The sequence below is a fragment of the Nilaparvata lugens genome, chromosome 13 (assembly GCF_014356525.2).
Source record: "Nilaparvata lugens isolate BPH chromosome 13, ASM1435652v1, whole genome shotgun sequence".
NCBI lineage: Eukaryota > Metazoa > Arthropoda > Insecta > Hemiptera > Delphacidae > Nilaparvata > Nilaparvata lugens.
Window position 1 is genome coordinate 26392820 of NC_052516.1, and position 127376 is coordinate 26520195.

General features: G+C 34.1%; 2 protein-coding genes and 1 long non-coding RNA gene across 4 annotated transcripts; 2 read left to right on the forward strand and 1 right to left on the reverse strand.

Annotated features, from left to right (window-relative positions):
• Positions 1-2817: 2817 nt before the first annotated feature.
• LOC111059081 (pair-rule protein odd-paired-like) lies at positions 2818-102853 on the reverse strand. Its single transcript, XM_039440184.1, is given in 4 exon segments — positions 2818-6723; positions 13705-13874; positions 101117-101245; positions 101248-102853. Coding segments are annotated over 4 exon segments (1239 nt in total). The 5' UTR covers positions 101864-102853; the 3' UTR covers positions 2818-6399.
• LOC111058226 lies at positions 75275-78185 on the forward strand. Of its 2 annotated transcripts, XR_005572802.1 has the most exons (5): positions 75275-75826; positions 76189-76254; positions 76574-76666; positions 77076-77785; positions 78146-78185. XR_005572802.1 is itself a non-coding variant. In XM_039440186.1 (4 exons), the coding sequence occupies exons 1-4, from the start codon at positions 75696-75698 to the stop codon at positions 77440-77442; spliced, it is 657 nt and encodes a 218-aa protein (XP_039296120.1). In that variant the 5' UTR covers positions 75275-75695; the 3' UTR covers positions 77443-78169. The 2 variants fall into 2 exon arrangements, 1 of the variants encoding a protein (XP_039296120.1); XM_039440186.1 differs by having other exon boundaries at positions 77076-78169.
• Positions 102854-116133: 13280 nt separating the features above from the next.
• Positions 116134-118717, forward strand: LOC120354064. Its single transcript, XR_005572803.1, has 3 exons — positions 116134-116377; positions 117765-117825; positions 118665-118717. It is a non-coding gene; the product is annotated as an uncharacterized LOC120354064 (long non-coding RNA).
• Positions 118718-127376: the final 8659 nt, after the last annotated feature.

The window sequence follows — 127376 nt, forward strand, 5'->3', positions numbered from 1 at the left end:
TTTACAAAAAATCTACAAGAGTAACTTTTTCCAGTAAATCTAATAACGAATCCATTGACACCCCATTTGTCAAGATTGAACAAAAAATAAGGATCTCATGGGAAAACTAGATCCAGCTGTTTTTTATTTCTTGAATAACTAAGAAACCGTTAATTTTACAAAAAATCTACAAGAGTAATTTTTTCCAGTAAATCTAATAACAAATCCATTGACACCCCATTTGTCAAGATTGAACAGAAAATAAGGGTCTCATGGGAAAACTAGATCCAGTTTTTTTATTTCTTGAATAACTAAGAAACCGTTAATTTTACAAAAAATCTACAAGAGTAACTTTTTCCAGTAAATCTAATAACGAATCCATTGACACCCCATTTGTTAAGATTGAACAAAAAATAAGGAACTCATGGGAAAACTAGATCCAGCTGTTTTTTATTTCTCGAATAACTAAGAAACCGTTAATTTTACAAAAAATCCACAAGAGTAACTTTTTCCAGTAAATCTAATAACAAATCCATTGACACCCCATTTGTCAAGATTGAACAAAAAATAAGGATCTCATGGAAAAACTAGATCCAATTTCTCGAATAACTAAGAAACCGTTAATTTTACAAAAAAATTACAAGAATAACTTTTCCCAGTAAATCTAATAACGAATCCATTGACACCTCATTTGTCAAGATTGAACAAAAAATAAGGATAATTTCACTCTTTGCTGTAGGCTAGACATTTTTGTGTTGAGACAGAAACTGTTGTGGAGGCCAAACAACTTTCTGTCTCAACACAAAAATGTCTAGCCTACAGCAAAGAGTGAAATTATCCTTATTTTTTGTTCAATCTTGACAAATGAGGTGTCAATGGATTCGTTATTAGATTTACTGGGAAAAGTTATTCTTGTATTTTTTTTGTAAAATTAACGGTTTCTTAGTTATTCGAGAAATTGGATCTAGTTTTTCCATGAGATCCTTATTTTTTGTTCAATCTTGACAAATGGGGTGTCAATGGATTTGTTATTAGATTTACTGGAAAAAGTTACTCTTGTGGATTTTTTGTAAAATTAACGGTTTCTTAGTTATTCGAGAAATAAAAAACAGCTGGATCTAGTTTTCCCATGAGTTCCTTATTTTTTGTTCAATCTTGACAAATGGGGTGTCAATGGATTTGTTATTAGATTTACTGGAAAAAATTACTCTTGTAGATTTTTTGTAAAATTAACGGTTTCTTAGTTATTCAAGAAATAAAAAACAGCTGGATCTAGTTTTCCCATTAGAACCTTATTTTTTGTTCAATCTTGACAAATGGGGTGTCAATGGATTCGTTATTAGATTTACTGGAAAAAGTTACTCCTGTAGATTTTTTGTAAAATTAACGGTTTCTTAGTTATTCAAGAAATAAAAAAAACTGGATCTAGTTTTCCCATGAGATCCTTATTTTCTGTTCAATCTTGACAAATGGGGTGTCAATGGATTTGTTATTAGATTTACTGGAAAAAGTTACTCTTGTAGATTTTTTGTAAAATTAACGGTTTCTTAGTTATTCGAGAAATAAAAAAAACTGGATCTAGTTTTCCCATGAGATCCTTATTTTCTGTTCAATCTTGACAAATGGGGTGTCAATGGATTTGTTATTAGATTTACTGGAAAAAGTTACTCTTGTAGATTTTTTGTAAAATTAACGGTTTCTTAGTTATTCAAGAAATAAAAAAAACTGGATCTAGTTTTCCCATGAGATCCTTATTTTCTGTTCAATCTTGACAAATGGGGTGTCAATGGATTTGTTATTAGATTTACTGGAAAAAGTTACTCTTGTAGATTTTTTGTAAAATTAACGGTTTCTTAGTTATTCAAGAAATAAAAAACAGCTGGATCTAGTTTTCCCATTAGATCCTTATTTTTCGTTCAATCTTGACAAATGGGGTGTCAATGGATTCGTTATTAGATTTACTGGAAAAAGTTACTCTTGTAGATTCTTTGTAAAATTAACGGTTTCTTAGTTATTCAAGAAATAAAAAAAAGCTGGATCTAGTTTTTTTTTCCAAAAAAGTGGGAAATCTTCATTTGAGGTTTATTGTGAGATTAGGGGTATGGCTAGGTTAGGTTAGATCAGATTACATTGGATTGGGCAAGGTTAGAACCAAGAATCAGATTTGGGGCAGATTTGGGGGCAGCTTTGAGCCAGGTTTGAGCCAGGTTTGAGCCAGCTTTGGGGCAGTATTCTCACTTTACCCCTACTGATAATATACATTAATTCTTTGTGATTCGTGTGATCAATATTGCATAAAATTGATAGAAGAGACTCAGTGTCGGTCGCACAAAAACCGGTTAGATTTTAATCGTGATTAATTCCACGAGAACCGATCAGAGAAGCAGTCTTTTCAATAAAGTCTTTCCAATAAAGCCTTCTCTGATTGGTTCTCGTGAAATTAATCACGGTTAAACATTAACCGGCTTTTGTGGAACCAGGCCTAAAATATTCTTTTGCCTAAATTGTAGAAGTAGTCAAACACCATGTTCCTTATGGTCTGATAAGTAGAAGATCCTATTTTTATAAATCATGTGACTCATAACAATGCTAAAGGACGATGTTTTACAACTTATTTTAGAAATGTAACAGAAAAATTAGAAGAAAATGAGTTAGGTGTAATGAACTGAATCGAAGTACTTTTGGAGGTAGCAAAAATCTCACTTGCTATAAAATTTTACTTGCTATACAACTTATATCACAAGTAACAATGTGACAAGAAAGAAATAGAAGAGTTAGTAAAACGAGAGAGGTGTAATGAGTAGGATCAAGGTTTGATTGAAAAAGAAAACACAGCGCTTCTTAGTATTCATATTTATTTCAATGTGTAAGTGTTTCGACGAAAGCTGTTCAATTCAAGTTAGAAGAGCACAGTGTGATTGACAATATATTGAAGGCAAGGTAGACATTTTCATTTAGATTTCAGTTACACAATTTTAAGTTTATGAAAGGCACTCGACAGGGAGCAGATAAAACAATAAATAATTATTCAAGTAAATAAAATAAACAAGTTGATATAGATAAAAGAAGAGGGGGCTTACAAGGAAACTGAACCTCCAATTTTTCCAAACTTTGATTTTTTATTAGTTTTTAATTAATTCTATAAACTATGAATGTTAAATAATCAACTATCAAACAAATGAAGAATATTCAATTTCTTGCAGTATGAAATTATTTTGTGAAAAATCACTATAATGAAATTATGATTGATGTTAGAAATTGATTTCCTGAATTTACTTTCATGAGCTTAGTGGATTTTCCTTGTATGCCCACGCAATGATCAATGCTGGAGAACAGATAATGTGATCACTAGAATGAGAACGGATAAGTGATAAACAAACTAAGGAAATAATCAAAAAAGTTCAATAATATAAATCTTGATGACGTTTCATATGAGAAGTGTGAGAATTTTGATGATAAAAATTCAGCTACAACTCATTCAAAAGCAATATTTTTCATTCAATTAATAGTTTTATATGAATCCTCTAAAACCTTATTAATTGATAACTTGATACTATTTTGATGTCACAGATTGAAAAAAGTTTATAGTGAGGTTCACGTTATAATGGCAGTGGAGAAAGATAGGAGAAAACGATGCCGATCTATAAACGGTAGCTGATACAGGTTTATTGATGTAATATTAATGGTTCATTCTCATTTAAAATAATCAATTATATTTTATTAAGTTTAAAATTATATTTACCAGTACTTTCATAATGAATTCCAATAATAAAGATGAAATATTTTGTTGATTAATTATTAATTCTACATTTTTCAAAGACAATCTGGCAACAGAGAAAAGCGAGGAAGAGATAGTGCTATCCGCTTTGTTGAATGATAGGCAAGGATAGCAATACATTGCTAATCAAACAATGCAATTACAACGTGGACCTCACTATAAGGGAAAAATAGAGGAGTACACACTTCCAGAAGATAAAATAGAAGGGAGGAAAATCAAAAACGTAGTTCAAATAAATATGAGTTTCCACAATAAGCACATATTCAAAACTTATAGATAGTATTTCTATTAACCTTGTGAAGATAATAGTAATCCGCTGAAATTATGTTTGACTAATTCTGTGGATGAAACTTTTCGAAGAGCTCAAAGCTGGATTTCTTTAGAAAATCTATACGGGAAAATAATATTTATGAATTACTGATCAATACTCAATCTGATACACTAGGAACAAAAATAATGAGAATTTTCCATGAAATTTGAAATATAAAGCTATTTTAGTCCGATACTCGAAGTGATATAAACAAGAAACTTAATCAGAAAGTCTATCGATGAGACTTTGATAAACAAGAATTATTCAAGTCTTAAAATCATAAACGGTATCACGCATTTCACGAGTAGGCTACTTACATTACTAAATATTCAGAATGTACTTTGCTTTATAACATTGCTCCATCGCTTTACAGAAGGCTTCAAAAATAATATAGTCAACAGTCTCTCTAATATTACAACGCGGCTTACTTCCTAAAAATGACTGTACAGTGTAAATTTACAATGTAGGTACGGCTTACAATAGACTTACATCACAAATACATTATTACACTATGATTAGAGACAGAAGGCAATTTTATATACACTTGAAAACAAGTTACAAGTCTTTGTTTCAAATTAAAGATAAAATCAAGTTTAACACCACTTTGATTGTTCTATAAAAGTCATGGGGAAAAAAAAATCTTGTGCAGTATTTATTACCACCAACCATACCCCCACTTCACTTCAAAATTTTTCACTAATTTAAACTGGAGCATGCGAATGTGAGTATGAGATTGGAAGGATGTTTCGTAGGAGTTTTTCGGATTACTACAAGATTTCATATTGAGTTCTAAGGTTCTAGTACCAAAAACTTTGTCGTGAATTGAAATCATAAATCATACAACTGTTCTCCTGAAGTAACTAGACAACTCTATGGTAACGGTACAACTATGTTACTAGTCAATGATTTGTCAAGGGTTTAATTCCTAGAGAAGTAAAAATATCTTTGAAAAGTGCTGGAATGATCTTCAAGGTTTCGACTGGATTTCAAGGTAATCTTCCCTGGTAATATCAGGATTTTAGCATGAATAGTTGACTAATTCTCCCATCACAATATTTATTAATTAATTTATCAATTTTTTTTTTATTCATTTCTTCATCATGCATCACAATAAACAATTGTGCAAATTGATTGTCGGTCGACATTAATTATTGTTCTGTTGAGGGTATTTTTTTTGCTGTTTGTATGCTTGTGTTTGAATTTTTATTTCTCTGAATGTAAATACTTTTTATTTACCAAGTTTAATCTATGACGAATGCATAGGCATTTGTATCAATGTTTTCTGCAATAACGGAATCTTGAATCTTGAATTTTTTCCTGCAATAAAGAGATCATGAATCTTGAATCTTGTTACAACAACCAGAATGTCCTCGGATTGGTTAATTCTCAATAGCTGATTCTCAGCCAATCGAAGGTCATTATGGTTATCTGGGTGCAATCGCCCATCAGAAAATGATTGCTCTCACACTTACCGATTCCGGGACAGCACAGAAACGACAAAACAGGGCAGGATGCCTTCTAATTGGCTGATCCTCTATATGTCAGTCTACTAATTGACCAATAGGAGAGCTACCTGTCCTGCCGTGTCGTGCCGTTCTGTAATCGGTAAGTAGAGTGAGAACAACCAATCGACAATAACCGTAGTCTGACAATTGGTAAGAGAGATGACAATGAGCAAATTAGCTCGACACAAGCAATTAGCAAATTAGATTGATTCATAGGCAATTCCAGAAGTCAGCAGACATTATTCTGCGAGGAACGAGGAACGGCTGTTCAATGCAGCTAGAGAAATATCTTCTTTTTTCTAACCCAATCACAGCTTTTTGTTATAAAGGGTTTGGATGACCTTGAAATCGATGATCCTCATATTTATTTGATTATTCGGAATCACACAACTCACAGAAAAGTACCACCGGCTTATGAGCCCAAAACGTTTCCAATTCTAATTTATACAACAGTCCAAATGTAGCTAGGTTATGTGTCATTTAACATTCTTCAATTTAACACTCAATTTACAATTCAAAACACACAAAAATCATTTTTATATTGAAAAAAAAACTTTTTAATTGAATCAAAATTTAAAAAAATGATATGACCTTGAAATCGAGCCCCTTACTCTTTATAAGACTTTCACCTCATAGATTTTGACCTTGAAATCACTTAGATGACCTTGAAACCTATCTCTACGCATGTAACCCATGAAATAATGATGTATATTCATTATCTAGAAGAGTTGGAACCCTTCCTCCTTGAAGCCTTCCAACCCCATACCCTCCAGTCATAGGTTGTTGAGGTGTCTCCAGTTGACCATAGGTGAAGCGGGGGTACTGTCTCAGTAGGCGGTGGCCGCACCATGGTGCAGGTGGTGATGATGGTTGAAATGGTGGTGGTGATGGTGGTTGATGGGTGAGTGCTCGTTGGAAGGTGGCGTGGGCATACCCACATACCACTCGTGGTTGGGTATGGGCGGTATGTTGACCGGTGGCGGCACTGCGGTGGGTGGTATGGTGGTGCCCATGTGGTGCGGATGGTGGAGGGGGGAGGTGCCCGTGCTGCCTGGTGTGGTGTTCTCCGCCACGCTGATTGAACCCGTTGAAGAGCTGTTGCTATCGTCACTGTCGTAGCCCGCTGCTGAGTTCTTGTCAGTTCCATGCACCTGAAGCAACAAAAAAGTTGAGGTTTAGAATGTGCAAAACTGAGGTTAGGTTGAGAAAAATGCGAAAAACAATTAGGAATTGAGGTTAGGATGAGAAAAAAGCTAAAATCAACAAGGAATTAAGGCTAGGATGGGAGATAAACGCAAAAATCACCAAGGAATTTAGGTTTGGTTGAGAAAAATGTGAAAAAACAACAAGAGATTGAGGTTAGGTTGGAAGAAATGCGAAAAACAACAATGGATCGAGGCTAGGTTGAGAAAAAGGCGAAAAACAACAACGGATTGAAGCTGGGTTTTCAAAAATGTGGATCCATGGTCAAGAAAACGATTGAGGTTAGGATGACAAAAATTCAAATTGGATAAACACTCAAAATTACATCTTAAATGCACACTGTCGTAGCCCACTGGCGAGTTCTTATCCGTTCTGTGCACCTGAAGCAATAACGGATTTAGGTTAGATTCCTAAAAATTCAAACAAGTTTAATGCCTATAGTGAGGTACACGTTATAATGACAGTATCTGATTAACATTGGTGCTGCTATCCTTGTCTATCATTTGACAAAGCAGATAGCGCAATCCTTTTCTACCTCTGCAACTTAGCCAGATTGTTTTTCAACACTGTATTAATATTATTAATTTGTAAAATATTCAATCCCAATTATGAAAATCTATTGCATCATTAAATAATATAACTGGTTATTTTAAACAAGAATGAACAGTTAACATCACATCATATATACCGGTATTAGCTATCCTCAATAGAAGGCAGAGGCTGGGCAGAGAATCGCCAAATGTCTGCTTTAGTGAGGTTCACGCTATAATGGTAGTGGAGAAAGATAGGAGAAAAACGTTACCGAACCTCTATCTTGTCAATGCCTTCTATAGACGGTAGCAGATTCAGGTTTATTGATGTAGTACTAACTGTTCATCTGGTTTAAAATAATCAATTATATTTTATTATACAATAAATTAAATATTTTAATAATTTCATTGAATTTACATAATTGAGATGAAATATATTCTATTATTTTATGAATTGATTATGAATTCTACATTGTTAAAAGACGATCTGGCATCAGAGCAAAGCGAGAAAGAGATAGCGCTATCCGCTTTGTTGAATGAAAGACAAGGATAGCAATACCATCACCATAGCCACCTCTAATACAAGGCCAAGGCCAGGGCCAGGGCCTTATATTGGACGTGGCTATGCCATTGCTAATCAAACACTGTCATTATAACGTGGACCTCACTACAGCCGAATGGCATAGTAGCCATACACACTCTCGCGTACATCGTCATTTGTACGCACTTGTCAAGAGTGTGGCGCCGGCAAAAGATGAGTTTACATGATTGCATTCACACAACTGGAATTCTGTGACAAATGATATTCTCTCTGGATACCTCTCCCTGACTCTTTGGTAGAATCTGTGCACATTAATTCATGTGCGCATTTGTCACGACACAGTTGGGATTCTTCAGGTCTATGAGGTTGTCAGGAAGACTGTTCAACAAAAGATCGAAAATACATTTTGGAAAGCCAAGCCATTCAAAACCATGAGGGAATTCCATTCTTTCAAGACTGTCCAGTAATGTAATCAAAGAATGACAACTCTTGAATGCCGACTGCCATTAAAATGACAAAAATTAGTTCCGCCTTGTCCAGTAGTGTAAAGTGTATCACCATTCATTCACAAACATTTATTTCATTCATTGGTGACAACAATGCTCTGTGGTGCTTGTGTTCACGGAACACAAAAACTACAAACTGTTGTTCAAACAACAGAAGAGTGACAGTTTGATTGTTCTAGAGAAAGAGCAGAAGAAATAGAAGTAGGGTGGAAAAGACAGTAGAGTGAGAGCTTTGAGACAATGGTTTGTATGTTTGGGGAGACCGTGAGAAAATACTATCTACAGAAATATTTGTAGAAAATACTATAGAGAAGATGTGTCAGAGAAGTGAAAAGAAACAGAAGGAGAAGGAGAATAAATAATGAGAAAACTTAATGAAGAAGAGAAGAGAAAAAGAAGAAAGAAAGAAGGGAGAAGTTGGAACAGAAAAATCAGAGAAAATGTCATATTTTCAGTCAATGATGATATCAATTCAATATAATAGTTTTCTTGAGTATATCCGAACGCATGCAATCATATTTTGTTTGAGAGATAATTGGGAACCAGAGAAAAATGAGGAAACGGGAGTGGAGGAAGAAAGAAGGAGAACATGAAGAGTATAGGATAGCATAAGAGTAAAGTCATAGGATTTGAGTATGGTTAAACATAAAGGATTGATTGATCGAGTGCTGTATTTATGTAGATTAAAACATAGTATACTGGCTTATACACTTATTTACAATAGCTTACAATATAGCAAAGTTTTTGATGAATTCACATAATATAAACTTATATAATAATAATCATTGAACTGTGGATGATATGAAAAATGAAATAACAATAGCCATTTGGAATAACTATAATAATTGAATAACACTCTACTTATATGGGCTACTTTTGTACAAATTAATAGTTTAAATTTTGAAATTTTTAATAATGAAGGGTACTACACGTTTTTATCAACTTCTATAATCATTGACAGACACAAATCATTATTACAATGATTAAGATATTGTCTCGCAGAGCTTTGGCGGAGCTTTGAAGATATCGAGGTCCATTCTTTGGAAAATATATTCAGAAGAAATATCCATCCCAGTAACTCCCTACCAATAGATGGAGAAAAACGACAAATTGTATTATATTCATGCAGTTCTCGATGGATTGACATAATATAAACTGAAATAATAATTATTGAACTGTACATGATTTATGGAAAAATGATTAATTTGAAGTTACTATAGAAATATTGTTTTGTATCTATATAAATTGGCGTAAATTGATTGTAGCGTTAGGTTGTGTAAACAGTTTGATAATGAAGTTAACTGTTTTATGATAAAACTGGAGGATAGACCAGAGAACTGACTTAGAGTGAGAGGAATTTAGTAGAACAGTAAAAGGAAGAAGAGAAGTATGTAATAATGAAAAAGAAAGAACAGTATTGAAAATTAAACTCAATTCACAATTAAGATAATGAAAATAACTGTTTTATAACAAAATCGAAGTTTAGACCAGAGAAATAATTTAGAGTGAGAGAAAGTTAGATAAACAGTAATAGGAAGAAGAGAAGTATGTAATAATAAAGAGAACAGTATTGAAAATTAAACTCAATTCACAATGAAGATAACTGTTTTTTAATAAAACCGAAGTATAGACCAGAGAAATAAGTTAGAGTTAGAGAAAGTTAGTAAAACAGTAAAAGGAAGAAGAGAAGTATGTAATAATGAAAAAGAGAGAACAGTATTGAAAATATTACTCAATTCACAAAAATTTAAAAGTCAATTATCGCATCTACAACAGTATCAAGATTTATTTATTTATTCGTGGATACAATCACAAATCATATGAATATGATTGAGAAGAGAAGGAACAACAGGCTTGACCTAATACTATTCCATTCCCAAATTTTGATAATGATTACATGTCAAAAAAAGTAGTAACATGTCAAAAAAATTATCAATTTTGAGGGATAATTTGATAGATTGATTTAATTTTGGAGAATAGAATAATTGTGAAAAGACGGACCAAGAACAATATGAGATAGAAGGAAAAAAGAGAAGAGAATACAATGAAAGTGCACTTTAAAAGGAACAGAAACAAAGAGACCAAAACAAAAAATATATATCTTTGGGAACGCCAGTCACCATGAATGACGTGAACCCTGATTGATGGATGGTTATCCAGGTAGATTCCAGAAGAGGAAAAAGAAGGAGAAGAAGAAACAAAAAATAGAAGAAAAACTGAAAGAAGAGAATAAGATTACAGTTGTAGTCCTGTTGTTGTCCAGTCAATCTTCCACTATACTATCATTATCCAGTGCATCTAGAAGAGGACACAAACCAATGAAGTCTGTTATGTTGTGTAGTCTTTTTATTATCTGTGAGAGAGTTTTTTGTTGGAGTTTTTTCGACTTAGTAAAGTGATCCATGGTTTTTTCATGTGGTGGCCACAAGTAGCACAATCCATGTTTCAATGTAATGTAGATAGATGCATCTTTGACAAGGCAAGACATGCGATGGAGACCAAGAAGTAGTTACTGGAGCTGGAGAAGGAGAAAGAGAAAAAGGAGAAGAAGGGAAAGGAGAGAGAGGAAAGAAGGAAAGGAGCAGAATATGGAGAGAATAGAAGGTGGTGGAGAAGGAGGTGTATAAGGACGTGGAGGAGAAGAAGAAGGCGGAGCAGAGAGAGAGAAGGAGGATAGGGAGAACGATAATAGGGAGAAGGAGTAAAAGGATGAGAAACGGGAGAAAAAGGAGAAGGAGAAAGCTCCATCAAAGGAGAATAATCTAGAAAAAATTATGATTTTGGAGAATCTTTGATAAGACATGATATGTAAAGATCAAGGATTAGGAACCAGAGCAAAAGAAGAAGTAGAAGTGAGAAAAGGAGAAGACTTGGGGGAAAATGAAAGGAGGAAAAGTGGAAGAAGGAGGAGGAGGAGGAAAAGGAGAAGAAGGAGGAGAGGGAAGATAAGGAAGAGAATGAGGATGAGGAGGAAAAGGATGAGAAGATGGAGGAAGAGGAGAAGGTTTAAGCTCCAGCAAATGAGAATGATTGATGTCAATGACGATGCTGGAGAAATATTAAAACAGAATGTAGATGAAACATTAAGAGAAATGGAAAATGATGTTGAAATGAAAGGGAAAAGACAGAAAACGGATAACCGACAAAAAGAGGAGTAAAGAATAATCTTGGAGACAGTTCCTATTGAACAATCTAGAAGAAACCAATAATACTGTTATAATTGAGAAGATGAACAAAAATGAATATTTCAAAAGCTATTTGTTTGGAAATACAAAAAGAGTCGAGAGTATCAGCAGGATGAGAAGGTGGGAAAATGACCAGGGAAGAAGAAGATGAGGAAAAAAACAAAAGATGAAGAAATATGACGAAAATCAGGATAAGAAGAGAAAGAATCTAAATAGAAGGATTATGTTATAATGTTGGTATATGAAGGTTAAGGATAAGAACGAATAACTATCAAAGGATCAGAAGAAAATCAAGAATAGTTAGAAAGGAGGCAGGAAATGGAGAAAAGGAAGAACATGAAGCTCAATATACAGAAGAATTGACAAGAGATACGAGGAAGAAGAGGAATCTGAAGGAAAGAAAAAAGAGAGACACGAAGAAGAAGACGAATCAGGAGGAAAGAAAAAGAGAGAGACACGAAGAAGAAGACGAATCAGGAGGAAAGAAAAAAAAAAGACACGAAGAAGAAGACGATTCAGGAGGAAAGAAAAAAGAGAGACACGAAGAAGAAGACGAATCAAAACAGAAGGAAGGAATGACGAGAGAAACGAAGAGGACGTATCAGAAGAAGCTAAAAAAGGTTGAGATACATGTTCTCTAATAATGTGGACATGATCAGAAAAAGAAGATCTTGAAGACGAAGATGAAAAAGAAGATGTAGTGGAGAATGAATGATGTATCACTTGTCGTGTTTGACTTGGCCTAAGTGGTTTAAGAGAATGATCGCCAGACAAATAGATGTTGGGTGATGGACAGCAAATAGAATCAGTGACTGGCACTATTAATAGACCACCTTTTTATACATCGTAGGTTTGGCTTGGATGGATTATCATTATTGGGGATAGAATATCGTTTATAGATTGACAATGAGATTTATGCTCTGGACGATTTGAAGAATGTAGAGTTGGAGAGTGATAGTATGGTCTTTGGGAAAATCTACTTTGAAAATTTCTCAATTTAAAAAATTGAGAGTGATATTACGGTCTTGACGGAAATCTATACTTGAAACTGTGTGTTGCTGTTTTTTAAAGAATGTTGAAATTGTAAAGTGAATCTAGTATCTATTTGATTCAAAATTCGCTCGTTTATCTCAGTATTGAAGAGTGTAAATTGCATTTTGAAAAGTGAAAGTGACATAACCAACATTTTGATTTGGACAGTATGGTTCCTATAGATTGGGAATGGAACAGTTTTTTGCATGAGCCTGTTATGACTTTCCTCATGTTAAGTATTTGTACAAAATGTGAATAAATAAATAAATAAATACTTAGTGAATCTGAAGGATGAACTCTGAAGTTCTCGGTAAAAGTCTTAAAAGCAAAATTAAAGCTGCAGTTTGAACATTCAAATAAAACTTAGGCTTCAAGAATAATTGTCTTTAAACAGTAATGGCATGTTTTGTGAATAATTGATGCTGTTTCAAGGTGATAACTGTATGCTAAAGGTAAGTCAGTAAATGTGAATAAGATGAGGTGAGAAAGTAAGGTAAGCTATCTCTTTTCTGTATAGGGCTACTTGTAATATGAATAGAAATAAAAATCTCAGTACCCTATTTGAATTATTTAATCACAACATGTGATATCACTTGAAAATGGCATCAAGGTTGAAAAATTTTGTGGTTAAATAATTCAAAAAGGGTACTAAGATTTTTATTTTTCTTTCTATTTAAGGTAAGTTAGTAATTGAATCATGTAAGTAAAATAAGAGTAAGTGAAGTAATCGATCCTGAATAAACAAAGCATCTAATTTCTGTAGTAGAAGTGGAAGTTTGTTAATAGGCCCTTCACTAGATTGGATTCTAAAAATCTAGATTATTGGATATTCGATTATTCTAAGTAAATTTATCAAATCTATACATCTAGATTACTCATTAATTCATACAATCATCCATTCATGTAACGCCTAAATCCTAACTCTCATGCTTTTGGTTGCATGATACATAACTGTACATTACTTCCAAAATCATGTATCATCTTAAATTTAATATGGCGGGCTTGAATTTTTATGCAAAAGTAGTTTTTTAATTCAAATAGGATCACTAATGAATCCTATTGTCTGAAGAATATCAAGATGTTTCCATAATTTTCATCAATCCTGTATGATAATATTTATGAAAGTGGAGTTTACCTTCATATGTTTCCTGAGTGAGCTGGGGTGTGTGTATGACTTGTCACAGCCTGAGACTCGGCAATTGTAGGGCTTGTCGGACGTGTGGACGTGAGAGTGCTTTTTTCGATCCGAGCTGTTGGCAAACCTGCGATCACACCCGTCGAACTCACATTTGAACGGCTTTTCACCTACAAAAACACACAAAAATGTTAAAAAACCTATTAGAAAAACATGGAATTGATTTGGAAATAGGTATGAGCTGATGGATAGCATTAAAAAGAGGTTTACTATTCTTGAAAATAGAGAAAATTGATTTGATTTGAAAATAGGTAGAAACTGATGGACAGGACTCAGAGATCCCTCCATAGGATGATATTGTTTTTCTTTCACATCTTATTTCTTGTGTGTTGTTAATGAATTGAGATTGAAATTTCAATTCAATTGAATTTATTCACCACAAAACAATAATATTATAATAACAGTAGCAATGAAAATAATACATGAAAAATGAGACAATATTTAATTATCATTTAACGAAAATCCTAAATAAATGCTGTAAATCACCCCGAAGACTTCTGCTACTGCAGACATTGACAACAGGGTTAACAGCTAGGAGGAAATTCGACTGACTGCATTCCTGACTGGCAATTGGGAGGTACCGGGTTCGATTCCCGGGCTGGCAAATAATTTTTGAATAGTAGTTCTCATCGAATTTCCATCTAGCTGTTAACCCTGTTGTCAATGTCTGCAGTAGCAGAAGTCTTCAGGGTGATTTACAGCATTTATTTAGGATTTTCGTTAAATAATGATTATTTAATAATTAGCATTTGGATAAATGCATTCTCTATTTAATTTCATCTGAGACAATATTGCTAAAATGATGTGTGCTGGAAGAAAGAGGGGGAAAATACCTTGCCAACTATGGTTTCCCATGTAATAGGCAGGTAAGGTATAGCTGAAAGGGAAGGGTGTGTGATGGTGAAGTGGAAGAAGGTAGATAGATAGGCAGGGCTGAGGGAAGATATGATAGGATGTGAGATAACAATTTACTCATAATTTTACAATCATCAATATAATATTTATTCCATAATCTATTATTTGAAGTGTTTGTAATACTCAAATGAGAAAGCTTTCTGTGTATGTGTAATGCTTTGAGAAATAATAGATCAATTATGATTGTATCCGGTATGCTTCTCTCTCACCTTATGAATTTTCAACTATGTGAAAAATAAAATATTTTCAACTTAATGAAATAAAAACACACATATATCATCAAATTCTACAGTTTTATTCCATTATGGAACGGTTCTACAACATCGACAGTGACTCAGTCGAATTTTCAACTTAATAACAGTAACCTCAAATAACTCCTGGTTAGGTCTGGCATCTCTCCACCCTCACTATGATACATAACCTATATTGTATGCAGATAACTAGATAACTGTTGGGAGACTAGAAAGTCCACATTCAACTTCTGGCTGGGCCTGTCATCTTCTCTCTACCCTCACTATTACACTATTACTTTCCTTGCCCTATTACCATAGGTAAGGAAAGTATTGCTTTCTGAAAAAAATTAAGGTACCCCAATTTCTAAACTTCTATACGTTTCAAGGTCCCCTGAGTCCAAAAAAGGGTTTTTGGGTATTGGTCTGTATGTGTGTGTGTGTGTGTGTGTATGAGTGTATGTGCGTCTGTGTACACGATATCTCATCTCCGAATAAACGGAATGACTTGAAATTTGGAACTTAAGGTCCTTACACTTTAAGGATCCGACACGAACAATTTCGATCAAATGCGATTCAAGATGGCGGCTAAAATGGCGAAAATGTTGTCAAAAACAGGGTTTTTCGCGATTTTCTCGAAAACGGCTCCAACGATTTTGATTAAAGTTATACCTAGAATAGTCATCAATAAGCTCTATCAAATGCCACAAGTCCCATATCTGTAAAAATTTCAAGAGCTTCGCCCCATCTATGCAAAGTTTGATTTTAGATTCTCAATTATCAGGCTTCAGATACAATTTGAACTAAAAATTTCGAGTGAAAAAGATTGAGCATGAGAATCTCTACAATTAATGTTCAGTAACATTTCCACCTAAAATTAAAAGAAAGCTCGAAATTCGAGAAAATGTGGTTATCCAATTATTGCAAGCTGTTGGTAACTGTTGATTCTATTAAATGATTCACTATGAAGAGATAGCAGACCTCGTGTGTCTCCAGCGTTATTGCCCAGTCACCAACTGGCTAAAATTTTTGAATAGTAGACTTGAGATGCGCGGGAACACTAGCGTCAGGTGATCAATTTCCATAAGGGCAAGGAAAGTTGTGTGAGTGCACCACACCAGATTTTATATATTCGTAATACATTACGTATTTTGTATGCATTACTCATTGTAGAATACATCCAACTACAACCAAAAAAGTAACACCAGTTTACCAACCATACCAGACAACCATCCTCCTAGAATAACTTCAACAGACTCACCGAACTGTTCAAATTACCCATTGTATAGAATATAGAAGACTTCGGACCCAATAAAAGGTCCATGAGAGAATAATGCTCAAAGGTCGAGGGTGGATGTGAGGGAGTGAGTGAGTTGCTAAACACTGAAGGACTTTATACAATAATCCACACATCTATATATTCTGCAACCATATACTACATAAGAGTATATATACATACAGATAAGAGGAAGATAAGTATATAATAGAGACCAAGCGTTCATAATACTCTCAACGGCTGGTCTTTTAGTAAGCCCTGAATTTTTTGAGGACTTCTCACTTCTGGAGTTCTATTTGCACGGAATCTAGGGGGTGGTGTGGCTAAGGGGGGGTTTGGTAGTGGGTGGGGAGGTAAGGGGTGATGGTCTCCTCCCCTCCAAACCACACTTATGGGTGACTGAATACTCCACTCCACACAAGGGATGATTTAGGCTATGGATGGGGTCTATGTCAATATTTTCATAACACACTCAGCTGGAAGGGTAAATAGATGTGAAATGGTTGGAGATTGTCTGATTACACGGATTGTTTATTTGTGTCAATATTTATTTATCTGTTTATTTGTGTCAATATTTTCACACCACACATCGCTGGATGGGTAAATAGATGTGAAATGGTTGGAGATTGGCTGATTATATGGATTGTTTATCTGTGTCAATATTTATTTATCTGTTCATTTGTGTCAATATTTTCATACCACACTTCGCTGGATGGGTGAATAGATGTGAAATGGTTGGAGATTGGCTGATTACACGGATTGTTCATTTGTGTATCCTAGCTTTGTTGAAATGTTTGACAATGTTAAGACAAGTATTTGAGATTACTGGTTATATTGTTGACAACCTATTCTATGCTGAGTAGCTTGGTTTAGATTACGTGCCTTCACATTGTCGATATAGGTCAAGTGTATAGCTTCAGTGTAAGAGAGGACTGCGCTCTAGCTTTGCCCTCCTAGTTCGAAAATAAAGGCTAATAATATAGAATAAATTCTATTCTATAGGATGTGATGAAATAGAGCTGAAAGTGTCACAATATTAATGCGATTAGTTTAACACAGATGAGTTGTGGTTGAAGAGTTGAAAATCACAATAATCTGTTTTCAAGCTGTTATATTATTTTAACAACTTCACTCTAGATAATATAGTGGATAGTTTTAGGATATTTTTTAGTTATAGGATAGTTTTCAGCTGGGAAATTCTAGTTTTTATTACAGTGAATTTTCAGGACTTTCAACACATTCAATCATATCTTTGTATACCAACTCTTTCTTCTTCCATTCCACATAATGTTTCTTATCCACTTTCATATTCCTCTTCTTCTTCTTCTTTTTCTGCTTCTTGTTCTTTTTCTTATTATTTTCCCTCTTCTTCAACACATTTTACTTCACCAAAGGTTTTCCAATTTTACTTGTTTCATCCTTCCACTTCCATACAGTGATTATGTAACACTATCCTCTTATTATTTTATGTAAATAAACTGTCTGTATTATGTAATTGTCCCATATATTACCAATTATTTTCCCTATAAAGTTTACTTGGCTTTTCTTGAGATGTTTGCAGCATTGGAAACCCTTTTATTCTCAACAATACTAATGTCCCTATATTTCAGTATTTTTACCATCTAGTTGTCTTAATTATATATTACTCTCATTCGATACAAATTTATGTCTGTCTCGTAGTTTATTCTATTCGTTTTATTTATCTTCTTCTTCTTCTTTTACTTCTTCTTCTCCTCCTTCTTTTTTTCTTCTTCTTCATCTTCTTTTTCTATTCTATTTCCTCTCTTTCTCCATTCCACTTTCCTTTTTCTCCACCTCTTCGTACAAAGGACCAGCATCTACAGCAGCCAAGAACAGATGTTCATCACTCGTAAACACTCTCAGCTCTCTCTCTCACTCTCCTTCGTTATTACCCTACTTTCTCTCTCACTCTTTCCCTGTCCATCCAATCTCTATTGTTATCATTTCAGACACACTTCACCAGTAAAGAGAGAGGCGGTGAGCAGAGAAAGCTTGCCGGATTATAATAAACTTTTGAATGACCATTCGTGCATTATGCTATTATTACAATACTGTTGAGTGTTTTTTTATTAGCCTTATTACAAGAGCATCACTATTGTTGTATGGAGAATGCATTTTTCCGTCCCAAAGAGCCTGCGGCTTCATTATTCATGTTTATGAACATCGTATAGGAGCGGTATTCTCAGTTATGTATTTCTATTCAACTGTATGTGCTCTCCAAATATTTTATCTACGATATTCAACGTATTGTCACATATCTTTCAATTTACTCTTAACCATGTGGTCCTTGAAGTGTTACTAGGAATCACACTTGCATTAATTAATATCAATTCAAATAACTCTATACTTATTGGATTAAAAACAGTGAAACTGCACGGAGAATTGTATAACTATAACCCGAGAAAACGTATACGTTTGTTCTATTTTATAAAATCACTTCACTTATAAGGGCTACTTTATTCAAATAAATGAAAAAAATATAAAACTTGTAGTACCCTTTTATTAAAACATTTTTAAAACTTTAAAGCATTTCAACGACTAGTTTCGATCTACTTTGGCCATTTTACAGTCAATTTTAACTTGAAATGGTCAAAGTAGGTCGAAACTAGTCGTTAAAATATGTTGAAGTTTTAATAAAGTTTTTTATTGTTTTTATTGATGTGTTCTATTTTCTCTGCTATAACTTATGTAAAGAATCAGATTCGAGCTACATACTGCCATAGAGATATAATAGGGTAAGGTTATTGATATTGGTTTTCTATGATACTACTGTATTCTATATCATCATTATCAAATAAAATATATCATAGGTACAGTTGAAAAATATTTGAATGTAATTTAATTAGTGTTGTTTTAGTTGATACATGATTGAGTGGAGTGAGGAAAGGATAAGTTGGAGATAAAGTGAGTTTTAAATTCAATGACGGAAACAAAGATGTAAACTATACACAATATCATTTTGAACAAACAAAAATGAAAAAAAGGAACAAATTTCCAATCAAAATAGCATATACTTAACTGAATATAACTCAACTACCCAACTATCAAACTAACTACTATCCCATTTGTTTCTAATAAAGAAGTGTTTATCACTTTTCAAAGTTTTATTAAAAATGACCCGGCTGCCTGCCTAAAAAGCAGTCGTTAGGTCATGACAGAGGCCCTGAAATTGATCAGTTGCGACCTGAAAACTCTGACACCAGACCTGAGCCAGCCAGGTCACTCGATATTATTATTATTATTCAAAATGAAGATCTACTACATCATCTTCACTGCAACGCAGAGTTAAATCATCACTTGACGGGATACGGTACGAATCTTACGACAATATTATAATTCATACAAGTTCCCAACATTCCAAAATTCCTGCACCACTGTCGCACTCCATTAAATCTTCCAGCGGACAGTCAAAGCATTCCAAAAATGCGGCTTTTGATAAATTACTCCACCCACCTCTTGATTAATGACCATTCTACCTGTTCTTGCTGCTGAAATGCACCTAACTTTGGGACAAAAAAATTATGAGACAAAAAACTTGTAAAGTCATCGTGAAACAATTCCGGGACACCATCAACTTTTTTACGGGTCATCTTTAATATTTGCAATTCACCCCAACCTAATCTAGGTAACCTACAAAGAAATCTGTGATCGTTAGGTGAGATAACAGAACAGTTCATCATTAAGTGCCATATAGGTATCAAACTTGAAACCTCCTTGAAAAAACCCTTCCAATCCCCAAAAACAAGGTAGGAGCTGAAGATCTCATAGAACGATAAAACTCACTCAATTCCCTCCACAAGATAAATGATGGAATAGTGACTAACCACCCTTGAAAACACATGTCCCCGAGTAGATTAACATGATAAACAAAGGTTTCTTTGAGTTCTAAGCAGATTTTAACTGGAATTAGTGGAGTCTACCTGTGCTGCTTTGTCGGTAGATTGTTAAAAGGAGAGGTTTTTGAGTTTTTATGGTGTTGTCGAACTAGGTTCTAAACAGCCGGGAATAGGTGGGTTGTCACCTTCAACTCCAAGGACTTGATTTTTAGAAAAGAATTTGGGAGAAGTATGTTTGTGAAGTTGTTGTGCAAAATCATGACAATAAATACTTCTTATTGTTACTGATACTCAAGAAAATCTTATTGATACAGAAACTCCACTAGTATAAAGCTCTAAAAATCCAGTATATTACTCTTGATAAATTACTAGAAAATTATGCAGAGTGAGTCATATGTTTGGGAACCCTTCAATAAGTTGGAAACTGAGTGTATATTATATTGTAACTTTCAGGATAAGTTATTGGTCGAATAAACTACCTTTTGACGTACAACTGAATTTTAACCCCTCATAAGGGGGTGACTTAGGGTTTGTAGCTCGAATATTTTGAATGTAAAAACCCATTGTGTGGTTCATCATTTTAAAGACCTTTTTGGAACAAGAAAGATGGCATCGTTAAAAATGTTCTATGATACTTGTATTCAAAATGTGGATGATTGTAGTTCTAGCTTTCAAAGAAATGAGGGGCTTTAACTCAAATATTTTGAATGTAAACACCCATTGTGTGATACATCATTTTAAAGGCCTTTTCAATACGAGAAAGACGACATCAATAGAAATATTCTATGATACTTTATCCAAAATGGCGGCTGATTATACTTCATCATTTATTTCTTCAAAAACTAAAACTTCAATCAGCCGCCATTTTGGATGAACGTATCATAGAACATTTCCATTGATGTCATCTTATTGAGGTACCAATAACTTATCATGAAAGTTACAGTATTGCAATCTATAACAGTCTCCAATTTATTGAAGGGTTCCCATATATATGACTCACTCTGTATGTAACACGTGCCAATACTAAAGTTTTCTGTTGTTGGCAAAGCCATAAAAGTTACATTTAAAATTGTATTAATTTAAATTGTATTGCATTATCGTTTCAAAATCCTAATTCTATTTTAAACTTTCATATACTGTACGGTATGTGATGAACTTACATACAGTTTTCATTATTACTTTTCGAGTTCTTCATCATCTTCCAATGTAAAGGCATATGCTGTTCTGTTTTGTTTTTTGGCAATAAATGAATTTGGAAGTTAATATTTCAGTCTTGACAGAAGTTGTATCGCCTAGTTCATATGGGAATAAAAATAAGTACATGCTGATTGATTGATTGATTGAGTACTTTATTTATGTAGATTACAATATATACTGGCATATACACTTATATACAATAGCTTACAATACAGCAAAATTATAGATGAATTTACATAATATAGACTAAAAAAATAATTATTGGACTGTATATGATATGAAAAAGCAATTTGTAATATAATAACTGTAGATGATAATTATATTGTTATGCATCTACATAAATTGGCGGAGCTTTGGACATATCAATGTCCATTCTTTGGAAAGAATATTAAAAATATCCTCCCCACTAACTCTCTACCAAATCTCTACCTAGAGAGAGATCTGGAGAAGAGATTAAACTTCAGGGAACTATGAAATACACCCAGACAAGTTTGGATTATCGTTTAATAAATATGATACACCAAGAAATTTATACTCTCAAATCAGATTGCATTGATGAATAATTCCAATAAATCAGTCACGAATTGGGTCTGAAGTAGCCACAAACTCAGAAACCCATCAACTGAATAGCCAATCAAGCTTCATTACAAATCCTTCGGGTATCCATCCAATTTTTTTTTCAACTGGATAACTGGCTTAGAGGAGGCGAGAAAAGGAATATTAAGCTGTTAAGGCACCTGTTTAGGCTTCCCTTTCTGACACGTTTCGTCAAGCACATAATATTCTCTCATCCGGGAGAAGGAGGAGGAGGAGGATATGAAGAAAAAGAGGATGGAAAGAGGATGAAAAAAAACACAAAAAACATTAAACTTCTTGTTACTGAACTTTCCACACGCCTAATTCTGTTAAGTTTTACGCACATTTGGAGGAAAAAAGCAGAAGATGTTTACAGGATAAGACATCTCTTGGGCTGCTTCTTCTTTTCCTTCTCCTTCTCGTCCTGATACTTATCCTCTTTCTCCTCCTCAGACTCCTCCTACCTCTCCATCACCTACATCATCACTACCTCCACAATCTTCTTCTATCACTATTACTACTCCTTCTTCTTCTACTATTTCGCCTGCTTCTCTTTCTCTAATTCTTCTTCCTTTCCTCCTCCTTCTCCTCCTTCCTTTTCTACTACTTCGCCTGCTTCTTCTTTCTCCACTTCTTATTTTCCTCCTCCTCCTCCTCCTTCTTCTTCTACTTCTTCTTCTTCATCATCTTCTTTTGATTTTTCTCCTTCTCCTACTGCTCCTCCTCCTCCTTCTCCTCCTCCTCATCATTCTCTTCTCCCTTTTCTTCTCCTTCTGTTTGTTTGTTTTGTTGTTGCTGCTCTTCTTCTTCTTCTTCTTCTTCTTCTTCCCCGTATTCTTGCTCCAACTCTTCATCTTCTTTTGCTTTTGTTCCTGCATCTTCTTCTCCTTCTCATATTCCTCCTCCTCCTCCCCATCATCCTCTTCTCCCTTTTCTCCACCATTTTTCTCCTTTTTTCTCTTCTTCTTCTTCTTCTTTTCTTCTTCTTCTTCTTCTTCTTCTTCTTCTTCTTCTTCTTCTTTTTCTTCCCCGTATTCTTGCTCCAACTCTTCATTTTCTTTTGCTTTTGTTCCTGCTTCTTCTCCTCCTTCTCATATTCCTCCTCCTCCTCCTCCTCCTCATCATCCTCTTCTCCACCTTTTATTCTCATCTTCTTCTTCTCCGTATTCTTGCTCCACCTCTTCATCTTCTTTTGTTTTTGCTCCTGCTTCTTCTTCTCCTTCTCATATTCCTCCTCCTCCTCCTCATCCTCCTCCTTCTCCTCCTCCTCATAATCATTCTCTTCACACTTTTCTCCAACTTTTTTCCCATCTTCTTTTTCTTCTTCTTCTTTTTCTTCTCCCTCACAGTATTCTTGCTCCACATCTTCTTACTAATCTTCTTTTGGTCTCGCTCCTGCTTCTTCTCCATCTTCTTTTCCATCTTTTGCACCAGCTCCTTCTCCATCATTTTTTTATTCCTCCTCCTTTTTTATCTTTCCATTCTTCTTTTCAACTTTGATTTCCTCTCCTTCTTCTATTTCCTCTCTTTGTCTCTCAAACATAATCTTTTCTCTCTCTCCATTCTTTCCCCGGCTACAAGAACCACACCCCACAATGGAGATAGGCACCCGAAAAATTCCAGATTAGATCTGCCGTTTTAATTCTATCTTTTCGCTGATTTTTTAGTGAGTTTCATCTTTTTCTCCTACATTCTTTTGTGACCCTCTTTTCTAGACAGCCACGAATTCCTTAATCTGTTTTTAGAGTTTTACTTCCAGGATGAAGCGATAGTTATCAGGGTGCTTAGATACAACGATTAGGGGATTATCCGTAGTAAATCATGTTATTGGAAGCGAAAAGTGAGATCATTATAAGTGGATGATGCTTTTGATAGCTTCATCTCACTCTAGAGTGAGTTTCATGATACATTATAGTGTTGAGTCAATTTTAGCAATATCGGCACAAAATTACCAAATCTGAACTGATTTCAATATTAAATATGTGATTTAAGTTTTATCATACAGTTTTAATTAATTTAGGATAGAATGAAACTAATCGTTAGTCCTATTACTAATAACAGTTATATTTAATTGAAAAAAAAAAATATATTTTTTTAAGACCTCCAAATGTGATTGATGGGATAAGATAGCTCTTCACCCAAAACACATTAATTACTTATTGAAGAAAAGTTGGTTTCGTTGAAACATCAACCCTATTTACATTTTATCATCATATCATGAAGTTTATATAAAATATCACAATTTATTTGAAGTTACAGAACCAACGTCTCGGTCATCTTGGATTTTGAAACTGCCAAATCTGGTTATAGTTATTTATAATCAAGGTAACCTTCTCTTGATGAGCTCATTGGAATGGTGACCACTCAAGACTGTACTAGCTAGCTGGTCAGCTAGTACTAATCACTATCTCATAAAATATTAGTACAGGGATGATGATAAAAATTACTATTATAGAGCAAGAGTAGTCTACTAACCATAATCACTACCACAGTTAATCATAATCACTAAAATTTGAGCTTCAAAATTTGTGATCAATTTCACTCAATCAGTTCCAAAATCATTATTTAGAATCAGCCAGTAAATTGATTTATCTATGTTTCTTATTCCTTCCCACACGAGCTTACGGTTCATTAGGAGATTATCTGAATGAAGAATTATCAAGGTACATCAAATACAGATAAATTAGATATTCAGTCACATCTTTAGATTGTAGTATCCGAGAAAAATCCAGTATCACTGTTACTCCAAAATGAATTTATGCGATATAGTTCGTTGATAACATTCATTTATCTGAATGTCTTGATTGAATTATTTAATATTATTGAAAAATTTCAATTTATTATTAATTATATTGTATATCATGAAAAATATACAAGATCAGGTAATATACAATCATACAATCAGGTAAAAACAGCAGGAATTGGCCCAAAACTGCTTCAAACACTAACTAAAAATATAATTCTTCCCCCAATTTCAAAAACAGCAGGAATTTGCCCAAAACTACTTCAAACACTAACTTAAAATATAATTCTTCCCCTAATTTCAAAAACAGCAGGAATTTGCCCAAAACTGCTTCAAACACTAACTTAAAATATAATTCTTCCCCTAATTTCAAAAACAGCAGGAATTTGCCCAAAACTGCTTTAAACACTAACTTAAAATATAATTCTTCCCCTAATTTCAAAAACAGCAGGAATTTGCCCAAAAGTGCTTCAAACACTAACTTAAAATATAATTCTTCCCCCAATTTCTCAATAAACATTGTATCCATAATTCTCTCAATTTCAATATGAATCAACATAGTCCACATCATGACTACAACCAAAACAATATTTTCTCCACCTACAGGAAATACCAACAAAAAACAAGCAAGGTTTAATACAGTTTGGGACAGACTCACAGACAGGGAAAACAGGTAACCTATCAAAAATCGTATTATAGTTTTTGGAAGGGATCTTCGTGACGCTGACGCAGCAACCTGTCTTGTGTTGTAAACGGGTGACTGCGTTTTCCCAAAAGAATATTTCACGCTTTTATAAGTTCCAGAAAGGATAAAGAACATCTCCTCTTTGGGTCAACTCGTGTTTTCTACTTGTTCTCTCGCCTGTCAGGAATCAGGAGTGGATAGGTGGTTTGTGAGAATCTAGTAAATTAGAAAAAGTGTTACTGGGATTGTGACAGAGAGAGGCTGATGGCAAAAGAATGAAGAAGAAGAGCAGAGAGGGAAAGTAAGAGAGAATATTAATGCAGAGAGTAGAAGAAATAATGAGTAAAGAAAGATTGTGATGAAGAGAGGAGGTGAGAGAAGCGAAGAGAGAGGGAAAGTGGGAGAGGAATAAAGAATGAAGTAAGTGGAAGAAAGAATTGTGAGATTATGCCAAAAAAGAAACAAAATTTAGTTTTTTCGATAGAAAGACATTCAGTTAGTGCTTGAATTTAGAGAGTAAGAATAGAGAATGATTTTTGACAGTTCTTTTTCAAACAAATCCAGTGATCACAGTGTTGAAATCCGATTTATTAATTTTTCTGCTTCAAAATATTATTATTTGAAATTCTTTCCTGTTAAAATATGATTTTTGGCTACAAAGTTATAAAGTCCAAGGGGACTCTACTATATTGGAATGTCCCAAATGATTCAAGGACACTCACATACTAGACAATATTTGCACAGTTTCACAGTCCACATTTTCACAATTCCCAACTGTTTTAGATGCCTGGAAGAATGGATAACTAACTTTCCATGAAGTTGAATAAATGCAGAATAAATTTTGGTCTAAATACTGCAGTTCATCATGTGAAGAAGCCTTAGAATATCTTCACGACGCAAGAAATTCGAAAAGATAACTACTTGGATTGATATTTGAATTTATTCACCAAAAAAATACATGGATTCATAGGAGATGTTAAACCACTTTTCCTCATACTATTTGCTTATTGGAGATACTAATCATACGGTTTACAGTAGCTGTTTCTAGAAGCTTTAAATCTAAAAAATTCCAATAATGCTAGTGGTGTACTGGTATTAGGTAATATCACGAGCTGGACCTACCTAATGAACAAGTAATGCTGTTTTGTGGTATGAACAAGCGAAATACGTATTCCAGACGCTACTACGAAACGTAGAACTTAAAAAGTAAGAGTGGTTTTTGAATCTTCAAGCATCCTCCCCATTCTATTTTGAAAGTTATTTTCTAAGAAAAGACCATTTTCGCAAATGCTCACCACTACCTTTTGCCCTATCTTCTATTCTATACATTATTCGAAGGGCCAGTCAATTCTATTCACTGCATTCTTCAGTGGTGTAGTGTCCCTTCGTCTTTTTGAGAGATGACACCAAAAGTCTGCCTCCCCAACAATAGTTATGTGAAGAGGAATAGAATACGAAAATGATGAAGAAGATGAAGAAGAAGAAGAATAAGAAGAAGAAGAAGGAGAAGAAGATGGAGGAGGTGAAGAAGTTGAAGAAAAAGAATTAAAGCAAGTAGACAAAGAAGATGAAAAATAACAGAAAAAATAAGAAGAGGAAGAAGAAAATCGATAGAATGGAATGAGAAATAGGGAAACCAAGAAGACTAGACTAGAATGGGTGAGTTGAACATCATTCTTAAAAATGACGAAAATATGTATGACACCATGTTTAGCCAATATAATTTCAGTAATGACCCCTATTTTCAATTTATCAATTTAATCCATTGACTCTATCTCACATTTTTTGATGAAAATTCTACCAGTTGTTGAACCCAAATTGATATAATTATAAAAGTGAATAGATGGAAGTGAATTAGAATCTTGCATTGGTATGTTCATCTTGGCAATGAAGGGCTGTGAAAGGAACTTTGGAGTTCGTTTCAAAAATTTATTAAATAAAACATTTTTTCACTGGTTAATTCCATTTAAAATTGAACATAGCTCCCACTCAAGAATTGTTCATATCTGTCAATGAAATACACCAATAATTGAGAAGTACAGTAGATTAAACAAAACTACCAACAAGCAGTTTGAATTTATCACTGTAAATTATTGCTAGTTGATGACACATTATTTGAAATCTTCTTCCTGTAGCTTTATGTGAACTACTATGTACTACGGAAAGTATATGATAACTTTAAAACTTATTTTTTTGTTGGAATTATAATTATAATTTGTGCAATTTTGCATAAATAAATTGTAAGAATCTAAACTAACTTCCCCCAACCTTAAAATGAGTAAATACAGAAATCTTTCATCACAAAATGCCATGGAAGACTTGAGAGAGAAAAATAGAGATAGAGCAGACATAGAATAAAAGAGAGAGAGAGAGAGAGAGTGAGTGAGAAAGATCCCCAACAAAACGACAATCCAAAACTAACGATGCCCATCCCTTCCTCATACACTCACACAAAAATACAAAACGATTATGGATTAAAAAGTTAGGAAAAGTCATATTTTCAAAGGGACAGAGCCCTTTTGTGACAGCCTATCTGATGGCGAGATAAAAATCTTCGAATCTCTTTCGAAAGGACCAAAGGGCCTAGTTTACCGCCCTTAGCTAGAAATCAAAACGGCAATAATATACACATAACACTATCATTTGGGAAGTGGAATACTATATAATATATAGATGTGATATATTCAGAAGGGATCTTGAATAGATATAGCTGATGAGATATAACGGTTGTATGCCTATCAGAAGCGACATGAGTTTGTATGTAAAGCAAGCTAATATTCTTGGATGAGTGTCGCTTCTTAAAGTGGTTCCACTACAGTATAGTTAACAATGATGATATTTCTCAGGTTGGTAAATGATTATTGACAATTGCAATGTCAAAATCATAGATAAAAAGTAGGAATTATACATCTCTGTGGATTATATAATATAAATAAATAGAATGAGAAATAGATATCTTGATAGAATCAAATATGAATATGAGTAAAGAATAAAAATTTCGCTCCAGAAATCACTATTGTAATTAATTCAAGTTACAATATTAGAGGGTGGATAATATATCATCCATTAATATTGATATTGAATTGAAGTGTAAATAAGGTACATAATGATTCCTATTTCATCCGTCAATTAAAGCAGCTCTTTAAAGGATAAATTTATTTATTCATATGGTTTTTATCAGCAGAGAGATCCATTTTGGATACTTTGCCTCGCCGTATTTCCCAATGTCATTTCCTATCAACACTCAAGTTTATAAGTTATAATATATTGGGTTATTCATGTTTTCTCACTAAAAATTTGTACTTCCACTTTCTAAGTTTCTATTTTATAAAGTTCAAGATTAAGAACACTAATTTCTAAACAAAATTCACATTTAAAAAGCAAACAAATATGAAATTTTGATGATGATATTAAAGCTTAAAACTTCACATTTCAAATTTTTCGATGGCAACCAAAACGATGAATGAATATGGGAGATGACACCTAATTCTATTAACTTACATTCTTGACTGAAAATGGCAATTTTTTAATGAGCAAAATCTATCATATATTCTCATAGAACCACAAAATATTGAAGTGAATATTGTAGGCCCATCTGAAAATATGAGGTAGGATACATAATATATAGACAGCATATTCATGACAGTTGTAGGTAAAAATTTGGACGAATATAGATATAACATTCTCAATTTTTTATATATCTCCAGAAAGCTGGGGTAGATGATATAACCAAATACATACATGGGAGATGAAACCTTCCCAAAAATGCGTTTATATATCAGATAACTAAAAAAGTGGATGTTATATCTAAATATATGGAGGTTGATACCTTTTCCAAAATGCATTTTTGGCTGTAGATAGCAATCTGACCGAACCGTTTGTATGTTGAAAACTATTCTTTAGTGGGTGAGCCCCAAAAGACCGTCTAGGGTCCGTGACAATGAAGTCGAAAATTGCACGGGCTAGGCGTGCCAGTTTGGGTGAAAAATGACACATTCTTTGGTTGGGGTTTGAGAGGGATCTAAGTGGATATTTATACCAGAGTCCTATTTCATAGAAATAGGAATAGAAACTTCTTCAGTGCATCAACCGACATCAGCTATCTTGGATCAGCTAATCATAACTGTTCAGCATTTATGGAAGACGCTTCTCAGCAAAGAAGAAAGGATAAAAAAGAAAACTTCCAATATTCCATGCTTGGTGAAATTAAATAAAACCAAGTGAAACAGTGAAAAAGACCTGCTAATATAATGTTGTGTCATGGAGTGAAGATACTTTTAAAATACTTCTATTATTATTTGTCACTGGTTGTGTTTCTACTGAAGTTTCATTAATATACTACAAGAATTGATTTTGATTGGTCATACAATACAAGACTTGATTTTGATTGGTCACAGACTACTACAAGAATTGATTTTGATTGGTCATACAATACAAGACTTGATTTTGATTGGTCACAGACTACAAGACTTGATTTTAATTATTCATAGTTACTACAACATTCATAGTACTATGAGACTTGATTTTGATTGGTCATAGACTACAAGACTTGATTTTAATTGTTCATAGTTACTACAACATTCATAGTACTATGAGACTTGATTTTGATTGGTCATAGACTACAAGACTTGATTTTAATTGTTCATAGTTACTATGAGACATTCATCGTACTATGTAACATTCATAGTACTATGAGACTTGATTTTGATTGGTCATAGACTACAAGACTTGATTTTAATTGTTCATAGTTACTACAACATTCATAGTACTATAAGACTTGATTTTGATTGGTCATAGACTACAAGACTTGATTTTAATTGTTCATATACTACAAGACTCTACTTAATTCTCATTGGTCATAGACTATAAGACTCGATTTTGTTTGGTCATCGGTCATGACATAATCAATATTATTTGTCAAAAGTCCATAATTTCAATATCAATATCATAATTTCAGTTGACAGTCAACATGATGCTTTGATAACACGACATTTTTTGTTGAGTTGTATGAATATAACCATATTCATAGGACAATTAAAATTTTCATTATTAATCTATTGAAGAGTGAGAGTAATAATAATCTTTCAAAACCATGTTGAAAAACTTGAAAAGTTTGAAAGTTGATTGCACGAGAAATCTAATTGTATTCAATGCAATTGGGTAGGTATTTATTGTAAATTACAACTTCTATTATTCTTTCACGATTAAGTTATTGTTTATGATCAAATTTAAAATGAATATCCAAATATTATACATTACTGTGAACTATCATGTTGTATTCTACATCGAATTATATTATATTATGTATTCGAAGTGGATGATCGAAATTCTAGCATCTATGAAAAGCTTGATGTCAGAGTGATAGTTTTGATGCAATCAAAGGAAACGAAGTGTCGTTTCAGAACTCTAGAGAAGGTACCAAATAGATCTACAAATCAATAGAAGATTCATGTATCACATAGAAATTTTGAAAAATAAGTTTAACCATCCTAGTAATGATGTTTCGAATCTAAAATTGACGGTGGGTACAGGAAAAATAGGACTGTAGTTAACGTTTGTGTAAGTTCAGAAATTTGACTTTATATATGCCCACATATATATGAATGTTTTCCCATTGAATTCTATGATATTCTCTTATTAAAAACAGTGACACCGGGAGGAAATATAACTGTAATTATCTGTTAAACGCTTAAGGAACCTTGAAATCTGTATCCAACAGCCTGCAGCCCTACCACCATCAAACAATGATAATCCTTTTCAATATCCACTCTTTACTTGATAGGGATGCAGTACTTTACTCTCCCACCTCTCTTTCATCAAACCCTCTCTCGCTTTTCATGACTCTCTCTTTCTCCCACCCCCACTCTTCTCCTACAACAACCAAAACGTATTCGAAACTTGTCAGAAGCACCTGGGCGCATCCCTCTTTGATAACCCTTAATAATAACTCCCCTCTCACTCTCTCCTCTGCTATCTGTTCAGGGATGAACCAACCCCATCCTTCCTCTCCATTCAGAGGGGGTGATGAAAGCAGTGAGTACCATCCCCACACCCCCCCAGCCACAAATTGCGGTGTTGCCAATTCTCAATTCTCTCGCAGACTCTTTTCACAACTGGATTGAGTGACAACTGCACTCTCTGTTCTGTAATGGAGTCTCCAAACTCCAAACAGGAAATAGTATACAGATCGCGTCAGAAAGGGTAGTTGATACTGGATGAAGACGAAGGAGATGAGAAGAAAAATTAAAATAAAAAGAAGTAGAAGAAAAAGAAGGTGAAGAAGAAGAGGAGGAGGAGGAGCGAAGAAGAAGGAGCGTAGAATATCATTTGATGGAATCGAAAATGATGAAATTATTTGTTCAAACGTGAACTAATTCATTAAAATTACGAATTGCAAACAGATAGAATAATTAATACATTCATAATATGAAAAAGAGACGATAACTCAAAACCTCTACTGTCCTCGGCTCTGTTATTGGATGGTTCAAATATAGAGGTTTTGCATCACTTTTAATGAGCAACTATCTGCATTTATAAGTATTGGAAGTATTTGATTCACGTTCTAAAAAGAAAGTATCTTGCAAATATTGCAAGGAGCATGTGGATAGAGTAGCAAATGGAGATACAATAGTGAATCTGTACCAAAGTATGATGATCTCTGGTTCAAGCGAAGTGTACAAATGATCAACTAATGGCCTCTCAATGGTTGATCTTTGATTCAAAAGTGAACCACATGTAATCAAAGATCAACTTGAAACTAATAGCAGTAGAAATTATCACTAAACGAAAATCCAAATTAAATGTTGTAAATTACCCCGAAGACTTCTGCTACTGCAAATATTGACAACAGGGTAAACAGCTAGATGGAAATTCGATGAGCGGGAATTTATTAGCATTTGAATAATTGCAATATCTCAATGATAATTTTCATCTGTATAATGGCAGTAAATGACACACATTTACATGGAATTTCATGCAAATAATAGTGTGAACGATAATGTAAATGATCATGTGCAAGATAGATAATCTAGAGAAAATCTTGGTGTAAGTAACAAGACCTGTAATTCATTGACAATGAGATGTTTGAAAGCTCCAAAATACAAGTGAAATAAGGCTGTGCAAAGGCTAAAAATAAACTATCTACAGGTGATATTTTTCATAGTTTTTCCATTCGTATATCATCAAGCTCTCGAAATGATAGAGTTTTCTCAGGAAAAGATTTTTTTTCGATCATTACTTTTTGAGATATGAGCGCCAAAAGTTTAAATTTTTGGGACAGAACAATTAAAATTCAGTACGATATAAATCCATGAGATTTAAAGAATGGATTCTTCATGGTGTTGTTGATCTAGGAAAACGAAAATATCCTGAAAATATAAATTTTTGATAAAGTAATTCAATTCACCAAAAATAACATTTTTGAGCTATTTTTGGTCATTTTTAGTAAATAATTGAATAACTTTCTCAAAGATTGATATTAAAAAAAAAATTGTTTTATTAAATCAACAATACCATGAAGAATTTATCCTCTGAATGTCATGGATGTCATGAATGTCATCTCTTACTGAATTTGAATTGTTCTGTCCCAAAAATTTGAACTTTATGCACTCATATCTCAAAAAGTAATGATCGAAAAAAAAATGTTTTTCTGAGAAAACTTTTTCATTTCAATAGCTTGATGATATAAGAATCGGAAAACTTTGTAAAATGTCAAATACCACCAGTAGAAAGTTTATTTTTAGCTTTTGCACAGCCAGTGTTTCAATTGAGATGTATTTTCGAAGACATTGCATGTAGAAGAAAAACCACTAAGTAAAAGTTTACTGATATATTCAGGGAGCTATGAATTCTAATTATAGTTAGAGCGCCCTATGGAGCTCAATCCATCTTCCACAGTGTTGAGCTAACTTATTCATTGGATTGCGCATTGAAGTATTCAATAGAAAATAGTTCGGAAAAATAAAAATAAAGAATAGTACGGAAATTTACTTGAAAATTCTTTCAAATTCTTGAAAAGGGCTTCGCAATTCAGCACTAAATCACTACAAGGTAGAAGTTTCTTCAACTTCCATCCATCATAAACCACCATAATATAACTAGTAGTTCTGTGAACAGTAGACCTCACGCAGTATTCTCATTGAAACTATAGACCTTATGGAAATACAGCAATAGACTGGCTTCTCCACACATCTGTGTAATCACTTGTCAGCGTTTTGACGTAAATGCGCAACAAATAAACATTTAAACATCAAGAGAAATGCCAAACCGTCGACTTGAATCTTAGACCTCACTTCGCTCGGTCAATAATTACACCACTTATTATTTCTGAGCTCATAACTCCAACAAATTTCTCACTCATTGCATCCACTCGAATTGGACAACAATTGGTGAGAAATCCTCTTGTAATTTGGAACAATTTTAAATAGAAATCGAAGTAGAGATAGCATTATCGGATAAAGAGGAAAATAATACGAATAGGAGACCAACAAACTTCAAAGGGAATGATGAAAAATTAACAAGAATATAGCTGATGTAGAGAGCTGAAACAACGGTGTGGTTGGTGAAGATTATATTTATTTATGGAAAACCACAAGAACAATAAGAGCCACAGAAAACGAGTTAAGAAAAACTACATCAGATTATGATGATGTTGATGATGATGATGTTTATGATGATAATGATGATTAGTAGAGTGAAACACGAGCCCACCAGTATAGGGGCGACCAAATATGATGGGCATGATGCTTTATGGGCATCACCATAAATGCTGCAGCCTCAGTCCTCAGCTTTTTAATTTATTATCACCCTGCCAACGGTTTATGATCATATGGGTGACTCTTCTTCTCACTCCTTTGCCTACCTATTTCATCTCTTTCTCTCACTCCAGTATACCTGGAATCATCCTGAAACAAGAATAAAAACAATGGCGATGTCACCTTCTAAGTGAATCCAAATTGTACCACAGAGCACATTCCAAGGAGATGTTATTCATCCTCTTTTCTTTTTTCTTCTTTTTTCCTCCTCTTTCTTATGGATTTCTACTTTATCCTCCACGTTTCTTCTTGAAAATTCCTAATTTCACGAAGGTAGACCACCTTCCTAAGTAATCATCACCTCCTTTTCATGCAATTGCTTCTGCTCTCTAATTTCTTTCTTTTCCTTATTTTCTGTCCCTATTACTCTTCCTCCGATCACTTCATCTCTTCACTTCACATCCCTTCTCTTCATCAACTCCTTCTCCCACATTTTTCAATTCTTCTTCTGTTTTTCTTATCAATATCTTTCTCCAACATCAATCAGTTCTTTCTAAAATTTAATTGTATTCTTTGTCATTCTTTTCCTCGTATTCTATGTCTATTTCGTCTACTTTTCCTTTTATTTCCTCTATTTCGGGATAATTTCCACATATAATTTGTTTATTAGTTCTTGAGTCCCACTTACTTTTGTCCCTAACTCTATATTCTAGCTTTTTCTTCCTCCATTTTCCATTTTCTGCTAAATACTCTTTAATTTGGTCTCTTCCTCTTCTTCTACTCACTATTTCCTCATTCTTATTTGTCTCTTCATCGTTTTTCGTTCTTCTTTTTCTTCTCCTTCTCCTCTCCACCATCTCTTTCATTTTCTCATCGTCTTCATCTCTTTTTCCTCCTTCGGCTCATCCTCCTCCTCCTCCTTAACCTCCTCCTCACCCACTAGCCCAAAGCTACTAGCACACACATGAACATAAATCAGAAATAACTTTACTGCCTTTCTTATTAATTTTTATATGTCTCTCAAAACTTGATGCCCAAAAAAATCTATAAAAATACTGGATCTCCAGTGTTCTTCTTGTCATCTTGTTTTTTTTCTTTTTATCTGCTTTATTTCATTCGTAAACGAGGTTTGTTTGGTGGCTTATGTTTTGTCTCTTTCTTTTTTCAAATCTTGCTCATCCATTTTTCTCGTTTTATTCATTTTTTTATCAGGGTGCACACATCCAGATTATGAGGGGAAATTTACGCGCAATCAAAACTTGACAATCAGAAGTGACAGCTGATTTGAATTTCACAGAAGTGGGATGGCGTAGAAGGGGTGTTATGAATAACATATTTGGGATCCCACTAATCAAATTCAGACTGTAGATCTCCTCTTATGAGGTGGATAATCGAAGAATGTGATAATGAAAATGTGAGCGTTTGTTGATCCCGGATCTTGGAGTTACAATTTTGTGAAGATGATAATCTTTCACATAATCGATTTAATTATGAATCGATAAGTAATGAACTAGTAGCTCTGTGAACAGTAGACCTCGCCAGTTATAAACAACAGTCTCCTCTAATACTGTCCATCAGAGTAAATTCTGTCCTGTCTTGTTGTGTCGGCGAGAAAGCGGTGTATAAACAACAAATGGCTGTTTAGGTTGTTGTATCGACAAAGCTAATAATTTGATGTAATCAGCTATATGCTGCTGCCATCAAAAGCTTACCGAGTTGAAAGCAGAGAAAAGTCGGGAGAAAATACTGTACTACTTCAAGTTATCAACATGTCTCACTGCATGTCCACACACAGCTGTTTTTTCACGAGTTACATTGAGATACTGAATGGCATGCGTCATTGCATGCAATTTATAATCCACTCGACAGCTGATTTATGATGAATAATATTCTTAGTCTGATTTTCACTCTAATATTGGCGTATGAAGGAGGCTCATTTCCTTCTATACTAGTTCTGTGAACAGTAGACCTCACGCTCAGTAAGTTACATTGACCTGTTGTTATGTTATCTAAAAAATTAATAAATAATTCATCAATTTAAAATGTCTAGAAAAAATCCTAAATAAACATAGAGCTTTCTGTCCTATCGTCCCGTGACGTGTCATCCCGGAATGTGAGTGTGAGCGCTGTTATCAGGTCTGGCTGCAACTGTCTACAACTTTGATAGAAAGATATATTTTCAATATGTTCGATGTTTTTGAACGGGTAGTATTATAGTCAACTGTCTACTAACGTTGATAGAAAGATACATTGTCAAGATGCTCGATGTTTTTGAACGGGTAGTATTATAGTCCACTAAACAGCCGTAAATGCGCAACATATAAACATTAAGAGAAATGCCAAACCGTCGACTTGAATCTTAGACCTCACTTCGCTCGGTCAATTATCCTGGAAAACCAGAAAATTGAACACAAATTATAGTTATTATTTAACAAAAATCCTAAATAAATGCTGCAAATCACCCAGAAGACCTCTGCAACTGTAGACATTGACAACAGGGCTAACAGCTGAATGGAAATTCGATGAGAACTACTATCCAAAGATTAGTTGCCAGCCCGGGAATCGAACCCGGCACCTCCCAATTGCTAGTCAGAAATGCTTACCCTTACACCAAACTGACAATCTCTGGATAGCAGCCCTCATTTTATACGAAGCCATAGCGGCCAACCAGTTACAGATGCAGCATTTATTTAGGATTTTCGTTAAATAATAATTATATATTAATTAGCATTTGAATAAATGCATTCTCTATTTAATTTCATCTGAACACAAATTAGAATAGAGTGAAATAGAGTAGATAGCTTCAGCTATCTTGATTTATTCCGAATGTCTCATTTCGTCAAGGAAAAACGTTTCTTATTATAGAAATGAGAAAATGAAGATTCATTTTGCTGCAACTATTCACTGCGAATACGCCCCCTTTTGGAAAGCCAATTTTCTGACTCCAGCTGTTTAAGGATAGAACTTCCCTTGATCACGAGCTCGGAAACCGGCCCCTAGAGTTTTTGTGAACCAGTTCATAAAGTGATTAATAGAAATAAATTGATACGATATTGAGATAAAGTTTATCTCAATAATTACACATAGTCAAACCTCAGCATTTAGACATAAATCTTGTGATCTTATTCTTGTAATCTGATCGTCACTCACTCCGAAAAATCCACAATGTGAAAAGATTTTCTTTTTTTGTCTGAGGATGAGGTAGACCTGATATGAGGAAAAAAGGGAAAAATCACAGATAACAAGAAAGGGAATGGAGAACAGGGAAAAAGAACAGGGATTAGGTACAGCCGCAGAGGGATTATGAAAGAATTAAGAGATCATTACAAGGGATGTATAAACGTTGGTCGTGGGTCACCCTTCAAACTCCTCCTCCTCCTACTCACCATTCTTTCTTCCTTCTCCTCCTCCTCATCGTCATCCTCTTCATCATCATCTTGATCCTCCTTCTCCTCCTCCTCATCATACTCCTCCTCCTCCACCCCATCATCATCATCATCATCCTCTTCCTCCTCCTTCTCCTTCCATTGCTCCACCACCCCTCCTCCTTCTTCTCCTCTTCGTACTCCACCTACTCCTTCTCCTCTTCCTCCTCTCTATTAAGCAGTAGAAAGGACAGTGGTGACAATCATCACATGAAATATGGTTAATGAACGCTAAGCGGGGTAAGGGGATCAGATACAGATGCGCCAAATCAGAAAAATAAATAAAATTGGGGTGATTTTTGTCTCTGTCTCTGTCTGTCCTGAATCACACTCTCTCCCTTACTCTCACACACCCTCTCCATATATCTTTCTCACACACAGACTATTCTCTCTCCTCCTCTCCTTTTTCTTGTCACTCTGTATCCCACTCCCTTACCAACACACACTCTCGCAATATCTCTTTCTCACACACACACAGACTGTTCTATCTCCTTCTCTCCTTTTTCTTGTAGCCTGTATTTCACTCACTCCCTTACTCTCACACACTCTCTTTGAATATCTCTTCCTCACACACACAGACTATTCTATCACCTCCTCTCACTCACCTTGTTACCCTCCTCTTTGCTTGTTAAATGATCCGTGATTGAAAGAGTGTGATGTTTGCATAGGACAGCATTGGCATGAAATTGATTCTGCACTTAGAATGGAATAGATGATGACAATATTATGACTGCTGCTGGTGGTAGGGTGCTCTTATTGTGTAAATATTCGGATTTATAGCGTTACAATATCTTTGTGACCACTAGTAACAATGGATAAGCTTGATGATTGTATGAAGATTGAAATGGATGGAAGTTAATTGACAGAGCGAAGTGAGGTCTAAGATTCAAGTCGACGGTATTGCATTTCTCTTTATGTATTCATGTTTTTATATATGTCCATATATGTTCATATTTATGTTCGGCATTTACGGCGAAATGCGGCAATAGATTTTCATGAAATTCGACAGGACAATTTGATGTCCTTCTTGAATTGCGAATCGACGTATTTATAAGGGGTTTTCGAATTTTGAGGATATTATGAAAGTAAAAGGAGCCTCTTTCATACGCCAATATTACCGTGAAAATCAGGCTCTAGAATTATACTTTCATTATTATATCATATAATTCCTTATTTAATTTTTTGTAAGCTCTTAAAGACTTGTATTGAATTGTATTAACAACTCTCACCTGCGCGCAGGATTTTCCTTGCAGGTGTTTGGTTCCTTATATTTTTGCTGATTAGCTGATTTTTTTTTTCATTATTATTCATGTTTTGAATTTGAAAAATTCATCATAAATCAGCTGACGAGTGGATTATTAATTTCATGCAATGACGCATGCAATTATTGTTAACTCAAAGTAACATAGTATTTGTCTCCCAAGCTTTTGATGATAGTAGTTCTTTACAATAGATGGTTAGCATTGTCGATACACCACCTCAAGCAGTCATTAGCAGTTTTCACACCGATATCTCGCCGACACAACAGGACAGGTCAGAATTTACTCTGATGGACAGTATGGGAAGAGAAGGCTGTGGTTTATTACTACGCGAGGTCTACTGTTCATAGAACTACTAGCAGATATGCCTACATGAAGCATTTGCACTGGTGGCGGACGAGTCGGCCAGTTCCAGCCCTCATTATCAGCTGTTTGGGTTAACGTTCCAGAATCAGCTGATAATCAGCCAATCGGAGAGCTTCGTACCTGCTTACTTGTCAGCTGATTTGGTCGGCGTTCGGGAATCAGCTGAAAATCATCCAATCAGAGAGCTTCCTACCTGCTAATTTGTCAGCTGATTTGGTCGACGCTCGGGAATCAGCTGAAAATCATTCAATCAGAGAGCTTCCTACCTGCTAATTTGTCAGCTGATTGGGTTGACGCTCGGGAATCAGCTGATAATCAGCCAATCGAAGAGCTTCCTACCTGCTAACTTGTCAGCTGATTTGATCGACGTTCGGGAATCAGGTGATAATCAGCCAATCGAAGAGCTTCCTATCTGCTAACTTGTCAGCTGATTTGATCGACGTTCGGGAATCAGGTGATAATCAGCCAATCGAAGAGCTTCCTATCTGCTAACTTGTCAGCTGATTTGATCGACGTTCGGGAATCAGCTGATAATCAGCCAATCGGAGAGCTTCCTACATGCTAACTTATCAGCTGTTTTGGTTGACGGTCGGAAGTCAGCTTATAATCAGCCAATCGGATTGCATCCTGCCCTGCCGATTTGTCCGCCGCTAAGTTAGTGTGAAAACGCTCCATGTGGCTTGGCCCTAAACCTTGAATGTGTCTCTTCTTTACTCGCAAAGAAGAATCTGATGCAGTAAAATAATTTGTAATAATCTCATAATCTGAGTAACTTTTGCAGCATTAGGATTTGGAACACTTTTCCCTCTCCCAGTTCCAAAAATGCCCAAAGTGATACAAAATTGATAGCTTTGCTATCACCTTTCAATAGGCCAACCATTAGTATCTGACTAGTCCGAACTATTTGAAAGCCGACTTCTGTGGAGAAACCCCTAAACAATGTGACTTTGGGCTTGACTTTATGAAGATATACAGAGTGGCCGGACAACAATCAGGCTGCAAAGAATGGATAATACAGAGTTGCCCCAAAATGGAGCGAAGTTTTCAAAACCGTTCAACAGTTGGTGTCCCCAAAAACCCATAAATCTACTGACAATGCGTCAGCGTTTCAAACTTTCTTGGAAAATGCAAAGAATAGATTAGAGGAGAACTATCTGGGTGTTCGTCCTTTCTTAGCACACTCTCATTGACGTTTATATTTCGAGTATCAATCACTTGGCTCTCTCCCTCACTCACACACTCTCTCTCTCTGACACTCGTTCTTTCTCTTTTTCTCTGCCACTATCTATCTCTTTGTCACTATTACCTTCATCTCATTGACACACGCCCTCTATCTTTTTCTCTGCCATTCTATCTCTCTGTCACTATTATCTCCATTTCATTGAGACTCACTCTCTCTCTCTTTCTCTCTCATCCTCTCTCTATTCTCTCCAACTGATTCTCCTCTCTTTTTCCCTCTCTGCAAGCTCTAGAAGGCCGGAAGGAATAAAATCCGCAGTTGATATTTGGGGTGATTTCATTGAATTCAAAGTTAAGAGGATTCTAGAAAGTGTTGGGAGGCGCGAAGGAGAAAAGAGAAAGACGAGAGGAGAAGAAGGTGACGTGTTTATAAAGAAGATAGATGAGTAGATAGAAGTGGGAGGTGAAAGACTGTCATTAGTTGAGCCCAGAACGAATCGAGAGCTCCAAAACATAAATAAGGTATTGTATAGGATAAATAATTGCTACTAAACGAACAGAACCTTGATGGGGTTTTTGTAAATTACCCTAATAATAGAAGTAATATAGGTTCATGTGAGAATAAAATAGTGTGAGTGACAATTTTTCTGAAAGTTGTGTGATTTTTACTTTCCTTGCCCTATTACCATAGGTAAGGAAAGTATTGCTTTCCGAAAAAAATTAAGTTACCCCAATTTCTAAATGTCTATACGTTTCGAGGTCCCCTGAGTCCAAAAAAGTGGTTTTTGGGTATTACCTATTACTGGGTAGAACTTAAGGTCCTTCCCCTATAAGGATCCGACACGAATAATTTCGATCAAATGCAATTCAAGATGGTGGCTAAAATGGCGAAAATGTTGTCAAAAACAGGATTTTTCGCGATTTTCTCGAAAACGGCTACAACGATTTTGATCAAATTCATACCTAAATTAGTCATTGATAAGCTCTATCAACTGCCATAAGTCCCATATCAGTAAAAATTTCAGGAGATCCGCCCCATCTATGCAAAGTTTTATTTTATATTCCCAATTATCAGGCTTCAGATACAATAATTTAAACAAAAAAGTTTAAGTGGAAAAGATTGAACATGAAAATCTCTACAATTAATGATCAGTAACATTTCCACCTAAAATTGAAAATAAGCTCGAAATTCGAGAAAATGTGATTATTTAAATTGCAAACTGTTGACAACTGTTGATTCTATTGAATCATTCACTATGAAGAGATAGCAGACCTCGTGTGTTTCCAGCGTTATTGTCCTGGCTCAGACTTTGAATAGTAATAGACTTGAGTCTTGAGACGCGCGGGAACACTATCGTCAGGTGATAAATTTTTATAACGGCAAGGAAAGTTGTGTGAGTGCGCCACACCAGATTTTTTACTTGTGTCATTTCAGTTTTGAAGAATTTTATCCTATTCTTTGGACTAGTGTATGAATCGAAATTCGGGGGAGGAACAGTTTTGGGCTGTGCCTGTTGGTCCTTCCCCAATCATTTTGATGTATTGTGTTTTGTGTATCTTTGAATAAATGAATCTTTTTTCGATTTCATGGTGAAGCATGTTACATGAATATTTGCTTTTAATGTCTGTCAAATATTCGTTTTATAAGCCAATATTACATGAATAATTGTTTTTAATATCGAACAGTTATTCTTTTCCAATTTTTGTTGGTTTACAAGATAAGACTGGTTACCTGCTTGGTAGACTGGTAGTTAGCTTCATATCTGAAAGTTCAGATTTGATTAGCGAAATACTCCCGATACTGACGTTTGTAGGGTGTCTGCTTGAGCTGAGCTCCACTAACTAATAGGATGCAGAAACTATGTAGAAACGATGCAGAAGTTATGTAGCATAACTTTTTCTATGCAGATATAAAAGAGCTTCAGATCATTCCTCAATCGTAGAAATCTACTGAATCTAATATCACCTTTCAAGATACATGAACTGTATTTTGTTTGATCTGTTTGAACAGCAACCCTCTCATAACTCACGCACAAGTCTAGGGCCCAAGTGGGCATATTTCACAGCGAGTAAATATATATTATTCTTCAATTTGGATTCAAACATTCCAATTTCTAAAATTCTTGTATCAGTCGAAATATCGATCTTGGAACTACTATAATAATGTTTTTGAATCCCCCCCCCCAAAAAAAAAGATAAATGAAAGACCTATATTTCGATCAATAAAGACCTACTTTACCTATCTCAATAATCTAAACAAATAATTGAATAATCTACACAGGTACTGATTGATAATCCAGACTGAATAAATAATCAAGATTACGTATAAATGACTATAATAATGTATGATTCAGACTAAATAAAACAGTAATGCCACAATCTGTACCATATCAAATTTAATTTGTCCTTATGAGTCACTGTTGTTCTTTGTTTTTATTATCAATGTTATTTGAGGGAGAAATCAATTAATTTATTATTATTGTCCTTATCATTCTTAAACTCAGTGATTTAATTTGTCTTTGATAGCAAACTGACAATCCAAAACTGGATTGAATTCATATTCCGGAATTCCACAACCACTCCGATTCCAAGAAATAAAGACAAACAACAATGGAAGGACGAACTCAGAAGGAGAAACTATAAAATACGCAATAAAAAATCCCATGACAGCCGAGTCCCAAATAAATCTCTTTTAACGGTGCTTCTTATTCCTCTTCTCCTTCTTCTTTTTCTTTCTGGTCTTTTTGTTCTTCTCCTCTTTCCTCTTATTATTTTTCTTCTTCTTCTCCTCCTCATTCTTCTTCTTCTTCTTCTCCTTCTTCTTCTTTTTCTTCCTTTATTTATCCTCTCAGAGGAGTTCCAGCCAGCAGAGGATTACAGAGAAATTGTTTTATGAATTTGCTTTTGTTGTTTCAATTCCACAAACCTCTAGAAATAGCGAAAGTCGAGAGAAAGATGGAACTGAATACAGGTATTATTCTGTGTTTATATCACTTCCTTGCAAATATACTCCTGATATTACATTAATAAACTTGTATCAGCTACCGTCAAGAAGGCATTGACAAGACAGTGAGGATCGGCAACGTTGATCTCCTATCTTTCTCGACTGCCATTATAACATGGAACTCAATATAGTAATAATTCATTACAATACAATTTCTTTATTGAACTTGTGATTATTTTATTAGATTATTTTACATGTATATTACTAGTTATTTTGTGTTCTCTCACATTATTGTACTCCAGTTGGAAATTGGTCTAATCGTTGGAAATGAAATGAATAAATATATAAATTGAGGAATTTCCAATAAAAATGTGCAATACAGATTCTTCAATACAATACCGTACAATACAGTTCGAGTTGGGAAAATTTCATGTTCCATTTTAACTCGTTCAAACTATAATGTTACTCATAAACTCATGCATGCGCTCTCTAGAGACTAATAGAGGATATTTAAATTACACTTATACTATAGTGAGGTCCACGTTATAATGGCAGTGTTTGATTGGCAATGGTATTGCTATCCTTATCTATCATTCAACAATAGCACTATCTCTTTCTCGCTTTGCTCTGTTGCCAGATCGTCTTTTAACAATGCAGAATTAATAATAAATTAACAAAATATTTCATTCTAATTATGAAAATTCATTATGAAAAATATAAATTTTGCTTAATGAAATATAATTGATCATTTCAAACGAGAATGAACAGTTAATATTACATGAATAAAGCTGTTTCAGCTACCATCCAAGGCATTGATAAGACAGAGGATCGGAATGTTTTTCTCCTTTCTTCCTCCACTGCCAACGTGGACCTCACTATAGTTTACTTAGCCTATGTAGAGTGGAGATGAACTACTGGTACATAGAGTGTAGTGGAGAAAAACAGAGGAGAGAATAAAATAGAGGATTTTGAAATTTTGTGTGTGGATAGAGAGGGTGAGATAGCCAGTGGGTGTGAGAGAAGAAGAAAGAATGCAATTACCAATGATAGAGAGTGAGAGTGATAGAGAGACCAATATGGGAGTAAGATAATAGGAAACAGGGAAAATCCCGTTTAGTGCTATCCCCTTCTTGGAATTCATTCGTTTGGTGGCTTCTCTCATTCTTTCTCTTTCAGTCGTCCTCTCTTTTACACTCACTCACTTACTCCCTTTCTCACTCACTCAGTCACTCTTTCTCTCTCGTATTCCCTCTCTTTCATATAAAACCTGTACGCCTGTCCGTTCACATTATAGTGGACAGTTCTACCCTTCTCAAAATTATTCACAAGCTCAACCCTCTCTTAACTCAAAAATTCAACCAGCAGCTAACAGAATTCCCCCGAAAACCGAGATGAATTTGACAGTGGCATAGTCATCATCATCATCATCATCATAACCAGATCAACCTTTATTTTTTTAAATGAATATTAATTCCAGGAGTAAATTCAATCAGATGCATGCACTTCTAGTATTTTTGGTCGAAGCTGTATTCTCTTGATTATTCTCAAAGCTTCAAACTATCTATGATTCAAATTAGTTCTAATATAGCAGTCCATTTTTTGGACTCAAAATAGTGTGTGAATTAAGTTATCATTTACTTAACCTCTAGACCGTGTATTCCAAATTAAGGTTTAAAGCAGTTTTGGGCGAATGCCTGTTGTTTTTACCTGCATTGTATCTATTGTCTATGGATAACATTGGTAAAATGCATTCTCATGAATAAAATAAATTGTTCCATTCATTTTCTTTTGAAAGATTCATTGATACCAATCCCAAAGTGGATTATTGAACAAAGTCTTGATTACTTGAACTTATCATAGACAACTGCTCTTTGTCTATGTAAACTACAATATCAAATCATTCCGGATCCATTGCTTTTCACAATTTGAGTGGAGTTGTTCTGTACTATGATGAATATCCCAAAGTCTCAGGTTGGATGGATAGTATAATAATCTTTCTCAGAGTGTTCTAAACTGTCACTTGTACTGTATTCGACTTAGAATGATTGAAAACAATTTGACTTACCCAACTCAGATTGAATTTGATAAAAACCTCTTGAATTTTCACCAACCTGAAAAAGAGATAAAACACTTGTTTAGAGAAATGTAGCAAGAATAATTGGATCAACTATTGTTATATTATATGAATTGTGGTCTGATAATACAAAGAGATAAATTCACAAAATAGTGAAATTGATTGATTAAGTTATCGAAATCTATGAATCTGCAATATTTTATTCACGTATTCAATATATTCCTCATATTCATGTAAATACATGATACATGAGACATGCATTAAATTATTCATGGAAACTCGAACGTATTTGGAAGTTGGAAAGTTCACAATATCCGATATTGTCATCAAAGAATAAGAAAAAAATTATATAAGAAGGGAGAACTTATGGCCTTCACATTATATGATACGAATGAATTCACAAACAGTATAACTTTCTGAATTTTCACCTACAAAATTGGTGACAAGCCTTGCTTGGTATACAAGCCTAGCTCATGAAATACGGGAATTGAATGCCATGATATTTAGATTCAGAAGAACTCAGATGCATGTTCTACATTGAAGATTTGAGGCATTACATTTCGAAATGAGCTCTGTTGTTAGGAATGGGAATATCTTGAATAGAGAGAGAATATGTAGCTCACAATAGATGCAATAATAGAAATATCTCAGTATCAGAAAAACTGGAATTCGTGTAGCACAAAATTTTTTTTTTTTTTATTTTATTTATTCACAATGACACTAATGTAATAACATTAGACGATAAAATAATAAGATAGACCTTGTGGTATTTTTCTTCCAAATTTAAAGGTAACAAAGTCCAAGATAAGGTTGGAATTTCACCTGTACAATTTTTATAAAATTTTAGTCCAAAATAAACATGAAAACTATAAATTTTGAATTTAGATGGCTTGGATTGATAAGTTTATTGGAAATATTCCACTCAATTACCACTTATAACGAATAATATTAAGTTATTTAAGAAAATTTGGAACCATTCAAGAAACACAAACTTGTAAATAATCGTAACGTTCTTGGACAAGTTTGAAAATTATCATTAAAATATCAACAAGTTATCCAGTGTTATACAGAGTGTTTATTCCGATCTGCCATTGAACAACAAGACTAATTTTCTTCCAAACTGATCTTTCTATAACCTTTCAAAACCTTTTGAATTGAACAAGACAGATAATAGGCTTCGAGATGAAGAAGAATAGATTGTTGGGGAGAACAACAAGAAAAAGATAGGAGAGAAACAGAAGAAGGAGAAGAAGAAGAAGAAGGAGAAGAAGAAGAAGAGAAGAAGAAGAAGAAGAAGAAGAAGAAGAAGAAGTAGAAGACGGAGGAGGAAAGAGATGTTGTAGGAAAAGAAGATCTTTTAATTGTCAATCCTTACTGGGTCTATTGAGATTGGAAATCTCAAAAACAAAAGGCATGCTTTGAAGCTACAGAATACAATAATATCTTGAACACAACACAACAGCCTCCCCAATGTAATAACAATACAAAAACAGACAGCCTATTGTTCAGGTGATCGAGCAGTGTTCTTCTATTCCATTATTCTCTTTTGTTTTTCCTTCTTCTTATTTAATTCCTTCTCGACCTTCTTCCTCTTGTACTTTACTATCTTCCCTTGCACTCTACCTATTCCTGTTACTAATCATAATTTACCATGAAGAACCGTATCAGGGATCAGGGAAGTATAGGAGTTAATAGTTGATTAAATTTATTGTTCAATGACCTAATTATTCGATATTCAAGTGGACTGAACCTTATAATATAAGTTATTCATTGTCTGGGGTACAGTTAGGTCAGTATCACAGCGTTGATGGACTATCATCAAATGCCCTCAGTACTCATGTATGATGTCGCTATGTCAAATGAAGATAGATTTCATCCAAACTCATAGTTCAAGATTCACTACATCAAGGAAGCAAAGAAAATGAATTTAAACTGATGAAGAAGTTTGAAAAGAAGTAAAATGTGAGCTAAAAGAAAAACTGGAAGAATAATATTGAGCCGAGTACGCGGATACGCACAAACGAAAACCCACCTTAAGGCTGTAGAAAGGCTAAAAATAAACTTTCTACTGGTGATATTTTTCAATTTTTTTCGATTTGTATATCATCAAGATATCAAAATGGAAAAGTTTCTCAGGAAAACTCAAATGAAAGTTTTTTTTGGTAAATTGTATAACTTTCTCAAAAATTGATATTTTAAAAAGAAAATTGTTTTGTTAAATCAAGAATACCATGAAGAATGTATCCTCTGAATCTCATGGATTTATCTCTTACCGAATTTGAAATGTCCTATCCCAAAAATTTAAACTTCAGGTGCTCATATCTCAAAAAGTAATGATAAAAAAAATGTCTTTCTGGAAAAACGTGGAAACACATAGGAAAACTTTGAAAAATATCATCAGTAGAGAGTTCAATTATAGCCTTTGCACAGCCTTGAGGCCTGCATGTGAAAAATCGATTCATTATTTATTTATTTATTCACTTAATCATTCATTCATCATTTACAATCAACCCAAGATTGATGATTAACAGTTCAACTAAGATGTCCAATTTAGAACAGATTGGGAGACCTGAACTTGAGAAAATACAAGCGAAGAAAATCGGAATACCAGTTTCTTCATTGGACCAAAGAAAATCAAATCTAAATATCTTTAAGTCTAGCAGGTAACCCGTGCTCTGCAAGGGTCTTATTGAAAACTTGACAAATAGTGAAAACATGAAATCTTATATAATTTGAAATGGGCCTATAACCATCCTCGGTAAATTAAGAATCTTTATGCAAAAATTCAAGTAAATCAGTCCATTAGTTCAGACTTGATGATGCATCATTCGTGAATTCCCATCCCGTACATGTATAAGCCAACTTCTTTCTTTAGTAATATTTTGGATTGAGAGAGCCGAACTCTAGAAACTTCAAGACAGACCATCCAAAATACCCGTCAAGTATGTTAGTGCACATTTGGATGGATTTTGAGTGCACTTCTGAGCCAAATGCGAGGTGAATAGTTGGTTTTGCACTGAATGAAAAGAGCAGACAGCAAACAGCAGCTGTTGGCGGTTTCAGCTAAAAGACACAAATCCTTTATGAATGGGCGATCGAGCCGGGCTTTCAACACTTGCTTACTACAGGAAGGATTAGAGAAAGAGAGAGAATTTATAGAGAATGTGGAGAGAGGAAGATATGGTACAGACTCAGAGAAAGAGAGAGAAAATGGTGGAGGAAAGAAGTGGATGAGAGAGATTTTGTTACTGAATAAACTGAATTTTGAATAAATTTCAGTTGATATTCAATATAAGATACATATTTTCTTTTTATTCTTGATGGAAACAATACCTAACAGGAACTCAAGGGAAGAAATTAATAGATGATTTGGAGAGAGAAAGATATAATACACACTGAGAGGAAGAGAGAGGAAAAGATTGAGGAACTTCTTTCTTCAGAGAGGATGAAAGCGATTTTTTTAGAGAATAATATCATTTTAATATTAATTTTTTGTATCTTTACTAGGAACAATACAATGCAATCAGAAGACTTCCTTACTACCATAAATATGTATGTTACATAAAATTAATTGTGTTCTCTTATCTGTTGTGTTTGGTTGATGAATGATACTATTAATTAATGAGATCACACTTTGATGTGTCATTTTCTGCAGAAGCGTTGCTCCTTTTACGAAGTTTCATAAGACGAATACGTAAAGTAATACCTTACAGGTAGTTTTGAGCTTCTAAGGCCCAAATGCACCACTCTTGTGCACTATCACGGAGATTAGTCAACACTGTTCTTTTAAACCCGGAAAGTCATTACGGATACTCATGCCTTGAATCTACCACTAAAGAACGTTACATTTTTGTATCTTAAGAAAAATCACAAGAATGATATAGATTGGATGGGAACCAACTTTGAAATAACTTGAATAGTGAAGAATTAAGTCATCTAATTAATCCATTACAATATTGGATTGGAAGTATTGTCCATGAAAAATTTCTAAATATAGGACCAGACAAATAAAAGAATCAAGTATCAATCATAAATGTCATTGCTTCAATTCGTATCTCCAATATATCAATTCATATCTCCAATATTCATATTTCTATATGAGGGTTAAATGTAGGAGAGGGCAGGCTGCGCCCTAACTTCGCCCTCCTAGGTTTTAAATAAAGGCAGCTAATCAATCAATCAATTAACATACCGCTCAAGATCTTCAGAATGTTGATTCAAATTCCAAATTCAAATTTATTTTGTCAAATTGAAAACAATACAATGAAAACTATGAATCATAAAAATAATAGACAAGCAAGAAATACATATGAGATTCCACTAACACATAAACTCTTAAATTAAAAATGACTTGTTTTCTATCTGACAAAGCTAGCAAAACCTGGTTTTCTCATGATTTATGAGAAAAGACTCAAGATGGGAACCTAAATTGTAATGGGCTTAAACAGTACTATTAGAGTACGAACTTTTAACAGATACCACGAGATAGCTGGCTGATAGCTAAGGGCCATATTATGCTAGCACTACATTTAATGCTAAACCACGTTCACTTGTAGATATGGTTGCATTCATCATAATCTGTTTCATACGGGGTTCAAACTAACAGCTGACATTTCTCCGTTTGAACTAAATATCTGCATACAGGCCTTAGATATGGAACTATAACGTTTGCACAGTCAAAGCTTGAACTATATTCAATCAGCTGGTGGCTTGAACTAAAAATGGACAACATCATAATGAACAAGACTTGATATGGATTCAATCCAGTTCATAATGCAATTTAGTTTAAACTGATACTGTGCAAACGGCCCTTAGTCAAAAATCATGAATACCCCTACAAAAGTGGTTTGTGGTATGACGAAATCCACAAAACACTACGACAAAATAATTCCAAGACCTTTACATTCTAGAATGAGAGAATAAAAATGTACAGACGTTAACAAGAAAAATATGAATAAAAGATTCAAAAGTGTAAGATGAAAAATGGAGAGAATTTTGAGAAAAAAAGGAACGAAAACTTGTATCTCGACGTACAGGTTGATTTGGGATGGTGGGAGGAGGAGAGGTGGTGGTGAAGAGGAGGAGTGGAAGAGGATAGGGAGGAGGAGGATAAATGATAATGTGATTAAAAAAAGAGAAATACTTTAATATTCATAACGTTGGCTGGAGTCTTCCATAATATCAGCTGGACATTAGTCTACTGGAACACGTATGGAAATTGTGTAGTCTTATATTCTTATCAAGAACAAAAAAAGGTGAATATGATTTTTGACGGTTTTTGAAAACGTTTAATCGTTGGAAGAGGGGAAAGGTTAGGATGAGAAGGGGGAGAAGTTGGAGGAGAAAAGAGAATGGGATGAGAAAGCAGAGAAGACAGAAGATGATGCTAAGGAGGAGAAACAGTAAAGATAAGAAGGGAAAGAGGAGAAGGAGTCGGAGAAGGAATTGATATTGGTCTAGAAGGAGAAGAAGATGATGATGATGAGAAACAAGTGCAGAAAAACAGAAGATGATGTTAAGAAGAAGGATCAGTAAATACATGAAGGAAGAGGAGATGAGGGAGAAGGAGTGGGATGAGAAAGAGATATTATTTCTGAAGGAGGAAAAGAGGATGAAAATGAGGAAAAATAAGAGAAGAAAGAAGAAATGTTGAGAGGAAGAAGAGAAGATGGATAAGAACGATGAGGATCAGGGGCGAAACAGTAGGTGTGGGAAGATAAGAGAAAGGAGGAAATACGATAAAAAAAGACGAAAAGGAAAACTGAGAAGAGAAATGAAGGGAAAATGGTAGAAATAGAAGAAAATCGAATCGGAATTGAGAGATAAAAGAAAGAGAAGGAAGAAGAACATGCAAGAAGATAAGTACTGGATGAAGAAAGAAGAGGTAACACCACATTGAACATTGTTATCGGTATTAGAAAGAGAATAGGGTAGATGTAGGAGAGTAGGAAAATTAGGTAAGTGAAGAGAAGAGAAATTGAAAGGAATAACAAGGAAACAGGAAGAAATTTTGAATAAGAGAACAAAGAGATAATTGAAGAGAAATAAGAGATAAAAGAGTAGAAAACAGATACATTTTAGAAGAAAGGCTGCAGAAGGAGGAGACAAAGAAGAAGAGGAATGAGAGTAAAGAAGTGAGAAACAGAATGAAGAATGGAAAATAAAGTGGTGACTGAGGAAATATAGGAGAAACGAAATGATAGAGAAGATCATAGAATAAGACGAGCAAGGGAAGACGAAGGAGAAGCTTAAAGACGAGAAGGACTAGAGGAAGAAGAACAAGAAGGAGAGGGAGGAGGAGAAGGAAGAGAAAGAAGAGGAGAGGTGTCCTATGACTGTGTTCAGGCGCCAAGCTCAATGTTCGTATAATTTATTGCATTAAAAAGACGAAAAAATGTATATTAGATGTTTATGTTGGTAGAATGGCTATAAAATACCTGGGAATGCGTATTCGACATCAAGAAAATAAGAAAATGACGAGGAAGAAGAAACAGAAAGAAGGGGAGGGGCGAGAAGGGAAGAAGGAAAATGAGGAGAGAATAAATTTGTGCTTTAGTAACTCGTGTGTGTATATAGTGGACAAAAAAGGACACTCAAATGAGACTTATGGAAACGAGGGTTGCTCCAAGTTCATGCTTGGAAAAATGGGAATGGAGAGAGAAAGACAGAGAAAAGAATTTGAAGAAGGATCACAATAAAAAAGTGATAGCAGGATAAATTGAGTGGAATGTGAACGAAATTAAAGGGGAGGATGTAGACTTGTCATTAGTAGGTAAAGCAGTTAATTTTAGATGCCAGATGATTTTATTAAACTTTAACAACATTTGCGAATTCCACTACTCACATTCAGAACGTTTTGCTTGTGATATTCAGCCTGAAGTAATGTTTTAGGAAATAGTATAGTATTTCATTTGGGATATCGCGTTGTTACTATGGAAGTTTGTTATTAATTCTACCATTCATGTTCATCATGATTATTGTAGTTTTCTCCTCATCAATCATAGTAAGAATGTAGATAAGGTAGCTTCTTTTGAACAGCTCTACTATCGGTCAGGTGTCCCTGTTAGAAGCTCTAAAATCAGTTGGAATTGAATAAGAATCTAGTCTCATCCTCCTCATTATCTACTAGAAATGTCTAGGCACATTTGTTCATTACACATTATCCAATATTCATCATAATAACTATTTGTAGTTTTTTCTCTCAATCATAACAAGAATATAGAAGATTGCTTGTTTTGAACATCTTATTATATGACAATTGCCTTTGTAAGGAGCTAACTAATAAAATCAGTTAAAATTGGATAGAAATCTAGTCATATACTCCTCATTACAAATGTGAAAGCCTAGGCCCATGTTGGCATAATACATGGCTGAAACAATAAAAATTGTACAATCAATCGTAATTGGTCAAAATTTACCAAAATTGATATACATTTATCCTGGGGTTTCATAGCTTAATTCAGGGTGAAGAAACAATAATAGTCTGATTATTATTCCAGAAAACTTTGTTCATTATCAAAAAATCAAAGATTATTCTTTGATATTTCAGATATGTTGATCAATTATGAATTTATATGGAGAAAGAATGACTTAAATCTCTCAGAGACTGTGGAAATGATTATATCACAAAAAATAGAAGTCCAAGAGACAACACATTATATCTGTAAATATCTGTAAAATCACTGCACTCACTTGAACTAATGAATGGATAAAGTAGATTGAATAAAGTAGATGAATAAAGTAGATTGAATAAAGTATATGAATAAAGTAGATTAAATATGATGGAAGGCTTTCATTGAATACATTGAATGCAGTAGTAGAGCAAAAAACTTGATCGAGAGCTAATCTGAATGGAGAGTGGTTACAATTTATATAATTTTGTTACTATATTGAGGTCCACTTTATAATGGCAGTGTTTGATTAGCAATGGTATTGCTATCCTTGTCTATCATTCAACGAAGCAGATAGCGCTATCTCTTTCTCACTTTGCTCTGTTGCTAAATTGTCTTTTAACAATGTAGAATTTTAAATTAATTCAAAAAATATTCCATCTTAATTATGAAAATTCATAATGAAATCATTGAAAATAGCTATTTATCGCTCGCGCAAAACAGTTATCACGCGACGCGAAGTGGAGCGTGATAATTTTGCAGGAGCGATAAAGAAGCATTACATACAAAATTTTTCTACAACTGCCCAAACCTGTTAAATTACTTATATCGGCGGAGTTACAATTACCGACTTTTTAGGTTAAGATCTGACTTTTTGGCGAGCTGCTTACAATCAGCTGATTAGGGAGCGTAAAGAAACTCTTCTGCGCATGTGCGAATGATTTGGGAGCGTAAAGTAAATCTACTGCGCATGCGCGGATGGTTAACGAGCGAAAAAGTAGATTCTCCTCAGAAATAGGCTGTTTTACGAGGATAATTGAGTGTGTAAATTCTTTCTTTATGCGCAGTTGTAGAAAAATATAATCTCTCGCTCACTAAAATATGATTGATTATTTTAAACGGGAATGAACAGTTAATATTACATCAATAAACCTGTATCAGATACCGTCTTTAGAAGGCATTGACAAGATTGAAGATCGGCAACGTTGTTCTCCCATCTTTCTCCTTTGTCATTATAATGTGGACCTCACTAAAGGCAGATTTGTACTCTTTGAAGAGTTATGATAAAACTGTGAACTTGATGCACTGTGTAAACGCGGTGTTTTTTTCACTCAAGCTTGGCATATCATAGATTGAACGAAAATTTTGATAAGCATTCCTTGGGAACAACGCAGAAACTTTATAAGAAATCCAGAAATCAATACTAAGGTATGAGAAATCTATCCTGAATAATCATTGAACTCAGGATTTTCCTAAGATCCCACATTTTCGACCCTCAAGATCCACCCCCAATCACTGATCCCTGCCCCTAAAAGCATTGACAACCAGTGGTTCACCGCAAGGATGTGTGTTAGGTCCATTCATCTATTTCCTCTTGAGATCTGCACACTAAAAACCTTTCCATTGTACAACAAGCTCGTACCCAGGAAACAAGAGTAACTCAATACGTTCCAGAAGCAGATCTAATACCTCTTTTGATCACTAAACCACTAGAAGCCCAATGTTACAAAAGTTTTCAAACTTGTAGACTTCTGAAAAGCCTTCGATGCGGCTAGTTTTCGGGTATGTTTACAATACGCCTACTTCTGAATCTTGGAGAAAAAATGTATCAATTCCGCTCGGTCGCGTTTTGAGTAGACACAAAGAATCTCAACAGAGTTCTGTTGTGGCAAGTATGGTTTCATCTTCAGTTGGCAGTATGTACAGTGGTTGTCCAACAGCAATAAGAATGTTTGTTGTTGGAAGTTGTTGTAGATTCAAGGAGCGAAAACGTGTGAGGGACAGCTGACAAAGTAAACAAGATGTAGGAGCCGTAGTCGAGTGGATCATTGTAGCTCTATAACATGCATTTCTACAATAGGTTGTAAGGTTGAATTATATCTAGTGATAAAAAGGTATTTCAAGTGTATCCTGTGATAAAAAAGTGTATTTTTGTATATTTCAAATACTATGAAAATGACATCTTGAACGGAGATTAAGGATGAAGGAGAAAACTAAACGATCAGTTGTTCGTTTAAACCAGTAGTGGAACAAATTATGATGAATGGTACTATGAATATATTCTTGTGAACCTAGCATTAAACGTGAATGGTTCATTTGATCTTCAAACGCATACTGCTAGGATAAGAATTTCAGGACTTGTCTATTGTTTCTTCTCTTTCATTTGATAAGTGCAGTAATCAATGAATTTATACAGTTTTGGATCATCACCTTGATCGCGAAAAATAGGAATCACATTATCAAAGCGCTTGATAGTCTAAACTATATTCTAGGTAGCACTGGTCGATCTGTGACTCTCATTGAGGATAATACCGTATTAAAAGATGATCACGTGACTCAGTCAGTGGATGTCACGTGACCACAGCTCCTCGAACAAACAGAAGTGTGATTGGACAGCTCTCACCAATATAACAACTACAAGCTTAACACGAAATGCAATCCAAACCCTCAATCCTAATTGAATAAAGTCGATAAGTGGATAAGGGTGTGGAGAGAGAAGTGGAAAAATAAGAAGTAGGTGAAGAGGAGGAGCAGAAAAAAGGAGAAGGAGAAGGAAAAGAAGGAAGAGGAGAGAGGTGAGGGAAAGGTGGAGAAGAAAGGGAGGAGGAGAAGCAGGAGGAGGGGGAGGAGTAGGTGAAGAAGAATGGGGAGAGGGAGAAGGAGAAAGGGGAGTGAGAGGAGTAGAGAGATGAGGAAGAGGTGAAGAAGAGAAAAAATAAAAAGAATGAGCTAGTGTGAAGAGGAATATAACGATAATATGAGAAAGGGTTTAAGAAGGAAGTAGGAGAAGAAGTGGAAGAAGAAGAGGATAAAGTGGAAAAGATGAAGAAGGAGAAAAAAACAAGAATGAGGACAAGGAGAAGAACATAACAAGAGCAATGACAAAGAAAGTACAAGAGAAACAAGAAGGAAAATGGTAGAAGGGAAAGAAAAAGGAGAAGGCGAAGTAGAAGAAGAAGAAGAAGAAGAAGAAGAAGAAGAAGACGAAGAAAACTGGAGAGGAAGGAGAAGAAATAGAAGAAGAAGAAGAAGAGAAAAGAAGAAGAAGAAGAAGAGAAGAAGAAGAAAAGAAGAAGAAGAAGAAGAAGAAGAAGAAGAAGAAGAAGAAGAAGAAGAAGAGAAGAGAAGAAGAAGAGAAGAAGAAGAAGAAGGAAGAAGAAGAAGTTGAAGAAGAAGAAGAAGAGAAGAGAAGAAGAAGAAGAAGAAGAAGAAGAAGAAGAAGAAGAAGAAGAAGAAGAAAAAGAAGAAGAAGAAGCAGAAGCAGACGAAGAAAACTGGAGAGGAAGGAGAAGAAATAGAAGAAGAAGAAGAAGAAGATGAAAGAGAAAAACAAGAGAAAGAAGAAAAACAAGAATAAGAGGAAGATGGGTACATGAAGAAGAACAAGAGGAAGAAGAACAACAACAAAAATAACAACCACTACTACAACAACAGCAAAAAAAGAAAAAGAAGAAGAAGATGAAAGAGAATAGGATGGAAGAGAAATAAAAGAAATGAAAGAAAAGAGGAAGATGGGTACATGAAGAAGAACAAGAGGAAGAAGAACAACAACAAAAATAACAACCACTACTACAACAACAGCAAAAAAAGAAAAAGAAGAAGAGATGAAGAACTAGAAAATTGAAAAGAAAATAAGAATTGAGTGGAAAGGGGAAGACAACGATAATATGAAAAGGGTTTGATGGTTTTGTGTTGTACATCCCCATTAGATGGAATCGAATCCCAATAATTCAATTGTGCTTTAACCACCACCTCTCAATGGGACGAGTGTTTGTCCCAAGTGAGTTTGAATCGTTCATGAAGGGAGCTGGGAAAATTCAGTCAAGGGGACAGCGAGATGTATTTCACGATTTATAGCAGTGATTTGATAATGGTTGTTTGAACAATAATACTTTTTCTCTCTCATAGTATCATTTTGTTTGATTTATACAGATGTATGGTTGATTAGGGTTACAACACTTCATACATATATATTTTTTTTAATATGGATTTAAATTTGAACTTTTTACTTTCTTGTTGGGTTTAATCTAATGTATGGGTAGTTTAATTCTCAGGGCCACCATCTCAGTTGAATACCTATCTTCGATTACTTGTAGATAATATTTATTTATTTATTTATTTTTTATTTATTTATTTATTTATTATTTATTATTTATTTATTTATTCATTTATTTATTTATTCATTTATTTATTTATTTATTATTTATTATTTATTATTTATTTATTTTTTATTTATTTATTTATTTATTTTTTATTTATTTATTTATTTATTATTATTTATTTATTTATTTATTTATTTATTTATTATTCATTTATTCATTTATTTATTAGGTGAGCACAAACAATACAATGGTCGGAAAAGAAAAAAACAGGCTTAAAACTTCTTCAATTTCCCAATTTAGTTTCAAATTGTCTACATATTATACATAGTTTATGACCATTTCAATTTCTACACCAAATCACAATCTGAAAATATAAATTAGAATAGACGAAAATCTGGTGTGGCACACTCACACAACTTTCCTTGCCGTTATGAAAATTTATCACCTGACGCTAGTGTTCCCTCAAGTCTACTATTCAAAGATCCAAGCCAGCTGGTGACAGGACAATAACGCTGGAGACACACGAAGTCTGCTATCCCTTCATAGTGAATGATTCAATAGGATCAACAGTTGCCAACAGTTTGCAATTGAAATAATAACATTTTCTCTAATTTCGAGCTTATTTTAAATTTTAGGCGAAAATTTTACTGGACATTAATTGTAGAGATTTTCATGCTTAATCTTTTCCACTTGGAATTTTTTGTTTGAATTGTATCTGAATCCTGATAATTGGGAATCTTAAATCAAACTTTGCATAGATGGGGCGGAGCTCCTGGAATTTTCACAGATATGGGACTTGAGGCAGTTGATAGTGCTTATCAATGACTATTTTGGGTATTGATTTGATCAAAATCGTTCGAACCGTTTTCGAGAAAATCGCGAAAAACCCTGTTTTTGACAAAATTTTCGCCATTTTATCCGCCATCTTGAATTTAATTAGATCGAAATTGTTCGTATCGGATCCTTATATTGTAAGGACCTTAAGTTCCAAATTTCAAGTCGTTCCGTTAATTGGGAGATGAGATATAGTGTACACAGACGCACATACACTCTTAAGGTGCGTACAGATATACGCGCCGTGAACATTAGCAATTCACTTTTAATCAGCTGATGCCAAGCTTTTTATATCTATATCTTATACCGTTTCTGTAAAAATACAAATATAGTCAGATGATTAAAAGTGAATTGCTCATGTTCTCGGCGCGTATATCTGTACGCACCTACACACTCACACACACACACACACACACACACACACACACACACACACACACACACACACCACACACACAACACACACACACATACAGACCAATACCCAAAAACCACTTTTTTGGACTCAGGGAAACAAGGAAAGCAAGAAATTCCAAATTTGGAGATTGATATTAAAACTTTCATATCATGGTCACATTAACTAGTTAGTCACATCTAGTTCATTTTGAGTTTAAAACAACAGCAGATCAACCTCTGTTCAAACTAAGATACTGCATATCAACAATCAAGTTGATTAAGTACTAGATGAATTAATGAATAGGTGCATCTTTCTCTCTATCTTTCCTCAGGTGCATTCATCACTCAAAACAGTGAAATCATGTTTGCATTGAATGACGTTGAAGCCTGCTCTCTCTCCCGAAGTAATAAAAATGATTCTTAGTTCAATCATTGCACACATTATAAGAACCAGAGAAAACGTATACGATTGTTGTATTCTATGATAAAAACTGAGGGCTCCTTAGTAGCTCAAATATAATCCTAGTTTAAACCATACCCTAAGAAAATTGAAATACATAACAATGAATGTGGCCATAATTATCTTGATTGAACGTTCGATTAATTTAAGTTCAACTTGGTTTGAACTGAATCACATTATGATGAATGTGACCACAGCTTGATTCAACCCTGGATTAATTGAACTTCGGTTTAAACTTTAAATGATAAAGACTAAGAAATTGTTAAAAAAACACAGATTTGAAAAAGTTAGATTTGAAATCTGTGGTTTTTTGACAATCTTAGTCTTTTTCATTCAATATGAATAATTACCACAATATCAACTTCTCAACTACACAAAAAGTGAAAAAAGCTTGGTTTAAACTGCTTTCAATCATACTGAATTGTATTAGAGAGCAATTAAATCTTCTCTTAACTTATTTCAGCAGCATTTTCGATGAAGAATCCAGGCACAAAATCCGCTCCCTGAGTTTATCGGTCGAGACATCTTTGCAGGTAGGTGAATACTTGAGGCATGTTATAGCATACCTCCACTACATCAGTCGGGTATATCATATCCAAATAACTTAATATTATCAGTTCCTCTCGTCTCAGCTCTGGATGAAATTTCAGAACAAAATCTCGATAAGCCATGCGTGGCACGAGTATAAGGTGTCATTGTTATCATTTTATAAATCCGTGCGCTTCTAGGTTCAGTTTTCATGTGTTTATTCCTTATTTTCTACCCTTACTTCTAAGCTTTGATTGTTTCATATATTTTATAATGATTTGCCTTTCCAAAATTCTCTACCTCTACGGTATTTGTTTGATATACTGTTAGTGATTTGCTTTCTCTTCTCAACTACTGTTTCTCCATCATCTTTTAACTTCTAGATAATCCTTTACATCATAATTTTTCAAATCTGGGATTTCCTCTGCATAAAATTTCACTTTTCTGGTATTGCTGTAATCTAATTATATCTTATTCATTGATATTAATTTTATCTTATTAATCGTTTTAGTAATTAGTACATCCTCATCATCTTTCTATTACTTATTCTTCAGTCTCTTCCATCTTCAGCTCATTTCCCCTTCATTGTTATTTCCCTCATCGTTCAAATTTTTCATCATAATTCATATCCTCCTTGGCAATTATTGTATACGATTGATATCTTGAGCATGCTACAATACAATCAAAAACTTTTCGATTGTAGCAAGTCTACGTTGTCATAGAAAATGTATTTTCTATGTAACTGGTTTTGGTTTATCTTATCTGATTGTATCTTGTATCTTATCATATTTGTATCATCCTCGTCTTCTTCCTATTAATTTCTCAATTTATCTCAATCTATACTCAGCTCATCTCCATTTCTCTCAAATTAGATCAATTCAGAAGTACTAATATTATAATACTTCGAGTTTTCTCCCAACGATCAGTTATTGTGAGTCCTTAATACAATATCCTTTCTATGCATAAGCAACTGAAGGAACATGTTGAAAAGAGATCTCACTGGATATCTTGGTTAATTTATGGCGACTCTATTGGCTTTCCCCATATTGAATTAAGCATAGCACGAGTCTGTTTATGGGATGCTTGCCCTCAAGGAATTCGAAGAGCGCCTAGGCTACTAAACGGTGAGACACTAATCTGTCTAGGATGGCGCCATTCATTTCAAAATCCAAACATTTCTTTTTTCTGTCTCCTCCCTATCCTCCTCCTCCACCAGCTTCTCCTCCTCTCCTCCTCCTCCTCCTCCTCCTCCTCCTCCTCCTCCTCCCACTCCTCCTCCTCCTCATCCTGTTTCTGTCTACCCCCTTCTACTTTTCTCTCATCACCTATCTTTTATCTTCCTCCAACATCAAGTAGTCCAATCTATCCCTTCTACAAAAACTCAAAGTTTGTTTGCGTTTTTTAGAAAATTCCGAAGCAAGGATCACAAATTAGAAGCACGTGAGTTGGGTGCTGAGAAGGCAAAGGATGGAGAGAGAAAGAGGATGAGGATGGAGAAGAAGGAGTGGAAGGGTGCTAGGAAGGACGAAGATGGAGGGAGAACTCTTATGAAAATGGGTGGAGAGATGGAGAGTAAGAGTTTAATAACAGGGATGAAGTAGAAAAACTGAGTGACAAGGAATTGGTGTTGAAGATTAAAGAAAGAGAGAACAAGGATGAAAAGGGAAATCAAGGAAAATGGATGAGATAAGAGAGAGACAGTTACTAAGAGAGAGATTGATTGATTGAGTACTTTATTTATGTAGATTAAAATATATACTGGCTTATACACTTATATACAATAGCTATATCACAAAATATAAATTAAGAAAATAATTATTGAGCTGTATATGATATGAAAAAAAAACAATTTGTAATAACTATAGATAACATTGTTATGCATCTACATAAATTGGCGGAGCTTTGGACATATCAATGTCCATTCTTTGGAAAGAATATTCGAAGTATTCTTCCCACTAACTCTCTACCAAACTCTCTACCAGAGAGAGAGAGAGAGGGAGTGAGAGAGTGAGAAGGAGTGAAGTTGAGGTGAGTGTAAGAAAGAGAAGGAAGAAGAGGAGTCGTCTGGCACCTTAAATATTTATCCTTTTTCTCTTGTAAAGATGGTCGTCTGTCTAGATTTAGTCGGATAATCTTTGGTTCTGCTTTGTTTTGGTTTCTTCACCTCTTACTCCTCCTCAGCCCCTCCTCCTCATCCTCCTCCTCCGCTACTTCTTCTTCCAAAATCTTTCTATTTTTTCTCTTGTTTTTCTTAGTATGCCACGTGTCTTATGTCGCTGTCACGTGTCTCTAAATGCACCAGTGGAGATACAGATAACAACAAGAAATTGGGCATTATATCTTGTTATTTCTATGTTGCTTTGGGTAGATTAATTCAGTAGATTGGGAAATATCGTGATGGATGAGAATTTCTGCTATAAGTCTTGAAGTAATGGTTCTATCACTAATCAATATTGGATCAATTATTGTTATCAGCCAGTTTCAAAAGTTGAATGTCAATTCAAAATGGAATCATTACAAAATGATGTACACTATGATACAAATACAATAATTTTGACACAGTTTAGTTTCATATACCTTGCTGTAATCAGGCCATTATTACCGCATTATTAGTGTATTGTAATTGCAAATATCAAAACTTGTTAGGACCAAAATCAAAAGTCTGAAGTAGTTGGAATGCAAGACAGTATCACGTCAAAAAAAAATTAAATTTTAAGTTCACCAGAATAAAAGAGAAAGATAATAATCTATGACTCGAATATTCCGATAGATCAAGTGAAATTCCCATCGCAAGCACCTATCAATAATAACTTAGCTTCAGTGTGTAAAATGAGTGCCGGAAATTAGTTCTCATCTTATTGATTTTTATCATTGAATGAATCAATATATATTATTTGATCTCTTGAATATTGAATGAATCAATATATATTATTTGATTGTTGAAAAATCGTGCTGTTCCGTCAAATAATTTCGCAAATTATCCATTATTCTTGATATGTTTCATATGATATCATTCTAGTTTTGTCTTAAATATTATTCATTATTAACATCTAGATGTTAAATCACATCCAAACATTCCATAATTCAATTTCTCCCACGCATTTCTTCACGTTTTCGATTCAATACTCCATTAATAAATTACAGACTCTCTGATATAAGTCACCACTCTTCCAATTGCCGAAACTATCCAATAATAACAAGCCAATTGGAATTGTTCATTAATCATTGTGAGATATATTCCACTATTGTCAAAATCAAGAAATCTTCCCAACTTTATTCACCATTCCACCACATCATAGCACCACAATATGACTCACTACCATACACAGTAAGTAGTAAAAACAAAATGTTTTGTTGAACAAGGAGAGTGAGTGTGAGAGAAGACGAGAAAAATAATGTTTTGTTAAACAAGGAGAGTGGTTAGGAGACGAGAGGAAGTATGTTTTGTTGAATAAGGAAGGAATGACAATAAAATATATAATATATATGATAAAATATATAGGGATTATATTATGTATTTGCCGATGATCAACTGATTATTTAGTTGACTGAAAAATATTATACGTCTAAATTCTACACAATAATTATCAATCTCTCAAATATTTTATACAAAAATTATACATCCACCATCCCGATAAAACCCTCCATCAACCACCCCACAGTTCCATTCCATCTCTCTCTCAAGTAACATCTTCACAGCTCTTTCTGAAACAGACGCCAACTGCTCCCGTTTGAACGCGATTGGTGCAAGCCAGACCCTCCAAGCCACTTGAACGAGTATTTATATGCGGGCCAGGCCTCAAGGGTCAGAGGGGCGGGGGCTCCGCCCCTCTGGGTGCTAATAGACCTACTTAGGGTGCTGGTGTAACCAACATCTGTCCAAGTTTTCAGTTACGGTTTACTTCTTCACTAAAACGCCCCCTGGGTCAATTAAGGGCGGAATATACTCAAAAATATACGTGTATATTCTGTCCTATATTGAAAAATATACCTACATACTGCCCCACACTTTATTCTGCTCTATATAAGAAATAAATGTATATAATTTCTAACACACCATTTTCCTCTATAAAAGAAATATATGAATATACTGCCTCATCATCCTGCTCTATATTTATAGGAAATATACGTATATACTACATCACACATCATCTTGCCCTATATATTACAAGCCTCATCATCCTGCTCTATGTCGGAAATGTATGTATATATTTCCTCACCCATCATCTTCCCCTATAAAAGAAATATATGTATATGCTGCCTCACACATGATCCTGTTCTATATAAGGAGTATATGTATATAGTAACCATGATCACATTCATCCATGTCAAATTAGTCAGGCTACAAGTTATGAGCTGTTATATTTTACGCTGTGGGGAATTAGTCTGATAGGGTTGGGGTTGGTTTATTGTGGGTGTGATGGGTTTAGTGAGGTGTGAACTAAAAATGGCGAGAGTAAGAGAGAAAGAGAGATATCTGAAGAGGATAAGAGAGAGAGAGAGTCAGAGAGAGTAACACCAGAGACAAAAAATCTAATAAACTTAAACAGCATATTTACTGTATGGTAGCACTGAGTCGATAACAATAATATTATTATTATTATTGTTATTAGCGTATAGCATATATAGGCGCACACAAATATTTTTAGATACCTAGTCAAAGAAAATCTGGTCATGAGACCAGACAATAATATTATAAATGGTGCACTGTATTCACAGATGTTCTTGAACTCTCCCATTATAAAATGTAAGAATATAAATATGTTGCATTTCCTACTTTAATGCCAAATATTTCACATTTTATAAAAACATTATAGTTCGTGGTGATTTGGTATTTCTTGCTCAGATTCAGAAGAAATATATTTGTGATCCATGTTGTGGTTTTGGGTGGTAATATCTTCGATTTATGAGAAGAAGAGAATCAGAAAGGTTCGGGTCTACCGTTCCAGCTTCCTATGAACAATTGATAATTATTATTAATTTGGGGCTTGATGGTGAGTAGAGTAAATGAAGGAGAAGATAAGTAATTAAAAAAAGGTAGAGGTGAGTAATTTAAGTAGAGCAAGCCATGATCACATTCGGTCGATCGATACATCAACCAAATTTGAAAAAAACAACTTCTCATTTATTTTAATATGTTGTAACCTTAACCTCCTCAAAATGTAACTCCCAAGAACAAGTTGAGGACTGAAGAGTGACTACTGTAGGGATTACTTTTTCACAGAACGTGGAGGAATGCAAGGACAGGAGTTATTTCTCATATCTGATTGACTTACTGCCTCTTGGATCGGTATCAAATTACAGATTATTTCCCATTGATAAAAGCAATCCAAGCGCATGCGCAGCGCAGGCATTTACATGCTTCGATGATCAGATATCCATTCCATCCACTCAAGTAGCTGCTCACCTCTCAAGATGTGCGTGAAGATTTCGCTTGTTTTCCCTTTCTTCTTCTCCTTCTTCTTCTTCTCCTTCTTCTTCTTCTTCTTCTTCTTCTTCTTCTCCCATTCCTCTATACCTCCTTCTTCTACTTCTTCTTCTCCTTCTTCTCCTTCTTCTCCTCCTCATTCCTCTCCACCTCCTTTTCCTTCTTTTCCTCCTCATTCTCCTTCTACTTTTTCTTCTTATTTTTCTTGTTCTTCTATTCTCTCCTTTTCTTCTTCATCTTGTTCTTCTTCTACCATTACTACTTCTTATTCATGATATTTTTGTTTTATTTTTCTCCTTCTTTGTCAACTCCTTCATCGCTACCTGCACTTTTCCCTCCAGCCTCTCCTTCTGATTTTGTCATTTCTTTTCTCCATCACTCTTTGGAAACAAGAGCATACTATATCTTCCTACACTTATGGGATAATATTCAGCTTGCAGAGCGTTGAGAGCGTTGAGAAGAAATTGGCTGTTCCTCAAATCACATCAATTTGATTTTCTAATTTTCTTTGTCTTCTAACAACTAAATGATTTTTATACTTGATGAAAAAACTGTAACACATTTTCACATAATATTATATTGGTTGAATAAACAGATTTCTGAAGGAATCACTTCATTTGTAAGCAACATAAGAACAAATAACAGAAATAACATCTAAGAAACTACCGTTAAATATTTCAGTCAATTGGTTGGCAAATCTTAGTTTTTCGAAGCAGCTCAATCTCATTCAATTCAACAATTTACGTAACTTATGTATCCTTCGGATAAAGCAATAAAATATCAGAACAGGCGTTAGCAACTCAACTCTTCCATTAGCTGGTCAATAAATTAGCACAAAGTACGGTTGGGTTGATCAATAATAATTATGCTCACAACAAGCTTCACTAATAGTGTTCAATTAAGGATAAATAATATTTGTAATGGACATGAATAATGAGCTCAATCAAAACACTTCGCATTTGTCTAAAAAAAAAAAAATGTATCCCTCTATATCTTATAACCTGATTATATCATCTTAGCAACTTATAACAACCGAGTTACACCACCATTCTAAAACCTAACCTCCCCAATGAAACTAATAATAATAATGATAATATATTCGACCAATCAACATACATTGTACAAAATATTTCAGAAAAAAACACTCTTAACTGGTGTAGCAAACACCTTCGCATGCACAATACCTTGTATATTATAAAGGAAACCCCCAAGGTAATCCTGTGTGGGGCCCTTCTTCATACTTTTATTCACAATAGAAAAAAAAATGAAGATAAGTAAAAATAAAATGAAAATATAGTCATACTTGGATATTAATTTATAATCTTGGTATCAAAAGTTACACTTTGCAAAAGATTTACGTATAGAGAAAATTAAATGTAGCCTATATCTTGTAACATGATTATCTATCATCTTAGCAACCTATAACAACCAAATTAGACCACCAATCTAACCGATTTTCAAACTCCACCTAAAACCCAACTTCCCCAATGAAACTATAATCTTAGTATCAAATATTCAACCATCCTGTTTTCAGACTCGCGGTTCCAATAATGTTTTCCCAACTCTATTCATTCAATACCGCTTCCCTGTCTTCCTAAAACTCAATGTTCGTTATAGAATGTATAATGTGTAACCTTATCTAAATTTGGGAAAGGAATAGCACAAGTTTACCTTATTTTTCCTCTCTCTTTCATTTTGATCATGTACTTATTGTATGAATCAATAAAGAATACCTATACTGTAGAGTATTTCAACTCAATGAAGTGTTGTTATATAAATATCAAGTATCTTGATAAATTGCTTTGTTTTTTTGTACCTATACTATACAGTTTTTTAGTGTATTATAGTATCATCACAGGTAGGACTGGTTGTCTGTAGTATTATATTGGTACTACCAAGTAGTGTAGACCTATCGCTTTTTTGTATTCCGTGTATCATCCTCCAAGAAACAATGAATGGGATAGGATATACAGATCTACTATTGAACATCCTTGATATCCTAGGGAATTTATATGTGGTGCACCTCAAGGATCACATATTATATATCTATATTCATACCATACTGTAGTAAACCATGAATGGGAGAGAAACATATCTATTATCCTGTTGAAGATATTTGATATATATGTTGTGCAACTAATGGTTCACTGTAGTCTAGATATCCGAGGGAATTTATATGTGGTGCACCTTAAGGTTCACATATATTATATATCTATATTCATACCATACTGTACATAGTAAACAACCATGAATGGGAGAGAATACCATTATCCTGTAGAAGATGTTTGATACCCTAGAAAATAATATATATATGTTGTGCAACTTATGGTTCACCATATCCTATATAATATCAGGTTACTTGAAGTGTTCTGTAGTACAATAGAAAAGGAGAATCACATACAAACATTTAGAGAAACGTCTCACGCATGCGCAAGGGTAGTCAGTGCCGGAAACCTGATCTAAGATATAAGCCTCCCCTCGATGATAGACGCGTTAAACGGTTTGGATTGTGTGGTAGACAAGGAGCACAATATTGTGCTCTGATTTTGCAACCGATGAGGCTATAATCTGACAAGATCTGAATGTTTCTGAGGTCGGAGTTGGAGGTTGGTGGAGATGTCAAACTGTTTCCTGGGAGAGGAAGAATCGTTAGCACAATCATTCTATCATAGAAAACGCATACAGGAATATGGTGTATGATACTATCAAATTCTCGTAAAATACTTGAAAATCTAAAAGTTTTGAGGAGAGTGTGTTCAATCAATTATTATGTTTAATAATTCTTATCAAGTTATTATAATTCTTAGGGCCGGTTTCCGAGCTCGGGATCTTTAACATTCAGATCTATCTGAACTTAGAGTCCAGGACTTAAATAAGCGCTCGGGTCTAAATCGAATTTCTAAGTCACGATTTTATCTTTTTAACTCCGGGTTCTATTAAGTTCTCGATTTATTTGAGTCCAGAACTTTAACGCAGTAACATGAGGGAAATACACAATATTTTGCTGTTGTATTGTTGACATTATAGCCAAACGGAAACAGCTGATTGCAGCGGGACAATTCAAATGAGCATGCTCTCCAAACTATTTTGTAAAAATACGTTTCGATTTCTTTGTAGGCCTATTCAAAGCAAAACCTTTGAAAGGTGAATGAATAAACATTTCATTTTACGTTATGTTATTATTGATCATTGATCCTAACCAGTGATTTTGGAATAAAAATTTGATTAGGCTATTGAGTTTGAAAACGTATTTGTTTTGAAAAAAACTGGAATAATAATTTATTATTGTTATATTATTATCATTATTATTATTAATATGTTGAATATGACATTGATTGATAACATTCAGATTGGGATATAAATTCCAAGGCAATCCTTATATAATTTTTCTTGAACACTTTCAGGTTATGTCACAGTCGTAAAATAAGGTTAGTTTTTTATGCATATTTCTGATACAATTTTAATTCAGAATGAACTTGAAAATTATGAATTTAGATGGATGAATCCAAATAATTTCGTTATTCCATGACATCTATCTGGCTTTTCATCTACTCCAAAACAATAACTGAATTGTGCTTGCTCAGTAAAGTCTAGAACTTAAATTTAAACCCTACTCCAGTCGAGGGTTCAAAATCACGCTGTTTTGAGTCCTGGACTTAACGATTTTTGATAAATCATTGACTCGGGAAGAGGCGAGAATCTAATTCAAGTCCTGGACTTATCAGCCCTTCACTCAGAAAGCGAAATTATGAACTCCAGGGTCTGACATGATCTCTAAGCTCCAGAGTCTATTCAAGTCCTCGACTACGTTAATGCTCTAACTCGGAAAGCCAATATTCTGACTCCAGAGTTTAAATCCAGTTAAAGTCTAGAACTTAGCTAAATCCCGAGCTCGGAAAACCGGCCCTTATAGTTCTTATCAATTACTATGGAAGAGTGACTTACCATAGATTCACCATGCTAATCCAGAGAATTACCATGAAAGGAGATACTTGTCCAGTCATTATTGACTGACTCATTATTCAAATCATTATTGGGTGATTGGGATTTTCGTTCGATAGTATAACTGTACTTGTTCTTGACGAATCCAAAAAATGTAGGGGCTTGTTGAATGTTCTGTTAGAAGTAAATCTAATTCCTTCTATTCGGAGAGACATTATTAGAAAAGATTTAGAGCTTGTTGAAGCGTGTCATAACAATTTGACAGAACAAAAAAGTATCAATCAACATTATCAACTATTTCAGCTATTATTTCAGCTAATTATTCCTTCTTAGAAAAGGACTGCAACTGATTCCAGATAGAAATTGATCAAAGCAAACCAAAAATAGAGTTTTCTCAACATTTAGACTTCGACTAGAATCAGTAAAAACATGCTTTTCTAATCAGAAAAATATAACCTATTCTCTGGCACATGTTATTCTTTATCTGAATTTGGGTGAAGGATAGTTTTACATCATTATGATTCATCATAATTTGAAACCATTCAAAGCAAAACTGTAGTATTTTTCACAACAGTATTCTATAGAATTTATAGCCATAAAACAATAATCTCCATCATTCATCACTCATCAAATTTAAACTTCATCATATTATTCTCAAATTATATCCATTCCTATGTGACAAAAATTGAATTCATTCCATTTGATCCGTATACAATATAATGTTAGTTATAGGGGAACAGAAGTTGGCTGAAGAATCAACTCACGCGATCTTTGGTGGCAAAGTTTTCCCCAAAATAAGCTGATATCTTCTCCATGGAAACGCTAGTGTTTTTGCTCATGTCAGAAAATTTAAACAAATTCATTCAAAATAAGATTATTTTCAAAATAAAAAAAATTAGGTGCTCTGTCTCTATCATCTGATCTCTACACAATTACTTTCTACAAAGAAGCGCTAGGTACTGTTCGAGCTTCTGTTCCACTCTATACATTGCTCAGTAGACTTCATACATACCAGTATACATTATTAATCCTTTATTACTCATCACCCAACTGTAAATAGTATTCAACCGTACAAAACAAAACATCACTCGAGACAAACCAGTAAAAACATAACCTCAAAGGCAGTCGTTAAAATCAAAACCTCTCCAAACAGTCCCACATTCATCTTATTCTCAATATTGTATTCTATGTGGCGAAAAATATTATATCCATAATTATTATCTAATATTCATGTATAATAATCATCATTGTTATTCAATCATACAAAAGAACAAAACATCACTGGAGACATAATCAGTAAAAACATAACCTCAAAGACAGACGTCAAACCCTCTCCAAACATTCCCACAATGCTAAATTCCATTGCTAGCCTTGAAAAGGGATACGGAGAATCGTGAGCTAGCAGCCACATTATGACAGAACATTATTACTGTTATTGAGAATGGAAGATGTTCAACGAACGTGTAATCAAGGTGGCAGTGGCAAAAAAGGCGGGAAAGGGAGGACCGGTAGCCGACCAATCAGAAGCGAGGAAATCGGTGAGGCTGCTCTCTGATTGGCGGAGACATTGCAGTGCTGACAACCGCATGAAACTAATTGATGATAGACGCTCGCCACAGTAATAAGCAGCTTCGTTCCAAGAAACAAAGTTGATATCATAGTCTATACATATATATCGTAGCAAGCAGCAGCAGCTGTGAACTATACCTCTGAAATTATACATATATATAGATAGAAGAACAATCTTCATAGAAAGAGCTAATAATATGAATACATAGTGTAGTATATTCAACTTTGAAAAAGAAGAAGAAGAAGAAGAAGAAGAAGAAGAAGAAGAAGAAGAAGAAGAAGAAGAAGAAGAAGAAGAAGAAGAAGAAGGAGATGATGAAGAAGATGTGTGGAAAACAGTGTATCTCTATATCGTGATCAGCAGAATTGTGAACTGTATATATAATGTTCAACATCTATACTTATAGATGTGAGCGTATCCATAGATATGTTTCATATGGGTGTCCTATATTCATGAAACATCCACATTCACATAGAAGACACAGTATACATGAAAAAATATATCGAAATAAACAAGTATGGGTACTATATAATATACAAAACAGATACATAGAATGCAATGTATATATTGATGATTCAAGCCTCTGTGTGTATTATATCTATGAAAATATACATATATTGAACCAGTTTATCTGTGATTATTGTAACAAATATACACACACTACAGTGCTACAGTTATGTATCCATAAAAATACAGATATACAAGGCAGTTTATAAGTAAATAGTCTAAGCAATATACACACTGCACTACTATAGCTATGTATCCATAAAACTATAGATATACAAGCAGTGTATTAGTAAATATTTTAACCAACACACACACACTCTACTAGAAAACAAATTGTTTTTGGTTGTGTTGGTTGTTTGTTTTTTCTATCTTCGAAGTTGGAGAGAAGTGGAAGCGAGTAAAATAAGAGAACATCAGATATATTATAAAATGCTTCTGCTTTGACTTAAATGTAAGTACACCAGTCTAGCAAGCCGGCTGTATTATTGGCCTGTCATACTCAAGCTATATTGCTGGAGCCAATCTTAATTGGAGTATAAATCAAGGTTGTTGTCTTCTATTTCTTCTTATTTGTCTTCTTCTTATTTGTCTTCTTCTTCCCCCTCTCACTCACTCTCTCTCTCATTCTTACTATCAAATTATCACTCTCTCTCTCTATCTCTTTGATTTCTATTCCATCTCCTCATCTGTTATCCTCCTCTGAATTTCCTCTAATCGCCAGTTTATTCTTTTCTCTCTTCTGTTCCTCAAGCATCTTCTTATTTGTCTTCTCCTTTTACCCTCTCACATTATCACTCTATTTCTTTTCCATCTCCCCATCTTTTATCCTCCTTTGAAATTTCTCTAATCGCCATTTTATCCTATACTCTCTTCATCTCCTCAAGATTTTCTGAATCGACTTCAAATGTTGTAGCTCTTCAAAGCCTCTTCACCAGAAAATATTTTATTACCATTCTCTTCGTCCATATTCTTCATCCTTGTCAGATTTTTAAAAAATAATCCCTTCTTGAGTATGTTCATACTCTTCTCTCTCCTATTTTATTCTACTTTTTGGAAAAAATTTCCTTTTCATTTCACTTAAATTCTTCTGTCACCTGCTTTTCTTATTTTCACTCTGCTTTTCGGTACATATTTTCATCAGAGCTAGCTTACATCTATCTATTCTAGCCTACCTATTTCCATATTTTCCTATATTTGGTTTTTCTTCGTCATATTAATTGTTGTCATCTTTTTCTGATTCGCTTTCCACTATCGCTTTTCTTCAGATACCAAACTATTCCATATTATCTCTCTTCTCTTACTCTTATAAATTTGAGTTTTTCGTCCATTTCTAGTCCCCTTAATGCTGTACTCCAATCAAGTTCAAGTTCAAGTTCATTTATTGACACACTTTACAATTTACAATAATAAATAATACACAAAACATTACAAAACAATAATATAAAGTGGTTGAAAATCTTTTCTAATATATTTCGGATATCTTCTTGGATTCTCAATTCTCCCATTGCGTTATCAAATTTTTATTTTACATTCTTTCACGCATTATACTTCTTCATTCTAATCTTCTTTTCACCCTCCTCAATCCAAACACATATTCACCTTAATTTTAATCATATCCACCAAATCAATGAATATCAGATTAAGTTTGTAGAGTGAAAATTGATGTGGAACTTTCCCATAATTGAAGAGACTTAAGATTTTACTTAACTTTTTTGTTTTAAAAAAGGGGATTTTTTGACAATATCACAAGTCTTCAATTTATGGGATATTCATTAACATTACTCATTTTCTACATTCTGCTGAATTGTTCCTTTCCATTTCATATTTCCCCCTCCACCGTCCCACCACTTTTCTACTCACTTCTCTTTCGCTCTTTTCTACTTCCTTCTCTCTTCCTCTTATTCCTCTACCACACCTCTTTCACCCTCCAATATCCCACCTCTTCCACACTTACTTTTCTCTTCCTCTTTCTACTTCCTTCTTTCTTTCTCTCACTCATTTATCACACCTCTTCCACACTTACTTTTCTCTCCCTCTTTCCTACTTCCTTCTTTTTCCTTTCATTCCTCCATCACACCTCATTCTCTCTTTTTGACTACTGTTTACTCACCAATCCTCACCTACAACATCTATACTTATAGATGTAATCGTATCCATAGACATGTTCCATCTGTGTGTCCTATATCTATGAAACATCAACACCCTCTCTTTTTAATGTTATAAAGTGCAAATAAAAAGACACCTATCCATCTATCCATCTCTTTCTCGTTTCTCACATTGCAAGTCCATTCAACCTTCCACATCAAACTGTGTGAAGCAATCAGCATTGCAAGTTGTCAGTAGTTTAACCAACACGATTGGTGCATGATTCTGCATTTATTATGTACTAACAAATACATTCTAGACTGGCTGGTGAAAATTTATCACCTTGTTCTCCAATATTTCAAACTCCACTTGCGATATTTCAACTGGTTACACTCTAATTGATATTCACCTATCATTCATACTGCAGTCTAATTTCAGTTTTCTCACTTGATATTATTTGTAGAGACCTTGATATTATTCTTAGAATACCATCAGTTATAATAATTTATAGTACTCACTGAACAATATATTATATGTTATGTGTTTTTCCAATTAGAAGATTACCTAACATCTTAGCTACTAAGCACAGATAATTCATCTACATTCCATGATTTTTTCCACAGTAAATTTGGTGATTTTGATAGAAACTTACATAATATTGTCCCCTAATTGGTTCACCAAATCGTCTGTAACGGGAAACGTTTTGTAGAATAGTTTTTAAAATCTTTCATACACACGGCCCTGAGAATCTTCCATTTCAAAGATTTCATTAGTAGTGTTACCAAAATATGTATTTTTCTAGAAGTTGGAAATAGAATTTGTTATCTTTCATTTAGGACCGGTTGCAGATAAGCCTGTTAGATTGGAACAGTGAATTATAGCTACGAGAACCTATTATTCTTCTGTTTGGTTCTCGTGGCATTTAATCGTGATTAAAATGTAACAGGTTTTTGCTTAACCGGGAATTAATGCATCACCCACTAGAATTACAATATCAACATGAACATTAATATGAAACGATTAATAACTCAATAGCAGTTCAAACTAAGTTTAAGCCTATTAAGAATTAAATTTACCTATGATCACATTTATTGTAACGCGTTTCAATCGGGGTTAAATTTTATGATGGTTTCAACAACTATAGGATTATAAGGACTACTTTTAAGCATACATGCCTCAATCAACTTATTGTGGTCAAACACGTCACCCAAATCAGAAAGGAAGTAAATACTTATTTATCTGGAAGTATTACTTATTTTATCTGTGCCCGAATACAGTGAGAATCTTATTTATTAATTATCTACTTGTCAAATGTCGAAACTCCAGCAGATGTATTTGAATCTCTAGCAGAATCAAACTAAATTCATCTTTTCGAAAATTGTATAATAATTATGCCAAATATCCAATGGAAGCTATGTAAATAGATTGAGGGACTTCTGCTGCTACAATATTGACCGAAGAACTGAATAGCAAAAGGAAATTTTGAATAAAATCTTCTATCTTATTCCAAATCTTGTGGTGTAAGTACTAGACTTGACTGAAAGACTTGTGGTCCAAATCTTTCTGTAAGTTGTGTAATTCTGGATGATTAAATAAATAAATAGATCTATCTAAATTTAAAATCCAATCATTTGTTATCTACTTGAGTCCACAACCGTCTTCTCCAGCAGTGGAAATCTAAATATCAGAGAGCCCAACATAATGCATCGGTCAAAACAGATCCTCAAATTGGAAACATAACTCAGGAAAACAAAAATCAACTCCTTCAGAAAAAATCACACCCGCTGTTTCGAGCAACTCAACATCCGGTCACCATTACTATTGGGAAGCATTGGTGCGCCACATGGATACAAATTAATGGAGGTACTCAAATCCGATTATCTGCATCTCCTTTCTACGATTCCGGTCTGCCAAGCTACTTATCTAGTTTTCAATTTCATCCCTTAGCATCTGTCGTTGCTAAACACCCCTTCTACAACGGAAAGAGTGGAGGGTGTCTTCACGCCAAGTGATACTCTGACGCTATTGGTTGAACTGTTTGGTATTCCCTTCTCACTTAGTTCAACTGGATCATCATTTTATTACTATCTCTCTTCTTCTACTAGTTACTTTCCTTTTAACTCAATATTACTCTGGGCTTCTTTCTCTCTCGGGATATTTTGAATATTCTTTCCGAAGAATGGACATTAAGATTCTACTGCACACCCACCTAACAAGCTGAAAAGTAAGCATATTGCTTACACTCATACCTCAAGAATGGATTGAACTATTTCCTTGAAAGTTCGTAGGACTCAACTATATGCTTTTACAGAGAGCATACACTTTTCATAATTTCATTATTTCTTCAAGTTTTTCTTATTTTAGCTATTTAAACATGAATTTGCTATTTTGGAAAAGAAGCATCGAGAAACGAATTTGAAAATACAGTGACCTTTAGAATAACAACACAAATCTAAATCCGTTTGAATTTTGTTCAAATTCCTAATAGTTTTGCAATAAACTGAGTCGTTAAATTGCAAATTTGAACCAAAAATGAACCGTTACATTGCCAACCTAGTTCGAGGTTATTCTCCAGAGAGCTCTACTGTTGAAACGTAACCCCCACCACCTACTACTTACATACTAAGACTGCCCAGCAGTGTATCAATGAATGAATTGAATGAATGACCACAAGAAAGAGTGGGAATGGGAGGGGAATAGATGAGAAGTCTGTTACACTCTCTCTCTGTCTCTCAATTCCAGCTAGCTTTTGCCATATCCATGCCATGTGTGACTTATTAGTTCGTTGAAACGTGACAGTGACAGTTCATCCAGTCATTTGTGATAAGTTACTATGGGTTTTCATTTATAGAAACGTTTTGCCTTGTTTATTCTAGACAATCCTTGTTAGTGAATAATACTTTTTCTATTCTATTCCTATTGACTTCGAATTACGTGAAATGTTATAAAAATGTTGAAGTGCATGCGACCAAATTATTTATCATAAAAAATGGACGAAACGCCAAAGCCTCATCAAAGTCGCCGACGCTTTAGACACAAAAGTGGACGCAGATTGAAACTTAGCGCGAAACCGCTTAAACGAAGAGGAACAGCGTTAATTCAATACTGGGCTTCCAAAAGGTAAGCTAATATTTGATACACATCCATAATTTCCTTCATCAAGAACCATAACAATCAATATATCTCCATTTGTAATTTGAATAATAAAGCTTCAATTCTCAATCGAATATACAATTATACATGTCAACGTTTTTAGAAATATTGAACAGTTTCACGATTCTATGCTATGAAAGCTCAGGGAACTTGGAAAACACCCATTCAAAAAATGTCAATTGTCAATTACGAATAGTGTAATCGGCAGACCTATCTTACACTAATTTTAATGCATTTTCCATAATATATTTTCACTATTTTTTGAATGGGAATTTCGTCATTGCCACCTATGAATAGTCCTATTGATCTTGTTTTTTTTGTAATTCCAGGGGCAGAGGCAGAAGTGAAGCTCAGACCGAAGAGTATAATGACTCCGAAAATTCTACGATAAATACGTAAGTTACCAAATTATTTTTCTGATGTAGATATTCTGTTCACGTATTTGTTATCAATGTCCAACTATCATAGATTGAAGAAAGCTCGGGTGTATTCAGGATTTACAAATAATATTAAATGTTTTAAAAATAGATTCTTTTTTGCAAATCATAACTGTTATGTTCAATGGACTTTGGTGGTACAGTTTTCTTAGATCCACTACTATTGAATAATTATATGTTTTCATTTCCATTCCGGAACACAGTACTTTCAAGTATGGAATACTGTAATAAGCATTTATGACCGTGAATAACAGTGTCTTTATCTTCTTATTTCCAGGGCCTCTGACGCAGATTTCGTCGCTGAAGAAAGCAATGTCTGTAACACTTGTCCAGAAAACAAAGACGTTTACGACACTCATACAGAAATAATGTAAGTAGAAATCACTGTATTTTTTATTTGAGATTTGTTAGAAAAATATAATTTCTATTTTCCAGTAAAACTGTAAAAGTTTCAGGGATTTCTTTCTAAATATTTTTTGAAATGAAAAATAAGAAGATTTCCTTTAATAAAAAAAATCAAGTTCGCAAAAACACGCATAAGAGAAAGTGATAGGTCATCAGAAATAAATCATTGGATAGGTCATCATTGGAAAATAAATCCTCACAATGATAAATTGAAAGAAAGCAGCTACTTCCAATCTGGTGTGCCATAAACGTTATTTTTTATTGAATGAAGGGTGAATTCTTGCAATAGATATTCCATTCTAGAGCTTGTTAGACGACCTATATGTTTTATTCACCAATAATTTATTGACAATTTGTTTTTTCTTGTTTTTCAGTGCAGAAGAAAGAAAAAGAACAGAAAGCAGCATCACCAAATTAGAAGGTAGACGAATAGTGGACATCAATTCGTTTATTGTGCAAATTCAACAAATCGATGACCACTTACCATTTCATTGCGGTTTTAAAGATATGGTAGTAGTGAAAGAACGAAGAATAGGATTAAATTCGTGTATAACATTGAAGTGTAAAATGTGCAATGAAAAGAAATCACTGTGGACAAATTTTTCAAACGAAAACACCATGGATGTGAATACATCAGCAGTTTCCGGTACAATCAGCACAGGAGGAGGACATGCACAGCTGGAAGAGGTTATGTCAAAGGTCGCCAAAGGGGACAGAAGTTGTTACTGTATACAAAGATGAGCAGTTCTGGAGTTCGAAGATTCTTGAACAAGTGAAAAAATTTTATATGGACTGTGTATTGCCGGAGCTTGTTGATCCTCGACACACGCGTTCAATGCCAATTCGAAATCCAGATTGGATTATTGAGGCGCAAGAAGCACGTAAGAAGAAATAATGATGACACAAACATAACTGGAAAATAAAAACAAATATTGTCACATACCACTTATTTATTATTAAAACTTACATTAAAGTATTATTAAAGTAATACTTTATTAAAGTAAACTTACATTAAAGTAATGTACCTAGGTTTCATAATGGCCTAGGCTTACATTACTTTAATGTAAGTTTTAATAATAAATAAGTGGTATGTGACAATATTTGTTTTTATTTTCCATTATGGAGAAATACCACAACATCTCCTCAAACACAATCAATTATACAAACATAACTATTCTTCCTTTTCTCCTTTTATAGTAGTAGTTATGGTTTGTGTTCAATTCTATATTTGTGTCTTCAATTTTGCAAAATTTCAATATTTTCATTTTTAACAAAGTCATTTTTCATTGTTCATTGCACCGGTAAGGGCATTTGTGCAGAGAGAAAAAGAGAAAGAAACGAGTGAGAGCGAGGAGGAGAATGAGAAGATTTAGAACGGAAAGAGTGAGGAGAAGTGGATGGAAAAGAGGGAGAAGAAGAATAAGGGGAAAAGAAGGAGGAGAAGGTGAAGGAGGAATGAGAAAAAGATTAAAAAGAAGGAGGAGAAGGTGAAGAAGGAGGAATAGGAGAAGAAAGAGGAGAAGGTGAAGAGGAGAACAAGAAGAAGTAAGGCTTATTATTTCTCAAAATTCACGTAATATTGTTTGAAGACCATCAACATATTTTATCGTCTTATCTGTCTCAACTTCCGCTGAAATATATATTTAAAATACATAGAAATATATTTTCAATTACTTCTTTTATATTATTTTTTATTATTAATAATACTTTTTTAGATTAATTTTTCCATTTTAAAACAAGTAATGAGTTTGTACTTCTCGCACACATTTTGTGTTTGAGAAAACTCACAAAGAAAAGTTTTCTTCTGATATTGATAAATTGAAGTTGTAGGGTATAATAGTAGCTTCAGTTTCTAGTGTAATAGTAGTTCTAGTAACAGTATAGTGTATATTTATGTGATATTGAATTCCTGGGCTGACTACCTTTAGGATATAATTCAATTATCTTCTGACTTATTGTAGTTTATCAATGTATATATAGAAATATATTTTCAATTACTTCTTTTATATTATTTTTTATTATTAATAATACTTTTTTAGATTAATTTTTCCATTTTAAAACAAGTAATGAGTTTGTACTTCTCGCACACATTTTGTGTTTGAGAACACTCACGGAGAAAAGTTTTCTTCTGATATTGATAAATTTGAAGTTGTAGGGTATAATAGTAGCTTCAGTTTCTAGTGTAATAGTAGTTCTAGTAACAGTATAGTGTATTCATTTTATTTGTATATTTATTTATTATTGATTTATTGTTAATGCAAGTTTGATTTATTGTAAACTGTAGCTTATGTATATTGCTATAATGCTAAAAATTCGATTTAGATTTGACTTGAATTGTACAATTGATTGTAGATTACAAAACTAATAATTTTTTCAATGTATTATTTTACGGAAATAAATTTTATTTGAATTTGAATTTGTTTTTTTTTCAATTCAGAACCTGACAAGAACTTAGCTTATTTTTAAATTTACAAATGCCTGTTATGAAAGATTTTTCGTTACTCGCTCATTTACAAGGCCAAGAGTCATCAATATAAATAATTATTTTTGTATAACAGATTTATACATACTATATAACAGTTATAGGCCTACTGATATAATAGAGAATCTAGCAATGATTTTGTTCAAATTGGTGTGAAATAGGTTGGAATGTTGCATTTCAAGATACGAGCAACACTCATGAGAATAGCTTTGTCCCTTTTCTAGCATTCAATAACGTAGTAGCCAAATATACTTTGTCGTGTCTTGGTTGGAACGTGACTCATTGTTCCAGAACCAGAAATCATGAATGGAGACAGAGGTTTTTGTCATTTCTTTCTCCCTCCTTTTTGTTGCTCACTTGTAGCAATGGTCAATTGGTGGGGGAGACACTTCTAGACTTCCAATATGTCTTTACTCCTCCAAACGAACTCTCTCCAGCGCTGAATCTGTCATAGTGGGAAGTGGCGGAACTAAAATACGAAATTTCAGAGGTCTACAGTAGAATCTAGCTCCACTAATTATTTATGTAGATGCATAACAATATTAACTTCCATAGTTATTCCAAATTGCTCTCAATTTTTTCCATATCATATATAGTTCAATAATTATCTTTCAGTTCATATCATGTGAATTCATTTAGAACTTGGCTGTATTGTAAGCTATTTATTGCATATAAGTGTATAAGCCAGTATAATATTGTTATTGGCTACGCGTACATAAAGTACTTAATCATCAATCTCGTATTCTATGTATATTTGTGTGTGAGCACAGATGAAATAGAATATCCTAAAATTGTGAAAAATATAGATTTTTTTTGTGATTCACCCAGTTTTCAATCTCCTTGAACTGTTAATTGGTGATAATCTAATCTGCAATGAATGTTTTGATGAATCATGGGCGCGTTTCAATGCACTAGATTCCATCTTCATTGTTTACCTCTGATATTGGCTACTTTCCCCTCAATTAAATAAAAACGACTCGATAATGATAAACTACTGGTTGATAAGATCAACTCGAGATACTAGATTCTTTTGTTACACCGTGATCAAACTCAAATTTATTCTCGCAGATCACTGGAGATTTATTATGATGTATCAACCGAAACTGGTATTTCAAATAATTGATTAATAAAACAAAATTTTTGAGAATATCAAGTCGTTTTTATTTAATTCTTCAGTTGCGAATGTGAAAATTTTATGCCATAGAGCGTTATAAGCATTATAGTGTACTGTGTAGAAAAAAAGAATGTATAGGATGGGATACTACTCATCTTATTTCTATACTTCTTTGTACGTACACATCGAATCCTTTTTGTAAGTTATTATTTTTCTCCACTTTGTCGAAAAAAGACAAAGTAAGAGGTAGGAAGATGTTGAATTGCGAGGAATTATTATTATAAAAATTTGTAGGTGGTATGCAAGTGTAGAAAGAACTGAGTATAATGAAATAATTGAGGATATGAGACAAGATAGCAGGTAGACGAACGTGAATATGGAGGAAAAAACAGCGGAAAATTTGTAGGGAATAGAAAATTGTTAGTGGGTTAAATGTATAGAAAAAACTGTGGAAAATAAGGAGGACGAAGCTGGTAGAAAAAGAGAGCATGTAATCAGCCAATCCTGGGATGGGTTGAAGAATTGTAACCGATAAACAACTGAACAGGGGAGATAACCGCGCAGGACTTGGGGTGAAAAACCACCCCCACCCACAACTAAAACAAAATGAAACCACCATTGAGAGCGAATCGAATGTCATTTCTCACTTGAGAAACAGTCTACTCTCTTGCTCATAAATAAAAATAATGCCAACAAATTATTGTCACTCTTGAAGACAGAAAATTAATCGTCGCCAATCGTCCCCTATACCCCCCTTCCATATCTCTCTCACTCTTTCTCCCACACTCTCTCCCCCTTTCTCTCTCTATTTTTCTCTCTCATCCATCAATTCTTCTTTGTACCGGAAATTGAATTAAGGCGCCACGCCATCTGTCCACAATTCTTTTATTGTTTTCTATTATTTCATTCTTCTGTTTCCACTTCCCCTTTTCATTTGTAGAAAACCACATCTATTTCGAGACTGATAGTGTCGATTTGTTATTATGAGTGAACCTATTGAAACTGATATACTGTTCCAAGTTTTATTGTGGAAACTATCAAGATGATTTGGATGATTCATATTTGGAATTTTGAATTGATAAAAATGTTGTTTTTTCCAATTATAAATATAGAGGTTCCTCTTAATTTGTGAACTTGTGCCATTTCTGAGGTTCTCTAAAAAACATTCTGTGTTAAATTATAGTATTTATATATCTTCCCAATATTCTAGTGGAAATTATAACAATCTTTCATTGAAATCAGGAGATTTCCACAAACAAATTTAAGGTTTGTGATTTATTCCATTGATTATTTCATCACTCACTCTCGCTCTTCTCATTCAATATCATCATCATCAGTATTCTGCCCTAGGGCAGGTCCATACATAATTCCTCTTTCTCCTTTCCTCTCTGTCCTGTGCTATTCTCTTCAGCATGAAGTATTTTCCCTTAACATCACTCAATATACTTCTTCTTCAATTTCATTCACAGCTTTCTCAAATTGACATTCTTGTTCTGGGATTAGAATGATAACTCACATTCGGGAGTGCAATCCACTGTTCTGAATTTGAAAGTACTACTTGATCAATGCATTTGATATCAATTATTTTAATGGATTGTGCATCATTGATCAATGGATGAATATAAATTATTGATTGTAATTAAATGCAATTGTATGCATGTCGAAGCAATTTGAATATAATGCTGTCTATGGTTAACTACTTATCAAAAGAGGTTAGATGTGAGTGAAGCTGGACTAGATTAAAGCAGAAAGGCGAAAACAATCTCTAAGAAGTAGCGAGTATATGTTGAGATTAAACTGAGATCTTCTCTCTGAAAAATTGGAATCAATCAGCATAGAGTAGTTGGAAAAAAGGTAAAAACAATCTCTAAAGAGTAGCGAGTAAGTGTTACCTTTCGTAACATTATACTTGACTAGCCGTCAGGCTCGCTTCGCTCGCCATATCCGTCTAGCCGGGCTCCGCCCCCTGGACCCCCGACTGGATCGTCCAAGAATGAGGTCAGCAGGCTCGCTTCGCTCGCCTGCATTTTTAATTTGAACATTTTTATCATATGTTAGGACATATGATAGGACGATCCAGTTGGGGGTCCAGACTAAACGGATATGGCGAGCGAAGCGAGCCTGGCCGCTTGTAATATAATATTCCCAGTATTGAAGTAGCAGTGCCCAATCAATTTTTCCGCGATAAATGCATTTAAATCTTCAACTTGGTGCCAACCTAACAAAGTCAACTCAACTTAATGCCAACCTGACAAAATTATTAATTTAGTTGCCAGTTAAAAACTGTTAAAGAGGTACTCTATCTAGATTATAGTTCTATAGTAACATATGATATGGAAATTTCAATTATAATCAAGAGATTGGGAGAAGAAGAATATACATGCTAAAAGACGAAATTTGAACCCTTAAAAACCACCCTCAGAGTTAAAATATTACCAAAAGATTTCTTAGTGCGCCTCTAAAGGGCCAACTGAACATACCTACCAAATTTGAACGTTTTTGGTCCGGTAGATTTTTAGTTCTGCGAGTTAGTGAGTGAGTGAGTGAGTGAGTCAGTCAGTCAGTCAGTCAGTCAGTCAGTCAGTGAGTGCCATTTCGCTTTTATATATATATAGATTATACTTCGGAGATTAAAATGGAATTTTCTCTCTGATAAATTGGAATCAATCAGTATAGAGTAGTTGGAAAATTGGAAAAAACAATCTCTAGAGAGTTGCGAGTAAGAGTGTTAAGATTATACTTCGAGGATTAAAATCAATTGTTCTCTTTGATAAATTGAATTCAATCAGCATAGAACTTGAGACAGGATGCAGGATATCAGAAGTAGGATAGCTCGGAAATTTGATTTCCTTGGAAGGAGAATTAAGAAGTAAGTTGTAAGGAGAGGGGAATTACTTCTAAATGTAGAAGTTCTGATGAGGTACAATACGTCATATAATATTCAACAAAGTTAATTTTTTACAAGATAAGCATACTACGGAGAAATAACACGTCCCAAGATTATTTTTCAGTGATAATCATCAGAACTGTCAGAATAATGAATGATGGTCTTCTTCATAAGTTTAGATGATTGATCACCTTCCGTAACTGGGAATCTATTAAACTTACTGCATAAATTAGTCTACCGTTGAATCTAATTCCTAACAAGGAGAATGCAGTTTAGTTCAAGAGATGATATTATTACATAGGCTACTTGCTATACGTGTTGCAGAGTTCAGCTTGTTAGGAATTAAATGAGTATAAACGATAAATATTATGAATTCAATTGCATTTCAAATCGGGAAGAAAATCAGTGGCAGAACAAGAAGAATCTAAAACAGAATAAGAAATTGGTGGAGAAGGAGAAGAGGAGGAGGAGGAGAATGAGAATAAGAAGAAGAAGCAGAAGAAGGAGGTGATTGAGCATGGAAAAATGCTGAGTAGAAGTGACAAGAAAGAACAAAAAAAAAAATGAATGGAGAAAATAAAGAAGCATTTTTGGTAAGAAAAAAGACGGTTAGAGGAGCGGAGAAATAAGTAGTATTGGAAAGATGAGAAGAACAAGAAGATATGATGAAAAAGGAGTATGAGTGGTATGAGGAGGTATAGAAGGAGAAGGAAATTGAATAAAAAGAAACAAGAAAAGAGAAGAGAGGAGGAAGGATGAGGATAAGTGATTAGGAGGAAAGGAGATGCAGTGTGATGGATAGGAAGAGAAATAAGGAAGAGACAGAAATGAAGAGACAGAGATAAAGAGACAAAAAATAAACATATATTGGGAGAAGGAGAAGAGAGACACAGAAGTGATGGAAAAATAATTTGCTTTCTCCGAGTTATTTCTATTATGATTTGTGATTGTATTGGTACATAAAAAAATAAATAAAGAAACCTAACAGCATTAGGGGGAAATAGCTAAATTAATAATGTGATGAAAGAAGAAATAGTAGAGAAAGGTACAAGAATGAATCAGAAAAATGGAATTATTATAAGATTGCCCAATTGAATAGAAAGATATAATGAGATGCCGAAGAGAAGGAGTCAGAGGAGGAATCGTTGAAGATAATATAAAAAGAAGAAATGATTGGAAGGAGAGTAGTAGAAGAAGAGAATAAAATAAAAAGAACAACGATTAGAAAAAGAGGAAGGAAAAGTGGTGGAGGAGAAAGAGAAGAAGAGCAGGAGAAGAAGAAGAAGAAGAAGAAGAAAAAAAAGAAGAAGAAGAAGAAAAGTGGTGGAGAAGAAGGATGAGAAAGGTAGAGGAAATTAAAAAATAGAAGCCCATCATCTGAATGTTGGTTGTATAGGGTACAAGAGTAGTGGTTCTACTTCTAATGTTGTTTTCATATCATGCTTGTCTGCCCCCGTGAAAGACAGGCCTGCTGTACATTGGCCAGTTCACAGCAGAAAAACGAAGAGAAAAACAAAAGATAGAGAACAAGAATAAGAGAGAACGAGTAGAGTAGAGGAAGAAGAGAGAATGGTAGTGAGTGAGTGAGTGAGTCAATGAGAGAGTGAGGGATGTAGAAACAAAATAGAGAATATTCATGTTCTATTTTCATTTTATTGTATTGTATGTTGTGCCCTTCTATAGTTTGGTAGCAGTGAGTGGCATATAGACCGGTAGTGGGCCTTCCTCATCATCAGCATCCATGGGAAGACAGCGGTGTGAACAGTATAACCAAAGAGCAGAAAAGGAAGAGAGGAAAGTAGAAGAAGAAGAAGAAGAAGAAAAAGGAGGAGAAGAAAAAGGAGAAGAAGAGGAGATATCGTTGGAGCATAAGAATTGGAGTAGGAGAATTGACTTCAAGATATTAATCATATACTACATGTAATAATATGTTATCGGACTTCATGATACTACGTACATTATTGACAATAACTATATTCTGTACAAAAGTATTTCTTACTTGGGATAGACATGCTCAGCAGAGAAGGCATACAGAGGTATGGGATACAACGGCAGATATGTTGCCGGTCTGAACCGGCCAGCGTTCTCTAATTTCTAGTGAGTATTCGAGCGCTCATGTTAAACTTACGAAGTTTCCTCTCTGCAAGCACTGACTCGACTGACTATTCGACAAACTGGCAACTGCGCTTCTACCTATGACTCAATCCATCACTGTAATATTGGCTGATCTCCCTCCATTTCTCTGCGCCGCAAATTTCTCCAAGTTTGAAGTAAATTTGTACGGAGTATAGAAGCTAATCGTTTTCAGTTATTGGAATTCAATCAGTCGCAGGAAATTTCTGTGAATATTATATTTATTTGCTTCGAGCGAGATCAATTTAATGAATTGAAGCATTAATTAAACAAGCGAATTACAAACTTAAATTTTCATCCGAGTTCAGCAGAACGCTGGTGGTTGATTGGTGGACCTTGAAAGTAATGATCTTGAAAAATAAATTGAATTTATCATTATTATCCATGATAAATAATCATTATCCAATAAAATGAATCTTGACTCGAGCATGGTTGTATTATATATTAAATAGCATTGAGTTTTGAAACGATAAATATATCAGAAAACTGGATGTCTACGAATAGAAATTATAAAGAGCAAAGTTACTTGTCTATTACTAATACTAAGAATAAACTGATTTCAAAAGATATAATTGAAAGAAATGCATGGCATCAGAAGAATAAGATCAACATTACTTTTTTTAAATAAATAGATAGAAACAATTGTCTATGTATGGAGCTCATTAATAAAAAACTACCTTCATGAATTTTCCTAAACTTAATTTTCTTCCGAATTTTTTCATGTCTGAACTCACATTATGCTGAGTTATTGAAACTTGTTAACTCTAAGAAACTAACAAAAACTCTATTCAAGAGTATTAATGTTCAGGCTTACACAAATTGTAATAAGATATATTTGTGACTGCTATTCATATTCATAAATTTGAATAATTTATGACAGCTTATCATGAAATTGAATTATTTGTGACAGCTAATCATGTAGATTTATTTCCTCTTTGTTCAAAACATCTCCTTGTTATATAACTTCATAGTTTACAATGCACACAAACTGTTTTAATTCAACGCTAAGTACACGAAAAATCCTCACAAATTGTGAAAATTGAAGAATCCGGAATGTTTTGGAATTATACAGTAATTTGCAGAACAAAGAAAAGTTCTCTATGATAAGTTCAATAAATTACTATATACTAAGAATAAACTGACTGCAAGAAACTGGAGAATGAGTTTTTGTGAAAAACAATTCTGGACTCAAGTGAATCAAGTAATGAGGAACAAGAATGAGCTCAGGAACCTTTCTCGGACAATTACATTATGGAGCCGTCAGAATGGAACAAGGAACTTTTTCATGAGTCCTACAAGTTTCATAATACTGAGGGGCTCTTCTAATAAAATAGTAGAGGGAGAGGTATTTTAGACGCTAGCATGTCTGGAGAACATAATTTCTTAATTTCATTAGCAACGAATTAGTCGGGTCTTCTTTTGAACAAACAAAAAAGGCAAGAAAATATAGAGAGATGGAGAAGTAGAAGACAAAAAAGGAGATGAATATGGAGGAGAAGAAGAGCATAACAAGAACAAGAACAGGAATGGGAAGAAGAAAAAGAAGAAGATGAGGAGGCGGAGGAGGAGGAGAAGGAGAAAAACACGCAAAATAGATGATGGAGCATTCTATGGTACCCTGCCTTATTTTTTGTGGTTACTGTGCTATAGAAAGCTATTCATTCCGATTTTATTATCCGAAAGATTCTCAGATCACACTCAAGCAGGCATCCATGCATGAAAATATGTTTGGGATTTTCAAGATTCTATATCTATCTTTATTCTATCTTTCTAAAATACCTGATAGACTTCGAATGATGTTGTAAATATTTCCATAGATAAAGGATAAGCATAAGAGCACACATAAATTTCTTGTCTCTGATATTACTCTAGAAAGACTTGGGTTTGGATTTCGATATTTTATAATATTGGTAATTGTTTCATTCAAAGTTTGTGTGATTTGTACTTTCTTATTGAGATTGCAGCATTTTGTAAATATTCTTACTCTGCTATTCAATTTCTTCCTCTTCATCTTTAAAATCGAGATTGAAATTTTTTAGATATAATTTTATGACAGTTATTTCAAATCATTTTGTGGCTGATTTTCCTGAAGTTAGAACCTATGAACCTTTTTCAAAAGCTTTCCAAGTGTAATGTCCAACTACTCATGCATAGGCTACCTATAGAAAGACTTGGGAGCGGAATTCTATATGTTGATTAAAATCTTATCTAAATTTGGGAGAGGCATAGCACAAGGTTACATAATTTTCTCTTTCTCCCTATGATTTTGATGATGTACTTAATGTATGAATCAATTAAGATTAGGGAATGTTGATTCGATCATTTGATGTCACGATTTAATTACTTGAATGGAATGATGGAAGCGAAAGAAATATGTGAAAACAAGTTTGAAGAAGACTTATGAGAATAGAAAGATGCAGTGAATAGAGAAATAAAGTAAGTAAATAGATAATTAAGAATTGGCAATTCTAGGTACGGCAGGTTTATATGTTGTATTCAATATCTCGATTCAATTACTTGAATGGAGGCGAAAGAAATGAAGAAGAAGAAGACTTTGAGAGGACTTTTGAGAATAGAAAGATGTAGTGAATAGAGAAATGGAGTAAGTAAAAAGATAATTAAGAATTGGCAATAAAATACTAGGTTAGGCAGGTTTGTATGAAGTACTAACTAGATAATTGGTAGTTTACATTAAATTCAAGGAATGTCTTAATTCAAAGCAACAAGGATGATAGCCTTTCATTGGGATGCATCCTCAGCTCAATAATTGTAAGAGTATTACAATTATTGTAAATTGTATAAACAAATGTATTATAATTGTTTTACAATTGTAAAACATTTACTAGGCATTTGAGATTCATTACGGTACTAATATGAGAGTCATTTATAACATATAGCAAAAATTACACCACAACAAATTATAGCACAGCTTAGCGAGTATAATTGAGATCCAATAGAAGTATAATTAGAAATTGTGCGCCATTCAGAGGTACCACCATAGAGAAGATATAGCATGGGAAGATACCCCAGTATATAGGTCGTTTAAGATCCAAATTTTTAGCCTATTTCTTGTTAACTCACTCTCGATCTTCTTGTTTAGTGTCAACTACTGTCCATTACTACTGTTTTGTTGGGGAGAGAGTGTGAGTAGCCTATGAGAGACTATCGTCACAAAGCTCCACAAAAAACAACTACTAAGACTATCGGCTTGAGTTAACAGTGAAATTTGCAACATAAATGCCCTATACCATGTTATTTATTATTATGCTATCTTTTCACTTTGATACAGCTTTGTACGATAATTATTTGTATTACGGAACAGTTTTTTTACAAATAAATATATGAATATTATAATATTTTAACATGCATTGTTTCTATCATATATTCACAAATATCAAAATAAGAGTCATTGCTTTTTTTTCGACTTACCGAACCGCAACTATCTCCAATATTACAAAATCAACAGCAAATGTTTGAACATACCTGGAGAGAAGGAAAAATAATATTATTATAAAATCGAAATTATCGCAATATTATAATCAGAAGCATTAAACAATTTGGAACTATTTCAATTCATGATTATTCTTAATGAAGAAAAATGACAAGAGCATGTGCAAAATGATCAAGTAGAACCAGTGAATATAGAATGTAACATTCTAGAGAATATAACATTCTAGAGAATATAACATTCTATAGATTGATATAAAACATCTAAGATAATCAATGAAAAATCCGATCCTTATCAGTTTTCCGCTAATTATTACAGAGCAGCTAAAGAAGCACAATCAAATTCAGTAAAGTTTTCCGTCAACAAGTAAAACTCACGAGTTTATTGAGAGCCCAATTGAACATTGCAAAGCAACACAATCGAATCTCGTCAGTTTTCCGTCAACAGGTTGAACTCTACTAAATTATTGAAATAAACATAACAAATCAGCTAGAGCAGCTCAATCGAAATCCGTTAAGTTTTCCGTCAACAAGTAAAATTCACGAAATTATGAGAGCCCAATACTAAATTATTGAAATGAACATAACAAATCAGCTAGAGCAGCTCTCAATCGAAATCCGTTAAGTTTTCCGTCAACAAGTAAAATTCACGAAATTATGAGAGCCCATTCAAACATTACAAAGCAGCTAGAACAACACAATCATATTCCGTTCAGTTTTCCGTTATCAAGTAGCCCCACTTGTTGCCCCACAATTTAATCACACAACAAAGTTCACAGGACCGACAAAACCACAAGGACTTAACTGAACAACAGGCCTGCGGTCGGTACTTCATTCAAGCCCTTGGGGACTTAATTATACGATCCGAAGAAGTCCCCACTGCCTACTTCGATTAAGTATCCCACTAGTGCTATGGTACTTAGCTTCTGCCCTTTATTCAGCAATTAGCTCGAGTAAGTACTTCATTAAAGTACTTGACTTAAAAGGCTAGTCAACAATTTACATGGTACAGTACGCAAGTATCAATTGAGTGATACAGCCACTGAGCCATTCAATAGAATAGCTCATGATTCAGCTAATATAGCTCATAATACAGCTCATAATATAGCTCATAATATACAGCTATAGTATAGCTCATGTACCAAACCAGATCAGAATGTACTCAATACAGCCACATGGATGTATCAATATTCAAAATAATAATCGAGATTATGAATATTGTCCCATCCAGTTGAGGATGAGAAATACATGTGTCTATTGGATAAAATCTAATGAATGTTCAAGGGATTAATTCATATTCAATACATTCATTTACCTAATAAGCGTGCTGAATTAATGTTTCAATGAATTCAATAATCTCGGTTGACTTTTAAGTGAATGTTTCAAGAACTGTATTAATATTTATTCATTCATTTATTTATTTATTTATCTATTTATTTATTCATATATTTATCTATTTATGTATTCATTTATTTATTTATACATTTATTTGTTGATATAGTTACAAATCATATGAATATGATCGGGATATAATTCCACTGTTAGAACAACAGGCATAGCCCAAAACTATTCTGTTCCCAAATTTTGATAAAAAGTAAAATGTCCGAAAAAATAGGTTATGTTCTTACTGAGGAAAGATAGGTTCAATTTATGTCGAAAAATATATATGAGCTAGAAATTATGAGATGATGCTTCAATTAATTCAATACATTTTCTGTTGACATTGACATAAATTGAGAAAAGTGTTTCAAAAAAATTGAATAGATTCAATCTCTAAAAAAGATTTTGTACTGTATACCATTTTTTTTTCTTGACTAGAATTGCAAGTATTTGATACTTTTGGAGAAAAAGCAATATCTATTTGCTGGTCCTAGGAGTTAGCGAATATGATAAAAAGTTCAATCAATGAATTATAAGAGCAGTGGATTACAAACTTCACAAATTTAAGTCATCAAGTCTACCAAAATGCGTACGGAATAATTGATCCCTCATCTAGCCGCTTCAGGCTAGGCACACACCAGTTAGTCCAGACAAGACATGATCAGACACAATACTTCACATAGTTGCTTATGAAGACATGTCTAATTGCAATGAATAATCGGTGTGTGTTGCGTCATAAGCAACTATGTGAAGTATCCGATCATGTCTTGTCTTGTCTTGACTAAGTTGTGTGTGACTAGCCTTACAGTCTACAGAGTGTGCATAACAACTATTCAACAATCAAAAAAGCAACTGAATCCATATTTTTACCTGAAAGTAGAGTTTCCCATCCATTTATCAGTGATCTCCAACTTAGATAATGTTCTAAAGAGAACTTGATTTGAAATGCCTCCATAGTTCTAATCACTTAGTATTTATTCATTCATCTCAAAAGCTAGGCTGACTACAGGCATAACACCCAAAACAGTGTTCACTACTATTTACAATCATAATGAGCAATTACTGTGAAAAAAGGAATCCAGTACATGCAATTGACAAAATGAATAGAAATAAATGTAAGAAGCCTATCAATATTATTGACAGTCTATCAACAAAAAAATTATCTATATCATAAGCTAATGATACAAGTACAGAATCTTTTTAATTAGACTGGTAGAACTTCTGTGTGGAGAATATTGATAGAATTTATGAGCCAGTATCTAATAGAAATTTTGTGTGAAGTGCAGTACTTTGATAGATGCTATGAGCTAGTACCTGATACAGCTTTCTGTACCATACTCTTCACCATTTTTTATTCCCCATGAAATTCTGCCCACTCAATGGATCCAATCGTAAAATCGGTTAATTAATTCAATAATTTGGGGGCTCTCGACCAACAATAGCCACAGAACTAACCATGAAGCCATACCCATAATATCATCATCATCCATTCTTTAATTTAATTTCTATTATAGACGGGGACCTCGCTATTCTATAGGTATGTCCCATACAAAAGGTCACAAAGCATCTCTGGGAGACCCTTCATGGCGTGTCTTCTTCGAGATAATCGATTTTACGAACAATCGACGTCAGTTGAATCGATTAATCAATCCATTTTGCGTTCGATAGAATCGACATTGAGAATTTAACGCTCAATCTAACCGCAGAGTCTGTGTGATGTAATTTTCAATATGCAGGTCTTATGTACGTATTTTAATAATTATTGAACGAAAATCCAAATTGAATGCTGTAAATCACCCCGACAACTAACTGTTGTCAATATTTGTAGTAGCAGAAGTCTTCGGGGTGGTTGACAACATTTCATTTAAAGCTTCGTTTAATAATAATTATTAATTCATTAGAATTTGAATAAATGTAATATCTCAGTAATTTCCACCTTATGTATCTTATTTTGAATATATTGATTTGGAGTAGTAAATTTTTGAAAGCGTAGTTTTTTAATTTCTCAATATTTTCCCAACTAATGAGTAATATTGGAGTGATAAAATATAACAATCAAGTCATTCCATATTATTAGCTCATAGAAATTCAACTTATACAAATAAAAGCAGCAGAATTACGAGTATATTCTGCTAAGGATGATACCCACATTAGATCTAGGCTTGTGCGTGGGTGATGAATCAGTTGATGTTGATAAATGATCGGACTTACTACTTTAGGTGGGTTTCAAACCACCATGATGAGATTTTTGAACTTATAAATGGTATTTAGAGGAGTTTGGCTCTTGAAGTAGACAAGAAAAAGACTTGTTCAGTCTGACTTCAATGGTAAGACATAACAAAAAGGTAAGACTTATCTCTACTACTACGTCTACTACTAAGACTTCCACTTTTACTTCTACTACTTACTACTTCTACTTCTTACTTCGACAACGGTAGTAGAAAGCTCATAGGGCTTAACGTATCTCAACTATAGAGTTGCTTATCAAAGCGACCCTACACCAATCGCTTCCTTACTCATGTAGTCATGAAGTACAATAATCACATTTGGGTTGATAGAATTGGCTAACTTGGAACTCGCTGATCCCATGTTAAACTGCCATATGATCAATACTACACCGATCAGAGCAGTTTTAATTTATTCATGGAGTCAGCGAGTTCCGAGTTAGCCAATTCTATCAACCCATTCATTTATTTATGGATTTGTATGGAATCACTCATTACTTGAACTGTTATTGAAAGATGTTATTGAAAAACAGGCCCCTCAAACTCCTCTTCCAAATTCAAATTAATATATGTGTTAAATTAATCTATTATTTATTAGTTTGATAGTATGGTATGAGATTTTGTAATATTTCTCCATAATTGAAAGAATAAGACTTTGATATTGTCAATACCACTTTTATTTATTCGAAAATGAATTCATAATTCAGTACCAGGTTTCATGGTAAAACCTACCACATCTTCAGCTGAACTAATATGTTTGTTGTTGTTGGAGGAACCTATTATTTATTAATCTTCAATTATGTAGTACTAGTATATTATGTGATATAGTTCGAAATGAGCACATTTAAATACGAAAGACTATAGTTCAAAATGTCTCCAATGCCTCAAACTTTCCATGTTATTGTTAAACATTTGAATAATCAACAAAAACTAGTTGATTTTTCATAACTGAACCACTCAAGCTACTAAGCAAATTTGTCGTTAAAAATCAAGCCGCACCGAAATTATTTCAGCAATACAAAGAGGTGATGTCTCTCTCTCTCTCTCTCTGCAGAACCTCAACCACGAACTATGGGGTTGTTCTTCTCCTACAAACGAGCAGAGCAATAAAAAATGATGTAGATCTCGGATAAGACGAGCTCATGAGATGAGGGCCCATAACTCATTTTCGAATAACATAAAAAGTTTGGGGCGCTGGGGACATTTTGGACTGTGGTCTGTCCTATTCAAATGAGCTTATTGTTGGTTGTGATGTGTGTGGATTACTCACACACACACATATATCTATGTACACACATTCATGCATGTATGAATAAGCATATCCACATATATAGCCTACACCTGAGAGCGGGGATGATTTAGAGGGGACTTATGATGGAAGATCGTTATCAGATACTGCCGGGACATTTTCTCTCTTTCTATCCCACTCTCTTCCCACTCACGCTCTCTCTATCTTTGCCTTCCTCTCTCACTTCATCATCGACCTCTCAAGAGGGCTGATAGCTGTGTTATTGAGATATTTCAGATAAACCATGATATAAGTTGTATTATTTGAAAGCTCTCTGCAGTGGAAATAATTTTTCACCCTCACATGAGATGATACCTGGGATAAAACAATTTAGGATGCTTTTCTTCAGGGCTGAACAAGGTAAGAAGAGATACGCCCACACCTGTTTACATATGTGGCATATGAATAAATATGTTCAAATATATAATAAACTGACGGATTTGTGGTGAATGTGCATGGGTAGGTATTGTTCTATACTGGAGATGACAAGTGTAAGGTTTTATCTTAGAAAGTGGTTCAAAAATTCTATTGGGATACAAGATTGGGGTTTTGACTTTTTTTATTCCTCTATAACAGTGCAATAATGGACACGTTGAGCCGTCGGTCCCGGCTGCCTAAAAAGCAGTCGTTAGGTCATGTCAGAGGCCCTGAAATTGATCAGTTGCGACCTGAAAACTCTGACACCAGACCTGAGCCAGCCAGGTCACACGATATTATTATTATTATTATTAGTGCAAAAATGTTATGAACTATGAGCATATCATTTTAACTATAAAGTACAGATAATAATTATCAACGTATGGCTTTCAATGGTGGGGGGACGCAAGGGTGGTTCCACGTCGCCGTATATAGTCCAAAGTTCCCTGATGGAAAACATTGGGAAACCGGAAACTAACGTTATAGTTAGTACAATACTTTTAATTTACACTTTTCACTCAGTAAAGTAAATAAAATAAAGTTCTCTCTGATGAAAAGAACATAAGAAGTACATAAATACCTATCTTTCCATCCCTGTAATAACAAATCTTACAATAATAAACACGAGGCTCGTATCAAGAGTGGTCTAACACACAATTATTCACACGATTTCCATTGGGGTTGAAAGGTAGTTTCACCTATTTATTCTTCTCCATCATCATTATCTTGGTGTCCTCGAGATAAAATTGTAAGTAATACTTAAGGAATACTCAAGAGTTGATACTCAATGGAGAAATACTTATTCAATACTATTAATACAATTGTTATTATATGGTATACAATGATCGCGAGAAGAAGTCAGGCTCAGAACCATGCGGCCTAACAAATATTGTTACAAGATAGTTTCATCAATCCATTCCTCATCAAAAGTGGTAGTGCTATATCATTGCAGCTTTAAAAATGATATTATTAAAATACTCATGTATCTATCATTACAATGACAGAATGAAAACAGGAATTACAGTTCTTGTCGCGGAATTTGGAGTTTCAGATAATACATATTATTGTGTAACGAATTCAGACAAAGACAAGGCTACGACGTTAGCATGTTTTTCGACCCCAAATAGCATTCCTTTAGTTTGTTTGGATGGGAATGGAAATATTTTCTACCTAAATGTTTCAAAACCTATGAAAATACAATCAATCGCCCAACAATCAAATTTGCTCATCTATTTCACTATCTATGACGAAATGTATGTAATAATGCGTTTTTGAACTATCTTTGACACACATGTGAGTACTAGTTTCAAGGCTGTGCAAAGGCTAAAAATAAACTTTCTACTCGTAATATTTTTGTGAGTTTTTCGATTTGTATATCATTAAGCTATCAAAATGAAAAACTTTTCTCGAGAAAACATTTTTTCCGATCATAACTTTTTTAGATATGAGCGCCATCAGATTTAGAGGATAGACCCTTCATGATATTGTTGATCTATTAAAACAAAAATTTTCTGAAAATATCAATTTTTGAGATATTTATTCAATTTACCAAAAATAACTCAACAAAAAGTTAGTTATTTCTGGTTCAAAATGATTCAATTTACTAAAAATAGCCAAAAATAACTTTTTGTTGAGTTATTTTTGGTAAATTGAATAACTTTATCAAAAATTGATATTTTCAGGAAATTTATGTTTTATTAGATCAACAATAACATGAAGAATCCATCACATGAATCTCATAAATTTATATCTTACCGAATTTGAAATGTTCTGTCCCAACATTTCAAACTTCAGGCGCTCATATCTCAAAAAGTAATGGTCGGAGAAAAAATGTTTCCTTGGAATTTTTTTTTTCATTTTGATAGCTTAATGATATACAAATCGAAAAACTTTGAAAAATATCACAAGTAGAAAGTTTATTTTCAGCCTTTGCACACCCTTAATAACTGATATTCAAAAATTAGACTGTGGTGTCGTCGAAAATAATTCAAAAACGAATCAAATTTGCTACCGATTCATACTCACATTACCAAATGAAGAAATAACACGAACTCTAACATACAGCGATTATTCTATGGCTGATCTTTGTGGCAAATTTTGAATCTATTGAATGTAAGAACGTCATCAGGACACTAAACTTCCAGTATCATTTCAGGGCAGGAATTTTGTAGGCGCATTGCTGGATTACGGGTTAGAATGAGGTTGAAAATCAAGTGAATATATTTATAAAACTTGGTTGCAGAAAGGAAAGGAGAAGGGAGCAGAAGAAGAAGAGGAGGAAGGAGAAAAACGATAGAGAAAGAGTGGAAGCTGATGTAATAGGTTCAAGAAACCGATGGTAGTCTAATGTTGGGTGGATACGTGACTCCTAGTAACTGAATACAAATCAGTACTTGTGACTTGTGACGCACAATTTACAGATAAATAAGATCGAAAAATAAACTAAATAAAAAAGACTACATCAAACCAAACGATGATGCCTAAAAGGAGCGTAGCGTACGAACGGGAAGAGAAATGAGAGAAAAAAGAAACAACATGAAAAGTAATGAAAAAAGAATAATCACGAGGTAGCCTATAATATGAACACCACCGAACTTTGGTTGAAAGAGAGGGAGAAAAAGAAAAAGAGACATAGAGAGAGTGTTTGTGAGTGAGAGAGAGTGTAGAGAGACTCAAGCCACGATCAAAAATTTATCATCTTACTTTTTGTTTAGTTTTCGTGCCTATAACCTTACTCATTTCTCTCATCCAGGTTTTTTTTCTGTAACATGCATGTAGTTGTCTGAATTTGAGTAATGGTTGTACAGGGGATTATAAATTCTGGTTGACTTGTATGATATTGGAGTTCCATAAATTAATAATTGATTTGTGTTGAATTTGATAGTTGGTAGGGTCGTTGGAAGTGGTCATGAATTAGATATTTTTCTAGTTAGCCCATTACGCAGGCATTTTGTTTGATAAGATAATTTTTATGACTGATCTGTCCTTGAGAATGGTCATGGAATGAAAATAATTGTACAGTATTGATTCCTGTTGTATTTGATAGTTGGTAGGTGCGTTGGAAATGGTCTTGAATTATTATCAGAAATTTTGGAGGTTATTCCATAATCACTATGACAATGTTTATGAATGATATACACCTTGTCTGTCATAGCAAAAACATGTTCTCTGTTTGGTTTGTTATCTGTTTCACCATTGAACCTCGATTTTTTCAAAACAAGAACAAAGTCATTTGTGGGGTTGCATGATATCTGTTTCAATTATTTTGAAAACAACTAGCTGAGAAAAACAAAAAATGGAGCGCTAGCCACGCTATTCAATTTATTTATAAAACTACTATTGACTATTCAATCTTCAACAATCGAGAGAAAAAACAGTTCCAGAAAACTGTTTTTCTCCTGAGGTTTAATAGATAACTTGCAAGAAGAATCAAAAATTGAGCTACTTTTATTTGAATTTCCAGAAATTATCAATTAATAGATTCGCTTATGGTGGCAACATATAGTCTGATACAAGTACCATTGAATATAGTCATATTCAATTGAGAAAATGGATTAAATGAATTGGTTCTTCTGTTTTCGAGTAAGCTATTAAGGAATATTCTACGTAAAGTTTGTAGAAATGAATTTGAATCTTAATACAAGTTTATTGTATGAATTTCAATCCCAATACACGTATATTTGTATCTCAATACAAGTGTATTTTTATTAATAATATTATTACTGCGCATGTTTATTGTCAATGAATGGCTTGCATTTCCGGATCCTACAAAGATATCAACTGACAGTCAAAATTACACGTTTTTCCCCACAGATAAATCTCTAGATTTTTTTCTGAGTTCTAGAGGATTGAATCGATTGAATCTGACTCATAAGTCGGTACAACGAGAATATAACAGTGATAGACGTAATATAAATCAAATTGCATTTATCTAAAACTCAAATATTTTAAAGAAGATCTCCAAATATCAGAATACTTGTGACACACAATTTTAAGAGGTGTGGGAATTTATTTATTTGTTTTTTGTGGGTGGTGCCCACATAAGCTCCAAGAATGTGCATGTGATTAATTTGGGGTAGTTAGTATGATAAAAGATAAGATAAAGTTAGATTTCTTCATCTATCTGTATAGAAATCAGAGGCAGAAGAACCTACATACAGTTTCTGGTGCATTCCCAACCAGTCATGATAAATAATCCAAATCGATCATATAATAAACCTTGTATCAGTTTATGATCTCACTGATCAACACTTTTCATTTTCTAATTCATTCTCATTCAACACTTCTTGTAGACTCATTCTACATTTCATATCCTTCACACTACTCCAAATAAAACAACTGAAGAATAGAATTAGCCAGCTATAAAAGGACCGTTTTATGACTACCATTGTCTTCGGCAGTGTAATAAAAATAGAACCCCATTAGAATTACACGGTTTGTTAATAACGCTTCATTGTATCTTTCATCAAAAACAAAGATAATCATCGTAATTAAAATTGATCCTATCTTATCTTGCTATTTAGCGCAGTAATGAGCAACGCCGCCATCTTTAATCATTAGATATTGTTCGGGTATTGTGAAGTATTGCCAAGGTATTGTTCGATTGGTATGCAATGACTTCAACAATAATTGCAAAGTGGCTGAGACAATGATGGAGTGAACAATTGGATTTGGCAGCCATTTTGAATTTGGGAATGAATACAAGATGTTACAAGCTACAAGATAAGGAACGTTTCAATAGGATTTTGTAAATGGGATTTGCTATATTTGGTTGGTTCTAGTCATTGATTTGTCAATCAAATAAAAAAATAGATTGATAGAAACAGATAATGATGTATGGAGATTGTTCAATGATGATTGCACATGCCAATAAATGATATCAATCTTGGATTGGGTTCAATCTTGAACCCAGCATCCCAGGTGTTCTACCTTTCAATAAAAGTTCAAAAATAAAAATTTCAACAAAGTTTTTTTTCGGCTCAACAATTTGGTTGTAATCTTGATGTCTGTGGGGATTTGTGTTTTATTCCTGAGTTACAATATCATTAGTTTACTGAAATCAATTTATGATTATTATTCAGAATTATTTCATTAAAATAAACTGGAATTGTAGAAGTCAGTCATAAGTAAACTCTCTTCAAATTATTGATTGAGCTAACGCTTTGGAAAACGTGCTGTTGAAAAAGTGCTTTGAACAACAAAGTTCTGGAGTTTTCCACTTCTTTTATTAGTTAGGCACAAATTGGATGAGTGTGGCTTCCAATTTTGCGGTTAACTTTACATGAGTGGAGTGTTATATACGATGAGGGGCTGATTTCACTTATAACATTATCAAACCAAATTGATGATGATTCATTTTATTCCCAGATTGGATTCCAAGGATATTTTCAGATTGAACGCCTAATGAGATTCCTCCAAAATTGAGCGTTTAGTACTAAGTAGATATTAGTTTACGTAGCTCGTAGGCCTAATAAAGTACTTGAAATGATTGGCGAAAATAGAGAATTAAAATTAGAAGAGAAAAACATAGGACACTAGATTAGAACATTGAGTATTGCTGTTCCAAAAAAGCGGATATGTAAACGATCATGAATTAATGGAGACCTAGTCTTTTCAATCTATCAAATCAAATAATTTTTTTTATTTTATGGATATCACACTGGAATCTGCGCTTAAAGAACAAATCCTTTAATCGCTTTATTTTCCAATTCCCGAAAGAATCGCCCGCATTTATTTTTAAACAGGCTACAAATACAATAAATGAATAATTGATTACAATATTGTATTTGAAGGAACAGGCTCCCAAATCTCAATATCTTAAGAGAGCCCTGAAGAATAGATGATTCCTAGGAAGGCCCCAAAAAAGATATTTTGAAAGAAACTTCTCAACTAAAATTTTTAGTAGAGATAGAATGCTTCGACCTACGCCAAATATTCAAATTCGAGTAGAAATAGTTTACAAAATCAAAAGGATAAAAACAATTTTCGCACCGGAACATATATACATATATAATGCCTTGAAAAGTGGAAGAGATATTCTATAATACACTTCTCAATTCCCAATAAGATCTTCAAATCTTCCATATCATTCTCTCATAAGTATTTCATTTTCTACTGATATTATTCTAAAATAAATATTTATCCCAGTCTATTTAGACCTGATGCGGGTTAAACGGCAGATTCTTGTTTGAAAGATGAAGCAAAAGAAATTAGTAGAATACTTTCAATTTTTGTACATGAACTTATTGTATGTTTCAACAATATGTCATGATTGCTATTTGAGCTCTCTCTTTTCCTGTTGCATTCACCTAAGCTATTTCGGATGAATCATTTTAAAGAAAACGTCAAATTAAATTTGCTTCCTACATCTATAAGAGTCCTAGAGCATGTTGAGAGCCACGTCTTCATGAAGTGTCTTTTATCCTTCAAGAGCTGTGTGGTAAAGAGCAATTGAGGTTCTAGCTCCATTTTAAATGAAGGGATGTAATCAATCAATCGCCCTTAGTAATGAACTATGGGTGATAGTGAGAAAAACCTCCATGAACATCTCCTAACACAGAAATCAACATTCTGAATCCTAACATAGCCAACATTTGAACTAACAAACATTTCAACCCAACCTGATCATGTTTAACACAGAAATGAACACTCCATATCATATCATAACCATCATTTCAACACAACCAATATCTGCCTGAACATGTTTTAACACAGAAATAAACACCACATATTATATCATAACCAACATTTTAACATAACTAATATCTCTACCTGAACAATTTTTAATACAAAAAATGATCTCTCTATGTCATATACCATAACCAGTATTTGAACCAAATAACGTTCCAACCTAACCAACCAATATCTACCTGAACATGTTTTAACACAGGAATGAAACACTCCATATAATATCATAACCAATATTTGAACCAACAAACATTCCAACGTAAACAATCTTTGAACACAGAAATAAACACTCCATTACCATAACCAACTTTTGTATCATTAGATCACTATGAAACTTTTGCAAGTCTGCCCTCACCTGTATGCGTCCGCTTATGAATTTTGAGATTTTCCGAGCGGGCAAACACTTTTCCACAGCCGGGAAACGGACAGGGAAACGGCTTTTCACCGGTGTGCACTCTGATGTGGTTGACGAGTTTGTACTTTGCTTGAAGGGCCGTCCGTTGCGGGGACATCCCTGCCAGTAGCAGGAGTGCGTCGTACACTCAGGTCCCCCCACGTGTTCCACTGTCAAATGGGTCACTATCTCCTGCATGGACGTGAAGGCTTTGCCGCAGGTCTTTCGAGGTCCCGGAGTGTCCACCCACATGCAGGTCATCTCCTGCTTGACGGGTTGCCGCATATAGCGGAGGAACGCGCCATGCGGGGGTGCCGTCATGTTGTAGGAGGCTGCACCCTGGTGGAGATGATCCTGAGGATAGGACACTGTTTCAGGCCGGGTGTGGTGGTGGTGAGGGTGCGGATACAACCCAGGGTGATACCCTCCATGATCGACGGCAGGGTAGCTCGGTTGGTACTCATGTTCCCGCCGGATGAAATACCCAGGATGCGGTTCCAGATGGTGGTAGCCCTGGTGGAAATGTTGGCCGCCATCCTGGGGTGTTGCCACGGGGGCCATTGGCTGGGGGTGGACACCCTGGTGCTGGTGATGAGGCACGGGGGGCGGTGGTGGACTCATCTTCAACCCCAACGACTGCAGGGTAGGGTGATGATGAGGATGGTGGTGATGGTGGTGACCACCGCTGTCTACGAAAGCGTTCAGCATTTCTACGGAGGTTCTAGTCGTAGTGTGTCACCAGGAGGCGGTGTCCAACATACTTTTTCACTATCAATACCTACTATATCACCATTAAATAGTGTCCAACATACTTTATCACGTTTTATGTCACCAAAAAGCTGTCTCCAATATAATTTTCCACTTTCTTCATACACTATCTCACTAACAAATTGTATCCAAGATAGTTTCTCACGTTCTAGTTGTCCTATATCACCAAGAGGTGGGAAAAGACTCATGAGGATTTGATAACTCCATTTTCATTCCCTCAATTTCCCTCTGTCTTTGTACCTCATCGCAGATTTGAAAATTTTGTTTGGTTAAGCTTCTAATTTCAGTGAAAATTTCCTGGTCATTTGGTTTTCATTATTTTTTGTGGTGATCCACACGCTGATAGTACCTATTTTACTTTTAACCTAAAGTTCTAACCAAAATTTGGTGGTGGAATACAAAAGTTACAGTTTTTCTCTTATTCTATAAATCACACACTTAACTTGACTGTCATAAACAATACCTCTTATACACACGCAAAACTAAACTTTTCATATTTTCCCACCGGCATATCTTCACATATCATTCAGGGAGAAAATTTCCAAACGAAAAACAAAATACAGGATGATCTTCGGTGATTGAATTTTTTGTTTTGTCCCACCCAATATATAATATAGTTCCGAACTATCAATAACAGTAGAATATCCGATCACAAAACATCCGATCTTTGGTGACGAGATTCTCAGATCTTTTACTCAAAATTTTTTGCTTAAGTTAGTATTTTTCTAATGAGAAAAAGCGCGCGGTTAGGAAAACACTCGTTCTTAGCAAGGAAATTTCCAATTTTTCCCCCAAAATATTTGTTCTAGTTATATTTTCCGTGTTTATCACGAACACACAAACTCTCGCCGCACAATCACACGAACCGTCCCGTCAATTTTCTCACGAACCGAGCCGCATGAGCCGACCTCACCCGTGGATGTTCGATACACGACTGAAAGTCGAATTTCTTGGTCGCTTCCAGTGAGGACTCCCTGCCGATTCGGTCTGCACACCCCTTATCACTCTCGACCAATCAGAGGTGAGCAAACAGGCCTCGCCCCCTTTTTCGGGAAGATCCAGGACACCCTTCCCCCACCACTCCAATTGCTACAACTTCTACAACAGACCTGCTTTCGAGCTTTGCTCCTTTGCTTCATTCAGAGGAGAGCTGTTGTAGGGGAAGGAAGTCCTGTTCTCGTTCAGTAACGTTCTGTTACGTTCTGTTGGAGATGCAATAATATTGAGAAACATATCTATCAATCAATAACTTCATTGAACACAGACAAACACACAATAAAAATGCAAAAAACAATTCAATCAAGATATAAATTTCTTATAAAAATACAAGTAAACTTCAGGGTGAGGTGTGCTGAAATGGAGAAAAAGAGGAAAAATACCAAGCCAGCTATGTTTTCCCATGTAAAAGTTATAAAAGTGAAGTAAAGTGGCTGGTAAAGGTCATAAAAGTAAGAAACGAAGAGTGGATAGTAGTGAAAAAGGAAAGAAAGGAAGAGAAGGAGAGGAATAAGAGAGAGAAAAAAAAACATTTTGTTAGCGAGTCCACTCTTAACAAATTAATATCAAATGAAAATCATAATACAATGTCATTTAATATTATAATGCAGGGTTATGCTAAATAATCCAATACTTTTTAAAAATTCATATCTTACCGGAGAAATCCCGGATTAAAAATCTTCATAAGTTTGAAACAGAAAGTTCCTGTTTATATTGAATAAAATATAGCTTTAATAAGGACCTTATAATAAATAACATTAAGGCTATCAACAAGAAACTATTACCAGTTAGTCCAGTCACTATATACATTGGTGCATGCAATTTATATTGTAGTTCTGATTCCTTAATAATATTATTCGGGTACATAAGAGGAGTCCAGAACCAATTTCTTCATGCGAAATTTCCTTGTGCTAGATACAGAGTGGCCCAAAAACCTCGTATTTTCAGCTCATTTTCCAGTTTTCAGCTATTTCTGCCAAATCTCGTGATCGAACAGAAAAATTTGCTCTTGCCTTTTTCTTAGATTATGGAATTTTGAATGGAATGAGATCATTCGGATCTCTCTATCTCCAATGAGTAGTACTGAGTTATGAATTTCCAAAAATGAGTGAAATTTAAAGAAAAAAATCAATTTTGATGAATTTTAGTTTTTGATCAGCAATATCATCTGATTGTTACCATTTAGATATATAATTTAAAATTTCTCTGGGTGTATTTTTGTGCTCTACAATATGATATCAGGTAGAGCTCTCTATCTCTTATAGATTTTCAGGTACACCGGACAACAATGCTCCTTGTATTGTGAAAAACACCTAATTTTCAGCTTCAACCATTATCACCAACTATATTGTCCTCACATTGATATTTCGCACAATGACATAAGTTCATGAGATTATGTTCTATGAGAATCATCCGTTAGATGCACTTCATTTCAGTATTTCCTAGTGGAGAGGCGCGCTTAAGGACACCTCAAGGATCAAAATTTCAAATACTTATAACTTTTGACACAATGCTCAGATTCATCGTACTACACTTCATTCTTCTCGGCTCGTCAAGACGGTCCAAAATCATTCATCGTAAGTCAAATTTGGTCGAAAAAAGGAAAATTATTGTTGAGTATACTTAAGCCCATATACACACAAAATCTGGCCATTTTGTTTAGAAATACTACAGTAGTTATTATAGCTAACTTTTATCATATTAGCGGAAGGAAGAGAAGGAGAATATAACCCAACAGTGGACACAGGACACAAAAGGCAAAATAAGATCGAAAAATACACTTAAGATCAAAAATACAACCCGGTTGCACAAAAGTATGTTAGCTTTTAATTCTGATTAAATGCCACGAGAACCAATCAGAGAATCCTTCTCGTCAGAACAACATTCTTTGATTGGTTATTGTGTAATATTTAATCATGATTGAAATAAAACAGGTCTTTGTGCAACCGGGCCTTAGGGAAGAAGGATAAAATAGGTCATGATATACTGTATACAAAAGAAACAGTCATAGTGGTTGAGGTAGAGAGAGTGTGAGAGTGAGGAGTTGTGAGTAGAAAAAAAAACAATTCCAGAGAGAGAGTGAGAGAGAGAGTGAGAGAGTGCGAGAGAGAGACAAAGAGATATAATATAGAGAGAGATAGCGACAGAGAAAGAGAGAGAGTGAGAGAGTGCGAGAGAGAGACAAAGAGATAGATAGAGAGAGATAGCGACAGAGAAAGAAAGAGAGTGAGAGAGATAGATAGATAGAGAGAGAGGAGTAAAAGAGAAGATAGAATGAGATGAGCCTCTAAAGTGAGAGATATATTTGAACCATCAGTACTCAAATATTATATTACACGAATGCTTCCCATTCAAATAATGCTGACAGTATGAATTGAATCTGATCACTCAGCCCACCCCACGCTGAGTCCTATCGAAATTAGCATCTACACAATTCAAATTATTTCAATTGAATGCTACAAAGAGAATAAAGGCTCCCTTCCTTAGATGGGATGTTAATTACAAATTTATATGCCCACTTATGATTGCTTAATATCTTTGTGGTAGAATGATAGAGTAAGTTTCTAAATAGATTCTAACAGTACTGTACTAATCGATAGAAATCAATATTAGATACTAGCAGGTAACCCGTGCTCCGCAAGGGTCTAATTACAAGCTTGACAACCTGAAAACTTGACCTACTGAAATCTTGAAGAATTTAAAATAGGCCTATAACCTTCCTTGGTAAATTAAGAATCTATATGCAAAATTCGAGTTTTTAATATAGTTATGTGTAATCCTATTAATGGTATTTTTATTTTTCATTTTATATTGTATTTTACTTTTTTCATTTATAACCATTTTTGTCATTGTAATTATGTTTTTGGAACAAATAAAGAGTTGATTTGATAATCAGTCCAGGAGTTCAGATGTGTTGATAAGTCATTCGTGAATTTCCTATCCCGTAGGTATTCTGTATAAGTCAGTTCTTTCCTTTTATTATATTATAGATAATATCGATAGGAGAAATTATGGTGAATGTGATTATAATATCATGAGATATTAACTTGATGTGATAGATCCATGTTGAAAGCATTATTTGTAGTTTGTGATCAAGAAGTAGGCCCAAGTTTGGTACAAGGCCAAATTTCTTCTTCTAAAAGCACTTGAACATCGTAAAACACCCTAAACACATTTTTTTTACCAAGAAGACCTTGAATCAACATAGAATAGAATAGAATAGAATGACTGCTTTCATTTTTTACCTAGGAGGGCGAAGTTAGGGCGCAGTCGGCCCTCTCTTACACTTAACCCTCATATCTCACTAAACTCACATATCTTGGAATTAAGGTACCTTAATTTTTTTTAGTAAGCAAGCCTACTTTCTTTACCTATGTTGATAGTTAGGGGGCAAGAAAAGTGAAGAATACTGAGATAAGGAAAAGAATTTCATAAATGAAAATTTGGGAGAGAAACAGTTTTGGGCTGTGATTCTCCACCAAATTATTCTAAAAAAATGTATCATTGAATCAATAAATGAATAAAAAACTGGTTACAGGTTAATGAGGCAGAATGAACCCCCCCCCCCCATCAAATCCACTTCAATCTCACAGTAATATACTGGGTGACCACGAGTAACATTTACATATTAAAAATAGAAAACAATATTAACTTTTCAAGACAATATTTATCCAATTCGATTAAAATAGTTGTTAGTATATGCCATTTACTCTACGTAGAGAAAATTATGTCAGGAAGGTAGCGTCCTTCTTCCCTGAGGCAATTTTCTATTGCGTCCAGGAAGCTCTCCCGCACTCGTTCCCGTGTATCCTCATTGATCAACGCCACCTCAGTAAGTATCGCCGCTTTCAAGTCATCTAAAGTAGAGAGTTTATGTCGATAAACTTGCTCTTTCAAATATCCCCACAAATAAAAACCATACATTTTAAGGTCCGGAAATCGAGGAGGGAAGTGCAAATCTCTAAAAATCTTGAAATCAGTGAGATCTTCCTGGACAGAAAATAAAATTGCCTCAGGGAAAAATGACGTCTTCTTCCTTACATAAAGTGAATTGCATATACTGACAACTATTTTACTCAAGTTGAATGAATAGTATCTTGAAAAATTAATATTGTTTTCTAATTTATAAAATGTAAATGTTTCTCGTGGTTACCATGAATAAGAGGAGCAAAATTTGGTAAGGGATATTCTTTGTATGATGGTCCTATTGAATAAAATAATAGATGAACTATCAATAAAGTCATGAAACAAAGTATCACGACTAGACTTTGTTAAAAATTCATTAAGCCTGTCAACATTCAGAAACTAAAAGTTCGAAGCAAAAAAAGGGGAAGTTTGCAAACTGAAGCATTATCAACTTCCATTACATGAGGAGTTGGGTTGAATGGGGTTGTCAAGTCGTTTCTAGGAAGGAACATAGACTAAAGTTTTAAAGAATTTCAACATTCTTTAGTCGCTTACTTGTCCTTATATCGGCGCCGAGACTTCATGGTACATTATAAGAGACCATTCTAGTATTCACATCACTGAGACCAATCCAGTATTCAATGTATTCATATCACTGAAACTTTGATGTTGCCTCTCCTTACAAATCTAGGCCACCCAATCCATGAGAAAGTTCAAAAAAATGTTTGCAAGCTAACTAGGAAAACAAAAGCCTGTTAAGGAATTCCAAGATTCGAAGAAAGTGACTCTGCGAAAGTGCCAGGGTCAACTATTGTTATAGATATTCTTACTGTTGTAGTACCTTTCTTTCAAACGAACATTTTCAAAATCATTCATTGTTGACGACATCTTTCAGGTCACAGACTGGACAGTCTTCCATTGAGAAAACACAATATTCTTTCCGAGAAGTGTATCTGCAAGGGGAGGTATCAACACTTCTATTATGAAATTCCGTCTAAAACGTCTCTCTTTGTTTTTGGGGACCCAGCAGGCGAAAATAAGAACGTTCCCACGGCTCAGGTCACGTTTGGCTCATTCATGCTATTCAAACACGAAGACAACTTTAGGACCAACAAGCTGAAAAATGTTAGGAACTCTTTATCGAATATAATAATACAATAATTAGTGTGATAAGGTATTATCAGTTTGCCTCTTTTCAGGTTGTGACTTGAATATGACATGAATGTCCGAAACATGTTGTGATAAGATAATTCGAAAAGGGTACTGAGATTTGTATTTCTATTTATATTATCAGGATAGATGTTCATTTTGTTGTTGGTCGAATACACTTAATCACTTAATAATATTATGAGTATGTATGATAACACACTAAAAAGACGGGTGACTCTCAGTGCATAAAGTTTCAACCGGGTGTGAGGGTCTCAGTTCATCGAGATCTCAGTTCCTCGAGTTCCCGTTGCTTTCCAAAAGTTCAGTTGATATAGTATTATAGACTTGAATGATACATTTCGAAAAAAAACATCATTTTGCCATTTGAAAGCTAAAACCTGACCTCCAAACCTACATTTTTACCTTTAAACCATTGTTAAAAATATAAACTTCTAGGATAATTATGCTTCTATTGCCAATAATGATCCACTTCAGTACTGACACACTCCCTGTGTATCAGCCTGCAACGGAAACTTGACGCCGTGAGACTTAGACGAACTGATCGGCTCAACTTGCCACTTGTTTCAGTCTCTCAAGAAATGGTCGAAATAGGCGCTTGATGAACTCGACGAACTGAGATTATTCCCTAATCATTTGCCAACAGTTCACTACATTGGTTTTCGTATAATGGAACTGCATCATAAATCATCATAACTTCATCATAAGTAAAATCACTTCATTTTTATGGGCTACTTGATTAAAATTACTAAAAATAATATGGAAAAATGAAGTAGCCTTTTATTAAAAACATTAATAACTTTGAAATATTAAAAAAAAACTAGTTTCGGACTTTGACCATTTTCAAGTTCTTCAATGTAAAGAAATGACAACCCTAAATTAAATTAAAAATCCCACTCTTTAAATTGATCGTCTCTTACTCAATACTTAATCAAACTTAAAAATGGCCAAAGTAGGCCGAAACTAGTTGTTTGAAATGTTTTAGAGTTTTAAAATGTTTGAATAGAAGGGGTTTTCAGTTTTTATATTGTTTTTATCAAATCAATTCATATTTAAAAAAATCATTTGTCTTATTTCTTTTATTACTTTTTGAATTAAGTTTGTTATTTGGTAATTCTTCAAAATTATATTTTCAATATGTGAATATTTCCTATTTTAGTTATAATAATGTGAAATTTTTCTTCTATGTTTAGTTTAGAAGCATCTAAATTTGAAAATCTACTTTGTGAAAATACTTGAGCACTGAACACTTTGTGAATTGAAGAACTACAAGACTTAACCTGTTTCGGACTATGTGTTATCTAAATTTGGGAGAGGAATAGCACAAGGTTACCTTATTTTTCCTCTCCCTATCATTTTGATAATGTAGACTACTTATTGTATAAATGAATAAAAAATAAATTAATTTCATCATAAATGTATGAATCCTTTTCAACATGACTCCAATCATTCTTCTTTTTTCAACAATTTCCCATCATTTTTCAAACAAATTTCATAATTTAAATATGTATGCTTGTCAAATTTCACATGATGTTTTACTCGATTCAGAATCTCTCTTATCTCTATCATTCCTTCTCTATCAGTCTTCTCTATCATCTTCTCTATCAGCTCTCTCTCTTGGCTATGTCGAGTGAGTAAACGTGTGTCAGTTCGGCTCCGTCTTCTAACAGATATTTCGTAGGGTTATACAGTTCAATTCACTTCAAATTATACATCTTGTTATTCAGTTTCTCGAGCTTAATTCAATAGTGAAATTATATTTTTGATTAACTCACACTCTTTTTATTTATCTTGAAAAAACATTCCTAATTCTTCAGTCTACCTTCTCGCCTGTAAAAGTGTAAATCCACCTAACGGTACACGATGGGTCGACCGAACAGAGGCACGCCGAGGAATGAGGTCAATGCTCCGAAGCCAGCTATTTCTGGAGCATTGTCCGAAGAGACCCTCCTCATTATTCAACAGCAAATCGAGGAAACTGTGCAACATGCCGTTTCTATGGCAGTGAAATCTATCTTTGAGGAACTTCAGGCATTGAAGGAGGAGAACAATCAGCTGCACGATAGAATTCGTGAGCTAGAGGTGTCTTGTCACCTGAAGGTCGACGACCTCGAGCAATACGGGCGCCGACATTCAATACGTATTTTTGGGATCCCGGAGAGTGACAAAGAAGACACGGACCTGCTGGCGCTTGATGTCTTCAACAAGAAGCTGAACGTGCCTGTGACTCTGGCGGATGTCAACCGCTCGCATCGCGTTGGAAGGTGTCAACCACCTCAACAAGGGCAAGCTAAACCCAAGGACCGACCCATCATAGTACGACTCTGCAGCTACCGGACCAGGAAGATGATCTTCGACGCTAAGAGGAAGCTGAAGGGTTCCGGCATCACCATTCGCGAGGATCTGACTGCGGAGCGTCTCAAGATCCTCAATGCTGCGGCCGACCGTCATGGGCATAGGAATGTCTGGTCATCGGACGGGAGGATCAAGATCTCTATCGGCGAGGGAGGATCCAAGAGGGTCGACACAGTCGAGAGGATGACCGACCTTCAAAAAATAAAGGTAAATTAAATCATTTCAGGATTCGATGACTAAGTGCCCTTCACTACAATAATAGGAAATTCGTATTAATACATTTCACAGTAGATATACCTTGGCATTTCATGAGCTGGCTTTCTGTTCTATAAATGAATCTTTCACTGCTATTTATGCAAACTAAGGAGATCCACATTTGTTATACTGATTAATAATTTATCTTGATATTAATACCCAAAACTGTCAATGCATCAACTACTATACTCCAGGGTACTTAGAGAATCATTATCTTATTTGACTAATAATTATTATATCTCTTACCAAAATTATTTCATAATTAATAATTTTCGAAATGCTGAATTTCAAATAAATTGGATGATAACATACGTTATAGATATGGATGTAATCTATAGGTGAAGGTAATCTCCTATATAATGAATCTTCTACTGTTGCCACAGCTTGAACAATAGAAGCTAATGTGTGAAGAATATTGATAGAACAGAGGGGTGGGTAGTCTGTTCATATGCTTATATAGGGGCTGTGTTTCATTTAACGTTATCTTAGACACTCATCATTAAACTATTACAGTTCTCATTTACAACTTTTATCGTTATTGCAACTCCAATAGTTAATTATACTTCTAATACTTATAATATTTTCACACTTACCGTCAATACTATTTAAAACTCATCTAAATAATCTAACACTTTCTCCATCGTCTCCTCTACTTCTTATTTTTTCTTTCTCGTTTCTCTTCTTGATCTTATATTTATAATGATTACTTGAATATTGTTGTTTGCGATGATGATTATTATTCTTTTCTATTCTTCTTCTCCTTCTTCTTCGTCTTCTTCTTCTTCTTCTTCGTCTTCTTCTTCTTCTTTTCTTCTTTTCTTCTCTCCTTGATTAATTCAAGATCACAATGCGATGTTCTATTTCTTATTCTATAGTTCAGTTTCATAAGTTCTTCGTAATTTGTGCACATTCCTTCTTTCTCTTCTTTCTTCCCTATTATTATCATTATTTTCCCTGTGATTTTTCCACTTGCTATCCAGCATGTTCAAATGTTTATTTCTCTTTCTATATCTATTTATCTTTCTACCTTTTCTCTTTCTATCTGATTACCTTCTACTAATATCCATATATTATATTATAATATCTATATATTTATCCATATAATATTCGATTCTTTCCCACATTAAATCATACTATTCCTCTTCAATTTTATGCGAATATTATTCATTATCAGTTGTATTATGTATCTTTCCTCTATTGATAACTTTCTTCAAAGATTTTTCGTTTTTCTGCTGGCTTCTTCTTCTCTTTTTCAGTTGTTACTGGATCCCATTTCGCTCTATCTCCACCATGAACACGATCTTCCACTACTGGATTTCATCTCTCTCTATCTCCACTTGGACTCGATTTTCCACCACTGGATTCCATCTCTCTCTGTCTCCACTTGGACTCGATCTTCCACTACTGGATTCCTTCTCGCTCTACCTCCACTTGGACCCGATTCTTCCACTACTGGATACCTACTCGCTCTATCTCCACTTGGACCAGATCTCCCACTACCAGTTCTTCCTCAATCTTCATCTTATTCACCATTAGGATTATTCATCACCGAAACTCCACACATCTACATCTTATTGTGTTTAGTGAATTTTGAACTAGTACTTTAAATAGTGAAGGGAGCCGAACTGTCAAGGCATACTGAATGCACTCGAATCAAGAGACTTTTTCATTTAGGTTAAGTTTTATCAGTTTCATCCCCATTTCCCCCGTCATGTGTCGTTCTGAGGTCGGTTCACGATTGGTCTGCTGCTTCCATGATGCCTCTCACTGACACGTCAGCTCGCTCGCCCTCAAGTAGGTATGATTATTTCAATAATAGTAATAATGACGCAGGTATGTTTCTAGCAAATAAGCTCCACTCTTTCAAAAAACTTTTCAAGGCTGCTCACCTTAACGTACAATCCCTCAGTTGCCACATTGATGAACTCAGAGCAATCTTCCGTTTTCAGGACTTCAATATAATCGGAATTCCGAATCATTTTTGAAGCCTAGTATTTCATCAAATTTTGTTGCATTGCCTGGATATAATCTTTTCCGGAATGATAGATAAATAAAGCTTGTGGGGGTGTAGCAATTTATGTGAAAGATGGTATCAAAACAAAAGTTTTAATCACATCTAAACAAGAGTATTGTTCCAGACCAGAGTTTATGCTACTTGAATTATCCTTATCTAGTACTGATAAATTACTCGTTGGTATCTGTTATCGCCACCAAAAATAGGTCATTTCACAGATTTCGAAAGTGCCTTGCTTTCTCTTATGCCTTGTTATAACCGTATACTAGTTATGGGGGATATGAACACCGACTTGAACATGACAAATCGTAACTTTGACTACTTTCAACTGACTACAATTTTCCAATGCCTAAACATGACTATTTTACCTCTCGATCCAACTCATCATACTAATGAATCAGACACACTCATTGACCTTCTCATTGTTAGTGATCCAATGAGGTTGTTCAAGCAGGCCAAATCTCAGTCCCAGCTATTTCTAGACATGATTGATCTACTGTGTACTTTCCCATAAGATACCCAAGCCAGAACAGAAAATTATCACTTATAGAGACTTCAAAAACTTTGATGAAGCCGCCTTCCTGACTGATGTGGCTCAGACTCCATGGCATCAAATTGAAGCATTACCCTCAGTTGATGACATGGTCAAGACTTTCGAGAATTGGACTTTGACTTTGTATGACAAACATGCACCTTATGTGACAAGGAGGATTAATAGAAAACGACGAGTACCGTGGATGACTGAAGACATACTTAAGATGATGGGACGTAGAGACAAAGCACATAGAAAATTTAAAAAGACATTTGACTTGGACAGTTTGATAGAGTATAGGAGCCTTAGAAATAGGGTTAAACAGGAATTACGGAACTCAAAGATTAGGTACTTGAATTCGTTTATGACAAACAATAGACAAGACTCTAAATCACTTTGGCAGGGAATAAAAGAATTCGGGCTTGGCAAACAGAAATCGAATCCACAAATTGACTTACCATTGAATAATATAAATGACCATTTCGTTTCACACTCTAACCAACGCGACGAAGTTGTCATTGCTAATCATATAGATGATCTTGAAGAGCAGGTTACAAACTTAGATTTACCAATCACTGATCAATTTCATTTCCATCCAATCTCAGAAGAAGACACTTTCAGAGCAATTCAACGTATTCATAGTAATGCTATGGGTGTAGACAAAATTCCTATTAAATTTATCAAGAAGATGTTATTTGCTGTTTTACCAACCATTACATACATTTTCAACAAGTCACTTGAAGAAGGCATTTTCCCTGAAAACTGGAAGTTTGCTCTGGTTCGCCCTCTAAATAAAGTTCCATCACCCAATAAAGTTGAGGATTTTAGACCAATCAGTATTTTACCTGCATTGTCCAAAGTGCTAGAAAGACTCATTCATGCTCAAGTTGTAAAATTTCTAGACAACAATAGTAAGCTTCATAACTTTCAATCAGGCTTTAGAAAATTCCATTCAACTGAGACAGCTCTGCTTCGTGTCACTGATGATATAAGGTTAGCTATGGACCAAAGAAAATGCACCATCCTCACCCTATTTGATTTTTCTAAAGCATTCGATACTGTTGATCATACAGTCCTTCTGAATAAGTTGGCTATTCTTGGTTTCAGTCACAACTCGTTAGTTTGGTTTAAATCCTATCTATTAGGTAGGAAACAATGTGTATCTGTCGGTGACAAAAAGTCAACTTGGAAAAACGTTATGCATGGAGTACCACAAGGTTCAATTTTAGGCCCTCTCTCTTCACTTTGTATGCTAATGACCTTTCTTCCATTATCAAATTCTCCAGTTTCCATACTTATGCAGACGACCTTCAAATCTATTTAAGCTGTCCCATAACAAAAATTAATGAAACAGTTGGAATAATGAATCAGGATATCAATTCGATAGTGGAATGGACAAAGAAAAATGGCCTTAAGCTTAATCCCATCAAAACACAACCCATTATAATTGGATATTCTCGTCTTATAAACAATATTGACCTTGAATCGATTCACAAAATTAGTGTAGACGGTAATGACATTCCTTACTGTAGCTCAGTTAAAAATTTAGGCATTATTATGAATAATACTCTTGACTGGTCAGAACAAGTGAACAAAACTTGTAAAAAGGTATTCTCAGCCATGCATGCATTGAAGAAAATGCACGATATCCTCCCTAGAAACATTAAATTATTATTGGTTCAATCTCTCATCTTCCCACATTTAATGTATTGTAATTCTGTTCTTAACGATATGCAAGTCACTCTGAATGATAAACTACAGCGTTGCCAAAATTATTGTCTACGTTTCGTCTACTCTCTCCAACGCCATGATCATATCACCCCAGCCCACATTGCTAGTTCAACATTGAAGCTTCCCGATCAGAGGCTTTTTCGAATAGTCAAGCTTGTTAGAGATATCTTGAAATACGGTAATCCGAACTATTTTAAAGATGATTTCAAATTTGTCTCTGAAGGTAGGAGGATAGATGCTTCACATACTAGAACCGGAGAAAGTACTTTAAGGATACCCAATCATCGAACTACTATTTTCACAAAATCCTTCTTAGTCAGTGCCTGTCGTGCATGGAATACACTTCCTGTTTCTATCAGGTCTATCGAGAGCCGAGCGAGCTTCAACCTGACTTTAAAAAAACATATTTTGGAACAAATGACTGAAACTGTCCGGCCCTAGAACGATCACATGACAACCATCCCTCACCCATTCCACCAATATAAACCTTTAAACCATGTTATAGAACGAATTGTATATATATATATATATATATTATATAAACTCATGTTATTTCAATTATCCACTGCATACTGCTGTATATTACTGAAATTTGATAACCCTGATCTACTTTCAGCCTACTTCATTTTATTAATCAATTATTTGATCTTATCTACCTATATAATTATTTTACTTTATCAATTTTCTGTTTTTTTTTCTCTTCAATATTCATATTGATTAAAACTTTTACAATATTTCCATTAATAAATAAATCCTTAGTTTAAATAACGAAATTAACGTTTTGGTAGAGAGTTAGTGGGGAGGATATTTTTAATATTCTTCCCAAAGAATGGACATTGATATGTCCAAAGCTCCGCCAATTTATGTAGATGCATAACAATATGATTATTATCTATAGTTATTATATTACAAATTGCTTTTTCATATCATATACAGTTCAATAGTTATTTTCTTAGTCTATATTATGTAAATTCATCTATAACTTTGCTGTATTGTAAGCTATTGTATATAAGTGTATAAGCCAGTATATATTGTAATCTACATAAATGAAGTACTCAATCAATCAATCAGTGAATGCAAAGTTCAGTTTGTTCATTGGAAAATTGTTGATATTGAACATTTCATGACAGAAAAACAAACACAGCAGCGAGTATGAAAAACTCAAATTGATCAAACTAGTTCAATTATTTGAATCGATTTCGAAAGATGTGATTCTCGTGTAGTCAATTCACGTCATGTATTGCTTCGTGACCAGCAATAGTTGAATAATTTTATGTGAATAACACCTGCATCTTTGGCACTGAACTCTTGTTTGAACAGTCCAAAAGTCGAAACTGTCTTGAATACAGTTTATTACGTTAACTTTATTATATCAAGTTTATTACGTGGTGATTAGTGATTGAAATAGCACCCCAAAATATAAAGGAATCAGGATCTCTTCACACTATTCATCGAATAAGAAAGTCTCTACTATCTACAAATAAGAAAGATACAACCAGTAAGTAAATTCAAATATTAATATTGATCTGTAGTTTATGTCTAGTATTGATCAGTGAAACCTTAACTCTTATTGCAGTTTTAAAGATGACTCAGTACCTCAGTAGTCGCGTTGATAATCTAAGTAAAACTGAGCTATTCCTTAGATAAGTTGAGAATCATGCGCCTGGTAGTACCGTTGGAAGGGTGACCGCTTGAGCCAACTCCTCTGAATATGATTACTTCAGATATTGTCAAAGACTCCACTTTATTTCTTGACAATATTCCAATTCTCAATTTTAATTCTTTATTCCAGAATTCAACAATGCAACAAATCAAGGTTAATAAATCAAAACTTATTACAAGAAAATAGAATTGACTACCGAGAACTAGAAACTAAAAATTTTTTCAGGCACCACTAGCAAAAGAAAAGTCTTTGACCGCTGGTGGAAGTCGCAAAAAGTCCGATTTGAAATAAAAACTAAAAACAAAATACAATTTACAATACAGAATCGAGTTGATGACAAGAAAAAAATACTTCACTGCAAAAAACAAAAGAGTGATAACGAATTTCGAGAAAGAGAGAAGAAAGATTTTCCAATAGGAAAAACTAAAATAAAACAGAGATAAAAAAAATATGACTATCATTCAGGTCTCAGGAATTACAAAAAAATAAAATAGAGATTACTTTATAAAAAAATATATATAAATATAGGCTATTATTACCACATTCAGGTCCCAGGGAAAAGAAATACTTCTCCTTAAAATCTACTTTTTGATGAATATCAAATGGAATTATGTTAATAAATCTAGAGCTCATATACATCAACTGTCTTCTTAACATGCTCAACTTAGAATCTTGAAAAATATACCTCAGCGAACTGTCTGGTCTCAAGTTGTAAAATGTTTTATCAATCCTACAGAATTTATCTTTATTTTTGACTATATATTTGAAGAGTCTCTTGAAATAAAGTTGCCTTACTGTCAAAACTTTGAAATCGAAAAATAGAGATCCACTCGGATACAGCCTAGGTTTATTTAATATTGTTTGATTATCTCATTATCATTATTTAATATTGTTCAAATATGTTTTGGAATATCTCAACTATCTTCAATTATGCAAAGTTCACTCTCCAAACTAAATCCTCTAAATATGATCCATGAGTTGTTGTAAAATCGCTTCCTGGTGGTTCGGAACCCACCTAAAACTGTAGGTCCATTTATATCTCTTCATCATTCGTCTCATTACCCACGCACAAGCCTAGAGCTCATGTGGGCATCAAACTAACAAAGGAATTATTTCCTTTAGGAGGTAGGAGCTTATTATTGATCTCATTCAAATCTTTTTTAAATTTCTAAATTCATAATTTTGGAAAATATTATTTTAATCTTTACGAACTTTTTTACAGTACATTGAAAATGAAGTTTATCACAGTCATATCACTGACACTCTACATTGGATTATTTCTGGTAAGTTTTAATCTCTCCAGAATAAGGGTAATTACATTGATATGTCATTATTATGTCAAGAAAACTAATTCAATACAGGATCAAGTTTCATGCGCATCCTCTTGACAACATAATATATATATAGTGCTACAATAAGTTTGCAAGGTTTTCTACGATTTTGTTTGTGTATTGTTTTAAGCTTCTTCCTAAAACTCAATAGTATATTAGTTATACTAATTAGTAATTTAATTTGGAAGAAAAATAGCACAATGACTACTTTATTATTTTATCTTACAATGTTATTAAATCAGTGTCATTTGCATTGTAAATATATAAAATAAATATAAATATAAATAAATGTATTATTTTCAAATTGTATGCTCAATGTGCGTTATGAGGGCAATAATGGAATTCAGTTCCTGGTGCCTCAAATATGTAAATTTTTAGATAATAATAATAATTATAACATAAATTCATTATCCTTTCCATTATGCAGAAATACCTCAACATTTCTTATCTATTCCCATACAATTGAAATAGGTATTTTCGAAGTGTTTAGAAGTATCGACCACTTTTAGCCTGTAATTATTATTTAACGAAAATCCTAAATAAATAATAATTATTAATATATTAATTAGCATTTGAATAGATGCATTCTCTATTTAATTCCACTTTTAGCCTGTTTGTTCGATCTTTTACGAACGATGACATAGACTCTCGTATAAATATGGTGTATAAGCTAACATCTAACAATATTGTAACTTACATGGATAGAGATATATATCTAATCTAATCTGACTCAATCATAATGATTCGGTAAGAAATTATTAAATAATATTTGGGATGGAACTTGGTTGCAGGTAAATGTGAAGAGTGATGCTGGAGACAATCGAATAGCTGCAGAATGTGAGTTTCATGAAAAGTATCATAAGAAGTAGACAATTATTTACGAATTTATGAATTGAATAGTCATTTTTTTGTAGTTTATACCTCCCAAGATAAGTTGAAAATTCACACACAGTTACCAGTCTATCCAATTTACCTAGAATACAATATTAGAATCAAGTACAAGGTGGGGCAGTCAAACGGCACTATTTTAGGTAATAAAAGAAATTGACAAATAATATTTTCAAGTCGTATATTTCAAAAATCATAAGAAAAATTGTTTTTGGATTTTTTTTTACATAAATATAGTTATTTTTTGAATATCACTTCAGTGAGGTGGCAATTTGTAAATTTTAAATTTATAAATCTTATAAATTTTAAATTTTGTACACAAGTCTCACACTGTAATCTCACTAGAGCTTCTTTTACACCGGAGTTAATAACACGAGTTATGAACAAAAAGTTATTAACTTGACTGAATCGTCAAAAATCTCTTTTGACAAAAGTTAATATATCATGTTTCTAACAGAAAATTCCTTGTTATTTACAAGATCTTGTTATCAATATAATTGACTTCCATATGATTTCATTTAACGAGAGTATTCATATGATATAACAGCCGGAATGAAAAGCGAAAATTGTCTTCAAAATACTCTAAATTGAAACATGTGTGAACATTAACATAATGATCTTCATCTGATCTAAAAATGTAAATAAAGTATAATGCGTCTACACCAGAGTTTAAAACAAAAGTTTTCAACATAAGTTAATAACATTTTCTTTTGGCTGCTAGTTTTGTAATCAACGAAAGTTTTCAACATAAGTTTAATAACATTTTGTTTTCGATGCTAGTTTTGTTATCAACAAAAGTTAATAACTTTGTCACGTGTTTCGTCTGCAGCTGTAGTTATCGGAGAACAGCTGTAGTTGTGAGTTAGGGATGCTGGGCGAGTGGGTTGCGGGTAAGATAGTAACCTGTTATTAAAAAAAGTTAATGCGATAAAAGAGGCATTTGTTATTAACATAACATTAACAGCACAAAAACTGATAATTAAAACTATATTGAGCAAACCCAGGCTCTATCCAACGGATATGGTTTTTAGTGATTTTGAGGTCATGACTATACGTCAATTATACATAAAAACCGTAATTGAGTACTTGATGAAATATAGATCCGGTTTTCCTCTCACAATGAACTCTACTCTTAATTATTATAATCTAAGGGCCACTGCTAACAAATATGTAACCTATAACACTAATATTGAATGTATAAGGAGGCAATTAATTTACATAGGTACTAAAATAATAAACCTCATTCCAAATCACTTTCTTATGGACAATAAGATCAGCGGAAAAATTAAACTGGATATAAAAAACTGGACATACAGTAATTTCTTCTTCCATTTAGATATATGACTCGAGATTTCTGCTCCAGCATTGTTTTTTCATTCGTTTTTTAATTTTTCAGTGGACTCGCTTACCTTTATTTTGAGTACCTATTCCTCTGTTTTCTTCCTTCCCCCCATTTTCTCCCTTCCTTTTTTTCCCCATTACTCCTTTTCTCTTCTTTGCCTGCCTATTACATGGGAAACCATAGTTGGCTAGGTACTTTCCTCTCTTTTTTTTCTCTTCTCCAACACACCCAACATTAAGCCCATTGTTTTTTTATATTTGTAACATTTTATTGTGTTTTATTTGTTTCGTAAATCTTTGTAATTTTGTTTTGTCTTGTTTTGTGTGTTTTTAATAAATTGAAATTGAAAATTGAAACATAACACATTTCCTTTGATCTTTACCGACTCTCGATGGATAACATAAATCTTGTTAATAACAAAAAATATTCTGTTGAAAACACGAGTTATTAACTTTTGTTATGAGAACTTTTTGTCGATTCAGTCAAGTTGACAACTTTTCATTAATAACTCATGTTATCAACTCCGGAGTAAACGCAACTTAACATGATGTTATTGACTTTTCTAATAAATTAACATCAGTTGATAACAAAAAATCTTAAAAACTTGTGTTATTAGCTCCGGTGTAAACGCAGCTTAACACGTGAACAAATTCTTCGGTATTGGGCTGTTCAGACTTTTTAAGAAAAATTCATTTTTTCATTCGGCCACATGGTCACAGTTACAGTAACAACTGCTCGCTATGCTCAAAATGCTTAACAACTAAGGCTACTTTCACACGATAGGAGACGTGCAACTTGAACACTGAACAGTGTTCACATTTTTTTGTCGAAGTACATTGAGTCAAATGGTGTCTTTCACATGGTGACTCCTAGCCAGGAACCTCCTTTTGTCACGTCTTCTCCCCTCCAGGCAAACAGAAACCGGCTTGGATCGAGATACTAGCGGACAAATCGTCGCTTCCACATGGTGATTCTACGTCTCTCCGGTCACCACTTTTTCTCAAAAACTATCTTTCTTGAAAATGAAGATAGAAAGATTCTGATTTCGGATTTGGATTCAGCGACCCCAAATTCTTTTCAAATCCCAAATTCAAGTCCCGTTTTCGAAAATATCCGAAAACAAGGAAGTTATGACTGTTTTTAATAAAGCTTTCTATTATCATATAATGATACGGTAAAAACGAACAGATATTGTACTATACAGTACGTATGTACTGTAGCTATTATAATACAACTTACACTGTATTCGTGTAGGAAATTTGGTGGGATATTTATCTTGATTTCTGAAAAATACCCAAAAATAAGGGAGTAAGATATTTTGGAAAAATCAACGTTTCCCTGCCGATTGACGAAACAGATTTTCTAAGACATATTATGTATTGAACTAAAAACGTGTAACAGATATCCAGATCACTATTCAAGCTCAAGCTTTTCATAAATTTATTTGTCTCTCCATGGCAGTAGGTTAGCAACCAACGTTTCCACTTAAACATTTCTGTGATGATAATTATTAAATTATGATAGAGCACATTCTCGTATTGATCTTCTAAATCCAGTTACATGCACATCGATTCCCGTAAAATAGATTTTTACCATTCCTATGAATTCTACCAGGTTCAGCGCAACTTGTTGAATATCATTATGTTTGAGTCAACAGAGTTCATAAGAACGGCAAAAAATCGAACAACAAAAAAGCCGAAGTTTGTGTCGACGGTATACGACAAGAAAGCAAAAGCTCGCTCTTGGTCCATAGTTCTATGACTGAGGATTCAGCTCAGCGACTAAAATCGACAAGCCATGATTATGTTCCATCAATACTCAAATAATAATACAAAGTATAGAACTGCTTTCTACTATGGTTTTAATTCTTTAATAAAAATAAAACGAGATTCCGGTGTCAAAAGCATCAAAGTCGCCAGGCTGGTCTGGACTATTCATAACTTTCTCAGTATGCATTATCCACTCAGCAGTGTTCTAATACAAACACAGACATCAGTTTCGTTTTAGTTGGAATGGAATGACATTTTTTATTCTTTCAGTTCCTATTTCTCATAGATTGATTCAGATCACTACAATGTTTATAATAGATTTTTCTGATTGTTGCAAAGAAATATTTACTGGTATTTTGGAGTTATATTCAACTATTTGAACCTGATAAACTAGATTGTTGAATGACAATTGAAATTCAGTGAAGTTTACTTGTCCTTTTCCTCGTATTTTATTTGGTGATGAGTGGAGATGATTTATGAGTTCATATTGGATTCATCTTTTCAAAGCTTAATTTCCTTTGAACTTTTAAAAATTCAAAATATTCATGTTTAAACTTTTTAGGCGTTTGAAAACTTCTTAAAACCTTTGCTCGTCTCTTCGTGAGGCAGGAGTATTGTTATCTTTGTACGTTTTCTCTATAATCATATGATAATGGAAAGCTATATTAAAAACAGCTATAACTCCCTTGTTTTCGGATATTCTTGGAAATGGGACTTACGCCTTACAGAATTTGGGGTCGCTGAATCCAAATCCAAAATCAGAAATCTTCTATCTATATTTTTAAGAAAGTTAGACTTTGAGAAAAATTGATGAGTCATACTTTGAGCAAACATCGGCGTAATTGTTAGATTCATCGGCTTATTTGTAAGATACCCATGTGAAAGCACAGAGCTGCGAAATATGTAATATGATCTTCCGTAATATGATCTTCAGGAGCTAGGATTCTGCTGTGTGAAAGAGGCCTATCGCTATTTGCTCCATCTTGTTGAAAATAAGTGTTCTCATTTACATGGAATAATCAGAGTTCAGGAATGAGTAAGGCCAGTTTCACACGGCAGAGTCCTCACTCCTGGAAGATCATATTACTGAAGATCATATTTCATATTTTGCAGCTCTCCTGTGCTTTCACATGCGGATCTTACGAATAAGCCGACAGATCTAACAACTACGCCGACGTTGCTCAAAGTATGATCATCACTTTTTCTCAAAGTCTAACTCCTTAAACATATAGATAGAAGATTTCTGATTTCGGATTTGGATTCAGCAACCACAAATTCTTTAAGTGTGAGTCCCATTTGCAAAAATACCGAAAACAAGGGAGTTATAGCTGTTTTTAATATAGCTTTCCATTATCATATTATTATAGTAGGTACTGAGATAATAATACTCCTGCCACAAAGGGACAGGCAAAAGGTTTCAAGAAGTTTTTGAACACTGAGAAGTTTAAACATAAACATTTTTAATTTTTAAAAGTTCTAGTTCTCCAAAAAATATTGAACTATGAAAAGATGAATCCAAATATGAAATCATAAATCATTACCACTCATCACCCATAAAAATAGAAGAAGAAAAAGGAATGTTGTACAGTAAATTCACTGAATTTCAATTGTCATTCAACAATCCAATTTATCAGTTCAAATCGTTGAATATCACTTTTAATTCCCATCAATTATTGGCTTTCTTTTCAACAATCAGAAAAATCTATTATGAAACATACAGTATAAAACATTGTGCTGATCTGAATCGATCTATGGTAATAATAGAATTGAAAGAATAGAAAATGTCATGCCATTCAAGTGAAACTGATGTCTGTGTATTAGAACTGCTGAGTGGATAATGCATACTGAAAAAGTCATGAATAGTTCAGACCAGCCATGCTTTGTTAAAGCCAGTTATTCAGAAAGCGTTTTTTTTGTTGTTCTTATTAATTCTGTTGAATCAAACATAATGTTATTTAGGAAGTTGTGCTGAACGGAACCTGTTAGAATTCATAGGAACAGTAAAAAATCAATTTTACGAAAATCGATGTAGGCTCAATGTAACTGGATTTAGAAGATCAATACGATAATGTGTTCTATCACAATTTAATCACAGAAATGTTTAATTGAAAACGTGAGCGCAAACCTTCTGTCATGAGGAGAGCCAAATAAATTTATGAAAAGCTTGATAGCTTGACATAATATGTCTTAGACTAATTTTTAATGTTTCTTCAATCGGCAGGAAAACTTTGGTTTTTCAAAGTTATCTTACTCCCTTATTTTGGGGTATTTTCAGAAATAAAGATAAATATCCTACAAAATTTCTACACGAATACAGTGTAAGTTGTATTATAATAGCTACAGTTACAGACGTACTGTATAGTACAGTACCTGTTCGTTTTTACCGTATTATTTGATAATAGAAAGCTTTATTAAAAACAGCCATAACTTCCTTGTTTTCGGGTATTTTCGAAAACGGGACTTGAATTTGGGACTTGAAAAGAATTTGGGGTCGCTGAATCTAAATCCAAAATCAGAATCTTTCTATCTTCATTTTCAAGAAAGATAGATTTTGAGAAAAAGTGATGACGGAGAGACGTAGAATCACCATGTTCAAGCGGCGATTGTCCGTGTTTTTATTTCATAACGTAATATCTCTAGAATCACCCCACGGAAAAAAGAGAATATGATGATTCTTTTCAATCCTGGATGAATAGTATTTTTTTACAGAGATTGTGCAATCTTGCAAAATATAATTAATTGAAATTTCCTCTACCTTGCGGTGACCACCAATCAATAATGCCTATCCAACAATCACAGAAGAAACTGGGATAAGAGAGGGGGGTTTCAATCTATTTATTCCAGCTCAATTAGTCCAACTAAAACTATGCAGTTTACCATTCATTCAATAATTCTGTATCATCACTGTAAACATATTGTTACGTGCTTCTACACTAAAAGAACACCTGAAGCGGTTTATACTTATTGGATTGATTACTTACAACACTATAACACACGGAGGTGAACTAGAAACAAAGATAAACTGATAGTCACTACCTAATAAATTACACAGATTCATCACAAGCTAAGTTAACTAATATAATAAACGTTTTAGAATAACTCTAACCAGATTTATAACTGTTAAACAACAACTACAAAAGTCTATTATCATGTCTGTCATGATTATTATCAACTTATCATTAGTCTGTCACGATTATTATCCACTTTCACTAGTCTGGTCACGATTATTATCACTTTATCACTAGTCTGTCACGATTATTATCACTTTATCACTAGTCTGTCACGATTATTATCACTTATCACTAGTCTGTCACGATTATATCACTTTATCACTAGTCTGTCACGATTATTATCACTTTATCACTAGTCTGTCACGATTATTATCACTTTATCACTAGTCTGTCATGATTATTATCACTTTATCATTAGTCTGTCACGATTATTATCACTTTATCACTAGTCTGTCACGATTATTATCACTTTATCACTAGTCTGTCACGATTATTATCACTTTATCACTAGTCTGTCACGATTATTATCACTTTATCACTAGTCTGTCACGATAAGAGAAGAAACGAGCAATAGCACTGATAGTTTGTCAACTCACTCCCCAACTGCAACTCGCGCCATTTATAAAGGTGCGTACAGATATACGCGCCGCGAATATGAGCAATTCACTTTTAATCAGCTGACTATATCTGTATTTTTACAGAAACGGTAAGATACAGATATAAAAAGCTTGGCATCAGCTGATTGAAAGTGAATTGCTCATGTTCGCGGCGCGTAAATCTGTACGCACCTTATGGTGGGCAGAAACATCCAGAAAGATCCAGAGTCGCGGCAAACGTCCGACGAATCACAGTGCATGTAAAACTCCAGAAGATTCAAGATCACGCCCGCAATTGGTCGAAAGTTCCTCTTACCAAAACCCAAATACACTAGAACGTTCCGGAAGCCCCCCTCTTCCCCTCGTCAACACTGCTTCCGCTGTGCTCTCCACCACAAGCCCCTCGACTCCTACCATCCTTCTAAAGGCTTCATCCGTAACAATAAAAATAAAAATAATAAGCTATAACTTAGAACCTCATTCAAACTTGATTCTCAGGTAATTCTAATTAAATTGTAAATTTTACTGAACTCCACATTTTGATAGAATTCAACCACCTTCCACCTTACACCTTTTTCTGTGATGGACTTCAGCACGAATAACTTATGGGAATCAATAAATATTCCTATAACAGAATTCAATCTCTGTAAAAGAGTAAAATCGTTAGAACTTATAATGGTACATTTTGGCATCAGTAAAAATTCATTCATTGAGATGAGTTATTAGGTCTCATTCAGGAAAACCGAAAATGTTCAACGGTATAAGAACTTATAGTTCCTTAGAACTTATAACGGTATATTTTGGCATCAGTAAAAATTCATTCATTGAAATGAGTTATTAGGTCTCGTTCAGGAAAACCGAAAATGTTCTGACGGTATATTGATTAGAATTCCTTATATTTTCTATGACTTGTAGTACTGCTTTGACTTAATTCTATGACCCTGTATTTCAGTCAATTTGATTTCAGTGACTAGGTTAAACCATTTGAATAAATCTTGAGGACGTATTATTTCTGAAGATTCAATGATCAATACTGTATATCGCTGATTCATCCAACTCATTCGGTAAAGAATATAGTTGGTTGATAATTTTATTTATTTGTCAATAATGATAATAATAGAAAAATACTAGTACAAAATTGGTCATGCATGAAGACAGGATTAAAAATGAAAGATACACCATTCAATCAATGAAATAATATATAATTACAATGAAATCAACGAGCATTATGAAACAATAATACAAATAGAGTATGATAAAATATGTAAGGAAAATATCACAGATGGCTCAATTCAAACTCGTATTCTGCTTAATAGCATCAACTACAGTTGAACCTCTGTATAACGAAGTTGATTATCCCGAGAAAAAATTCGCTGCAGAGAGGTATTCGTTATTGAGGTGTTCTGTCAAGAAATCTGCCACGATCCTATGGATCTTATAATATCGTATCACGGTAGTAAATAAATGAATATGGTACATAGAACATATCATCGCAAACGTAGATAAGGTACCTATTAGGCCAGTATTAATATGGAAATTTGAAAATTCATGCTGTTTGAAAAAACATGTTTTTGAATATTTATACAGTATTTATCTACTTCTTCAGCATCTATAATTGTATAGTCAGTCAATGCAGCAGTAAAGATTGCCGATTAATAAAGCAGCAGCAGTTTGCAGCGGATTGATAGCAGAATTAGGTATAAGCTCCTCAAAAGGTGGTAAGAACCATTTCATGGTATTTTCATTTCAGCAGGCGCATAAATATCAAAAATATTCAAATCTCATTTGCTCTACCGATTACTGCCAGCTGGCACTTGTAATCCCAAAACGGCTTTAAACTATTCAATGGAATGATGAGAAAACCTTCTGACTAGTAGTTTTGATGAAGAGACAACAA

Coding starts and splice junctions, on each gene's coding strand:
- LOC111058226 (XM_039440186.1), top strand. CDS start 75,696: ATGGACGAAACGCCAAAGCCTCATCAAAGTCGCCGACGCTTTAGACAC. Junction 75,827..76,188: donor CAATACTGGGCTTCCAAAAG/GTAAGCTAATAT, acceptor TTGTAATTCCAG/GGGCAGAGGCAGAAGTGAAG. Junction 76,667..77,075: donor GACACTCATACAGAAATAAT/GTAAGTAGAAAT, acceptor CTTGTTTTTCAG/TGCAGAAGAAAGAAAAAGAA.